The sequence below is a fragment of the Hordeum vulgare genome, chromosome 6H (assembly GCF_904849725.1).
Source record: "Hordeum vulgare subsp. vulgare chromosome 6H, MorexV3_pseudomolecules_assembly, whole genome shotgun sequence".
In the NCBI taxonomy this organism is placed as follows: Eukaryota; Viridiplantae; Streptophyta; class Magnoliopsida; order Poales; family Poaceae; genus Hordeum; species Hordeum vulgare.
The window spans coordinates 181,001,973-181,146,151 of NC_058523.1; positions in this window are offsets into that span (position 1 = coordinate 181,001,973).

Here is a 144,179-nt window from a genome sequence, read left to right on the forward strand (position 1 = left end):
ATAGAGTGATTAGCACATAAACCACATTCAGCCATCCCATTGGCACTTGAAGATCTCGTACTCCACTGCTGGAAGCCTGGCCTTCGTCCTTGCACGTCACGGATGTGGAGCACCCCCTTGTGCATCTCAATGGTATGCGGGTGCTTCATCACCTCCGAGAGGTAAGGGTTTATGACCTTCTCAAAGAACTTGTCCTTGGAGGAGCTTGATGTTGCCATGGCGATCTAGATCTGTCAGAAAAACAACCCGAAGCAAGAACATAGGAAAACTCGCGATGCGGTTGTCAAAACAGTCGAGAGTATATATAATGATTTTTTCCAGGTCAGAATACGTGCTCGGGAAGAAAAGAAGTCCGGGAAGCACACAAGGGGCCCATAAAGCCATGAGGGTGCGCCCATGGTGTGGGTGCGCAGTGTTGGCTTGTGCCTCTCTCGTGGGTCCCCTAACTCCTATTTATTTTTGGAATTTTTCTAAAATACCAAAACCAACAAGACATATTTTTTTGGAATTTTTGGAGTCGGTTTTCTTACTCTATCATGTACCTACTCTTTTTTTAGTTTTCTGGAGAGTTTCAGAAGGTCTCTCTTATGTGCTCCTCCGGTGTTATCTCTTGAATAATATTATTTTCAACATTAATGGGCATACCTCAGATGTAAGTCTTAATTCATTGCCCATTTACCACTCTCAAATTTTTTCCCTCGAAATTATTGACCTTTATAGCACCGGAGCGATAAACCTCCTCGACAACATATGCTCCTTCCCATTTGGAGAGGAGTTTACCTGTAAATAATCTGAAACAAGAATTGTACAAAAGCACTAGATCTCCTGCATTGAATTCTCATTTTTGTATTCTCTTATCATGCCATCTCTTATTTTTTTTAAATAACTTGGCATTTTCATAGGCTTATGTCCTCCATTCATCTAATGAGCTAATATCAAATAACCTCTTTTCGCTGGCAAGTTTAAAGTCATAATTATGTTCTTTAATTTCCCAATAATCTATATGTTATAACTCAAGAGGTAAATGGCAAGATTTTCCATACACCATTTTATTGGGGATATCCCCATGGGATTTTCATAAGTAGTTCTATAAGCCCATAAAGCACCATCTAGTTTCTTCGACCAATTCTTTCTAGAACTATTAAGAGTCTTTTGCAAAATCAATTTTATTCCTTAGTCACTCAATTCAACTTGGCCAATAGACTGAGGATGATAAGGTGATGCAATTATATGGTTAACATCATATTTAGCTAGAAGTTTACGAAAAGCACCATGAATAAAATGTGAACTACCATCAGTCATTAAATATCTAGGGACTGTTGGAAAAATGATGTCTTTAAGACTTTTAGTAGATGTGTTATGATCATCACTACTAGTTGGAATAGGTTCTACCCACTTAGTAACGTTATCAACAAGAACGAGTACACCCATTAGAGGAAGGAAAAGGTCCCATAAAATCAAAGCATTAATATCAAATGGTTCAATAGCAAGTGAATAATTCATAGGAATTTGTCGACGTTTACCAATGTTACCAACTCTTGACATTGATCACATTAAAGGACATACTTACAAGCATCTTTAAAAAGAGTTGGCCAATAGAAACCGGATTGTAGTACCTTGTGACCCGTTCTGCGACCAGCATGGCATCCTCCGTAGGCCTTAGAGTGTCACTTCCTTAGGATCTGTTCTGGTCCATGCTCAGGTACACCATCTAATTACACCATCTACTCCTTCTTTATAAAGATGTGGGTCATCCCAAAAGTAATGTCGCAAATCATAAAAGAATTTTTCTTTTGTTGATAGGTGAAGATAGGCGGAAGATATTACCAACAATATAAATAGCATAATCCGCATACCAAGTAGTACTATGTGAAGTATTTATAAGATCAAGTTGCTCATGAGGAAAATTATCATCAATAGACAGTGGGTCATCAAGAAGATTTTCCGTCCTAGACAAGTTATGTGCTAAAGGGTTTTCAGCTCCCTTCCTATCAACAATATGCAAGTCAAATTCTTGGAGTAAAAGCACCCACCTAATAAGTCTAGGTTTAGCATCTATCTTTCCCATAAGGTATTTAATAGCAGCATGATCGGTGTGAATAGTTACTTTAGAATCCACAATGTAAGACCTAAACTTATCACATGCAAACATAACAACTAAAAAATCCTGTTTAGTAGTAGCATAATTTCTTTGGGCACTATCGAGGGTCTGCGTAATGAATAACATTCAATTTCTTCTAGTCTGTGCCCTAGAACAGAACCAACAACATAATCACTAGCATCACACATGATTTCAAATGGTAAGTTCCAATCGGGTGGTTGAACAATAGGTGCAGAAATTAAGGCTTTCTTAAGTATTTCAAAGGCTTCTACACAATAACAAAAGGAATATCTAGTTCAAGAAGATTAATTAATGGCCTAGAAATCTTTGAGAAATCCTTAGTGAAACGCCTATAGAAACCAACATGATCGAGAAAATTTCTTATGCCTTTGATATCTTTTGGGCATGGCATTTTCTCTATTGCATAAACTTTGGCTTTATCCACCTCAGTACCTTGTTCAGGAACTTTATGCCCAAGTACTATACCGCCATTCACCATAAATTGGCACTTCTCCCAATTCAAGAGAAGATTAGTTTCTTCACATCTATGCAAAACTCGATCATGGTTTCTCAAGCAATCATGAAAATAAGTTCCGTAAATGGAAAAATCATCCATGAAAACCTCAACATTCTTCTCATATAAGTCAGAGAATATAGCAGTCATACATCTTTGAAAGGTAGGAGGTTCATTGCATAGACCAAAAGGCATACCCCTCTAAGCATAAGTTCCAAAAGGTCAAGTCAAGGTAGTTTTCTCTTGGTCCCCTTTTGACATGGGTATTTGAGAGAACCCAGAATGTCCATCAAGAAAACAAAAGTGTGTGTGCTTGGATAATATTTATAACATTTGATCGGTAAAAGGCAATGGTTAATGATACTTTCTAGTAGCTTTGTTCAATTTCCCAAAGTCAATTACCATCCTATAGCCAATTATCATTCTTTGTGGAATAAGTTCATTTTTATCATTAGGAACAATGGTTATGCCTCATTTCTTAGGAACACAATGAATAGGACTTACCCATCTACTATCAGCAATAGGATAAGTGATACCTGCCTCCAGAAGTTTTAATACCTCAGTTCTTACCACCTCTTTCATCTTAGGATTGAGACGACGTTGACGATCAATGACGGGTTTAGCATCCGGTTCCACATTAATCTCATTCTGACATAGAGTGGGGCTTATGCCCTTAAGATCATCAAAAAGAGTATATCCAATAGTAGCCCTCTATTTCTTTAGAGTTTTAAGTAATCTCTTTTCTTCATTCTCTGAAAGGTTAGCACTAATAATAACATGATATATCTCCTTTTCACAAGATAAGCATATTTCATAAGTATTAGGTAATGTCTTAAGCTCAAACACGGGATCTCTCTTGGGTCGATGAGGATCCCCTAAAAAATCAACTTGTAGGTTGTATTTAAGGATAGGATGTTGATCAAAGAACATTTTATCTATTTCATTCCTTTCATTCATTTTCATGGTCTAGCAAATATTGTTCTAGCGGATCAGTAGGAGGTACAATAATAGAAGAAAGACCAACTATTTCATCCTTATTAGGGAGTTCTTTTTCATGTGGTTGTCTACTAAACTTGGAAAAATTAAATTTATGAGACATATCACCAAAGCTTACTTTGACCTTCTCACTAGCACAATTAATAGCATTAGCAGTATTGAAGAAAGGTCTACCAAATATGATGTGACAAAAGTTATCTTTCTCTGAGGCAAGTACTAGGAAATTAGTTTGGTAATTGACTTTTCCACACAATACTTCAACATATCAAACAATCCCAAGTGTGAAATAATATCACGATTTACAAGTTTAATAGTGACATCTATATCTTTAATCTCATAGGGTGCTATATCGTGCATAATTTCTTGATATAATATAAATGGTATAACACTAACACTAGCCACCAATATCACAAAAGTCAAGGTAGAAATGATGTTCAATTTTAACTAAAACGACATGCATACCTACAACTAGTTTATTTTTATCGATCTCGTCATGCTTGTTTCTAACAGGTTTTGCAATTCTAGCAACTTCATCACAAAGCTAAATAACCTCCCCATCAATATTATCAGCTAGGATATCCTTAACTATAGCAACATTAGGCTCAACATTTATTTTTTTAGAAGGTTTCAGTTTCCTAACATGAATTTTATTCACCACAATTGTAGGCTTAGCAAGTCCCAAATCCTAACGGGAAAAGGAGGTTTCTCAATCGAAGGAGTAGGAAAAATTGCATCAACATGGTTAACAATTATTTCTTCCTTCTTAATTTTAACAGGTTACTTAGACAATTTTGCAATGGGAGGATGATATTTAAACCACTTCTCCCTGGAAAGATTAACATGGGTAGCAAAAGATTCGTAGAAAGTAGTTCCTATCTTAGAGTCAAGACCATATTTGTTGCTAAACTCATGGAAAGAAGCAGTTTCCATAAAAGATTTATCACAATCAAAATGAAGATTTACACCGAGATCCTTAGCTTCGCCGAGTTCCCAATCTTTAGAGTTGAGTTTACTCCTTTCCAGAAGATCCCTTTTGAATACAATAATCTCCTTCATATAGGAAGAAGTAGCACAAGAATCGAGTAATGCTTGATCATCAAGAGAAAGCTGAGCAGTAAAGTTTTATATCATCATTTCTCTCGAGAGCTCATGGTTGGGGCAAGTGTGCATAATAGGTGTAAGCCATCTACATGCTTGAGCGATACTTTCTCCTTCGAGGCTATCAATTATAAATAAAGTTCCGATCACGATGAATTAGATGCATAGGGAAAAACTTGTGATGAAATTCTAGCTTCAAGAGGTTCCAGTCCCATGATCCAATATCATCCAATAGCCTGTACCACATTAATGATTTTCCCTCCAAATATAAAGGGAAATTTTTCTTCTTAACTTTATCTCCGGGTAGACCTGAAATCTTAAACAATTCACAAATCTCATCGACATATACGAAATGGTAGTCAAGATGAGTTGAACTGTTATAAGGATTAGACAATAGTTTCTCTACCATACCCGAAAGAATCCCATAATAAATATTTTCAGTAGGTTTATTAGGTTGGGGAGCAACTTTAGAAACTAACGTTCAAGGCGAAGATGCCCCGAATAGGCCACTCATAGGGTGATCGTTCATAGTGACAAGCAATAGTGAATTTCAGCACGTACCGAAAATGTTTCCTTACCAATTTCCACTTACCAAAGGTGCTTCACTCCCCGTAAACGGCTCTAGAAAAGAGTCTTTATGACCCAAAATTATTGGGGATAAGTCTTAGTGCTTTACCTAAGTAAGAGTGTTGAACTCAATGAGGAGTAAAAGGAAATGACAAGCGATTTTCACCAAGGTATTGTGTGCAAGTGCTATAAGTAAGAGTGATAAATAGTTTTGTAGGAAGATAATTCATAGCAAGTGACAATTAAAATAGTAGAAAAGGTGCAGGAAGGTATCACAATCCTATTTTAGCAAAGGACATGCCTAAATGTACTCTTATATTAAGAAAGCGCTCCCGAGGACACTTGGGAATTTCTGTCTAGTCATGTTCATCATGTTGAGTTGATTTGCATTCTCTACTTTGATAATTTGGTATGTGGGTGGACCGGTGCTAAGGTGATGCTCTTACTTGAACAAACAACCATTTTATGATTAGACTCTCTTGCAAGCATTCGCAACTACGAAAGAAGAATTAAGATAAACCTTACCATATCATTAAACGTGTGGATCCAAATCAGCCCCTCATGAAGCAACACATAAACTAGGGTTTAAGGTTCGGTCATTCTCGCAACCCATCATCTACTTGTTACTCCACAATGACTTACCTTATGACCATAACATAGTGAAGTGTCATGTATTTGTCATTCACATGACACCACTAAGAGAAGTAACAACATACATATCATCAAAACATCGAACGAATACCAAGTTTACATGATTAGTTATAACAAGAGTTCTCCCATGTCCTCAGGAACAATAGTGACTACTCACACCTCATCAACATGTTTAAGATGAGAGGTGAAATAATATTGATTATGGATCTGAACATAATATCTTCCACCAAGTAATCCAACAAGCATCAACTACAAGATGTAATCAACACAACTAGTAACCCACAGGTACCAATCTGATGTTTTGAGACATATAATGAATACAAGAGATGAACTAGGGTTGGAGATGAGATGGTGCTGGTGAATATGTTGATGGAGATTGGTCCTCCCATGAAGGAGCAAGCATGATGATGATGGATTTGATTTCCCTATCCCGGAGGGGAATTCCCAAGACAAAATATCTTTACCGAAGAGCAAAAGGTTCTCTGCCCAGGTTTCCCAATGGACGGTGGTGCTTCGTCCCGAAAGGTCTCTTATGATTTTTCTAGGTCCAAACACACCATATAGTATAAGAGGGGCGTGAGGAGTCCTACTGGGGCCCCATAAGCCAGCAGGGCACGCCTAGGGAGGTGGGCGCGCCCTGTTGGCTTGTGTCCAGCGGGTGGTCCCCCTCTGGTATATTTTTGGCCCAATAATTCTTAAATATTCCACTAAAATTCTCCTTGAAGTTTTAGGTCATGTGGAGTCTTATGATTTTTCTGCCTTTTTCTTGGTTTCCCAGTCCAGAATTCCAGTTTCTAAATATTTCCCTCTTTGTGATGTTCCTTGCATATTCAGAGATAAAGGGCATAAGAATTGTATGATAATAGGGAATAATGGACAAGAATAACACAAATATCAATATGGAATCATGATGCAAAATGGACGTATCACTATGATTCACCTATTACCCCTCATACTCCTACTAGAACTAAATTCTTTGATCTACTTGAGGGTTATACTATGGATGAGAAGATTGCTAAAGATATACTTGCTTGCGAATATATAGAGAATCTTGCCAATTAATTGCTAAGTTTAAAGAAAAGGGTATGAACCAAATGATGAAATTATGATCGTAACTTTGGAACTTCTCCTATTTTTGTTACTAATAATGATTATGATTTTGTATTGATCTTGAACTTACTACTTTGGTAGAATCAAATCCTTTTAATGGTCACAAATATGAAACATTTGTTGCACATCTCACTACACTTAATGATATTGCCACCCTATTTGCTCAAGAGGAAAAAATCTGCTACTATTATATTCTTAAATTGTTTCGTTATGCATTAAAGGATGATGTTAAGATATGGTTTAATAATCTTGCTCTTGGTTTTGTGCGTAGTCCCCAGGATATCACCTATTATTCCACTTAAAAATATTTTCCTGCTCATAAGAAATAAGATGCTTTATGGAATATATAATTTGAACAACTTGAGGAAGAGAATCTCGCTCAAGCTAGGGGGTCTCTTGGCTAGTTAGTTTACGCTTTGCGTGATTATCCGATGAAAGAAAATGAAATACTTGATGTCATTTATAATGGACAAACATATGCTTCTATGGAGTAGATAGATAGATGTGCTCATTGTGTTTTCCGGGAAAGAACATTTTCACACACTCAATAATTATTGGATAACTTCTTAAGAAATGTCAACGATTGGGCACGTCATGAACCACCTCCTAATGCATCTCCAAACAAAATGGGTATTCTAGTTCTCTGCCCCGAAGATATGAAAGGAGCCAAGAAATCTATGACTGAGAAAGGTATTAAATCAAAAGATGTCAAGAATTTACCAACTATTGAAAAAACTACATGGACTCAACGTTCAAAATAGGTGGTAGAGGCAAATTCTATTTATAGGCTTGATGTGGGTGAAAGTCCTTATAATAAATCTCTAAGATGGTGCTTAGATGAATTTGATAGTTTTGTCGTTATAACATAAACCTTCAATATGAAATTAACTGATGAACTGAAATGTAATGCTATTATGTTGAATGCATGAGTGATGTGATAGTTACAATTAATAATGATGTTAAAGATTTAAGTAAGTACTCATCCATGGTTCACACTCAGCTTGAACAAGTGCTAGATCAGAAAATGATTTGTTTAGGTATATGCATAATAAACTTAATAAGCACACCCGTGGAGTAGATACGAGAGGGGGTAAATTAACTCAAGAAACTTTTTTCCCAGAGGGTCATACTAAGAGGATTGAAGAGGATTATCAAATATTTATAGTGGACCTAGTTCATGTGAGAAGAAAAAGAACAAGATTAGGAATAAAATTTTGCATGGTTCTAGTGAACCTGTTATAGAAAAACCTATTAAGTATCCTAATAATATTTCTATTTCTCATGCCGACACACAATGAGGTGATGAGCATGTTTTTGGAAATATGCCCTAGAGGAAATAATAAAGTAGTTATTATCAAATTTCTTTGTTCATGATAATTGTTTATTATCCATGCTATAATTGTATTGATCGGAAACTCACATACATATGTGTATATATAAACAACACCGTGTCCCTAGTGAGCCTCTACTAGAATAGCTCGTTGATCCAAGATGGTTAGAGTTTCCTAACCATAGACATGAGTTTTCATTTGATGACGGGATCACATCATTAGAAGAATGATGTGATGGACAAGACCAAACCATAAGCATAGCATTCAATTGTATCACTAAGTTCTGTTCCTAAGATCATGAGATCATGCAACTCCTTGTCACCAGAGGAATGCCTTGTGTGTATCAACCATCACTTCATAACTGGGTGATAATAAAGGTACTCTACACGTATTTCTGAGGGAGTTTGTTGGGTTGGCATGGATCGAGACAGGCATTTTTCACTCTGTAGGACGGAGAGGTATCTCTGGGCCCTCTCGGTAATAACACATCAGAAGAATCTTGCAAGCATATGACTAAGGAGTTAGTCACGTGATCTTGTATTACAAAACGAGTAAAGAGACTTTTCGGTAACGAGATTGAACTAGGTATGGATATGCTGACAATTGAATCTCGGGAAAGTAACATACTGATGGGCAAAGGGAACTACATGTGGGATTGATTGAATGCTTGACATTATGGTTTTACTGATAAAGAACTTTGTGGAATATGTAGGAACCAATATGGGCATCCTTGTCCCATTATTGGTTATTGACCAGATAGGTGTCTCGGTCATGTCTGGATGATTCTTGAACCCATAGGGTCCGCACGCTTAACGTTTGATGATGATATATACTATTATCAGGATATTTATATTGGTGACCAAATGTTGTTCGAGTCCCAGATGAGATCCCGTACATGAATAGGATCTTCGGAATGGTTCGGAGGTAAACATTTATATATGGGAAGTTGGTATTCGGGTACCAGAATGGTTTTGAGTTTTACCGCTTTTTGTTGGAAGTGCTGGAAGCAGTTCCGGAGGTCCACCAAGGAAGTCCACCAACCCGAGAGGGACCCATGGGCTGAGAGGGGTGGCGCAGTAGCCCGTGGTGGGCCGGGCGCCCCACCTCCCAAGTCCCAAGGCTCCCATGGTTTTAGAAAATCCTAGAGGGGGGCGCCAACCTTGCCTTAGGTGGCAAGCCACCCCCTAGGCCACGGCCCTCCCTTGGAGGAGGCCCTAGGGTCGGTGCACCTCCACCCCCTATGTATATATATATATATATATATATATATATATATATATATATATATATATAACAGGACAGGGAGGGCAGCCGCAATAGAAGTCTTAGCGTAGCCCGATGATACGTCCATTTTACATCATGTTTTGCTACTGTTATTTATAATGTTTTTACACATTATACTACTTTATTGAGTAATTCTAATGCATTTTATCTCATAATATGCAAGGTTTACACCAAGAGGGAGAATGTCGGTAGATGGAGTTCTCGACGTGAAAAAGCTACGTCAGAGATACCTATTCTGCACATCTCCAAATGGGTTGAAACTCCACGGAGTATTTCTATGGAATAAATAAAAATACTAGAAGAAAGAAGTACCAAAGGGGGGATGCCAGATGGCCACTAGGCATGAGGGTGCGACAGCCCCCCTCACGCCCTGGTGGGTAGTGGGCCACCCATCCCACTTTTGACGACCATCTTCTGGTATCTTTTCATGTTTGACCTGGAAAAATAAGGAGAGGATTTTTCGGACGAGCACCATCGTCTCGGGGCGGAACTTGGGCAGGAGCACTTTTGCGCTCCGGCAGAGCGATTCCGCTACAGTAACTTCCTTTCCGGAGGGTGAAATCGAGGCCATCGTCATCACCAACAACCCTCTCATCTCGGGGAGGCCAATATTCATGAACATCTTCAACAACACAATCTCCTCTCAAAACCCTAGTTGATCTCTTGTGCTCAATCTTGTACCGAAACCTCAAATTGGTACATGGGGTGACTAGTAGTGTTGATTACATCTTGTGGTTGATGCTTTGTGGTTTATTTGGTGGAAGATCATATGTTCAGATCCAATATGCTATTTAATACCTCTCTAATCATGAGCATGTTTATCACTTGTGAGTAGTTACTTTTGTTCTTGAGGCCATGAGAGAAGTATTGCTGCAAGTAGTTGCTATGGCAACAAAAGTCCTTCCCTAGCAACGCCAGGAATTCTTCTTGCTACTTCTCTTGTTTTGCGTCGGGTTTTCCCTTGAAGAGGAAAGGGTGATGCAGCACACGAGCAGTAAGTATTTCCCTTAGTTTGAGAACCAAGGTATTGATCCAGTAGGAGGTTCTCGTCAAGTCCAGAGTACCTGCGCAAACACAAACAAGCTTCCACCCAACGCTTCAAAGGGGTTGTCAATCCCTTCAAGATTGTTTGCAAAGTGAGATCTGAAGGCGGAAAGTGCAACGAAGTAAAAATGTGTAAGGCTGAAAATATGGTGCGGAGTAGACCCTGGGGCCATAGTGTTCACTAGAGGCTTCTCTCAAAATAGCAAATATCACGGTGGGTGAACAAATTACTGTCGAGCAATTGATAGAACCGCGCAAAGTCATGACGATATCTAAGGCAATGATCATACATATAGGCATCACGTACGAGACAAGTAGACCGATACTTTCTGCATCTACTACTATTACTCCACAGATCGACCGCTATCGAGCATGCATCTAGTGTATTGAGTTCATGACGAACAGAGTAACGCTTTAAGCAAGATGACATGATGTAGAGGGATAATCTCAAACCAATGATGAAAACCTCATCTTTTTACCCTTGATGAAAACAACATGGTGCGTGCCTCGCTACCCCATCAGTCACTGGGTGAGGTCACCGCACGGTATGAACCCAAAACCAAGCACTTCTCCCATTGCAAGAATCATAGATCTAGTTGGCCAAACAAAACCCACAACTCGAAGAGAATTACAAGGATATGAAATCATGCATAAGAGAGATCAGAAGAAACTCAAATAAGATTCATAGATAATCTAATCATAAATCCACAATTCATCGGATCTCGACAAACACACCGCAAAAGAAGATTACATCGGATAGATCTCCATGAAGATCATGGAGAACTTTGTATTGAAGATCCAAGAGAGAGAAGAAGCCATCTAGTTACTAGCTATGGACCCGTAGGTCTATGGTGAACTACTCACGCATCATCCGAGAGGTCATGGTGTTGATGAAGAAGCCCTCCGTATCCGAATCCCCCCTCCGGCAGGGCACCAGAACGTGCCCCAGATGGGATCTTGCGGAGATAGAAGCTTGCGGCGGCGGAAAAGTACTTTCGATGATCTCCTGATTTTTTGTGGAATTTTTGGGGATATATAGGCGCAAACCCTAGGGCAAAGGGTGTCCAGGGGCCCCACAAGCCTGAGGGCCGTGACCTCCCCCCATGGCCGCGGGGTGGGGGCTTGTGGGGCCCCTGGGGCCCGCTGCCTTAACTCTTAAGTCTCCTGATCTTCTTCCGTTACGGAAAAAAAATCTTTTCGGGGATTTTATTCTCTTTGGACTCCGTTTCAAAATCTCCTCTGAAAGGGGTCAAAAACATGGAAAAAACAGGAACTGGCACTTGGCACTGAGTTAATAAGTTAGTCCCAAAAAAAATATAAAAGGCATGCAAAACATCCAAAGTTTGACAAGATAATAGCATGGAACCAACAAAAATTATAGATACGTTGGAGACGTATCAAGCATCCCCAAGCTTAACTCGTGGTCGTCCTCGAGTAGGGAAGTAATAAAGAATGAATTTTTGATGTGGAATGCTACCTAGCATAGTTGTCCTTTGCAACTTATTTCACGTGACATGAATGATCAGATCCGTAAGATTCAAAACAATAGTTTGCTATTAACATGAAAACAATAATACTTCAAGCAAACTAGCATGGTAATCATGAACTTTCAAAATAACAAGGCCTAGGAAAGTTATCCCTACAAAATGATATAGTCTGGATATGCTCCGTCATCCTCACACAACTAATGTAAATCATGCACAACCCCGGTATTGGCCAAGTAATTGTTTTCACACTCTTACTTTCTCAAACTTTTTATAACTATCACGCAATACATGAGCGTGAGCCATGGATATAGCACTATAAGTGGAATAGAGTGTGGTGATGGTTGTGAGACAAAAAGGAGGAGATGGTTACATTGACTCGGTGTATCAAAGGGCTATGGAGATGCCCATTAATAGATATCAATGTGAATGAGTAGGGATTGCCATACAAGAGATGCACTAGAGCTATAAGTATGTGAAAGCTCAAAAGGGAAACTAGTGGGCGTGCATCCAACTTGCTTTCTCACGAAGACCTAGGGCAATTTTGAGGAAGCCCATCATTGGAATATACAAGCCAAGTTATATAATGAAAATTCCCACTAGCATATGGTAGTGACAAAGCAAGAAGCTCTCAATCATGAATAACATGGTGCTATTATGAAGCACAAGTGTGGAAAAAGATAGTACCATTGTCCCTTCTCTCTTTTTCTCTTTTTTTTCATTTTGGCTCTTAGGCCTCTTATTTTCTCCTTTATTTTTATTTTTGGGCTCTTTGGCCTCTTTTTTTTTCCTCAGATGGGACAATGCACTAATAATGATGATCATCACACTTTTATTTACTCACAGCTCAAAGCTCAAAATGATGATGACTCTATAGGAAATGCCTCCAGAAGTGTACCGGGATGTGCAACGATCTAGCATGGCGTATGACGTTGGAAACATCTCGCTAGCTATCTTACGATCATGCAATGGCAATATGAGAGTGACGTCACAAGTCATGAGACGAAACGGTGGGAGGTTCATGGCAATATATCTCGGAATGGCTATGAAAATGCCATAGTAGGTAGGTATGGTGGTTGTTTTGAGGAAGGCATATGGTGGGTTTGTGTACCGGCGAGAATTGCGCGACACTAGATAGGCTAGCAATGGTGGAAGGTGAAAGCGCATCTATACCATGGACTCACATTAGTCATGAAGAACTCAAATACTTGTTGCGAAAGTTTTTATTAGTAATCGAAACAAAGTGCTAAACGCATACTCCTAGGGGAAGGGTTGGTAGGTGTTAACCATCGCGCGATCCCGACATCAACACAAAGGATGACAATCAATAGATCAATTATGCTCCGACTTCCTAACATAGCGGTTCACCATACGTGCATGGTACGGGAATCACTAACTTCAACACAAGTATTTCTAGATTCACAACACCCTACTAACATAGCTTTTAATATTACCAAATCCACGTCTCAAAACTAATTGAGAGGAATCAAAACTTCTCTTTCTACTCAATGCACATGAAGCTGGAGGTTTTTGCATCCTCTTTGGGTACCTATCACATTTGGGACTACTTTCATAGCATAAGCCAACTACCACGTCACACACCGCCGAGCTCTAAAAGATATAAGTGAAGCACATAGAGCAAAAGTATCTAGCTCAAAAGATATAAGTGAAGCACTATGAGCATTCTAGCAAAATCACGATGAGTGCATGTCTCTCTCTCTCTCTCAAAAAGGTGTGCAACAAGGATGATTGTGACACAACAAAAAGAAAAGACTCCGACGATACAAGACGCTCCAAGCAAAACAAATATCAAGTGTTGAACAAAAATATAGCTCTAAGTAATGTTACCGATGGATTGAAGACGAAAGAGGGGATGCCTTCCCGGGGCATCATCAAGCTTAGGCTTTTTCGTGTCCTTGAATTTGTCTTGGGATGCCTTGGGCATCCCCAAGCTTGAGCTCTTTCCACTCCTTATCTCTTTGTCCATGAGCATCATGCAAAACTTGAAAACTTCACAACACAAAACTTAAACAGAAACTCGTGATAACATTAGCACAAGAAAACAAACTACCACTTCTTTTGGTACTGTAGCAAACCTGAATTCTATCTATATTGGTGTTGGGATACTCTATTCTCACTTTTCCATGGCTAGTACCCCCCGATACTAACCATAGTTTCATCAAAACAAGCAGCCAACTCAACAAAAAACATAATTTGTCAAAAACAAACCAGTCTGTAGAAATCTGTATACTTCGTATACTTCTGGTACCTCAAAAAATCTGAAAACTTACAACGGCCTGGGAAAAAGGCATATCACCCAGCAGCAAAAAGAATCAACTCAAAAACTCTTTCTGAATAAAAATGAAAAATCATCTCGTGAGCGAAATATTTCTGTCTTTTTCCAGCAGGATCAAACAACCATTACCAAGACTAGTCATAAAGGTTTTGCTTGGCTCAAACACAAAAAGAAACACAAAAGACACAATCACAACAGAATTGTGATGGTGTGGACGCAACAAAACAGAGACAAAAAGATAAATTCATTGGGTTGCCTCCCAACAAGCGCTATTGTTTAACGCCCCTAGCTAGGCATAAAACTGTCAGAATCACGTATCGTCGTCTTTGGTGCTCAAACCATAGGTAGTGTGATCACTTATCATCTTAAGGTTTTCATCTTTCCTGCTAGATGATTCACCACTATTTATGGGAACAAAAACAGACTTGGTGACCTTATTGTGGGCAAAATTTGGAGTATTCTGCACAGCGGCAAAAGCGGAACCCAAGTTGGTTATAACATCCTCTAGTTTGACAATCCTAGCAGAATCATGACCTAGCTTTTCGTTAACTGTGGGTTCCTTCTCATTTAATTTTTGCAAAACCATTCCCACCATGGATCCGTACTGAGTGATTTGATTGTGGATCTTTTTATCCAAATTCTCAGTGAGTTCGATCGTAGCAACTTTATTTTCAATGACGTCCAGCCTACGCATCACATGTTCCAGAGTTAAGGTAGTTCCATTAACCATGAGTGGGGGTGATCCTACCAAATTTATCACAGCTCCGTAAGAATCAACGGTATGGTTACCCAAGAAATTTCCATCCACGATGGTGTCAAGAATATACCTATTCCAAGGAGAAACACCCACATAAAAACTATGAAGCAAGACGGTAGTGGATTGCTTACGAGTAGATCTACTCTGAGCATTGCAAATCCTATACCAAGCGTCCTTTAAGTTTTCTTCCTCAATTTTTTTGAAATTGAGGACTTCGCTCTCGGGAGTATCGTTCGAAGTGGTGGATCTAGCCATGAGGACAGGTAGACTATCCCACACAGACGAACAGAGAGCAAGCGAGAGAAAAGGGCAAACGAAAAAAAGCAAACAAAAAAGGCAAATTGGTGAAGTGGGGGAGAGGAAAACGAGAGGCAACTGGCAAACAAAGTAAATGCAAGAGATGAGTTTGCGACACCTACTTGGATGAGTTCTTGACTTGATCTTCCTCCCCGGCAACGGTGTCAGAAATTCTTCTGCTACGGCAACAAAAGTCCTTCCCTAGCAACGCCAGGAATTCTTCTTGCTACTTCTCTTGTTTTGCGTCGGTTTTTCCCTTGAAGAGGAAAGGGTGATGCAGCACAGGAGCAGTAAGTATTTCCCTCAGTTTGAGAACCAAGGTATCGATCCAGTAGGAGGGACGCATTGAAAATCTTTTGAGAGTTGATGAACTCTTTGATATTACTCTCTAGATCAGAGGGTAATCTATTGTAATTTCCGTGAGTATTGTTGTAGGAGTTGCCAATATTATTAGAGGAGTTACTAGCTGGAAAAGGCCTAGGAACATAGTTTCCTCTAAAAGCATTGTTGTTGCCAAAGTTATTCCTACCAACAAAATTAACGTCCAAGCTAGCGTTGCTACTGCCAATCAAACAAGACAAGGGAATATCATTAGGATCCAAAGGAGCACTTCTACTAGCAACCAAATTCATTAACTCGTCCATCTTAGCACTCAACGAGTTAATTTCTTCTATAGCGTGTACCTTCTTACTAGTATGCGACCTTTCAGTGTTCCACTGAGAGTAATTCGTCAAGATGTTGTCTAGGATCTTTGTGGCTTCCCCTAACGTGATTTCCATGAATGTTCCACCTGAGGTGGAGTCCAAGATATTTCTAGAAGCAAAATTCAAGCCAGCGTAAAAGATTTGAATAATCATCCAAAGACTCAAGCCATGAGCGCGACAATTTCTAATCATTAATTTCATTCTCTCCCAAGATTGTGGAACATGTTCATGATCAAGTTGATTGAAATTCATGATGTCGTTACGGAGAGAGATGATCTTAGCCGGCGCAAAATACTTGGATATATAAGCATCTTTGCACTTATCCCAAGAATCGATACTATTTTTGGGCAAAGAAGAAAACCAAGTTTTTGCGCGATCTCGCAACGAGAAAGGAAAAATCTCAATGAAGGTATTGAGATGGGATGCGGCATCTTCGCCAGGAAGGCCGGAGAGTTGCTCTTTCATAACAAGATTCATCAAAGCGGCATTGATTTCGTACGACTCCGCACTAGTGGCAGGAGCAATCGGAGTACTAATAAAATCATTATTATTAGTATTCGAGAAGTCACAAAGTTTGGTGTTTTCATTCATGGTGAATTCGGCAAGCAAGCAAGCACACGAGCGAACAAACAGCAAGCGAGAAAAAGGCGAATGAAAAAGGCAAACAAAAAAGGCAAACAAAAAAGGCAAGTTGGTGAAGTGGGGGAGAGGAAAACGAGAGGCAACTGGCAAACAAAGTAAATGCAACTGATGATTTTGCGACACCTACTTGGATGATTTCTTGACTTGATCTTCCTCCCCGGCAACGACGCCAGAAATTCTTCTGCTACGGCAACAAAAGTCCTTCCCTAGCAACATCAGGAATTCTTCTTGCTACTTCTCTTGTTTTGCGTCGGTTTTTCCCTTGAAGAGGAAAGGGTGATGCAACACAGGAGCAGTAAGTATTTCCCTCAGTTTGAGAACCAAGGTATCGATCCAGTAAGAGGGTCTCGTCAAGTCCAGAGTACCTGCGCAAACACAAACAAGCTTGCACCCAACGCTTCAAAGGGGTTGTCAATCCCTTCAAGATTGTTTGCAAAGTGAGATCTGAAGGTGGAAAGTGCAACAAAGTAAAAAGGTGTAAGGCTGAAAATATGGTGTGGAGTAGACCCTTGGCCATAGTGTTCACTAGAGGCTTCTCTCAAAATAGCAAATATCACGGTGGGTGAACAAATTACTGTCGAGCAATTGTTAGAACCGCGCAAAGTCATGACGATATCTAAGGCAATGATCATACATATAAGCATGACGTCCGAGACAAGTAGACCGATACTTTCGGCATGTACTATTATTACTCCACACATCGACCGCTATCCAGCATGCATCTAGTGTATTGAGTTCATGACGATCAGAGTAACGCTTTAAGCAAGATGACATGATGTAGAGGGATAATCTCAAACCAACGATGAAAACCCCATCTTTTTATCCTTGATGGCAACAACATGATGCGTGCCTCGCTACCCCTTCTTTCACTGGGTGAGGTCACCGCACGGTATGAACCCAAAACCAAGCACTTCTCCCATTGCAAGAATCATAGATCTAGTTGGCCAAACAAAACCCACAACTCGAAGAGAATTACAAGGATATGAAATCATGCATAAGAGAGATCAGAAGAAACTCAAATAAGATTCATAGATAATCTGATCATAAATCCACAATTCATCGGATCTCGACAAACACACCGCAAAAGAAGATTACATCGGATAGATCTCCATGAAGATCATGGAGAACTTTGTATTGAAGATCCAAGAGAGAGAAGAAGCCATCTAGTTACTAGCTATGGACCCGTAGGTTTATGGTGAACTACTCACGCATCATCGGAGAGGTCATGGTGTTGACGAAGAAGGCCTCCATATCCGAATCCCCCCTCCGGCAGGGCACCAGAACGTGCCCCAGATGGGATCTTGCAGAGACAGAAGCTTGCGGCGGCGGAAAAGTACTTTCGGTGATCTCGTGATTTTTTGTGGAATTTTTGGGGATATATAGGCGCAAACCCTAGGGCAAAGGGTGTCCAGGGGGCCCACAAGCCTGAGGGCCACGGCCTCCCCCCTGGCCACGGGGTGTGGGCTTGTGGGGCCCCTGGGCCCCCCTGCCTTGGCTCTCAAGTCTCCTGATCTTCTTCCGTTACGGAAAAAATATTTTCGGGGATTTTATTCCGTTTGGACTCCGTTTCAAAATCTCCTCTGAAAGGGGTCAAAAACATGGAAAAAACAGGAACTGGCACTTGGCACTGAGTTAATAAGTTAGTCCCAAAAAATATATAAAAGGCATGCAAAACATCCAAAGTTTGTCAAGATAATAGCATGGAACCATAAAAAATAATAGATACGTTGGAGACGTATCAATAGTCATGTGAAGTTGATGTTCGTTCAATATTTTTATGATATTAATGTTTTGATTCCCTTATTGGTGTTATGTGAACATCGACTATGTAACACTTCACCATCTTTGGGACTAAGAGATTGCATTGTTGAGTAGTTATTAGATGATGGGTTGCGAGAGTGACGCAAACTTAAACCCAAGTTTATGTGCTATTACGTAAGGGGATGATTTGGATCCCTATGTGTAATGCATTGGTTAGAATTTATTCTTAGTACTTTTCTCATAGTTGCGGATGCTTGGGAGAGGGTTAATAATAAATGGGAGGCTTGTTCAAGTAAAAACAAACACCCAAGCACTAGTCCACCGACATATCAAATTATCACAGTACCATACGTGAATTAACCCAACATGACGAAAGTGACTAGATGAAATTCCCGCGTGCCCTCAAGAACGCTTTGCCTATTATAAGAAACTTTTCCGGCATGTCCTTTTCCACAAAAGGATTGGTCCACCTTTCTGCACTTATTGTTATTGCCGATTTTCATTACTTGTTACAATTATCTTGCTATCAAACAACTTGTTACCACTATTTCAGTGCTTGCAGAAATTACCTTGCTCAAAACCGCTTATCGTTTCCTTCTGCTCGTTGTTGGGTTCGACACTCTTACTGATCGAAAGGACTATGATTGATCCCCTATACTAGTGGGTGATCATGACTCTTTTCTTGTGCTGTTGGCGGGGAGTGAAGCGCCTTTGGTAAGGGAAATTTTTTATTACGTGTTGAAATTTACTGTCACTTGTCAGTATAGAAAGTAATCCTTTGAGGGGTTTCTTCGGGGTATCTTCACCTTGAACGGCAACACAAAGAGATGTCCCTCAACCTACTGAAAATGTTTATTATGAAATTCCTTCGGGTATTATAGAGAAATTGCTAGCTAATCCTTATGCAGGAGATGGAACAAAACACCCTGATATGCACCTAATCTATGTGGATGAAGTTTGTGGATTATTTAAGCTTGCAGGTTTATCCACAGGTGAAGTCAAGAAGAAGGTTCTCCCTTTATCTTGGGGGGAGCATTAAAATGGTATAGGGTATGTGATGATACAAGATCTTGGAACTGGAATCGATTGCAATTGGAGTTTCACCAAAAATTTATCCTATGCATCTTGTTCATCGTGATCGGAATTCTATCTATAATTTTTGGCCTCATGAGGGAGAATGTATCACTCGAACTTGGGGGAGGCTTAAGTCAGGTTATATTCATACCCCAATCATGAGCTCCCGAGAGAAATTATTGTTCAGAATTTTTATGCTCGGCTTTCTCGTAATGATCAAACCATACTCGATACTTCTTGGTCTGGTTCTTTTATGAAGAACACTATTGAATTCAGGTGGGATCTTTTGGAAAGAATTAAGCACAACTCTGAAGATTGGGAACTCAACAAAGGTAAAGAGTTAGGTATAAAACTTGATTTTGATTGTGTTAAATCTTTTATGAATACCTATGCTTTCAATTATTTTAGCACTAAATATGGACTTGAGTCTTAGATAGTAGCCTTATTTTTTGAAATCTTTGCTACTTATGTTGATCTCACTAAAGAGAAATGGTTTAAATATCATCCACCTATTAAGTAAAAAGTTGAATAACTACTTAAAGTTGAGGATGAAACTGTCATTTACAATGTGGACCCAGTTGTGCCTACTGCTTATATTGAGAAATCACCTTTCCCTATTAGGATAAAGGAACATGCTAAAGCTTCAAGTGTGGTTAACAAAAGTTATGTTAAGAAAAGTTATTTATTTCTTTGATGAAGCTGCTAGATTTGTCAAACCTCATACTAAAGATAAAAATAGACCCGTTGTTGTCATACCTGTCGTATCAGTCAAAATAGGAGATCATTGTTATCATGGTTTATGTGATATGGACGCTAGTGTTAGTGCTATTCCTTTTACCTTATATCAAGAAATTATGCATGAGATAACACCCGGTGAAATAGAAGACATAGATGTTACTACTGAACTTGCTAATAGAGACACCATCACATCACTTGGGATTGTTAGAGATGTTGAAGTATTGTGTGGGAAAGTGAAATACCGTACTAATTTTCTAGTACTTGGCTCAACATAAGATGATTTTTCTCCCATAATATTTGCTAGACCCTTCTTGAACACTGTCAATGCTCAACTAGATTGCAAAAATGAAACTGTGAGTGTTAATTTTGGTGGTATGTCTCATGAGTTTAATTTCTCCAAGTTCAGTAAACAACCCAAGGATAAAAAAATTCCTAGTAAAGATGAAGTTATTGGTATTGCTTCTGTTGCCATTCCTCCTACTGATCCACTAGAACAATATTTGCTAGACCATGAAAATGATATGCATATGATGAACGAAATGAAATAGATAAAATGTTCTTTAAACAATAGCCTATCCTTAAACACAACTTGCGTGTTGAAACTCTAGGAGGTCCTCCACCTCCAAAGGGTGATCATGTGTTTGAATTAAAGAAATTACCTAACACATTGAAATATGCTTATCTATATTAAAATAAGATATATCCTATTATTAGGAGCGCTAACCTTACGGAGCATGAAGAAAAAAGATTGCTCAAAACTTTAAGGAAGTACCGAGCTGATATTGGGTATACTGTTGATGATCTTAGGAGCATTAGTCCCACTCTGTGTCAGCACCAGATTAAAATGAAACCAGATGCTAAACCCGTTGTTGATCACCAATGAAGGCTGAATCCCAAAATGAAAGAAGTGGTAAGAAATGAAATATTAAAGCTTCTAGAAGCAGGTATAATTTATTCCATAGCTAATAGTAGATGGGTAAGTCCCGTTCATCATGTTCCTAAGAAAGGAGGTATTATTGTTGTTCCTAATGATAAAAATGAACCCATTCCACAAATAATTGTCACTCGCTATAGAATGGTAATTGATTTTAGAAAATTAAATAAAGGTACCAGAAAATATCATTATACTTTACCTTTCATAGACCAAATGCTAGAAAGATTATCGAAGGACACACATATTTTGCTTTCCTAGATGGTTATTCTGGTTTTCCTCAAATACGTGTGTCACAACCTGATCAAGCGAAAACCACCTTTACTTGTCCTTTTGGAACCTATGCTTGTAGACGTATGCCTTTTGGATCATGCAATGCACCTGCTACCTTTCAAAGATGTATGACTGCTATATTCTTTGAATTTTGTGAAAAGATTGTTGATGTTTTCATGGATGATTTTTCCATTTATGGAACTTCTTTTGATGACTGCTTAGGCAACCTTGATCGACTTCTGCAGAGATGTGAGCAAACTAGCCTTGTCTTGAATTGGGATAAATGCCACTTTATGGTAAATGAAAGTATTGTCTTGGGTCATAAAATTTCTGAACGAGGTATTGAGGTGGATAAGGCTAAAGTTGATGCACTTGAGAAGATGCCATGTCCTAAAGATATTAAAGGTATACGTAGTGTCCTGGGTGATGCTGGTTTGTATAGGAGGTTTACTAAAGACTTTTGTAGAATTTCTAGACCTCTTACTAATTTATTATAGAAGGATGTTCCTTTTCGTTTTATGATGATAGTGTAGAAGCCTTTGAAACACTTAAGAAAGCCTTAACTTCTGCACCTATTGTTCAACCACCTGATTGGAACTTGCCTTTCGAAATTATCTGTGATGCTAGTGATTATGCTGTTGGTACTGTTCTAGGACAAATAGTTGATAAGAAATTAAATGTTATCCATTATGCTAGTAAAACTCTAGACACTGCCTAGAGAAATTATGCTACCATTGAACAAGAATTCTTTGCAGTTGTATTTGCTTGTGACAAATTTAGATCTTACATTGTTGATTCTAATGTGATTGTTCACACTAATGATGTTGCTATTAAATATCTTATGGAAAATAAAAATGCCAAGCCTAGACTTATTTGGTGGGTTCTTTTGCTACAAGAATTTGATTTGCATATCATTGACAAGAAAGGAGCTGAGAACCCTGTAGCTGATAACTTTTCTAGATTAGAAAATGTACTTGATGACCCATTACCTATTGATGACAGCTTCCCTGATGAAAAACTAGGTGTGGTCAATGTTTCTCATAACACATTGTGGTTTGCTGATAATGCTAATTACATTGTTGCTAAATACATACCACCTAGTTTCAACTATTAGCAAAAGAAAACTAAATCTTCTTTGATTTAAGACATTACTTTGGAATTGACCCACATCTTTATAAAGAGGGAGTATATGGTATTATTTGACGTTTTATACGTGAGCATGAACAAATCTTCAGAAGTGTCACTCCGAGGTTTATGGAGGACACCATGCGGGAGGTAGAATTGCACATAAGGTATTACAACATGGATTTTATTGACCTACTCTTTTCAAAGATGCTTGTAAGTTTGTCCTCTCTTGTGATGAATGTCACCGAATTGGTAATAATTGTAGACGTCAAGAAATGCCTATGAATTATTCATTTACTATTGAACCATTTGATGTTTTGGGATTTGATTATATGGGATATTTTCCATCCTGTAATGGGTATACACATATTTTGGTTGCTTTTTATTATGTCACTAAGTGGGTAGAGACAATTCCAACCAGTTGTGCTGATCATAACACCTCTATTAAAAATGCTCAAGGAAGTTATTTTCCCAGGTTTTGGAGTCCCTAGATACTTAATGACTGATGGTGGTTCACATTTTCTTCATGGTGCTTTTTCATCAGTTGCTTGCTATATATGATGTTAACCATAGAATTGCATATCCCTATCATCCTCAATCTAGTGGTCAAGTTGAATTAACAAATAGAGAAATAAAATTAATATTGCAAAAGACTATCAATAGGTCCCGAAATAGGTGGTCTAAGAAATTAGATGATGCATTGTTGGCCTACAAAACATCTTATAAAACTCCTATGGGTATGTCTCCTTATAATATGGTTTATGTAAAAGCATGTCACTTAGCTCTTGAGTTAGAACATAAAGCTTATTAGGCAATTAAAGAACTCAAATTTGGTTTCAAACTTGGTGATGAAAAGAGGTTATTTGATATTTGCTCAGTAGATGAATGGAGAACCCAAGCTTATGGAAATGCCAAACTATTCAAAGAACAAGTCAAAAGATCACATGCCACAAGAATCCACAAGTGAGAATTCAAAGTTGGTGAATATGTTCTATTGTAGAATTCCCATCTTAGGTTTTTTGTAGGAAAACTTCTCTCCAAATGGGAAGGACCATATATCATCGAAGACGTTTATATGTGTGGATCTATTAAGATCAATAATTCCGAAGGTGGTCAATAGACAAAGAGTAAAGCATTATATTTCAGGTACACCTATTAATGTTGAAATAAATATTATTCAAACCATGACACAGGAGGAACACATAAAGGAGACCTTCCAGAACACTTAGGAAGAGGTATGCGATACGGTAAGTAAACGGACTCCGAAAAATCCGCAAAAAAATCGGTTAGTTTTGAAATATTACAAAAATTAGGAAATTGATAAACACACGGGAAGGCAACCGAGGGCCACTAGGCACTAGGGCGTGCCATCCCCACGTGGCACGCCCTGGTGGGTAGTGGGCCCCTCGGGCACCTTCGTGGCTTTGTTTTCTTGTAGGTCAAGTATTTCCTTGTATAAAAATTCTTTATATATATCTCCCAATGATTTGACCCTATTACCACGGAGAAATCCTCTGTTCTTGTTTTGTGTTATTTTTCTGACAGATCTAGAACACCATGTCCTCATCAAGCTCCTCGAGGGACAAGTTCTTCGAGAGGGTCATCAACCCCTACTTCTCGGAGGTGATGAAGCACCCTCAAGACATTGAGATGCGTGAGGGGGTGCTCCACATCCGGGATGTTCAAGGGCCCAAGAAGACAAGAAACATGGAGGCCAGGGTTGAGGCGGTGGAGCAGGAGATCTTGAGGTGCCAAGGTATGGTGGAGCATGGACTGAGTGCCAATCACTCCATGATCACCTAGTTCACCCGTGATCAAAATGTGGATGGCATATCCTTGAAGGATATCTCCTTCACCCTCAATGAGCAAATCAATTTTCTGCAAGGTCAAATCTTTGATCTTCAAAACCAAATCTTTAAGTATGAATCAAGGTTTAAAGGTATGAGTTTAGCTGCTAGTTGTAGGACTCCAGAGACTCGTGCCTCCTCTTTTGATGGTGAGCCACTACCATTGAAACCGAAGGACAAGTTTGCTTCTACCTCCTCATCTACACCACCACCTTGATTTTCCTCACCAAAGAAGGAGACTTGAGTACACGGGTACGAGAACTCCATTTGTCTTGTGCCAAGCTTGGGGGAGGTGCCTCGGTATCGTATCACCATCACTCTAATTATCTTTATCCATCTTAGTTTGATCTTCAGTTATTTTTTGATTTAGTCAAATAAAATTTCAGTTTGATCCATCTTTTTTAGTGCGAGTTTAGTGATCTATCTATCTATGTAATCGAGTGATAGTTATATAATAAAGTTTAGTTTGAATTTTTGATTCTTTACTTTCTTATTGCGATCAAAATAAAGGAAAATAATGAAAATTATCATATGCTAATATTATAGTGAGTAGTGACATCACATAAGGAAAAGTATAAGATGTAAAATTTGTTGAAGGTTGACATACATAACATTAGTTGGTTATGCAACACATGAAAGAATTAATAAGCACTACAAGAAATATGCTAACTTACGACCTTCAATATTTGTCACCGAATGGTGGGTGGTCTCCATTTGCGACCAAAAACAGAAGGTCGAAAACGGAGGGTCTTTAATGAACTATAACGAACTTTCTGCTGGAATGGTTGAAGAATTTTACGACCAAATGTAAGGTCGTTGGTTCTACGACCAATCGTTTTGGTCGTTAGAAGTCTGCACAGGCCACATTGGATCCAACATGGCAAGCTGACGTGGCAAAGTTATGACCAATTGGATTGGTCGTTGATAGGAATCGGCCCGGTCCAATTCGATGTTTTACATGGGCCAAGCCCATTAATTCAACCTTTTTATATTTTTTTTCCTATTAATTTTGGTCGGCTACATGGGCCTAGCCCAACAATTTGGCCTTTTCAATTTCTATTTCTATGTGTAATGGACTTTGAACAACAAATTTCTTTTTGGTGTGTATATTTCTCGGCTGTTTTTTGCTCGGCCAAGGCCGTCTCACGTTTTTTACTCATAGATAATTATCCAATATAATTTGAGCTATGCTGAAATAATTGATCCAATCTGGTTTTTATGTCGTTAACATTACTATACATCACACCAGAATCTATCTTCGGCTTCGATACATTTCCAAAGCAACATGAAAATTTATAGGAGCCAGAATATAAAATTACAACCATTCATGCGAGGAGTGCATATATTTACATTGCAAGAACCAGCAAGTGCCAAGAAAAACTATTCTACAACAAAGAATCAGGCCGAGACACCAGCCTTGTCAATAGTCCACAAACTCCACACCAGCCTTGTGAGTCCTAAACACATATAAGAATAGATCAGGTTAATATAACAATGCCAGCACAACAGGAAGGTTAATCGAAATCCTCACCAGAGGAAAACCTCCGGCTACTTCAGGAAAGACTTCTCGGTCTGCACAACAGATCAGGTTTAAGCCGTCATAACAATCACAACCACGAACTATGATCTTTTATGGGCATGAATGAAACAAGAGAAAACAACATTCTAGACTCCATCTAGTACTTGCCAAACTCCAAATGAACTATACAACATTCGGAACTTAGTGCATGTCTAGTGCATCGAAAACTTGGAGCAGAAACTATCCCACTAAACACAAAGGATACTATTGCGTCCATAGTAGAGCTACGGTGACAACATACATCACATTTAGCAGATCCTACTAACGACTACGAGGAAACAGACGCTCTCCAAGTTCCTCAGACCGCAAGAAACAAACACATCGCGACTGCCAAGATACCGCATGCTACAAATAAATTTGCAACAAATACACAAGCTTATCGACGAACAGATCTAAGCGTACATGGCTGAAAAGCACGAAGGCGCCACATCACAGATCTAAGCGTACTGAATATGAATCGAGTTTATCGCTGGAGAGGAAGAATTGGGCGAGACATTACCTCCTGGTCTTCTTCTCGAGGACATGAAAGATATCCTGCAAAAGATGCATTCTTCAGTTAGCAGTCGAATGAAGGCACATAAAAAGAAGGAAAAAGCTCCGCAGCTTCACCTCAAATCGGTACTTGGGCTATTCGAAGAGGCTGGCGCCGCGGCCGAACTGCCGGATCGGGGCGTCCTCGCCGGTGCGGCACCCGCTTCCGCTTCAGGGACTTGCCCTGTGACACTGACCCAGAACCAGGATATTCAAACAAATGGACAAAGAGAAGATGAATTGAGGCGGAGGGGGAGGCGGGGGCGACGGATCTGACCGGCGAGGGCTTAGGGGCGACGGCCTCCCTGGCGCGGCACCGATAAGCGAACTGGGCAGCACAGGTAGAGCGCCCCTCCTTCTGGCATCGCCAACACGCCCATGGTAACCTGTAGATAAGGAAGATAAGATGAGGTGAGGTGTGGTGTGGTGAGGAGGAGATGGTGGGCGAAGAAGGAGGGGAGGGGCTTACCAATTTTGGATCTGGTCATTCGCGACGCCCCGCAGTCTCGTCCTGCAAGTAGCACCAGTCCAGCCTGTGTTCCTCCTTGCGCTGCCCGCCGCCGGCTTGATGAGGGAGCAGGGGCCGGACTTGGTTGGGCGTAGCGCCCCACCCACGCCGCCGTATTAGGTGCTGCACTTCCAACAATCGGATCCAGAGCTCGGTTTGCATGGGTGCACCGCGGGTTGGGGTGTCGGGCCCTTGGGAAATAAGGAGAAGGTGGTGGCGCTAATGGTGGTGGTGTAGAGGAGAGGGTGGGGGGTCTCCGGCAGTCTCGGAGGGCGTGCGCGGGCGGCAGAGGGGCATGCGGCGCAAGGGAGGGGAGGGGAGAGAGGAAGGAGAAGAGATAGAGGGGAGAAAGAAAGGAGGCGGGGGGGGGGGGGGGTGGATGGAAAATATCCACGACGACTCAGGAGAGCTAGGGTTTTGGCTTACGTGGGATTGGGGTGAGGACTGCCATTGGATTCGCAAGCATCCGACGGTGTTCCATCCACGATCCGCGTGAAACGTCCACGAACCAATCAAAATGCAGTACACGCATACGATGTCATGACCATCTAAATTGGTCGTAGTTAACTACTCCCTCCGTCCCAAAATTCTTGTCTTATAGCAACTCCAATGGGGCGATCCATTTCGTTCGCCGCCGTCCGTTTGGGTCGGCACACAAAAAAATGACGGCCCAATGCGCCAGCCCATTACCAAAACACGTCTGCTTCACGTCTGCGCCGACCCATTTCCGGCCCAAATTTGGTACTAAAATGCGTCAGCGCGGGTGCATGCGGAGGAGGTGAGCCGCCGTCGATGTCTGCTAACGGTGGAGCAGCGTGAGACCCCATGTACGCGGCCGACTACCATAACTGGAAGGTGTTGTTCGTGGTGGGGCACGAGGAGCAGCGTCGTCGTGGCGTGCGCGAAGTGCAGCGAGGAGGTCTTCCGCCGCCCCTGCCCATAATCAACGATGAGGACCAGGAGGCTGAGGCCGCCTACCAGGCGGCGGTCGCTGGTGTTCTCCATGACAGCGAGGAAGAAGCGCGGCGCAGGGCCGACGAGGAGGCGACGTACCAGCAACAGCTCGCGGGGGCCATCGCATTGTCGACCGCCGGCGACTACGTCGTGCCACCTCCGCCGGAGCCCGAACCTGCAGAGCCGCTTGAGGTGTACCAGTGTACCGACATCGTCCAGGAGTTCATGACGGCAACACCCATCTGGCCAGCGGGGTGGATGACAGAGGTGCACGCAGCAGCGCTTTGGAACTTGGCGTTTCCCTGGGCAGACTCTGTGAAGATCAGTCGATTTAAAGCCAAATGATCAATGTGATAGTAGCATTCATGTCATAGTTTGTTCAAAGATCTCATATTTTGCAGAAGGGTGGATGTTGGAATGACAAACAATGTTGCCAAAGGGACTTTTCATTTTCTTTGTACAAAAAAATCATTTTCCTTTTTCCGAGTGCCCAAAATGAGTTTTTTTGTGAAGGACCTAAAAAATATTTGTTGTCAAATTGGACTGAATCATTTTTATAAAATATTAGTCCATACTCAATGCACAATTGAGCAAATGGTTGGGTGCCAAAAGGTTTCGATCCACCTCTAGTGAAAAAGACAAATTACAGCCGATTCAGGAGGAAGCCGGTCAAATTTGAACTAGAGGTGCCTCATAGTTTTCTCATGATTTTTTCAAAAAATCATTTTTAGGTAAGTAATTATCTATTTAATCATAGAGCCAACAAAAATTTGGCAAGATTCAACCCCTAGATATGAACGGTCATGTCCGCCGTTTCGACCGCATTTTGAAACGGGGATAACAAATTCAAAAAAAAATAAAAAAATTGAAAAACCTTCGCGCTGTGTCTTCATATCTGACCAAGTTACCAGGAAAAGTAATAAACTTGTAATATGGCAATTATTTAATAAAAGTATTCTCAGAAATGAGCTATCATGTGTGAAGATTCATGTCTTTCAATCCAAATGATCAATCTTATGGCCACATTCATGGCATAGTTTGTTCAAATGATCTTATATTGTGCACAAGGGTGCATATTGGAATGTCAAACAATGTTGCTTAAGTGAGTTTTCATTTTCTTTGGACGGAAAATTCATTTTGCATTTTTCGAGTGCCCAAAATGACTTTTTTGTGAAGGACCTACCATATATTTGTTTTAAATTGGACCAAATCATTTTTCTAAAATAGTAGCCATATTTAATGTACAATTGACCAAAGTTTTGGGTCAAAAGCTTTGATCCACCTCTTGTTAAAAAGACAAATTTTAACCGATTTTGTTGGAAGCGGGTCAAATTTGAACTGCAGCTACATTATAGTTTGCTCCTTATTTTTCCCAAAAATCATTTGTAGGTACACATGCATCTATTTTATCAGAGAAACACCAAAATATTTCCAAGATTCAACCACTAGGTAGGAACGTTCATACCCGCTATTTTGACTGCATTTTGAAATGGCCATGAAAAATTCAAAAACAATCAAAAAATGGAAAACCATTGCATTGTGTCATTACGTGTGACAAAGTTACCAGGAAAAATAATAAACTTGTAATATGGCAATTATCTTTAAAAAGTGTTCTTAGAAATGGGCTATCATGTGTGGAGATTCATGACTTTCAAGCCAAATGATCAATCTTATGGCCACATTCATGGCATAGTTTGTTCAAATGATCTTATATTGTGCACAAGGGTGCATATTGCAATGGCAAACAATGTTTCTTAAGGAAGTTTTCATTTTCTTTGGACGGAAAATTCATTTTTCGTTCTTCAAGCGCCCAAAATGACTTTTTTGTGAAGGACCTACCATATATTTGTTTTAAAATTAGACCAAATCATTTTTATAAAATACTGGCCATATTTAATGTACAATTGACCAAATTTTTGGGTGTCAAAATCTTTGATCCACCTCTTGTGAAAAAGATAATTTTTTGTCGATTCTGCTCGAAGCGGGTCAAATTTGAACTGCAGCTACATTATAGTTTGCTCCTTATTTTTCCCAAAAATCATTTGTAGGTACACAAGTATCTATTTAATCAGAGAAATTCTGAAATATTTCCAAGATTCAACCACTAGGTAGGAACGGTCATACCCGCTGTTTTGACTGCATTTTGAAATGGCCATGAAAAATTCAAAAACAATCAAAAAATGGAAAACCTTTGCATTGTGTAATTATATGTGACGAAGTTATGAGAAAAAATGATAAACTTGTAATACGACAATTATTTTAAAAAAGTGTTCTTAGAAATGGGCTATCATGTGTGAAGATTCATGGCTTTCAAGCCAAATAATCAATCTTATGGCCACATTCATGACATAGTTTGTTGAAATGATATAATATTATGCACAAGGTGCGTATTGGAATGGCAAACAATGTTGATTAAGGAAGTTTTCATTTTCCTTGTATGTAAAAATCATTTTTCATTTTTCAAGTGCCCAAAATGATTTTTTTGTGAAGGAGCTACCATATATTTGTTTCAAAATTGGACCAAATCATTTTTCTAAAATACTAGGCCATATTTAATGTACAATTGACAAAATGGTTGGGTGTTAAAAGCTTTTATCCACCTCTCATGAAGAGGACAAATTTATGTCGATTCAGGTGGAACTGGGTTAAATTTGAACTGTAGCTGCATTATAGTTTGCTATTTATTTTTTCCAAAAATCATTTGTAGGTACATAAGTATCTATTTACTCATAAATACATGGTGTGGTGGCTTGACGTCGAGGTTTGGATGGTGGTCGAGGGCCCCAAGTCCAGAGCGCGTGAACTTGCATGCCACCCGCATGGTCACCGCCTCACTGTTGCGTTGCCACACATTCTGGCTGGAATAGGCATGTCTCGTGGGTTGGACAATCCCTCAGTAGGTGTTAGGAAGAAGAGTACAATAGAAGAATCTCACGAGGAGACTGAAATAAGCTCAAACAAGAATTAGTAGCCAAGTGTTTGATTAGCGGTGTGGGTAATGCACATAGACAATGGGCCTAAATTTTGGCTGAGGATGATCATCTACTAAGAAGACTCTCTTGGCAAATTTTTAGCTCAAATGGATAAACCTAGGTGGCACTTGCTTTGCAAAGTAACACACTGTGCACAAATATGGATATTGAAGCCGACATCAAATGATTGAATGGATTGAGCTAAAAATTGGTGTATGATGTTAATTTGGGCATATGAAGGCACTATAAAAAAATTATACCATTTGGACATGCCAAATTGACACTTCCTTCACAATGCGCCAATCTGGACAGAAAATGGTAATTGAAACTGGGCTCACATATATGATTGGATTGAGCTAAAATTTGGAGGAGGATGATAATTTGGGCACATTAAGGCAGTGTAATAATTTCATAAAATTTGGATAAACAAAAATTGTACTTCCTTCACAATGCTCTCTACTGAATAGAATATTGGGAAAAATATTGAGTGAAACTGGCTGAATAAAATGAGCTAAAATTTGGTGCAGTGAAGTTATATGGTCAGTTTAATTCCGTGGTAAATATTCATCAACTATAAAGCAATATAAAATGTAGTTGCTTCACAAACTGAAAATATTATCAAAAACAAATATTGGATGATGAGCTCACATGGATTGTTAGATGGGGCTAAAATGTTATGGAGAGTTATGTTTTGGGAAAATAGAAGATGTGGAAAAAGTTCAACTCATCAGGATATTCCTATCTAGTACTTCCTTCACAAAGCTGTTAGTTGAACAAAAACTTTGGAAATTTGGTGAGAAAGATTTACTAGGAAAATGGTGACGAAAGTTTTCATCAGGCAATGATTTGGATAGGAAAAAGTTCCCTATAAATTTGAGGGTAATCAAAGAAACAGAAATAGCACTTCCTTCACAAAGTGTTATTCTGAACAGAATAGGAAAATTAATATTGCTGAAATATTTTCAAACTACGGAAGGAAGGGTTTTCACGTATTTTAGGAATATATGATCCAAAGTATTATGAGAATTTTTGGAATGACAGAATAGTAGGTTGCTTCACAAACTAGGAAAAAATTCACACATGGACATGACACGTAGACAAAACTGATGATGTGGCAACTAGTCGTAGCTATGACCATCTATATTGGTCGTAATTAGGTACAAATTAGGCAGCGGAACATGGCTATCTGCTTTACGACCATTTCCAGTAAGGAAGTTACGACCTTTGTGATGAAAATGGTCGTTTGGTTTTGGGGTTAGGACCCCTCCGGACATCTTACGACCAATTGGTCTGGAATGGTCGTAGATTTACGACCAATTCTGCGAGTGTCACTGACAGAAGGTCGTTAGTTGACATATTTCTTGTAGTGAAGGAAGAGAATATTTACATGCAAACACACTATCCTTGACATCTTTGTGATTGTGATCTCCCATTAATTATAGTGTGCCAAAACTGTTCACATTGGACAAGGAAGACAACGTAATGATTTATGTTTGTTCACATTCACATAGAAGTTATGTTGTTATAGATCCTCTAAAATGTGGGGGAAACTCGACACTAAGTTATGTTGCCCAATATCTTTGCTAGACAAAACTCGACACTAAGTAGAGATACTAATTGTGCATCCAAAACTTTAAACCCAAATCCACGTTTTAAGAGTCCACCATACCTACCTATGGATTGAGTAAGATCCTTCAAGTAAGTTGTCATCGGTGCACAAGGCAATAAAAGTTGCTTCTAAACGTGTTCGATCATTTAGTGTAAGGCAAATTAAGCATTGTACGAACTTGTGATGGCGATAATAAAAGCGATAAAAGACATAATAAAGGCTGCGATCATAAGGGGCTATATAACATAACGTTCCTTTGCACTAAGGGATTTGGCATACAACCAAAAAGCACATGACAACCTCTGCTTCCCTTTGTGAAGGGCCTATCTTTTACTTTTATGCAAGGTTAAAAAAAATCTTCTCTACTCCTTTTTATTTTCTCTTTTGCAAGCATCATATTGTGGGGAAATATCTAGGCATATATGTCTAATTGAATGTGGGTGGTCATGAGTTATTATTGTTGACATCACCCTTGAGGTGAATATGCTTGGAGGTGACACTTTAAGCCCCTATCTGTCTATATGTCTGGTTGAAACCTTTTGCTCATATGTATGCGGTGAGTGTTAGCAATCATAGAAGACTAAATGATGGTTTAGTATGTAGACTTGCTTAAAAGCTCCGATATGAGAGCCTTCCTGAAAATGTGATGAATTGTGTTGCAAAGTTGACTCAAAACATAGTTTGTTAGTTTTCAATAGAGTTTATGGTTCATACTTCAATGTTGTGATGAATTGTTACTTGTTTATGATAAGTTTTTATGATGAAAGTTATATGATGAAAATGCTTGGATGGATTTTTTTAAAGTATATTTATTGTTATAATGATGAGCATGATGCTACTATGTCCATATTTTGTTTTAATCGACACCTCCCTCTCAAAGCATGTGGTCATGATTTTCGTTATCGTCTTTCGCTTGAGGACAAGCGAGGTTTAAGCTTGGGGGAGTTGATACGTCCATTTTGCATCATGTTTTTCTAGTGTTATTTATAGTGTTTTTATGCATTATACTACTTTATGGAGTAATTATAATGCTTTTTCTCTCATAATATGCAAGCTTACACCAAGAGGGAGAATGCGGGCAGATGGAATTCTCGACCTGGAAAAGCTATGTGAGAGATATCTATTTCCCACATCTCCATGGGCTGACACTCCATTGAGATTTTTTATGTAATAAATAAAAAATACTATAAGAAAGAAGTACTAGAGGGGGCTGTGAGGTAGCCACTAGGCACCAGCCAATTTCGGGCGACCATCTTCTGGTATATATTCACGTTTGACATGGAAAAAATAAGGAGAGGACTTTCTGGATGGAGCTTCACCATCTCAAGGCGGAACTTGGTCAGGAGAACTTTTACCCTCTGGTGGAGCGATTCCGCCGGGGGAACTTCCTCCTGGAGTGGGAAATCAAGGCCATCGTAATCACCAACAACCCTCTCATCTTGGGGAGGCCAATCTTCATCAACATCTTCAATGGCACCATCTCCTCTCAAAACCCTAGTTTATCTCTTGTGCTCAATATTGTACCCGAGCCTTAGATTGGTACCCGGGGGGTGACTAGTAGTGTTGATTACATCTTCTAGTTGATGCTTTGTGGTTTATTTGGTGGAAGATCATATGTTCAGATCCAATATGCTATTTAATACCTCTCTGATCAGGAGCATGTTTATCAATTGTGAGTAGTTACTTTTGTTCTTGAGGCTACATGTGAAGTCACATTGCAAGTAGTCATGTGAAGTTGATATTCATTCGTTATTTCGATGATATAAACATTGTGTTTCCCTTAGTGGTGTTATGTGAACATCGAATACATAACACTTCACCATCTTTGGGCCTAAGGGAATGCATTGTGGAGTAGTTCTTATATGCTGGGTTGCGAGAGTGATAGAAACTTAAACCCTAGTTTATGCGCTATTCTGTGAGGGGCAAATTTGGATCCCTATGTTTAATGTTATGGTTAGAATTTATTCTTAATAATTTTCTGGTAGTTGCGCATGCTTGCAGGGGGGGTTAATAATAAGTGGGAGGCTGCTTCAAGTAAGACCAACACCAAGCACTGGTCCACCCACATATCAAATTATCAAAGTACCGAATGCAAATTAACCCCACTTGACGAAAGTGACTAGATGAAATTCCCATGTGCCCTCAAGAATGCTTTGTCTAATATAAGAAACGTTCCGGCCTGTCCTTTGCCACAAAAGGATTGGGCTACCTTACTGCACTTATTTTTACTATTGCTACTCGTTACTTGGTACAATTATCTTGATATCAAACAACTTGTTACCACTATTTTAGTGCTTGCAGAAATTACCTTGCTAAAAACCGCTTGTCATTTCCTTCTGCTCCTCGTTGGGTTCGAAACTGTAACTTATCGAAAGGACTACAATTGATCCCCTATACTTGTGGGTCATCACCGCACCTCTCTCTTTAGATCATTTTCTCCTTCGGTCATAGTTTTGGTAGTGCTCGGAAAGCCCTATCGGGATAACTCCAACTTCACCGTCTCCATGCCATCGTGCTTCCGGAGGTCCCAACTACTACTTTGCCCTCGCTCGCTGGATCGAGGAGGTGGAGATGTCATCGAGTTGCACGTGTGCTAAATGCATAGGTGTCGTCCGTTCGGCGCTTGATCGGGGCGAATCACAATTGGATCATATAGATCTACGACTACATCAACTATGTTTTCAATGCTTGCGCTTAGTGATCTACATGGGTAGGTGTACACACTCCCCTCTCATAGCGATGCATCTCCATGGATAGATCTTGCGTGCGTGTATGTTTTTTGTTTCCCATTTAATGTTCTCCAATAGTGTCATGATGATATAGGTCTATGCGTAGATGATATGCATGAGTAGAATACAAAATGTTTGTGGGCGTTGATGTTTGGATTGCTTACCTTCTTAGTCTTATTTTGACTCAACGATATTGTGGGATGAAGAGTTCGGACCAACCTTACTTGTCCTTGCACAAGAGATCAATTTCACCGAGTGAGATGCAACTTGTTTGCATAAAGGTAGCTCGCGGGGTGTTTGTCTTTCCCACTTTAGTTGAATCAGATTCGGCAGAGGCGGTCCTTGTAGAAGGTTCAAATGTAACTTGAATATCATCGTTGTGGCTTTGTGTAGGTGAGAACGATTCTTACTAGTTTCCCATTGCTGCCATGTAAAACTTGCAACAACAAAGTAGAGGATATTTAACTTGTTTTTGAGGGGCATGTTGTGATGTGATATGCCAAAATTTGATTTGATATATGTGATGTATGATCTGGTCATGTTTTGTAATAATTATCATGACTTGCATGTCGATGAATACGGCAATGGGCACGAGCCATAGGGTCGTCTTTAATTTATTTCATGCCATTTGTTTTACTTATCACTATGAGTTAGCAATAGTCGTAGAAGAAATAGTTGGCATGACAACCACATGATGACAAAATGATGGAGATCATGGTGTCATGCCAATGACAATGGAGATCATGCCAGTGCTTTGAAGATAGAGATCGAAAGCACAAGATGATGATGGCCATATCATGTCACTTATATGATTTGCATGTGATGTCTATCCTGTTATGCATCTTATTTTGTTTAGGATGACGGTAGCATTATAAGATGAACCCTCACTAAAATTTCAAGATAAAATTGTGTTCTCCCCAAGTATGCACCATTGCGAAAGTTTGTCATTTCGAAGCACCTCGTGATGATTGGGTGTGATATAATCTTGGTTCGCATAGGTGTAAGCCAATTTTACACATGCAGAATACTAGGGTTAAACTTGACGAGCCTAGCATCTGCATACACGGCCTCACAACAAATCAGACCAAAAGGTTGAACATGAATCATATAATAGATATGATCAACATAGATATGTTCACCATTGAAACCACCTCATCTCACGTGATGATCGGACTTGGGTTGGTTGATCTGGATCATGTCACACTTAGAAAACTTTAGGAATGTTGATCTAAGTGGAAGTTCATTATAATTGAACGACTTATCAAGAACGTAGTGTAAATGTCTTTGCAAATTATGTTGTAGATCAATGGCTCGTGCAATATCTCCCTTGAATTTTAATGCGTTGCTAGAGAAAGCTAAGCTGAAAGATGATGGAAGTAACTATGCCGACTGGGTCCATAATTTGAGGACTATCCTCAAGGCTTCGTAAAAGTCTTATGTCCTTGGTGCATCGTTTGAGGCGCCACCCCCTAGTGTCTTCTGGAGATGTCGTGAGAGTGTGGCACCCATGTTCTGAAGACTACTCAATAGTTTAGTGCGCCATGTTGTATAACATAGTATTGGGACTTCAAAAGCGTTTTGAACGTCATGGAAGATATGAGATGTTCCAGGAGCTGAAGCTAGTATTTCAATCCAATGCCCGGATTGAGAGGTATGAGACCCCTGATAAGTTCTTTACCTGCAAGATGGAGGAGAATAGTTCTATTAGTGAGCATAAAATCAAAATGTCTGGGTACTACAACCACTTGAATTAGTTGAAAACTGAGCTTCCACCCGAGACAGTTATTGATAGAGTTCTCGAGTCACTGCCACCTAGCTATAAGGGCTTCGTGATGAACTATAATATGGATGGGATGAACTAGTCAATCTCTGAGCTATTCGTGATGCTGAAAGTCGAGGAAGTAGAAATCAAGAAGGAGCATAAAGTGTTGAAGGTGAATAAAACCACTAGTTTCAAGAAATGCAAGGGTAAGAAGCGAAACTTCAAGAATAACGGCAAGCCAGTTGCGGCTCCAATGAAGATATCCAAGGCTGTACCCAAGCCTAAGCCCGAGTGCTTTTACTGCAAGGGGGCTGGCCACCGGAAGTAGAATTACCCCAAGTATGTGGATGATAAGAAGGCTGGGAACGTCAACGGTATATTTGATGTACATGTTATTGATGTGTAACTTACTAGCTCTTGTAGTAGTGCCTAGTTATTTGATATTGGTTCAGTTGCTCATATGTGTAACTCGAAGCAGGAGCTACAGAATAAACGGAGGCTGGTAAAAGACGAGGTCACGATGCACGTCGGAAATGGTTCCAGGGTTGATGTGATCGCCATCGGCATGCTCGCTCTTCGATTACCATAGGGATTAGCTTTAAACCTAAATAATTGTTATTTGGTGCATGTGTTAAGCATGAACATTCTATATGGATCTTCTTTATTATGAGACGGTTATTGAACTAAATCAAAGCGTAATGTTTGTTCTATTTACAGGGACAACATCTTTATGGTCATGCACCCAATATGAATGGTTTGTTCTTTTTAAAATCCTGATCTAGTGATACACATGTTCATAATATTGATGGCAAAAGATGCGAAGTTAATAATGATAGTACCACTTTCTTCGGGAACTGTCGCTTAGGTCATATTGGTGCAAAGCACATGAAGAAGCTCCATGCTCATGGACTTTTGGAATCACTCGATTTTGAATCGCTTGATACATTGGAACCATGCCTCATGGGAAAGATGACAAAAACTCCGTTTTCCGGAACAATGGAACGAGCAACTGACTTGTTGGAAATCATACATATTGATGTGTGTCTTCCAATGAATATTGAAGCACGCGGTGGATATCGTTAATTTCTCACCTTCACTAATGATTTGAGTAGATATGGGTATATTTACTTAATGAAGCACAAGTCTGAAACGTTTGAACTGTTCAAGCAATTTCAGAGTGAAGTTGAGAATCATCGTAACAAGAAGATAAAGTTTCTATGATTTGATCATGGTGGAGAATATCCGAGTTATGTGTTTGGTATGCATTTAATATAGTGTGTAATTGTGTCACAACTCATGACACCTAGAACACCATAGCGTAATGGTGTGGCCGAACATCGTAATCGTACCTTAGTGGGTATGGTGTATTCTATGATATCTCTTACCGATTTTCCACTATCATTTTGGGGTTATGCATTAGATACAACTGAATTCACTTTAAATAGGGAACCATCTAAATCTTTCGAGATGAGACCATATGAATTATAGTTTCGCAAGAAACCTAAGCTACCGTTTCTTAAAGTGTCGGGCTGCAACGCTTATGTCAAAAGGCTTCAACTTGATAAGCTCGAACCCAAAGTGGAGAAGTGTGTGTTAGATCTGAAGGCAAGTTCTTTGTTGCCAAGAATGGATCCTTTCTAAAGAATCGAGTGGGAGGAAGGTACACTACTCGAATTCAATTATTTGCCGTCTGCCAGATCTTTGCCGTCGGCTGGCAAATGGAGAAGAGAGTCTTTGCCGTCAGCTGCCATAAAGAAGACGGCAAAGAACAAGCGGATGTCACAGAGGCGTCTTTGCCATTAGTGTATCTTTTCCATCAGCACACAGATGGCAAAGAGCGGCACAGCAGACGACAAAGCGACAGCTCGGCCCCACCTGACCGTGGGGTGGCTAGGTTAAATTTGGCGTCTTCTTTGCCATCTTCTAGCGGACGACAAAGGGTCCTGAAGTAGACGACAAATAGGCTAGCCTCTTTGCCGTCCGCCAGCAGACGGCAATTCCCTAACGGGTACTAACGGCCGTCCCTCCCCCACCCCGGCCCTTCTCTCTCACTCACACACTCCCACTCCCACTCTCCTCTCTCCCCGACGCCCACCGGCGCCACCCCCATGGACGCCGCGGTCGTCGCCCCACCGGCCCTATCGTGTCGCCTCCCCCACCGCACCCACCGCCCCCGTTGCACCGCGCACCAGAGCCCGTGTTGCTCCCGTCCTCCTGGGCGCCCCATCGGCCCAACGCCCCATCGTCCCCTCCACCAGCCGCCCTGGCTCCCCGTTGCCCACGACGCCCCAGTCGCCCCCGCCAGTGAGCCCCCCCCCCCCCCCCGCCCGCCCACCGGCCGCCCCTATTTTTATTATATTTTTCCTTTATTTATTTATGTTAAATTAGTTAGGTTAGTTTTTTAGTTTATTAGGTGAGTTAGCTATGTTTAGCTACAGATTGACAAATGAGTGCGGCTTCGGTTTAGCTAATGTTTCAAACTAGAATGGATTGACAAATGAGTGCGGCTTCGGTTTAGTTTACTAGGTTAGTTAGCTATGTTTAGATATGTATTGACAAATGAGTGCGGCTTCCTTTTTTCACCTCACATACACATCAATAGAAGGGAGTTCAATGACAGCCACAAACAAGATCACAGTTCACTTAATTTCTTCTTCTTTGGAGTCATTTTCTTCTTCTTCCCTTTTGCTGGAGACTTCGGGGGTGGAGTAGCAGCTTGAGTTGTAGCTTGGCTCCTAGTGATAGGTCCACGGCTGCTACTTGTGGAAGCAATGTTGCTCTTAGTTGGTGTAGATGGGACTGCATTGCTAGCCGAGACATCGAACCATGGAGATGCATTCTTTTTACCCCGACTTTTCCTATGAGAAGAAGCAATTAGAACAGGTTCATGTAAAACAACTATGGTGTTAGAACTAGATAGAAGCAAGTAATTGTTTTTACCTTTTCTTTGTTCCGTTTGTAGGACAACCAACTTCTCTATGTCCTACCTCTCCACGTTTTTTTGCATTTGTTCAAAGTCCCCTTCCTTGATCCAACTTCCCATCATTGCTTGAACAATTGGTGTATGACAAATCGCAGAATTTTCCCATAAAATCTTTCTCCAATCATTCTTCTCTTTCTAAATAGGTCCATAATCATATCTCTTATCTTGTCAGCTAGCTGAACAATAGGCAAGTCCTTGATCTCCCGCACCCAAGCATTAAAGCACTCGACAAGATTGTTGTTTATATAGTCACACTTGATGTCCGGGTTGAACATGCACCTCATCCATAGCAGATTGTGCTAATCCCTAAGGTAAGGAAACACCTCATCAGATGCTGCAAACACCTTAGCCATGTGATGGTTATATTCATCCGACCCATATGCCCTAGCAGCAGGCCACAACCTTTCCGACTCATTTTTTTAGATCATATATTTGTGTTAGGTCGTATATTTTTTGATTTTATTTATGAACACAAAATATTTGTGTTGATCGGGTGGATTTACATGTGACAGTTGTCTCGTTGCTGTGAGGTCTGCTATGCGAAGACCTCCGTTCTACGAGCTCCGCCCGTGCATTCGTGGGTGAGTACAAATGTCATCTCCTCCTCGCCCCTTCATTTCATGTGGGTCGATCTTCGGATAAAACTTGCTAGATATAGGTAATTAAATTAATTTATCAATATGCGTGACCAGTATGCGTCTCCCGTTCGAAAGGGTTACAGTTATAAATATGCATGATTTTGCATATATTTATAACCGTGATTCATCCGAATTGTCCAACGTTATCCATGGACAGCCCGAGTATGTGTAGGTTCGGTTCGTTTTCCCATATGCTTTGTTCCGGATCCGATGCATAATTTCGTGAGTGCCTCACTATTGTTCTCCGGATACACATCCTCTCTGTTTATTGCAGAGACGTGTATCAGGTGAACAACAGGGAGGTGCTGCCGAAATTTTGCGTTGGATCCGGAGCAGAGCGTGGGAAAACGAACCCAATCTACACATACTCGGGTGGGATTCGGAACTATTTTTACCTATTAGCGTGTAGGTTGCATGGACGTAATTAAACTGGCGAACTTGATTAACTAATGAATATATATGCTGAATTGTATATAAATATATTTCTTGTGTGTTTAGTAACTAGGCAAGATGAATGATCGTGCATGGATGTACACCGGTCACCCTAGTCAGAAAGAGATGACGAAAGAATGGTTTCTAAAAACCAAGGAGTTTGTGAAAGCCGCATTTGCAAATGGCCAGGCAACAAACTGGTGCCCTTGTCGTGAATGCAACAACTATAAAAAGAGGATAGAGGCTGTAATGATTAAACAGCTGCAGAGGAGGGGTTTTAAGCCTAGTTATACGGTTTGGACATTTCATGTTGAGTCTATACAACGCACCAGAGCTGAGGTGGTTCGTCATCGCACCGACGAGCATGGTACCGGGATTGAAGACATGGTGCAAGACTTCGATGATGATCGGGATTCGGAAGATGAGATGGTGGAATCTGCAAAGGCATTCTATGAAATGTTGGAGTCTTCAAAACGTCTTCTCCGCGGGCAAACTGAGCTTTGTCAGCTAGATGCCATTGCACAAGTAATGGCTCTGAAGGCTCAGTTCAATTTGGGAAGAGAATGCTACGATGCGATAATGACACTATTTGGACGCTTTCTACCCAAAGGCCATGTCATGCCTGCAAACCTGTACCAGTCGGACAAAATACTTCGTGCACTTAAGATGCCCTATGAGAAGATAGATGCATGTGAGAAAGGATGTGTTGGGGATATTACTTGCGGATAACCCGCCCTTAGTGGGCCGGGTCATCGAAGGGGCAACTTACCATTGAACGCATGTCTCGTCGCCCAGAAGCTGGATGGCGGTTCTAGAGGTCGTGCAGATGGAAGATTACCAAGGGAGTTTCCAATCGTGGAGAGCACGACAATCTAGAGATAAGGAAAGCCACGAGGAGTAGCATGGAAGGACTTTGTAAACCCTAGGGCCTTGACCTGTATATAAAGGCGAGTCCTCGGAAAAGATGAGGTGGGATAGAGAGAATCGAGAGCTAGGTCAGGCGAGTTACGCCCTCCTTGTAATCGAAACCAGCATTAATCCACACAAAGTAGGACATAGGCTTTTACCTCCTCACGAGGGGCGAACCTGGGTAAATCTGAGTCTCGCTTTTGCTCACCCCCTTCGAGTAGCCACCAAGGTGCGATGGCTCCATCTTTAAGTCCTTTCACGAGGATATCTGCCGTGACAAAACCACGACAGTTGGCGCCCACCGTGGGGCTAGCGCACGGTGGAGTTGAGTTCTCGAAGGGAGCCCTACCAGGGTTGGAAAGCTATGTGGTCGGCATCATGATTAAGAGCCGCCGCGGGAAGTACTACATCGATAACTCGCTGTGGGAGCCGGAAGACGATTCAGTCGAATCTGGCTACCGAGTCCCCTTCGGCAGAATCAACGTCTTCATCGGCATGATTGGGACGCCTGTGCCTGAGCCGGACACCTCCACCGACATCGTCGAGCTGGCCAGGTACGTCCTCCCCGTCAGGCGGTGGGACAGGAGTCGCCACGCTTCCGTCAGTTTTACGCAGGGAAGCAACGTACAAGACGAAGCGGCGGTCCAGGAGATCACCCCCGTCAATTCTGATGGCAAGTCATCCATGGGTGAGATAGATTCAATCCACCCTCTCCAGGAAGGACAACTCGGAGGGCTGTGTTTGGCCATGGACCCCGAGGTCTTCGAGAGGTCCCTCGACAAATCGCCATCTACATGGCGGGGTCAGCGTAGCCTCAGCAAAATCCAACCGGCAACAACGAGACCGGTGGGACGTCTAAACCCCTAGCACAAACCATGATGGAATTAGCGGCGAAGGTCACCAGCCTTATGGCAACCACCATCACGTCCGAGAATCAGGAGTTTGTCAACGCCGAGCTAGCCATGCTGCGGGAGGCAATGGCCAAGGCGCAGCGGGACATGGAAGCAAAAGCCGCCAGGGTGGAGAAGCAGCTGGCCGCGATCGCAGCAGAGACGGACCGGTTGAACTCCGAAGGCTGGTGGCTTGACGCCGTTCACCAAAGGAGGCACCATGGGTGTATCCTAGCCGACTTACATCCAACTCGCCTTTTTGACACCCCGCGCACCCCCGGGGCGGGTCCTGATCGGCCTTTACAAACTGTTCCAAGGGGAGGTCCGGTTCCACCACCCAATCCACCGCAGCCTCAACCAATGGACGCCCATGCGACTCGGTTCCACACGCCATGGGGTCACTTCTCGAATCCCGTGGACAATGTGCTGGCGGCAACCCGCCATTTGGAGTCCCTACCGATTTGCAGAAACTCCCCGGACGAGATAGAGGCCAGAAACGCCATCGAGATGCTAAAGACGGCCGTGGTCCAGCACGCACAGTACTCTCATAGCCTCGATCGACTACACTCCACGCCTCAGGCGAGCCACACCAGGAGTCACCACGAGGACCTACCCGCGGTAACCATCGGGCTGCAGCGGTTCCCTCAACCTAACCCGCTCGGGATGCCTGACACGAGAGCTCAAGATATCGTGGACGCGGCACGAGCTGCGCGTCAAATAGAGACAGCAGCCGTGGTGGGTCAGGCCTACCCGGCTTACACGTCGTCACCTCCCGCGCCCTCGGACGCCCAAGGCAAGCACATCGGTGTGTCATGTCTTTCACCAGTTCTGTGTAATGAGCGAATGCCGAAGGACTTCAAAGGACCTCGGAAGGTCCCAATTACTCGCCGGGTCTCAAACCAGGGTCATGGATCGAGAGCTACGAACTCGCGATGGACAAGCTCGACGTAAATGAGGCGGTTTGCGCTAAGTACTTCACTATGATGCTTGAAGTTACGGCACGTGCGTGGTTGAAAAACTTGCCGCCCAACTCCATCAACACCTGGGCGGAGCTAAAGGAGCGCTTTATCAAGAATTTCAAAGGGACTTGCAAACGCCCGATGACCATCGTCGACCTACAGCACTGCGTTCAGCGGCCGGATGAGTCGGCCCACCATTGGACCCGGCGAGTCGCGGAAGTTATTCACTCATCAGAAGGCATCTCGGCGGCTCAGGCGGTGTTGATCCTGGAGAAGAACTGCCATTACGAACCTCCAGTACTAAAGCTAGGGCGGCTTAAGCAGAAAGGACAGGACATGGGCGAATTAATGGATATCCTTACTAGGTATGCTGAGTCGGACGACACCAAGGATCTCGGGGAGGACGACGACAAAGTTAGTACCGCCAGGAAGGGCGAGTTACACAAGGGCCATTCTCAGCTTCAGGGTCGTGGCAACCACCATCATGGCGGGCACGTCAAAAAGAGACAACAGGAGGGTCCTACAGAATTTGTCGCTCATACTAATACCGGCAACGGAAACCCGCGCCAAAAAAAGCGAGGCTTTAGTGGGAAGAAACCGCGCAATTATCATGAGATGCTCAAAGGCCCTTGTCCGCAGCATGCCACGATGGAGGGACTGGCGACTCACTCTTGGGAGGATTGCTATGTGATGCAGGAATTCCGGGCCGAGGCGCTCAGGACAGGCCAAGGTGGTGAACAGGGCCAGCGACAGGAACAACCCGGCGCATCTGGGTCATGCCAGGTCCCGTTCGGTGGTTTTCCTAACCCGGGACCGCATGGTGGGTCATAGCCCAACGCCAGGAAGTACCAAGTTCACAATCAGTAGTACCACCCGCCAGGAGTATTCCAGCAACCCCCCCCCCCCCCCCGCAAGGGGATCCCCAACGACAGGAAGATCGTGGCGGGTTCCAGAATAACCCCAAACAATTGAACAACGGGCAGTATCACGTGTTCACCACCAACACCTGTAAGCGGGATCATAAGGTGAGGCATAGAACCTTCAGCATAGCTGAGCCGGCGCTCCCCCGGTACCTTCACTGGTCTGAACAACCCATAACCTGGAGCAGGGAAGACCATCGCCCCTGAGTAGACAACCCTGGCGACCTGGCTTTGGTTGTAGCTCCCCAAGTCGGAGGGTACACCCTTTCCAAGGACCTCATGGACGGAGGCAGCAGCATCAACATCTTATATTTCGACACTTTCCGATGGATAAACCTCTTGGCGAAAGACCTGATGCCATCATCCACGGTTTTCCACGACATCGTCCCCGGTAAGTCCACATATCCAATTGGGCGGATTAAACTTGATGTGGCCTTTGGCACGGAGTCAAATTACAGGAGCGAGTCTCTCCTATTGGAAGTGGTCAAAATCAAGAGCCCCTATCATGCATTGTTTGGACGGCTGATGTACGCTAGATTCATGGCCCGCCCATGCTATGTCTATCTCAAACTCAAGATGCCCGACCCCAAAGGTCCTATTACCATCAACGGAGATAGGAAGATAGCTCAAGAATGTGAAGAAGGAGACGCGGCTTATGCCGAGTCGGCTTGCGCGGCTGAGGAGCTCAAGTTTCACCAAGCTAATGTTGACCCGGCGGACATGACGCCGCTCAAGAGGCCGACCATCGATTCTGAGCCGCCCCTCAAGTTTAAAGCAACGGACGACACCAAGGTTATAGAATTTACACCTGGCGACTCCACCAAGGAGTTCACTATTGGGGCGGGTCTCGACGCCAAATAGGAAAGCGCACTCATCGAATTCATCCATGAGAATTGGGACATCTTTGCATGGAAACCTTCTGACATGTCAGGTGTACCGAGAGAATTCGCTGAGCACCATCTTAATACTGACCCTAAAGTTAAGCCAGTTTGACAGTACCTTCGCAGGTTTAATGAAGAGCGTCGTAAGGAGATGGAGAGGAAGTAGCCCGACTCCTGGCCGCCGGGTTTATCATCGAGGTTTTCCATCTTGAATGGCTGGCTAACCCGGTCCTGGTACTCAAAAAGAAGGGCACTTTCCACATGTGCATCGACTACACTGACCTCAACATTGCATGTCCGAAGGATCCCTTCGCCCTTCCCCGTATTGATCAAATTATTGACTCGACGGCGGGTTGTGAACGTCTGTGTTTCTTGGACGCTTATTCAGGATACCATCAGATCAAGATGGCGGTGGCAGATTAGGAGAAGACATCCTTCATAACCCCATTCGGGGCCTTCTGTTATGTGTCTATGCCATTTGGGCTCAAGAGTGCGGGGCGACTTATCAGCGTTGCATCCAAAACTGCTTGCACAACCAGATAGGCCGTAATGTCCATGCTTATGTGGATGACATTGTGGTCAGGTCCCGCCGAAAAGAATCGATCTTGGAGGATCTCAAGGAAACCTTTGACAACCTGCGTGTTTACCAGATGTGGCTTAACCCCACCAAGTGCATTTTTGGTGTCCCTGCGGGGAAGTTATTGGGATTCATGGTATCGGAGCGTGGCATTGAAGCCAACCCGGACAAGATCGAGGCAATTACCTCACCGGGGAAGCTGGCCAATGTTAACCAAGTCCAGCGCATGGCGGGTCGAATCGCAGCTGAGCCGCTTTATAAGTCGCCTCGGGGAGAAGGCCATCCCTCTCTATCAGTTGCTCAAGAAAACTAATCGTTTTGTCTGGATGGACGAAGCCGAGGAAGCTTTTGAAGCCTTGAAGCGGCAATTAGTTAACCCGCCAGTGTTGGCGGCTCCGGTAGATAAGGAACCTATGCTCCTGTACATTGCAGCCAATTCCAAGGTAGTCAGCGTGACAGTAGTTGTTGAGTGGAAGGAAGAAGGAAAGGAGTATCCGGTCCAGCGACCAGTGTATTTCATCAGCGAGGTCCTCACCCTCTCCAAGCAACGTGACCCATATTGGCAGAAGCTTGTTTTTGGGGTGTTTATGGCGAGTCGGAAGCTGACGCACTACTTCCAGGAACACCCAATCACGGTCGTCAGTTCCACCCCCCTCGGCGACATCATACAGAATCGAGAGGCCACCGGACGGATTGCTAAGTGGGCCATCGAGCTTGGATCTCATCATGTGCGGTATACGCCTCGGACGGCCATCAAATCTCAAGCACTCGTGGATTTCATCAATGACTGGACCGAGTTACAAATCCCGGAGGAAAGGCGTGATCATACTTATTGGACCATCCATTTCAAAGGGTCCATGCAATTGGAAGGCTTGGGGGCTGGCGTGGTGATAACTTCGCCTCAAGGTGATAAGTTCTGCTATGTCCTTCGGCTCATGTTTCCATGTACCAATAATGCAGCGGAGTACAAAGCCTTGCTCCATGGTTTGCGACTCGCCAAAGAGATGAACCTCACGCGAGTCAGGTGTCTAGCCGATTCAGATCTGGTGGCACAACAGGTTTCTGGTACCTGGGATTCACGAGAGCCTTTGAGGGCGGCTTACAGACGAGCTGTGTCAGATGTAGTGGGTCACTTCAATGGTTATCAAGTGGATCACATCGATCGACGACTTAACGAAGCAGCGGACGCTCTTTCCCGTCTCGGTTCACAACATAAGCCAGTTCCTCCCAATGTCTTTTTGGATGTATTGCATAACCCCTCGGTAAAACTGCCTTCAGAGGAAGATTTAGCGGTACGAGACCCCGAGTCTCAACTCGTGGCGGCTCTTCACGCTACTCCAGACTGGGACACTCCTTACATGGCATATCTCACCAGAGGAGAGTTACCTGCTGACGAGTTATTAGCTCGCCAAATCGTCCGTCGGTGTAAATCCATGGTCATACACAATGCCGAGTTACACAAACGAAGCACCTTGGGGGTATTTCAAAGATGCGTCTCTCCTGAAGAAGGATGTATGATCCTCAATGAGATTCACGCGAGCGACTTTGGTCATCATGCTGGGTCCCGATCCTTGGTCTCTAAGGCCTTCAGACATGGGTTCTATTGGCTGACGGCTCACACAGACGCAGAGGAGATCTTTCGCCGATGTGATGGCTACCAAAAATTTGGATGCCAGATGCACGTGACGGCTCAGGAATTGCGGATGATACCAATCATGTGGCCTTTTGCAGTCTGTGGGCTTGATATGGTTGGCCCTTTCAAGATGTCTTCCACCAAAAAGACTCACCTGTTGGTGGCGGTTGACAAATTTACCAAGTGGGTGGAAGCGGAACCTGTTAGCAGCTGTGATGCAGATACAGCCGTCAAATTCTTAAAGAAACTAATTTTCAGATTTGGATATCCTCATAGTATCATTACTAACAATGGCACCAATCTATCCAAGGGTGCAATGCAAGAGTTTTGTTCACGAGAGCATATTCGGCTTGATGTTTCCGCGGTTGCACATCTCGAGTCTAATGGGCAGGCGGAGAGGGCGAATCAGGAAATATTGCGGGGGATTAAGCCTCGGAACATACTCCAGGATGTTGGGTGGAGGAGTTGCCGTCTGTATTATGGAGTATAAGGACAACTCCAAATCCCTCCACGGGTTTTACTCCCTTCTTTCTGGTCTATGAAGCAGAAGCGGTGTTACCAAGTGACATCAAACACGATTCCCCACGAGTCGTCGCCTACGTGGAACAGGACAACGAGCTGGCGCGACAGGACTCGCTGGACGCCTTGGAGGAGGAACGTGACTTAGCCGTATCACGATGGGTGATTTACCAACAAGACTTGTGATGTTACCACGGTCGCCGGGTCAAGAGCCAGACTTTCCAAGAAGGCGACTTGGTGCTCCGTTTGATTCAACATCATACTCGTATGCACAAGCTATCACCTCCGTGGGAAGTACCGTTTGTCATCAGCAAGAATCTTCGGGACGACTCATATTACTTGGTGGATCTTTGCCCGGATCGGCCGACTACAGAGGTTGAGACAACTCGCCCCTGGAACATAGCCCATCTGAGGCCTTACTACACTTAGAGCCATGAGCTCCCTTTTTTACTAGTTTTCAGAAAATTGTAAACCAATGAATTATGAAACCAATAAAGCCGGCACCCACGAATTTAGGGGTCCTTTGCCGTTTCACCTTTTGAAAGCATGAGTCTTTATTGTTCTATAAGTCCTCCAAAAATGGACGCTGTCAAAGCCAAAGAGCGTAAGTCGCCATGCTGCACTTACTACAAAACTGGGCTTTGATAAAGCCAAAGAGGACCAACGTTGCCACATCGCACAGTTCAAACATAGGCGCCTTATGTGGTTTTGAGAATCAAGCTGGCTTACTTGGGGGCTACTAGTCCCCAAGTCGTTTCGTAGTAAGAGCGTATACGCTTCTGTGATCCTATGCCCGGCTTTTTCCTGAATCATAGGTCACTTGGGGGCTTCCACTCATTGAGTTCAGCCTGAATACCCTCTTGGCTAGCGAAAAATTACCGCATTACAAATGGTTATACTGGACTATGTGTTGAACAAGTCGCCACATGGACCTATTTACTTAGGGTGAGTCAATCCTTCATGTGGACCCTGAACTCGCCTTGGTTAAAACATAAAAGGTACCAGCCAGAGTCACACATGGGAAATAGAGAAACCATTGGTTCATTGAACCTGCTTCACAGAAGCTTGACTCGCGCGTGATCAGCCGGTCTAAAACAATAAGGCTTTTTGCAAAGGCTTTCTAAGGGTAACACTAGAGTTTTGCAAACTCGTCTTATCCTATCGTAACTCACTGAGTCGATAAAATTTTATTTCTTGATGGCAAGACCACAAGGTTTCCTAATATCTTTGAGTCGGCTTTTGGTTATAACTCACCCCAACTCATTTTTAAACACTATTTGCCATAACCCGGGGGGCTGATCCATTTTTCCCATAACCCGGGGGACTGATCCATTTTTTGCCATAATCCAGGGGGCTGGTCTATTCTTTGCCATGCACTCACTGAGTCGGCTTATGTCTTTCCTGACACATAAGGCGATTCATGCATAGATTCAAGGAATAAAAGTGGTTTAGGAAAGGTTCCATCAAAAGGTACTACTGACTGATTGTTGTTCCACAAAATCTAACAAGCTATTACATGGCTCGAATGGACAAAACGGGTGTCATTCCTAGTGAAGAAAGGATCAGTGGACAGATCAAGCTGCCTCCGAGTCACCTTGCCTTGAGTTCTCTCCGCCTTCGATTCGTAAGTCGCCCAGTTTCCAATTACACTTGGATAGGGCAACGAACTCATCTTCATCATCAAGGAAGAGGGATAGGTCCATATCAAAATCAAAAGGATTCTTGGGTCGGCGAGGAACCAAGCAAGCAGTTTGGTATGAAGGGGGCATCACCTTCTTTTTGTTCTCATCATAGGCGGCTTGGTATTTGCTCAAATCCAAGCTGGCCGCCAGTTGAGTCGTTGCGAAGCGAGATTCTATGATAACTCGGTGGTAGTCCACCTCGGTGAACTCTGACCCGTCATCCTTCAGCTCAAGGTAGCCGGCAGCTATTTCTTCTAGTTTGAGCTCCGGGGCATAGGCTAAACACGGACTCAGGGTGTTCAGGACTCCCTTCCGGGCAACTGATCTTTTCCGTTCCTCCATTTGAGGAGGCAATGTGGACAGATAGCCGAGCATGTGCTTGATGGTTCTGACTGGCTCCTTGCTGCCCATCACCGCCTTAATCGTCACCGCGCCCCCGGTATATAGCTGCTCGGTGAAAGTATATATAGCCTTCAGCTTGAGCATGCAGTCGTCTGGAAGATTGGCGACATGTGAACCTACAAAGGACACATCAGTATGTGATAGTTTTTCGGGATACCAGATTATTTCTTCAACAGGCAAGGGCTAATGCTTACCAAACATAGCAACAGTCATGTTGGAAATGTGCTTTTTAAGCCGGAAAGCTCTTTCTGGGCGGCTTCCAATTTTTACTCAGCCTGCTGAGCACGCTTGAGGATGGTGGCTTGGTCAGCTTTGGCTTTCTTCTCCTGCTTTTGGTGTTCGGCCTTCATCCTCTCCAGCTCAGCCAGAACCAAGCGGTATTTTCTCTCCGACTTAGATTGTGCATCTTGTTGTTCAGCCAGATTCTTCCTTAAGTCGGCTAAAGCCGACTCGGTCTCGGTCATAGACTTGTGCACATAAAATTTGGGGAGACAAGTTTCAACATTATTGCAAGCAATACTCCTGATACTTGGGGGCTAATGTATGATTTTATTCAAAAGTCATACCATATTCAAGACATGGCTCATCTTTCAAAAGTGGACCCGACCCTTGGGGGCTACAGTTTGAAGATTTTAACTATATTCAAGACCCGTCTCATCTTTCAAAAGATGACCCAACCCTTGGGGGTTACAGGTTGAAGATTTTAACTATAATCAAGGCCCGACTCATCTTTCAAAAGATGACCCGACCCTTGGGGGCTACAGGTTGAAGATTTTAACTATATTCAAGACCCGTCTCATCTTTCAAAAGATGACCCGACCCTTGGGGGCTATAGGTTGAAGATTTTAATTATATTCAAAGACCCGACTCATCTTTCAAAAAGATGACCCGACCCTTGGGGCTACAGGTTGAAGATTTTAACTATATTCAAAGACCCGGCTCATCTTTCAAAAAGATTAACCGGCCCTTGGAGGCTACAGGTTGAAGATTTTAACTATACTCAGAGACGCGGCTCATCTTTCAAAAGATGAGACGACCCTTGGAAAGCTAATTGGTGGAAGGGAATACATAAGTAGACGTACCTCATGCCTAACTCTCATAGGATGGATCAAGCTTTTGTTCGTCTCATAATCCCTCTCTAGGTGACTTGCGAAGCCAGAACAAAGTTGGTCAAACTCCAGCTTCTCATATTGGGGGAGCTTGAATTTACTGGTGTGTTGATCAGGGGAAGGGCGAGTTTCCTTGTAGGTATGCTTGGACAGTATCGCAACTGGAGGAGTGGAGTAGCCAGTAGAGGTGACTACGACATGATCTGGATCTTCAGTTGCCTTGAGAGGGCTTGGCGGGTTAACTTTGTCAGCAGTTTCCTTCAAAATTATGGGCGAGTCATCCCGGACATCAGGAATATCGTCCACAGGAATATCATGAGCCGCCGCTTGCTCTTCATCAATCTCTGGGACCGAGGCGCTCGTGCCTAAGGCTTCAGTGGTTTTAGGAGCAGAAGATAAGTCGCTAGTTTTCCTTCTCTTCGTTTGTGCTCTGAGACAAAGGCACCAAGATTAAAAGCACATATCGTTGTTTAGAAGAATCTGGAATTAACAAAGGGACTCACCCTTGCACACGAACCATCGGCGGGAGAGCTGATATTACTGAGTTGCCAGATGTAGGGGGAGAAGTCTGGTAGAATAAAGGCTTAAAAGTTAAAAGAAGTGGCGAGCCATATTTTACACAAGAAAGGGTATGATAAAACAAAAGTGTACCTCGCTGGTGCGCTCCCGACCGGTTGTCTTCTGAGGCAGTCCGGAGATTAAGTCGCCAGAGTGACTACGGGTTTTGCGCTTGCGGGTATATCTTTCTTTCTTCAAAAGGAAATCAGGGTCCGTATAAGCATATGGGTGAGACATGGGCACTTTCGCACAGATCCGTCTGGCTGGTCTAGGAGAAGGAGAAGGCGAGTCGGAGGAAATAGAAATTACCTCAACCGCATAATCTTGGCTCTCATTTTCCTCGCCCTACACATAAAGACGCATGGTATAAGCATAAGTCGGAATACACACGTAATGAGTGAGGGGGAATTCTTACCTCCGAGTGATCATCGTCAGCTCCTGACTCACAGATAACAGATGAATCTTTCGCGTCGGCTTTACCTTTGCTTGTTTTCTTCCTGTTCTTTGGTGGCGGCTTGGTGGTCTTCTGGGCGGTCACTTTGGGGCCCCTTTGCCAAAATGGATCACTTTTCTGATGAATAGAAATGAATTTCAAACCAAGAGCATTGGTAAGTATAAAGAAACGAAAGGTGGCTTGGATTCTTTCTGGCGGCACCGGGTTGGAGAGGCAGAAGGCCTTGAGCCCGATCTTGGCACATTCCTCCAAATGCTCACCGTTAGCTTCTTGATGATTCCTACAATTTCATTCTCTGAGAGTCTTTTGTGGTGGAAGCACTGTGGATGGTTTACTGTACCATCATATTCATACATTAGCCTGTCTCGGCGACTCAAGGGAAGAATATTCCACTCCACCCAGCAGCGGAAGAGAAAAATCTCGATGAGCCCGTTGTTGATCAAAGACTTTAACTCCGAGAAAATGGGGATAAACTCTGACTCTTCCTCTTATGTGAGCTTCTCGGGAAGTTTGAAGTCCATAGGCACGCAATCTACTCTGAAACCCGGGAGTGGGTTTTCGCTAGGTGGAGAGGTGTCCCGGCAATAAAACCATGACTCGGACCAGCCCTGGGGATGGCTGGGCAGAAGGACTGATGGAAATCCATGCTCCGGGCGTCTTTGAATATTGACTCCTCCAAGCTCATGGTTGGGACCGTTGGGAAACTCGGTCTGGTGATTCAAATGGAAGAAGTTCCAGAATAAAGGAACTACGGGCTCTCTCTGCAAGTATAACTCGCAAAAGACCTGGAACTGGCAAAGGTTGCTGATGGAGTTGGTCTCATGTCTTGAGGATGAACATTAAGGAAATGCAAGACGTCTCGAAAAAACTTTGACCCGGGCGGTTTAAAACCTCGTTCAAGGTAATCGGTATAGATGACTACTTCTCCTGTAGTGAGATTGGGAGTCAACTCGCCCGGGACGGTTCTCCAACCAATGGTTTCCTTGTTGTCAAGAAGACCCGCCTTAACAAATTTCTCGAGAGTAGCATCATCGATTTTTGTTGGTAACCAATTGCACTTCGGAATGGCCATGACTACAAAAGAGAGGGGAACGAGGCGATTCAGTAAAAACTATGAAGTATTCTAACTCGCCAGTATGGGTCTAGAGTATGTTCAAAAGGATTTGGTGACTCGCCAAATGGGTGACATACATTATAACCCGCTACTCTGGCGATTCATGTAAATATATTTGAAGTATTGTAACTCACCCTTCAATTGGAAAGGAAGGGGCCATAACTATGGTGATAAATTTAAGTCGCTCAAGGGTCCTTTTTTCCTTAGGGATGTTCTCGGGAGACGAACAAACGTGTTTCTAAAAACAAGCAGTAAACTATGAATCTACGAGTGGATCAAAATAAGGGAATACTGCTAGAAATAATGGTGAAAAGCTATGAGCATAAGGCAGCGACATCATTGGATCTACGGCGTGAAGGCTTAAGATAACAAAAATACGTGATAAAGTGGTCGTAGTTTGCTACTGCCTAAGTCTATTACAAAGATATGAAGCGGATCTAAGGCAGGAAAGAACGTTTGTCGCGTCACGGAGCTAGCTCGTAGGAACAATGGTCATGGAATTCTTGGCTTAACCCTAATAAGGGAATGTGTGTACCTGGGGAAAGGAGATCGGTGCCGGGGACGAAAGCGCAGAACTTCATCCTTCTTGGCAACCAGAAGACCGTGGTCGATGGAGGAGCTCTAGGAGCCGGTGACAACGCCGGGGTGCTGGTGCTCGAAGAGGAAGAGCGCGAGGAAGACGCGGGAGAGATGAAGGTAGGTGACGGGGCTCCCCCCCATTTCTCCTGTGGTTATTTAAAGGGCAGGAACGGGAATCGAGGCTGTCAAGGCGGAGATCGAGGCGACAAGTCAGAAACTGCGATGATGGCGCCTAGATTTTCGGGATAAGTGATTATGGAGCAAAAGATCCGTTGGATGGTTGCGGTGTTAAAAACCCCGGAATTAATGGGATGAGGTGATGTCATCAAAGATTACATGGCGGGTCAGATAAGATTACAACGAGTGGCGACTTACCGTTCGTCGAAAGATTGAAATGGTAAGAGTTGCGCCAAATTGGTGAAGGTTTATTGACATGAATGAATTCAATGCAATCTGGGCCTAATGTTGTGGATATTACTTGCGGATAACCCGCCCTTAGTGGGCCGGGTTATCGAAGGGGCGACTTACCATTCAACGCGTGTCTTGTGGCCCAGAAGCTGGATGGCGGTTCATGAGGTCGTGCGGATGGAAGATTACCAAGGGAGTTCCCAATCGTGGAGAGCACGACGACTTAGAGATAAGGAAAGCCATGAGGAGTAGCATGGCAGGACTTTGTAAACCCTAGGGCCTTGACCTGTATATAACGGCGAATCCCGGGGAAAGATCAGGCGGGTTAGAGAGAATCGGGAGCTAGGTCAGACGAGTTACGCCCTGCTTGTAACCGAAACCACCATTAATCCACACAAAGAAGGACGTAGGCTTTTACCTCCTCACGAGGGGCCGAACCTGGGTAAATCCGAGTCTCGCTTTCGCTCACCCCCTTTGAGTCGCCACCAAGGTGCGATGGTTCCATCTTTGAGTCCTTTCACGAGGACATCTGCCGTGACAAAACCACGACAGGATGTGTCTTATTTAGGAAGGAGTATGCACACTTGGACTATTGTCCCAATTGCGAGTCTTGAAGGTATCTTGTGGTAGAAAACGGTATGGGTGAGAATAGGGAGACCAAAATCATAGTTAGTGTTCTTCGGTATATGCCAATCCTACCAAGGCTTCAATCTCTTTTCATGGTCGAAGAGACAGCCACACAAATGACATGGCACAAAATGGGCAAAAGACCCCAACTAGATGCGGATGGGAATAAGATGGCGGTACACACATTGGATGGGGAAGCGTGGAAACATTTCGATGGATTGCATCAGGATAAAGTGGCAGATCCAAGGAATCCTCGAGTATGCATCGCCACAGATGGTTTTAATCCCTTCGGCATGACGACAACCCAATACAGTAGTTGGCATGTATTTGTCATTCCACTCAACCCCCCCCCCCCCCCCGGGCAGATTATGCAAAGAAAGAACATATTTCTCACGTTGATAATTCCAGGGCCCAATTATCCGGGGACGAATATGAATGTGTACATGAAGCCGCTTAAGGATGAATTGCAAGAAGCTTGGGATAATGGGGTCAAGACATACGATGCCGCTAGAAAAGAAAACTTCAAAATGCATGTGTGGTACATGTACTCTATGCATGACTTGCTCGCGTATGCGCTATTCTCTCGATGGTGTATGCATGGAAGGTTCCCGTGCCCCACATGCAAGGCAGCTCTTCAGTTTCATTGGTTGCAGGAGGGTCGGAAGTATTCTTGCTTTGACTTGCATAGACAGTTCCTCGATCCTGACCATCAGTTCAGAAAAGACAAGAAGAACTTTACCAAAGGTAAAGTTGTCAAAAACTTGGCACCACCTGCGTTGATAGGCCAACAGATCCTGGATCAGTTAAACACCCTCGAGCCTGATCCAAAGCGTCCAGGGTATTTCAAGGGGTATAATTCAAAACACGACTGGACTCACAAGCCATGCTTGTGGGATCTGCCTTACATCAAAGACCTCCTTCTTCCACACAATATCGACATGATGCACACTGAAAAGAATATTGGAGAGGCTATTTTTGGTACATTGTTTGACATAGATGGGAAGACAAAGGATAATACTAAGGCTAGAGTCGATCAAGAGACACTATGTGACAGACCGTTACAAAACATGCGAGAAGGCAAAGGAAAGCAGAAGTGGTCGAAGCCCAAGGCCTGGTTCAATCTTGGAAGGCCAGCTATGAGGGAAATTATCTTGTGGGTCAAAATGCACTTGATGTTCCCCGATGGGTATGCAGCGAATCTAAAGAGGGGAGCGAGTCTTGAAAAATTAAAACTCTTTGGTCTGAAGAGTCATGATTGGCACATATGGCTAGAGCGGGTAATGCCGATGATGTTACGTGGCTTTATTCCTGAGGATGAATGGCTAGTACTGGCGGAGCTGAGCTATTTCTTCCGTGTTCTTTGTGCAAAAGAATTTTCTCTTATCGTGGTAGATGACATGGAGGAGTTTGCACCGGAGTTGTTGTGCAAGTTAGAGAAGATCTTTCCACCAGGCTTCTTTAATCCAGTGCCGCATTTGATTTTACATCTACCGACCGAGGCAAGATTGGGTGGGCCCGTGCAAAATCGTTGGTGCTATGCAACTGAGAGGATGCAGAAGACGCTTCGAGCTAAATGTAAAAATAAGCGTAGAATTGAAGCATCGATGGCTGAGGCATTCATTACTGAGGAGGTGGAAAACTTTGTGACAGCACACTACGAAGCCAAAAATCATCATTTGCATAATCCGTAGCCTCAGTACAATGATGTAGACCCTAAAAAAGGTGGATCCAACCTTAGCCTATTCAAAGGGAAGCTCGTACCAGTCGGTGCTTCAAAACCAATAACGTTGGATGTCGGAGAATGGCGAAACATTTCGTTGTATATCTTGAACAACCTAACAGAAGTGTGGACGTACATCGAGTAAGTTCTCGTCACATTTTTCCGTAAATTCTAATTGCTTTGAACTGCTCTTATTCCCAAATATTTCATACAACCGGTACGTCCACGAGATCGTGTGCGGATAAGATGGATTGCTGGGAGGCGTTGGTGGATGAGTGGTGCACAGGCAACTCGCGAGCCGTCCACGACAATGCGAAGGATCGGCGTAGCCAAATGGTTGGTGTGCCACACCATCACGCAGCGCCAACTTACTTCAGTTCGGACGAAACTGGGTATGTGGTTTGCTTCATGATTCATGCAATTCATTCTTCATGCTAGCTTGAGCCCCTTACTAATACTTTGTTCCTCTCTTTTAGGCGCATCATAATAGGACGTAAATGCCAAGAGTTGTATGACCTTTATGGCATGGCGCATACCGCCTTGTACAAGAAGGCGAAGGCATTCTCTGAGTCTGACCTGGATGATCCAAATAACTTCACCAACATCTCATCCCACCACAAGCTCGTGAAATACAGGGACACGGGGAAGGCTTGGAAAGGGGAAGACTTTAACCCGAGCCAGGAACCTTTGGATCCAGAGCTGGTGATGATATCTGGTGGAGGGAGGCCCCATGGCTCGATAGCCATTGGAGATGGGATAATACGTTGTCCACTCACTCTCCCGGAGATCAAGGTGCGCCAGTCGAGCTCCTGTCCTGAGATAATGCCTCATCCACTGCCAGTCGATCTTGCCATCGAGGTTAGTTGTATGGACTCAGAAAACTTTCATCCATTTCATTGTGTGTCTGGCCATCGATCATTACTGTGGTAACGAGGAATGGTGTTTTAGGTTTCTCTTAAGAAAGAGATAGCGTCAAAGGAGGCTGCTCTTGAGAAAGAGAGAGCGGCAAGCGAGGCTGCTCTTCACGCTGCTCTTGAGGAGAGGGACCAGACCACGTCTCGGTTGATTGAGGAGGAGAGGGCCCGGAATGAGGCGGCTCACCTGGCCATGTACGAGCTTATTGTGGTAAGTTTCTTTTTCACATTAGCCAAATCATGTGTCTAATGTCTGTTTCATTACTAACTAATACAACTGACCCTTCAAAACCAATTGTGCAGTCTATGTACGAGAAGACCGGTCAAGCCCCTCCGCCGATGCCCGTCTTCTCTGCGATTGGCACGGTAAGTTTCATTCCAATGGTCATTATAAACTAGTATTAACAATTGAGTGTCATCATGCTAACTGAGACATTGCAAAATATCTTTTCTGTAGAATAACTCCCGAGCGGCATCGCACAACCCTTCTCCATGGCACCTTCTCCAAACGAAACAGACGTGAGCAACCTGGTGTTTCTCCTCCTTGATGACTACTGTGGAAAGTTTTCTCCAAAATGACATAATAAGCTCCTACTTGACTTCTACTAGGAAAAATGGTTAGTGAAACCACCAGTTTAATAACTTAGCTAATTTAGCTCCAAAATGGTTAGTGAAACCACTAGTTTCATAACTTAGCTAATTTAGCTCCAAAATGACATAATAAGCTCAATTGAAATAGTAAAAATGAAAGGAAGGAATAAGAAGAAGAAGAGAAGAAGAAGAGAAGAAGAAGGAGAAGAACAAGGAGAAGGAGGAGAAAAGGAGAAGGAGCCCTCCTTCTTGTCCTTCTTCTTCTTCTCTCCTCCTTCTTGTCCTTCTTCTTCTCCTTCTTCCTCTCTTCTTCTTTTTCTTCTTCTCTCCTTCTTCTTCTCCTTCTTCTCTTCTTTCTTCTTCTCTTTCTTCTTCAATTTTGCTTATTTTCCCCAACAAAGACATACTTAGCTAATTATTCTCCAGAATGACATAATTAGCCTAGTTAGGTAAAAACATCATAAGAACCTTAGTTAGCTCATTAAAATGACTAATTAAGCTCCTAAATGACATTATAAGCTCAAAATGTCATAAGAACCTTGGTGAGCTCATTAATATTATATACTTAGCTTGTTTTCCTCTATAATGACATAATTAGCCCATTTAGCTCCAAAAAGACATAGTTAGCTAATTTAGCTCCAAGAAGAGGAGAAGAGGAGAAATGAAAATAAGGAAGAATAAGAAGAAGAGAAAAACAAGAGAAGGAGACATAGAAGAAGGAGGAGGAGAAGAAGAAGAGAAGAATGAGAAGGAGGAGAAGAAGGAGAATGATCCCTCCTTCTTATCCTTCTTCTTCTTCTCTCCTCCTTATTCTCCTTCTTCTTCTCCTTCTTCTGATCCTCTTCTTTTCTTCTTCTTCTCCTTCTCCTTGTCCTTCTTCTTCTTCTTCTCCTTCTTCTCTTCTTTCTTCTTCTCTTTCTTCTTCAATTTAGCTTATTTTCCCCAACAAAGACATACTTAGCTAATTATCCTCCAAAATGATATAATTAGCTTAGTTAGGTAAACACATCATAAGAACCTTGGTTAGCACGTTAAAATGACTAATTAAGCTCCTAAAAGACATTATAAGCTCAAAATGGCATAAGAACCTTGGTTAGCTCATTAATGTTATATACTTAGCTTGTTTTCCTCTATAATGACATAATTAGCTCATTTAGCTCCAAAAAGACATAGTTAGCTAATTTATCTCCAAGAAGAGGAGAAGAGGAGAAATGAAAAGAAGGAAGAAGAAGAAGAAGAGAAAAAAAAAGAGAAGGAGAAGGAGAAGAAGGAGGAGGAGAAGAAGAAGAGAAGAAGGAGAAGGAGGAGAAGAAGGAGAAGGAGCCCTCCTTCTTCTCCTTCTTCTTCTCTCCTCCTTATTCTCCTTCTTATTCTCCTTCTTATTTTCCTCTTCTTCTCCTCTTCGTTTCTTCTTATTTTCTTCTTCTTCTCCTCCTCCTTCTCCTTCTTCTCCTCTTGCTTCTTCTCTTTCTTCTCCAATTTAGATAATTTTCCCGAACAAAGACAAACATAGCTAATTATCCTCCAAAATGACATAATTTGCTTAGGTAGGTACAAACCTCATAAGAACCTTGGTTAGCTCATTAAAATGACTAATTAAGCTCCTAAAAGACATTATAAGCTCAAAATGGCATAAGAACCTTGGTTCGCTCATTAATATTTACACACTTAGCTTGTTTTCCTCTATAATGACATAATTAGCCCATTTAGCACCAAAAAGACATAGTTATCTAATTTAGCTCCAAGAAGAGGAGAAATGAAAAGGAAGAACAAGAAGAAGAAGAGAAAAAGAAGAGAAGGAGAAGGAGAAGATGGAGGAGGAGAAGAAGAAGAGAAGAAGGAGAAGGAGGAGAAGAAGGAGAATGAGCCCTCCTTCTTCTCCTTCTTCTTCTCTCCTTCTTCTTCTGCTCCTTATTCTCCTTCTTCTTCTCTTCTTCTTTTCTTCTCCTCCTCCTTCTCTTTCTCCTTATCCTTCTCCTCCTCCTCCTCCTCCTCCTCCTTCTTCTTCTTGTTTTTCTTCTCCTTCTTCTCGTCTTGCTTCTTCTCTTTCTTCTTCAATTTAGCTTATTTGTCATATATATGTTGTTGTTGTTGTACTTCTAACTTTCTTATTCCCATTTTGCAGATTGGATGTACTACATGCATGGAAGCTGGCATTGGAGTGCTTTAGTTCTAGTTTTCATTTGAGTTGATGAACAATGTGGAACTATATGTATATGTATATATGGATGAACAATATATGTGGAACTATATGTATATGTATATATGGATGAAACTTTGTATATGTTGGTTCTTTCGATATATGGGATGTACATTGATGAACAAATGGCATTGATGAACTTTATATGTATATCATATATGTGTTGTGACCTATATATCATATATGTGCTATGAATTATATATATATATATGTGATGTGAAATAGAAAAAAATAAAAAAATATATAACAATATGGGCTCTTTGCCGTCTGCCAGCTGATGGCAAAGGCCTTTGCCATCAGGTAGCTGACGGCAAAGGTGCCACATGGCACCCAGCTGTGCAACCTGGGCAGCAACAGTTGGCCATATGGGTTCTTTGCCGTCCGCTGCCTTGGGAGGCTGACGGCACAGCGTAGGTAGGTAGGCGGAAAAGAGTTTGATTCCTATGCTGGCACAATTTTGTGTTGGCCCATAGAAGTAGACGACAAAGAGGGGGAGAGAGGTAGACAACAAAGAGGGGGAGGAAGGCAGACGGAAAAGAGCGGGAGGAAGGGAGATGACAAAGAGGGGGAGGAAGCGAGACGGCAAATCCTCTGTTAGCCCTAATGGAGGCGTTGCCTGTCGGCTGCTGTGTAAGCATATTTGTCGTCTGCTCTGTGCCAGAGGCTGACGTCAAATACATTTGCCGTCCTCTTGTGGCAGACTAACGGCAAAGAAGGTGATATGCCATCGAAAGTAGTCGTAGGAACATTGCCGACAGGAGGCTGACGGACAAGACCTTTGCCGTCGGTGGATCACCTCTTTCCTGTAGTGGTAGAACTTGATGAGGTTATTGAACCATCACTTCAATTAGAGTGTAGCACAACACAAGCAGATGTTTGGATGACGCCTATGCCAAATGAAGAGAAAGCTAATGATGATCATGAAGCTTTGGACCAAGTCACCACCGAACCTCGTAGGTCAACAAGGACATGAACCACCCCTGAGTAGTACGGTAATCCTGTCTTGGAGGTCATGTTGTTGGACAAAAATGAACCTATGATCTATGAAGAAGCAATGGTGGGTCGGGTTCCAACAAATGGGTGGAGGCCATGAAATCTGAGATAAGATCCATGGATGAAAACAAAGTTTGAACTTTGGAGGAGTGACTAGATGGTCGTAAGGCTTTTCAGAACAAATGGATCTTTAATAAAAAGTCGGACGTAGACGGTAGTGTCACCGTCTATAAAGGATGACTTGTTGCATAAGGGTTTTCACAAGTTCAAGGAGTTAACTGCGATGAGACTTTCTCACCCGTAGTGATGCTTAAGTCCGACAGATGGATTATGCTAGCAATAAATGCATTTGTCGATTATGAAATCTGGTAGATAGATGTGAACACATTGTTCCTTAATTATTTCTTTAAGCTAGAGTTGTTTACGATGCAACCAGAAGGTTTTGTCGATCCTGAAAGTGCTGACAAAGTATGCAAGCTCCAACGATCCTTTTATGGACTAGTGCAATCTTCTCGGAGTTGGAATCTTCACTTTGATGAGGTGATCAAAGAATTTGGGTTCATACAAGTTTATGGAGAAACTTCTATTTACAAGTAAATAAGTGGGAGCTCTATAGTATTTCTAATATAATATGTGGATGGTATTTTGCTGATTGGAAACAATATATAACTTTTGGAAAGTGTGAAGATATATTTAAACAAGAGTTTTTCAAGGAAAGACCTCGGAGAAGCTGCTTACAAATTAGGCATCAAGATCTATAGAGATACATCAATACTCTTAATAGGACTTTCACAAAGCAAATACCTTGATATGGTTTTGAAGAAGTTCAAAATGCATTAGTCCAAGAAAGGATTCTTGCTTGACCTGGAAGGTGTGAAGTTGAGTAAGACTCAATGCGTGTCAACTATAGAGGATAGAGAAAAGTTGAGTGTCATCCCCTATGCCTTAGCCATAGGATCCATGATGTATTGGGTGTTGTGCACAATACCAGATGTCAACCTTGCTATAAGTATGGCTGAAATGTTTCAAAGTGATCCAGGAGTGGAACACTAGACAGCGGTCAAAAATATCCTTAAGTACTTAAGATGACTAAGGAGACGTTTCTCGTTTATGGAGGTGATCAAGAGCTTGTCATAAAGGGTTACGTCGATGCTAGCTTTCACACAAATCCGGATGACTCCAAATCTCAAACCAGATACATATTTATTCTGAATGGTGGAGCAGGCAACTAGTGTAGTTCCAAGCAATGTCTGGTAGTAGATTCTACATGTGAGGCGGAGTACATAGCTTCCTTAGAAGCATCGAAGGAAGGTGTCTAGATGAAGTAGTTCATGATGGATCTTGGAGTGTGCCTAGTGCGCTGGATCTAATGACCCTCTTTTGTGACAACACTGGTGCCATTTCTCTGGCCAAGCAGCCCAAGTTTCACAAAAGAACCAAACACATAAAGTGTCTCTTCAATACCATCTGCGATTATATCAAGGAGGAGTACATAAACATTTGCAAAGTACATACGAATCTGAATGTTGCAGACCCGTCGGCTAAACCTCTCTCATGAGAAAAACATGATCAACACGAGAACTATATGGGTGTTAGATTCATTACCTTGTAAAGCTATATTATTGACTCTATTGCAAGTGGGATACTGTTGGAAATATGCCCTAGAAGCAATAATAAAATGGTTATTATCATATTTCCTTGTTCATGATAATGTTTTATTATCCATTATGTAATTGTATTGATCGAAAAATCAGATACTCGTGTGGATATATAAAGAACACTGTTTCCCTAGTGAGCCTCTTTTGGACTAGCTCGTAGATCAAAGATGGTTAAGGTTTCCTAACCATAGAGATGAGTTGTCGTTTGATGATGGCATCACATCATTAAAAGAATGATGTGATGGACAAGACCCAATTGTAAGCATAACATTTGATTGTATCACTAAGTTTATTGCTACTGCTTTCTACATGTCAAGTATCTGTTCCTAAGACCATGAGATCATGCAACTCCCTAACACCGTAGGAATTCCTTGTGTGTATCAAACGTCGCTTCATAATTGGGTGATCATAAAGGTACTCTATAGGTATATCCGAGGGTGTCTGCTGGGTTGGTATGGATCGAGACTGGGATTTTTCACTCCATAGGACGGAGAGGTATCTCTAGTCCCTCTCAGTAATACAACATTACAATAAACTTTAAAGCAATATGACTAAGGAGTTAGTCACGAGTCTTGTATTTTGGAATGAGTAAAGAGACTTGCTTGTAACGAGATTGAACTAGGTATGAAGATAACGACGATCGAATCTCTAGCAAGTAACATATTGATACATCGCCAATGTATCTATAATATTTGATTGTTCCATGCTATAATAGTATAATTCTAGGATGCTTTTTGGGCGTTTATATACCAATTAATATTATTTTTGAGAAATAACCTATTGATCGAGTGTCAATTGTTGTTTTCTGTATGTTTTTGGCTTTTCAGGTTTATAGTACCAAACGAAGTCCAATTGCCGTGATTTTTTATGATTTTTTCTGGACCAAAATAAGACTTGGAAGCATCGAGAGGAGACCACAGACTACACCAGTGAGGCAGCACACAACATGGTTCCCTAAGGGACGTGACTGTGCCCTGAGTGTGGTGGCCCATTGTGTGGTCCCTGACGCAACTCTTCGTCCTATAAATTCTCAAATACCCAAAAAACCATACAGAGCCACGCGAAACTCTTTTTCCTCTCCCGCAAGTCTCTGTTCCACCGTGAGGCCATCTGGATCCTTTTCGGTGCCCTATTAGAGGGGGGGGGGTCGACCATGGAGGTCCTCTACGTCCACCTTGGTGCTCCCATGGTGATGTGTGTAGTTTACCACACACCTACGGGTTCGTAGATAGTACCTAGATGGCTATCTCTCCCTCTCTCTTGATCTTGAATACAATGATAATCACATTTTCACTTTGATCTATCCGATGTAATCCTATTGTGTAGTGCAGTGTTGTGATCCGGTGAATTGCGGGTTTATGTTCAGATTATTCATGATAAAGATATGAGTCTTCTCTGAATTCTAATTATGATTCTTATTTGCATGATTATCATAGCTTCGTAAATCTCTAAGATATATTGAAATAGTTTGGCCAACTAGATTGATATTTCTTATGTGAGAGGGGTGCGTTGTAGTGGGATAAATCTGACGGGATTCTATATCCAAGTGACAGAAGGGGACAAGATACATCTTTGTATTGTTGCCACTAATGATAAAATGATGGGGTTAATTCATATTTATTGTGTTCTCTTTGTCTAATCAAATCATTGTTCTCCGAGCATTACTCTCTTTGTCATGAACTTAATACGTAGAGAGGCAAGCATAGAAGCGCTCTTGAAGTTGAGTAATAGTGAAAGGTGCAGATATGAGTCATCCTATTTGCTTATGGACGTGATGCCTATATACATATGATCATTGTTGTGAATATCACATAACTACGCACTTTTCCATCAATTTCCAACAGTAATTTGTTTAGCCAGCGTATGCCTACTACATGAGAGATTCCATTAGGGAAAATTATGACCCCGGGGTCTATTCACTTATAAGTTTACAAACGCTACAATTCCTCATTGCCTTAATTTGTTTTGTATTTACTTTTCACATTGCAACTTCTATCTGCACACTTTACTTGCTTGCAAGTAAAAATTCCAAGGGGAATGACAACCCTCTTGCCTGCGTTTGGTGCAAGTGTTTGTTTCTTTTGTGTGCAGTCGCTCAAGAAGGGGGTTGATTGTTTCTCCTATTGGTTCGATAAACCTTGGTTCTCTACTAAGGGAAATACTTACCTATATTGTGTTGCATCACTCATTCAACTTCATGGAGAACCCAACACAAATCACAAGCATCACAAAGGATGTCTTGCACCGTTGCCGGGGAGTATCACCAACCTACTATTAAGTAACTTCACACAAAGTATCATTCACTTGTTCCTCTCTTTATTTTCTGTTATATTTAGCTCGCTCCATAAAAATCAAAAAATCAAAAATGTTTATCTTTGCTTGTCACTAGTTTACTTCTTTTCTCACTACTTTACTTGTCCTGCTTATTATTTTGCTTGCTCGGTCACCATGTCACAAGATAGATTCTATAATATTTCTTACTACCAAAAGATGCCTAAAGCTGAAAACTCCATGAAAATTTAATGACCTCACTATATGAGCACAATAAACATTTTGATGAGGAAATTAAGGAAAACTCAACTTTACATGATGCAACTAGTAAACACATTGATGAAGTCAATCAAGAAGTATCTAATCTTCAACTACAAGCTGCTCAAACCAAAGAATTACTAGGGAAGATTTTGAATAAACAAACCACTCTAGTAAATAGGATGGCTGCTAAACCGGAATATCTCTCTAGTAGTAATCATGATGAAGATCTTAAAGTGCTAGGTACTTCTCAAAAATAATGATAAAGGGAATTGAGATGACTCAACTTTAGTGACAAAGGGACTAGAGATGAGTCAACTTTAGCTAGAGAGCATCCCAATTGTTTGGAGGGTGATGGCTATAGTGATAAAGCTGAAAAAGTGGGTTTGGAGAGGTCATAACTTTAGCAAGTGATGTGCCCACTATCTTATATCACACAGATTTTAATTATGATAAGTGTTCTTTAGTATAATTTATTTCCTTGTTGAATCCATCATTAGCTCACCCATGCTTATGAACAAAATAAAGCTTTTACAGAACATATAGTTGAAGCTATGGTAAAAGCCTATGATGAAAAACTTGAGTTAGCACTCTATATTCCTAGAAAATTGCATGATGAGTGGGAACCTACTTTTAGAATTAAAAGCATACATTATGAATGCAATGCCTTCAATACTGGGAAAAGGCTTATAGGTGAACACCAACATGTGGCGGGCACACCCAGGAACTACGCACTGCTAATTTTGAAAGCCAACAGTGGCAGGTGACAAGATAGACCCGCTAGTGCTGATGGCGTAGCAGTAGCGGGTGGTCCTTGAAGAACGCCATGGCTGGACTCGTAAATTTTTCTACTATGTTGTAACCTTCCGCTGGCGGGCCCTACTTCACACTCGCCATTGTTACTTCGTCTTACAATGGAGGTCATGGAATAAGACCGCCACACGTATGGTGGGGGTGACCCTCTCAAATTTTAAATTTTGCATATCTAGATGTTCGAAGTGGTGGGCATCAAACATAGAAGGGAAAACCCTAATGTTTATCACACCCTACATGTGTTCAATTAATACGCCATTGAAAGTTTCAAACATTTCCAACCTAGTTAACATGACCAAAGTTTGTTTTTCCTTTTTTACGTGCCAAAAATTCAGTTAGTGCTGCAAAAATAGCAAACCAACTATTTGTTTTTGTTAAATTGTAGCATGGGACTTCTGATGGCGTATATTACACATGAAAAAAAATTCAATTCCCAAATATGTTTAAAAATTAAGTTCTCTGTGTGTCCTGTATACACTTGGCGGGAGAGTGTCCTGTTTGCACACGATGTGCATCAGGTTTTGGTCATAACGGTCTTTAATTTGTATCACACCCTACACGTGTTCAATGAAGACGCCATGGAAAGTTTCAAATATTTCCAACCTTGTTAGCACGACTAAGGTTTGTTTTGCATTTTTTACTTACCAAAAATTCACTTAGTGCCACGAAAATAGCAAACGAACTAAAAATTTGTCAAATTGTAGCATGGGACTTTTGATGGCTTATATAAAAAATGTAAAACATTTCAAGTCCAAAATATGTGAAAGTGGAGTGCCAAGCTATTACGCAACGAATATTTGTGAAAAATATATTAAATTATCTAGGCTCATGTGGGGATCCCGACTTGTAGCTCGATATCGCCGAATGCACATGTACAGTGATCCCAAAGACAATGCTCACTGAACACACAGATACTGAATAACAAGAGTCTAACATCCATACATAACATCTGATACAAATAGGGCCATTGGGGCTAACTCATTACATAAATACGGCCTCGAAGGCCGACACACCAACATACTACTGAATATAGATAACTTGGAGGATAAAATGAACCCATGCCATGTGCCTTAACCTACATGCATTCTTACTCGGAAGAGTCCTAGATCGCATGTTCGTCTCTGACGAACTGTTCTTCGAACTCTGGTTCTTCCATGCGTGGCCAATTAAATAACCAGTGGCAAGACAATCAGTACTTTGAATGTACTCGCAAGCCATGATATGGAACAAGGCAGAACAAAGTATGACATAATAATAGTATGCTGATTTTTGCGGAAAGCTGTTTTTTCCTAGTGAAACAACATGATCAAATTCTTGGGTGACCAGCACCAGAAGGCATAGCGGTAACCCAATGAACAGGTTAAAACTATCAATATCAACTGAGGGTCATACATCCCATGTCCACCCATCATGCCAAGCCTCCTGAATTAGCTCGATCATCATGTTTCCCCATGTCACCATATTTTCTCATTTTTACCCCCCACACACACTTGGTTTATGCGGAAATGAATAGACGTAGTTTAAGCAACACCACCCAACTGTCCTTGACCGTGGACACGACTATTCGAATAGTTTTACACTCTGCATAGGATTTAGGCTGTACCCATAAGACTCGAGGAACATCCGTGTCATCCACTACTCATGGTATATAACATACCCGAGGTAAGCACCCAAACGATGTCTTTCCCCTAGCGACACTAAACAAAGAGTCCACTTGTTTGGTACACAGCCCACATGATGTACATCTTACGAGCCACACTCTAGATCGCATCATCCATGTAGGGACCAACGGTGTGCCCGGAACCTATAAAAACAACATAGTTGTCCTTCCAGGCATGACCCTGTCCCGAGAGTGACCACTGCACTCCCATCACAAGTAATGCAGGCTCTCTGCTAGCATTGACCAAAGTAATCAATAAAGCCCCGTCCATAAGGGGTATTATGGTTGCACATGTAAGGTTGGGACGGTCGACACATCTTGAATCTAATCCCATTTCTCGAACCACACACACAAAACCTGTCTTGGTACACCACTTATTTCTCAATTTGTCATCCATCTCAACACCTTCACCCTCGGGCATTAGTGGCACCTGAAGTTTTTTTTAAAAGCCTTTGTAACACACCCTTCATCATCATCATGCATATATACCCATCCCCTCTTGCGTTGCAACTACTAGCAACTAACTACATCCCACATGAATAACCCTCATAGGTGGTAGGGTCATGCCCAAATGCGGGTTTCAATGAGGTGCTCTTCAGGGACAAACCAATAAGAGGGATCTCCGATCCAACAGGAATATATGCATAAATAAGGCATCATATGACATGCAAGTAAAAGTTTCTTAGGCATGGTCAAAGGGCTGCTTGGCTTGGTCAGCAAAGTCTCTAGGGGTCTTTAAAGTCTTCGGGTCCAATTCCTTTGTCAACCACGTGATCTATCATCGCAATAGTACTACCAATAATAAGATCCACAACAAAACAATGCACAAACCTACTACTAAAATGTTAACATATTCTGTAAATTACTAACTTTACATCTAAAAATATTTGTTCCTCGTTTTGATGTGGAAAAAGGTTTTTAAATCTTTTTTAAGAAATGCTAAATATATTGAAAACTAGGTTTTAAAATAAAACTGTGTATAAAATATTTTGAAAAAATTACACAAATAGTTTTATTAAATCCTACATATTTTTACAAGATATACGGTGGAAAAATAATTGGATTCAAATGAAAAATTAATTATGCGGAATTATTTAAAAAGAGAGACAAAAAGAAAATAGAAATGGGCACTTTGCCCAGGCAAGTGCGATCCAACAACTGTGCTAGCCCAGCTAGCCAGCCCAGGTGCACGCGCCCCGTGAGGTTTGAACCTGACGCGCGGGCCCGTGCGGCCAACAACTCGGAGAGGGAGAGAGAGATAGACAGTCACTGACAGGTGGGGTCCCCATATCGGGGTCGTCTTCTACCTCGGGACAGAAGGGAGGGGAAGCTCACCGGCGGTAGCTCCGGCGATGGCGATGAAGGGCGAGTGTAGGAATGCAATCCATGCACTCCCACATTTCAATGGAGGTCGAGGAGGTGGCTAGAGTCGTCGGCAACGAGGAAGTTGTGATAGAGGTCCTTGGGAGGTGGCTGGTGATGACGTTTAGAGAGGGGAGAAGGGCGGGGAAGAGGTGGAGATGAAGCAGGGGTCACTTGCGGTCATGATGCAGGTGAAATGAGCGCCGGAGCAGGCATGTGTCCCGAGATCGACGGAGCCTCAACGCTGCGGCGCCTCGGTTGATCTCGCGCACTGGTGCTCGAATAGCTCGAATGGGGTGTTGGGGTGGTCGATTGGAGATGCGAGAGAGGTTTTTGAGGGGCAGAGATAAGCCGGGGTGGCCTCTTTATAGGGCGACGTGGTCCACCGAGAGGTGTTATGCCTACGAGGCTGCAACAATGGCTAGCGAGGAGGAGAAGGCCCATGGGCGAGTCTATGGCCTTTCTGGGTGCGGTCTATGCATGCAGGAAGGGTCGTGGCAGAGTGGGGCTGTCCCCTAGCAAGTCGCAGTGGCAAGGTCAACCTAACGGCTTCGCGCATGGGTGGGCACGCATCGCCAGGGGAGAAGAAAGGGGAGAGAGGAAGGGCCCTGCGCAGCGCTGGTGCCGGCCATCGATGCGGTCAAAGCTAGACAACTTGTGAGGGCGAGGCTTGGACGGGGATGTCCTCCCTTGATACACGCACGCTGTGTGGCACGTCTAGAGCGCTGTTTTGGCATGGCATGTCCACGCTTTGTCTTGTTGTGCGTGGGAGTTGCGGAGATGCTCCCTGAGTGCATTGGAGCCGAGGGAAACCATGGTGGTCAAAGGGGAGAGGAAAACAGTTACTGCCAGAGTGAAACCATGAAAGAAATTGAGGATTTTTCCTCCTCTCGTTGAACTAAAGCTACGGCTCTCGACTGCAGGTGTGGGGCTACAGAGGAAACTTGTGACATCAATTACGAGTGAAGGGATGAAGGGAAAGGGGTGATAGTTGCTGGTTTTCAAAACCAGCACAAGCTGTCTATTGCTGGTTTGGGGAAGTTAACCTTCTCCAAAGGCAGTGAGAATTAACAAGATTAGTTGATGGAAAAAAATAATAGCATTCACCAAGTTTGAGCTTATTTGAGCAAGGTTGACAACGAAGACTTGAAAACCCCTATAAATGGGTAGAAGTACAATCCGGTGGACAAGTGTGATCAAATTAAAACCCACAAATGCAACACCTAGCATGGCATCCTCATTTGGGGTTTTGATCACTCATGCAAAGTTTGGGATTCATTGGATAAACTTGGCAATGGAGAGTTGTTCAAACTTGGTTCTGGATAGAATATTGTTTTGCATTAATAGGTGGACCAAACCAACTTGGATGGAGATGAAACTTGGTACGGTCACCACATATAACATGTGGGGCATGCTGAAATTTTCCTAGGATTTATTGAGGATATTTCCATTTCAAATATTTCAAAATCTTAGAACAGGCAGAAAGGGTTTTGAGGGGGGTTTCCCATTACTTTGAAAAAGACCATGTCTTGAAACCCATATTTATGGAAAATGTATGTCCTCTAAGTTTCCCGAATTTTTTTCAAATATTTATAAGGTAGGAAAATAATTTTTCCCAATGAAATACTATTTCTTGCCAAAAAAGGGCATTTAAGTAAAATAGGAAAATAACTTTTAAATTAATTATTTTTTGGTTTTGGGAAGTTATTTTAATAATATAATCAAAAGAAATTCTTTGGGGCAAAACATTTCTCCTCAATTAGGGACTTGTAGTGCAAATCCCAGTTCAAGGGTTTTGAAACCTTAAAAATAAATAAAAGGCTTCTTGTTGAAATAATATTTTATAAAAATGGTTTCTATTCCTATGCGCATGTCATGATCATTGGGCAAGGGTTTTGGGGCCAAATATAGAAGCTTTTAGAAACAAAGTTGTTTTGGTGAGCTAAAACACAATTAAGCACACAAGCAAGTTGCAATCAAATCAATCATCTCAATCAGTCAAAAGTTTTATTTAGCACCAAATTTTGAAAAACAGAAAGTGACAAAGTGGTACATACAGAGGGTGTGACAGACCTACCCCCTTACAAGAATCTCGTCCCTGCTATTCCTAGGCTAAGTGCTAAAAATATAACGGAACTCGGATCTAGGTAGTCTTCATGCTCCTATCTTGCTTCTGCCTCGATGTGGTTGCTCCACTGGACCTTGAAGTACTTGATGGTGCGGCTTCGAGTGTGACGCTCGGCTTCATCCAGGATGCGGATCGGTCTCTGGCCATAAGTAAGGTATGGCTAAAGGTCGATGGCATGAAGATCTATGTCCTTGTAGAGGTCCGGACGGTTGGGAACCTGGAGGCACTTCCGGAGTTGTGACACATGGAAAACATTGTGCACACCCGAAAGCTCGGAAGGTAGCTCCAGCTGGTAAGAAACTTCAGCTTGCGTTGTGGTGATCTTGAAGGGGCCGATGTATCTTGGTGCGAGCTTCCACTTGAGGTGGAAATGCATTGTTCCCTTGAGAGGTGTGATGCGGAGGTATACATAGTCTCGTGTGTTGAGTTCAACTTCACGACGGTGGGTATCGGCGTAGCTCTTCTTTCATGACTTGGTAGTTTTCCAGACGTTCCTTGACAATTTAGACTTTCTCTTCGGCTTTACGAAGGATGTCTCACCCAAAGATTAGTTCTTCTCCAGTCTCGGACCAGTTGAGGGGAGTGCGACACTTGCCTCAATACAACACCTCAAATGGTGCCATCTGGAGGTTGTACTGATAACTCTTGTTGTAAGAGAATTGGGTGAAGGGCAAACAATCCCCCATTTGGCTCCATATGCCAAAACACAAGCGTGGAGTATATCCTCGATTGTCTTATTTACTCGTTCCGTCTGTCCGCCCATCTGAGGGTGGATGGCAGTGCTGAAGGAGAGCTTGGTTCCCATGGCTTCTTGAAACTTCTTCCAGAATCTTGAGGTGAACCGTGTGCCCCGGTCGGACACGATTTTCTTTGGAACTCCATGAAGACTCACGATATGGTTGACGTAGAGGTTGGCTAGCTCGCCACCATCATAGGCGGTGTTAACACGAATGAAGTGGGCAACCTTGGTCAGGTGATCGACAATGACCCAAATGGAGTTATGCCCTTTGCTTCATCTGGGCAGACCGGTGATGAAGTCCATCACGACCCTATCCCACTTCCATTCTGGCACCTTGAGAGGTTGGATCAGCCCAACAGGTCGGTGGTGCTCAGCTTTGACCCTCTGGCATATGTCGCACTTAGCGACATACAAAGCTATTTCCCTCTTCCAGAACCTTGCCTTGAGTCCTAGTACATCTTGGTTCCTCTAGGGTGAATAGAATACGGGGTGCCGTGGGCTTCTTGCAAGATCAGGTTCTTGAGTTCAGGTTTGTTGGGTACGCAAATGCGACTCCCAAATCACATGACTCCGTGCTCATATATGGAGAATCCTCGGGCCTTGCCCTCCTTTTACTTCTTCTTGATACCTTCGATGCTCTCGTATCCCTGTTGGTCCTCCTTAATATCGTGCATCAGCGTAGGCTTTGCTTCAAGATTGGCTAGGAATCCTGGTGCAACCAGCTCCAACTTGAAGCTCTCAAGTTCTTCATATAGGACGGGTAGCCTTTCCTTGATTACAACATTCACGGTGCAAACCTTCCGGCTCATGGAGTCTGCTACTACGTTGGCCTTTCCGGAGTGATATTGCATACTGAGGTCATAATCTTTAATTAATTCCAACCATCTTTGTTGCCTCATATTCAATTCCTTTTGAGTGAAAATATACTTCAAACTCTTGTGGTTGGTGTATATCTCACAACGCTTCCCAGAAGGTAGTGCCGCCATGTTTTCAATGCATGAACCACTACTGCCAACTCAAGATCATGACTGGCTTAGTTCTCCTCATGGGGATGCAGGTGTCAAGGCATGTATGCTACCACCCTACCTTCTTGCATTAAGACACCACCGAGACCGGTCCTTGATGCATTGCAGTATATCACAAACTCCTTGTGAATATGAGGAGTGGCCATAATTGGGGTTGTTGTCAACCTATTCTTGAGCTCCTGGAAACTTTCTTCCCATTTTGGCATCCACTCAAACTTTTTGCCCTTCTTCAAGAGTTGAATCATAGGTCAGGCAATGCTAGAGAATCCTTCAATGAACTTGTGGTAATATCTCGCGAGTACGAGGAATCATGTGACCTCCTTCACATTGGTTGGTGACACCCACTTTGTTACCGATGTAATTTTGGTGGGATTGACTACAACCCATCCGGCATCCTCACATGACCCAAGAATCCAACTTCATGCAACCAAAATTCGCATTGGCTTAAAATTGGTGCTCTCGAAGTTTTTCTAACACCATCCTCAAGTGTTGCTCATGCTCTTCTTCAGACTTGGAGAAGATGAGTCTGTCGCCAATGAAGGCGATGACAAACTTGTCTAGATACTCCATGAAGACCTTGTTCATTAGGTACATGAAGTAGGCTGGGGCATTGGTTAACAGAAACGACATGATCGTGCACTCGTATAGGCCGTATCTAGTTATGAATTCCGTCTTCGGAATATCTTCGGTCCGGATCTTTAGCTGGTAGTACCCAGACCTCAGGTAGATCTTGGAGAATACTTAGGCACCATTCAACTGATCGAACAGGTCTTCTATCTTGGGGAGTGGGTATTTGTTCTTTACTATGACCTCCTTGAGGGAACGGTAGTCAACATAGAGTCTGATAGTCCCATCTTTCTTGGACACGAATAGAACAGGTGATCCCCAAGGAGAGGCACTAGGGCGAATAAAGCCTTTCCTCATCTGCTCGGCCAATTGTTTCTTCAACTCTGCCAATTCCTCGGAGCCCATCCTATATGGCTTCTTATAGATGGTTCTTGAACCGGGCATTAGTTCAATAATGAACTCAATGTCGGAGTCGGGAGGCTTCCCAAGTAGTTCATGAGGAAAGACATCCGGGTACTCACATACCAGTGGCACTTGGTCTAACTCAGTTCCCAAAAGGCAATTAACCTGAGTAGCTCGAGTGGAGGCGAGTTTGGGAACATACTTGACCTCGACTCATAGGTCGCTGATCATAGTAATAGTCCTCTTGGCAGAGTCCAACACGCTTTGGTTCTTGGCTAGCCAATCCATACCAAGGATTACGTCCAAGCCTTGCGACTTAAGGACAATGAGATATGCTACAAAGTCTACCCCTATGATGCTGATCCCAACTCCTCTAAATCCTATATTGGTCCTCAATACTACACCCAGGGTTTGTACCGACATATGACCATTCAAGAATGTAGGATTTAAGTAACTGTCCATCACGAACTTTTGGGTGACAAAACAATGCGATGCACCACAATCAAACAGTATTGTTGATGGAGTTGAGTTGACGAGGTACGTACCCAGTATGCAATCTGGGTCCTCCTAGGCTTCCTCTACGGTGACATGATTCACACAACCCTTGCCATTGTAAGGCGGGTTGCTGGGAGCTTGGTTCCTGGTTGGCTCTTCAGAGCCTTGTCCTTGATTTTGTGCATAGGGCCACGATGCATCAGGTTTCTTGTTGGGGCACTTCCTTGGGAGGTGTTCAGGCTGACCACACCCAAGGGAGGTGACCTGCCTGAAGTTGTTAGGCTTGTTTCCATTGTTGTTGTCGGGAGGGTTGTATGCCAGCTTGGAGTTGGCATAGGGCTGAGGCTCGTAGCTAACCGAGGTGCACGAATCCTAGGGTGCTGAGGCTGATAGTCTTTCCATGTCGAGGTCGATTTCCACGGGCGAGTCTTCCGGTTGCTGGAAGCACCATTGTTGACTAGCTTGCGCTTGCGCGTGTCTTCCATGGCATGTCGCTTGTCTTCAAGCATGAGGGCATTATTCACCAGGTCGTAGAAGGTTTTGTAGTCACAAACAACAAGTTGGTATCGCAGCGACTACTGAAGCCCTTCCATGAACCGTTCTATTTTGGCGGCCTTAGTGCTGACATCATCAGGTGCATACCTCGATAAGATGTTGTATTTCTGCACGTACTCCTTAACTGAGCAACTTCCTTGCTTCAGCTTCTTGATAGCCATCATCCCAAAGAGAATGTGGGCAGTACAAAATCCTTCCTTAAATGCAGCCCACGTGACAACATGCTCACCTTGCATGACCTTGAATCCGCCCCACCAAGCCCTCGTGGTGCCTCCGACACAGTGAGAGGCATACAAAACCTTCTCACGGTCATTAGTGCAGTTGATTAGTGCGAGGAGGTCCTCGATGGTCCAGATCCAGTTATTGGCATCCAAAGGCTTGGTTGTCTGAGTGAAAATCGGGGGTGAAGTCCTCATGAATTCCGATAGAGTGGAGCGACCATTGCAGTTCCAGCCCTGCTATGGGTTGTTCACCAAGACCTGAGCTATCTGCTGGATAGTGACATTGTTGGCTTGGCGTTCCTCTCGGAGATCTTGAAAAAACTGAGCCATGGTCAGGTTCTCCGGAGGAGGCGGTGGCAGGGGAATGTCGCCTTGTGGCTCCTCCTGGTGAGTTCCAGCTTGAGTAGACCCATCGGCTCCTGGCTGCTAGCTAGAGTCGCTAGTGCTGGGGTGGTCAAAGGTATTGGCGTGGGTAGTAGTCTCAACATATTTGGAGCAGCCAAGCCAACAGCTAGAATAGACAAACGAACAACACAAGAGGGAAACGTGCCTAAATAAAGGAGGGGGTTCATATGGTGCAAGTGTGTCAAACAAAAGGGCCGAAAGACCCAACACGTAACCATTAAGGAAGATAAGCGATGTAGCCTTTTACACGATGTCTAAGACAAAAGCGCGACTCGCATAAAGACACAACAGAAAAGCACACAACAATCACACATGGTTTCATCTGAATCATTACACGGACTCGACTTCACATGAGGGGTTCCTAGCTTGTCCTACCCTAGGAGTTCTTGGACTTAAGAAGTGGAGTGCTCGTTCTCGTACTCACGCTCCTCTAGGTCTTCCTCCTGGTCATCATCTGCGTGGGCATCATCTCTTGTCAACGGTGTCGGGGAACGAGGAGCGGTGAAGAGGTCTCGATACTCCTTGGCACTCATGCGACGACTCCAAATGTGGGTGACCTTAAGCGGTGGTATTCCTATTCTGTATGCGACAAGAGTTTGTCCCTCGGGTTCTCCATCCTTCTGGATCTTGCCCTACTTCATCTTTGCTTGACGTAGTAGCTCGCGAACATGGTGAAGTTCCTCGCGGAGCTTCACTGAGCCCTTGATCCGGTTGTGAGCCAGACTGTCGGTGGAGAGGCTGAAGTAGGTATGGAACCTGAGTGGTGTTCCTTCTTCTTGGGATGGGGTCAACGTCCAACTCCTACCAACCTCGTCCTTAACAAAAGGCCAGTGATGGGTAGCCGGTTCGTTGGCCATCTAGGGAGGATGTCGCGAAGGTGGATGAGGGACTTCCACGCTGTTGTCTCAACTGCTAATATGAGAGTCTCCATTTGTGGACCTTCAAAGAACCAAATAGTGAGAGAGTCATTTGCTTTCATAACAACATTAATGTGGTACTCCTTTGTGGTGGCATTGACCCAACACCCGTGGTAGAGGAAAACTGGTGATCGGCGTACTCGACACTTCTCCAGACTGTCTTTCGAGAGTAGGGGAAAGCCGTACTCTAGGAGGTTCTCGGGTACAAGAGCCATTTACAAGGTTTAGGAAGAGGTGTTAGTAATAAGGGATTTGAATGGTATAGGGTAAGAGGTGAGGGATGTATAAAACCCTAGATGTAAAGGCCAGGTGTAGTTTCGTCCCATCTGACGTTCATGATGCCTAAGTCTTCCTACAATCAGGATGGGTGTGATACCAGCTCTATGGGGACCCCGACTTGTAGGTCGAGATCGCCGAATGCACATGTACAATGATCCCAGAGATCAATGGTCACTGAACACACATATACTGAATAACAAGAGTCTTACATGCATACATAATGTGTGATACAAATAGGGCCATTAGGGCCAAGTCATTACATAAATACCGCCTCAAAGGCTGACACACCAACATACTACTGAATGCAGATAACTTGGAGGATAACATGAACCCATGCCATCTGCCTTAACCTACATGCATTCTGACTCAGAAGCGTCATATATCGCATGTCCATCTCCAACGAACTCTTCTCCGAACTCCCATTCTTCCATTCTTGGCCAATTAAATAAGCAGTGGCAAGCCAATGAGTACTTTGAATGTACTCTCAAGAAATCAATGATTTGGAACAAGGAATAACGAAGTATGACATAATACTAGTATGCTCATTTTTGCAGAAAGCTGGTTTTTCTGAGTGCAACAACATGATCTAATTCTTGGGCGACCAGCACCAGAAGGCATAGAGATACCCCAATGAACACGTTACACATATCAATATCAATTACGGGTCGGACTTCCCATGTCCACACATCATGCGAAGCCTCCTGACTTAGTTCAATCATCATGTTTCCCCATGTTACCATCTTTTCTCATTTTTAACCCCCCCACACATAGTTGGTTTATACAAAAACGACAAGACGTAGTTTAAGAAGCACCACCAACTGTTTTACGGCTATTCGAATAGTTTTACACTTCACATAGGTTGTGCGCTGTACTCACAAGACTCGGGGAACTTCCGTGTCATCCACGGCTCGAGGTATATAGCATACCCGAGGTAAGCACCCGAACAATGCCTTTCCCCTGGAGACACTAAGCAAAGAGTCCACTCGTCTGGTACACATCACACATGATGTACATCTTATGAGTCTCGCTCTAGATCATATCATCCATGCAGGGACCAATAGTGTGCATGTAACCTTTAAAAACAGCATAGTCATCCTTCCAGGCACGACCCCATCCCGAGAGTGACCACTTCACTCCCGTCACTAGTAATGCGGGCTCTCTGCTAACATCGACCAAAGTAATCAATAAATCCCCATCCCATAAGTGGTATAGTGGTAACACATGTAAGGTTGGGACGGTCGTCACATCTTAAATCTAAACCCATTTCCGAAAGCACACACACTAAACCTTTCTTGGTACACCACTTCTTTCTCTAGTGGTCATCCATCTCAACACCTTCACCCTCGGGAATTAGTGGCACCTGACGTTTTTCTTGCAAAAGTCTTTGTAACACATCCTTCATCATCATCATCCATATATACCCATCCCCTATTGCGTAGCAACTACTAGATCCTAACTAGATCCCACGTGCACAACCCTCATAGGTGGTAGGGTCATGCCCAAATGCAGGTTTCAATAAGGTGCTCTTCGGGGACAACCCAACAAGGGGGGTATCCGATCCAACAAGAATATACGCATATGTAAGACATCATATGACATGCAAGTAGAAGTTTCTTAGGCATGGTCAAAGGGCTGCTTGCCTTGGTTAGCAAAGTGTCCAGGGTCTTCGAAGTATTCGAGTCCAACTCTTTCGTCAACCACGTGATCTATCGTTGCAATAGTAATAGCAATAATAAGATCCACAAAAAAACAAAGCACAAAATCACTCCTAAAATGTTAACCTATTCCGTAAATTACTAACTTTACATCTAAAAATATTTCTCCTGGTTTTGATGTGAAAAAAGGTTTTAAAATCTGTTTTGAGAGAGGCTAAATGTATTCAAAACTAGGTTTTAAAGGAGAACTATATATAAAAATTTTTGTAAAAATTACACAAATAGTTTTATTAAATCCTACATATTTTTACAAGATTTATGGTGGAAAAATAATTTGGTTTGGATGAATATTTAATCTGTTTATTTATTTGAAAAAGAGACACAAAAAGAAAAGAGAAATGGGCACTCTACCTAGGCCAGTGTCAGCCAGCAGGTAGGACGGCCTAGCTAGCGTCCATTAGGTTTGAACATGACGCACTGGGTCGTGCGTCCAGTGACTGGGAGAGGGAGAGAGAGATACCGATGGGTGCGGTGCCCCTGTCAGGGTCATCTTCTACCTTAGGACAAAAGGGAGGGGAAGCTCCCCAGCGGTAGCTCCGGCTATGACAATAAAGGGCGAGTGCAGGAATGGGTTCATTTCACTCCCGCCTTACGGATGGAGGTCGAGGGGGTGGCTGAGGTCGCTGGAGTCGCCGGCGACGAGGAAGCTATGGTGGAGGTCTACCAGAGATGGCTGGTGACGATGTTCGCAGAGGTGTGAAGGGCAGGAAAGACGTGGAGACGAAGCAGTGGTCATTTGCGGTCATGATGAAGGTGAAACGAGCATCGGAGCGGTCCTGTGTCCCGAGATCGACGGAGCCCCGACGTGGCGGTGTCAGGGTCGATCTCGAGCACTGGTGCCCGAATAGCTCGAATTGGATGTTGGGGTGGTTGATTGGATACGCGAGAAAGGTTTTTGAGGGGCGGAGAGAAGCCGGGGTGGCCTCTTTATAAGGGGGATGCGGTCCATCGAGAGGTGGTGCACTCGTGAGGCTGCAACAACTGCTAGCGAGGGAATGAAGGCCCGGGGGCGAGTCTGTGGCCTTTGTGGGTACGTTATACACATGTAGGAAGGGTCGAGGGGGAGCGGGGCTATCCCCTGGCGCGTCGCGGTGGCAAGCTCCACATGATGGCTTCGGGCGTGCGTGGGCACACGTCGCCAGGGATGAAGAAAGGGGAGAGAGGAGGGGCCCTGCACGGTGTGAGTGTCGGTCGGTGACGCGGTCAAAGCTAGATAGCTTGTGTGGGCGAGGCCTAGTAGGGGATGGCCTCCCTTGATGCAGGCATGCTCTATGGCACGTTCAAAGCACTTCTTTTGCATGTCATGCCATGCTGGCGCGCTCTGGCATGTCTACGCCATGGCTGGTAGTGCCTAGGAGTTGTGGAGATGCTCCATGGTTGCATTGGAGCTGAGGGAAACAGTGGTGGTCAAAGGGGGAGAGGAAAACAGTTGCTGCCAGAGTGAAACCAGGAAAGAAATTGAGGAATTTTTCCACCTCCCATTGAACTAAAGCTGGGGCTCTCAGCTGTAGGTGTGGGGCTACACTGGAAACTTGTGACATCAATTAGGAGTGAATGGATGGAGGGAAAGGGGTGATAGTTTTTGGTTTTCAAAACTAGCAGAAGGTGTTTGTTGCCGGTTTGGGGAAGTTAACCTTCTCCAAAGGCAGTGAGAATTAACAGGATTAGAAGATGGGAAAACATAGTAGGATTCACCAAGTTTGAGCTTATTTGAGCAAGGTTGACAATGAAGACTCGAAAACTCCTAAAAATGGGCAGTAGTACAATCATCTGGACAAGTCTGATCAAATCAACACCCACAAATGCAAAGGCATGCCATCCTCAATTGGATAAACTTGGCAATGTAGAGTTGTTCAAACTTGGTTCTGTAGAAAAGTTTTATTTGCATTAATAAGTGGACCAAACCATCTTGGATGGAGACAAAACTTGGTATGATCACCACATATAACATGTGGGACATGGTGGAATTTTCTTGGGATTTATTGAGGATATTTCCTTTGGAAACATTTGAAAGCTTAAAATAGGTAGAAAGGGATTTGAGGGGGTTTGCCCATTACTTTGCACAAGACCATGTGTTGAAACTCATATGTATGGAGAATATATGTCCTCTGAGTTACCCTAATTTTTCTCAAATATTTATAAGATAGGAAAATATTTTTTCCCAATGAAATACCATTTCTGGCTTCACAAAAGGGCATTTAAATAAAATAGGAAAATAACTTTTAAAATAATTATGTTGTGGTTTTAGGAATTTATTTTAATAACACAATCAAAATAAATTCTTTGGGGAATATTTCTCCTAAATTAGGGACTTGTAGTGTAAATCCTATTTAGGGGTTTTGAAGACTTAAAAATAAATAAAAGGCTTTTTGTTGAAATAATATTTTATAAAAATGGTTTCAGGTCCTATCTACATGGCATGATCATTGGGCAAGGGTTTCGGGATCAAAGATAGAAGCTTTTAGAAAGAAAGTTGTTTTGGTGACCTAAAACACAATTAAGCACACAAGAAAGTTGCAATCAAATCAATCATCTCAATCACTCAAAAGTTTTATTTGGCTCCAAATTTTGTCACACAGGCACACAAGCAAGTTGCAATCAAATCAATCATCTCAATCACTCCAAAGTTTTATTTGGCTCCAAATTTTGTCACACAGAAAGTGACAAACTTGTACAAACACATGGTATGACAGCTGAGGGCTGGCAGGTGCCCAAGCCTGTCGGCGTTCTGGGAACGGGGGTACCCAGACTTGCCTTCCTGTGGCCCGTGGCTGACCCACTTCATTGACCAGACACAACCAGGCACGAGACCACTTAGGGGAAGGCCCTCGCGAGGGCCCGAGCCTCGCCAGGAGGAGCAGCACCAAGGCCCGCATGGGGCCTCTTCATGACCCATCCGGAGTGGCAGAGGTTCCTAGGCAAGACCTGGCCTGAGGAGTGAAGGATGACGCGGGGAAAGGACATGCGAGCATCGGATTGCGGGATGGTGTAGTTTACCCTTTCGTGCAGAGGGAAGGGCGTACGCGGGTTTCCAAGGCATCTTCCAAAGGTTTCCTTTCTGGTGAAACAAGGCCATTGCTGCCTGAAAGTGCGTTATATCGACTAGAGGGGGGTGAATAGGCGATTTTTAGAATTTCATCGTTGAGGAAATTCTTTGTGAGGAAATTACTCATTGATGAATTAAGTGCAGCAGAAATATTGCAGGATCAGAAGTGCAAAAACTACTACAACATATAACTTGGTGAAGATTATGAGAATCGGTTTGAACAGTACGCAAGTACAATGTAAGCAGGTGAAGATTACCTTAAGTAGAGAATTTGAGGTTGAGGAAATTCAGAGAAAGTCTTCAAGCAAATTATTCAACAGTGCATATCAAAGTCTTCAACAAACAATTTGAGGAATTGAAAGAATTGAAGAAATAGACCCCGTATCAAAATGAAGACAATTGTTGATGACCTAGTTCCAACTGATGTGACAGTTGTACGTCTGGTTTGGAGCAGCTTGGTATTGAAACCAAAGGACACACAGTCCCGGGACACACAGTCCCTACCGTATACTCCTTGAGCTAAGGACACACAGTCATCAGGGCAGACTTCCAAAACCACACAAACTCGAGGTAAGTCATCAGGGCAGACTTCCAAAACCACACAAACTCGGTCACCCAGCGATCCACAACTGACTGCTCGATGCTCTAGACCATGACACCTAACCGTCTCGAGGATGCACAGTCCTCAACGGTAAATGGCTTTAGTTCCACACAGGAACAAAAATTTAGTGATGCTCAATCAATTGGTTTTCGGTTGGGGTTTGGTGTTTGGGGTATTTCCTCACTTGATGATTTTCTCTCAAAGACTCTTAAGGAATTTGGGTTGCTCTAAATGACAAGTGTCAGTTTCTTTCATAGCAGCCAACCAGCTAGTGGTTGTGCGGGGCGATTATTTATAGCGAGGGAACATCCCGACATGATTTGACGTAAATGCCCTTAAATATTGTCACCGTTGGGTGGATAAGATCAGTGAGGTGGCGCGCGTCGCGGCAACGGTCGGAGATTTCAACTATGAAATTCTCATGTCTCCCATATTCCTCACTTTGATGCTTTGGTAGGTTTAGGCTTGGGTTGAGCATCATGAGGAAATTCATTCGTAGTATTACCTTGACTCCCTTTAACAGTATGGTGTTCCTATGACTGGAGAGTAAAGAAAATGAAACAGAAAGAGTAAATCTTCACTCTTCAAAGTCTTCACACAATTTTTCTTCAGGACACACCGAATTCCTCATCTTCAATATCTTCATGAGAAATATCAATTTCATCGCAATTTCTTCGCGATCAAAGTCTTCAAGGTTAGACCAATGTCTTCAACCGAAGACATACATGTTTAGGGGTCGATATTCATCGTTTAACTCAAACTCCTCACCGACTTATAGAGCATGTGTACACTCACAAACATATTAGTCTCTTAACCTATAAGTCTTCAAACCACCAAAATCAGTAAGGGAACTAGATGCACTTACACCGCCCGCCAGTAGGACAAACATCATCCATGGACCCGTCCCTGTAGCGCTCGCAGCCACTTTGTAGGCGAAGACCACCTTTGGATAGGGGGGAGCATGTTCCCCTATTCCCCTTCAAAATTGGCCGTTGTGGGATCCCTTCCCGCCCTTGAGATAAGGGAAGAGGACCCGGGCCACCACTATATATAGATGATAGGTTACTTCGTAGAGGGAGGAGGCCCATCCGATTCATTCATTCACCCACCAGCACCACACAAAGGCCACCCAGCCTCCGGAGGCCCTCGAACATTGTACTAGCTCATCCACCAACCTCCACGAGTGGTAATACACCAAAGCAGGAGTAGGGTATATTACACTTCTTAGCGGTCCGAACCTGGGTAAACTGTCGTGTTCTGTGTCCTCCTCACCATCGAGTGAGTTTTCTTCCATCCCCAGCGAGTAGCAAGTTAGGTGACGCGAGCCCGTGAGAGATCTTCGTACACGCCCCTGAGTTCGAATCTTTAGGGTTTTGCTGAGCTCGAAATCCGACATTTGGCACGCCAGGTAGGGGGTGTGTCAAGGTTTCATCCAAGCTCCGCCTTTACCAAGCTTCGGCGCTCCGATGGCTGATGCTCTTCGGGCTCGCACCGAGCGACGCGCCACCCGCGGTGCTCAAACGGCGCCCGCAGGCCCCGTCAGCGCGCACCGGTCACCATCGCCCATGTTGAACGCCGCCATGGGCCCCGACGCTCAGGAACAGCAAGGTTCCTCCCAGCCGGCTACTGAGCAGCCCGACGGCCGCATCGCCACTCCGTCGCTCGTCCGGGCTTCCGGGTCAGCCTCGCGCGCCCGGCCGGAGATGCCACATGGCCCGCGCGTGCTTGCCATGGCCGCCGAGCTCCTCCGCTACCGGCCCGCCCCTGACTGGCTCCAGCGCATCGAGGAGCTCGTCGCCGCTGCCGGTGGCCCGCGACGCTCTCCTACTCGTTTCAAACCCAACCATCCTTGACGAACGACGAGGAGCAAGACGTGCCACCCCCACCTCCGTAGCGTCGTGTGCGCCCCGAGCCCAAGCAGGAAGCGCGTCCCTGCGACCGGCCTCGCGAACCTAGGGTGAGGCTAGGAGATGAAGCAAGGTGTCAAGTGGTTCCTCGGCCATGCGCCGACGCGCGCGTTCACGGCCGTGCAAATCCCGTGTCGCGAGGGTGCCCCGCTCGAAGTAGACCCATTGAAGCAACATGTCCAGGTCGTCCCCGCACGCGCTGCATATGTTGCGCCGGTGGGGTGCCTCGCCATCGCCCGTGAGCTCTACCCAACTAAGTGTCCCTGCAAGTTCAAGCTCGACCTACCCCCGTGCTACGACGACACCCTGGACCCGACAGAGTTCCTGCAACTCTACACGCTGAGTATCAGGGTGGCAGGACGGGGCGACAAGGTCATGGCATGCTGGTTCCCCATGGCACCCAAGGGCGGCACACTCTCTTGGCTCCTCAGCCTCCCAAGGGCATCCATCACCTCCTGGGATGATCTATGCGAACGCTTCATCACCAACTTCCAGGGCACCCGCGACCGCGCTCCCACCGTGAATGACCTGCAGTGCATCAAGCAGCAGGAGGGGGAGACCCTGCACAAGTTCATACATCGCTTCACGGCCATGCACCTTAAAATCCCCAAGGCATCGGATGAGTCCGTCATCTCGGCCTTCTCCAACGGAGTCATCGAGCTCAAGATGAAGGAGGAGCTCGCCATGAGTGACGAAATGAGCATTGCATTGGAGATGTTCAACCTAGCAAACAAGTGCACCAGGGCTGAAGAAGGTTGCGTGTTGCTCCTCGGGCCTCAAGCGGCAGAAGTAGAACAGAAGAAGACCAAAGCCAAGGAGACGAAGCGCAAGGATCCAGCGGTGCTCGCAGCGGAGCCTGAGGCGAAGCACGGCTGAGGGGGAGAGCGTCCGTCAGGAGGGGGGCCAACGTGCATCTTCCACGACACCAACGACCATGGTAACTTCGAGTGCCAAGAGCTCCTACTGGTCCGTGGCGAACACTTTAGCAGGCACCCAGTGCGGGGAGACAGAGGCCCCGCGCATGGTGGTGCTCGCAGTGTAGGCCACGGGGATGACCGGGACCCGCGTCAGGGGTAGCACGAACAACCACGTGAAGACCGTTATCGCGGCCAACCTCAGGAGGACCGCTGGAGCGACCAGGCTCGGGACGACCGGTGGCGCGACGACCTTCATGAGGGGCAACGGCGCTGTCAGCCTCGTGAGGCTCGCCCTCGTGAGGCTGGGCTGCCTCCGCCACCTAGAAGGAGGGATGAAGACAGGAAAAATGATGGGGCTGGGAGCTTCTAGGAGGTCAGGGCGGTGGCCTCCATCCTGGGCGGCGCCCAGACCCCGGCCTCGAACTGCGCCTTCAAGAAGTTCGCCCGGGAGGTGAATGCCGCTCTCCCTAAGCCTGAAGTGATGCGCATCCTCAACTGGTCCCAGTCCACCATCACCATCAACCCAAGTGATAAGCTCAGGTGCTCGTTCATGGCCGGCAAGCTCCCCATGATTGCACCCCGACCATCCGCAACATCCTCGTCACCAAGACCCTTATCGACAGTGGAGCGGGGCTCAACGTCCTCTCGGTCGAGATCTTCGAGACACTCCAACAGCCGTACGAGCATCTCATGCCGCAAGGGTCCACCGTGACCATCGGGCAGGTGCATCTGCCAGTCAACGTCATCTCATGATCGCAAGAACTACCACACCGAGATCATCGTCTTTGACGTCGCGCATATCCACCTGCCGTACAACGCGATCCTTGGGTACCCGACTCTCGCCAAGTTCATGGCCTTGACCCACCATGGTTCCACATCCTCAAGATGCCAGGGAGCAGTGACGTCATCACCATCGCCTGTGACAAGAAGGATGCCGTCCGTTCACTCGAGCGCGCCTGCCGCGCCGCGACGGCAGAATGCTCGGACAATGAAGAAGACGAGCCACCTAGCAAGGACCCACGCAAGAACAAGAAGCAGCTCCTCCCCATGGAGCGCCTTGGGACTTCGGGCTCCGTTCATGGGGGCGGGATCATGCCTCCCATCGCATCGAAAGGCGTGCTCAGTGCCCCCTTGTGTCAGGCCTGGGGGCTCCCACGAGGGAGGTTGCCGGTCTGACCAGTGAGGTGAGGGTGGCGCTCGAGAACAACCCGAGGGCGCACTCTGGCGCACGTCCGCCCAACTCCGGTGAGTCCATCATCAGAGAACCCAAGAACTTCGAAAGGTCTATGCCGTGCGAGGTGGGGACTGCTCTACATCACCAATCGTAGTCGCCGTCGTCAGCACGGTCGATCATCCCCGCATGTGCGTCAACGCGCTTGATATCGATAGACCCGCGGCTCAAGGCCCCTTCTGCCCGCGCGAGCTGACCATCGGTGGGTGTGCCTGGGCACCAGGACCCTCATGCCCTTCGGGCTGGGAAACGCGGTTTCTACCTACCGACGGCTCCAGCAGGCCATGCTCATGCCTTTCCTGCTAGGGCTTGGAGAGGAAGAGGAGGAGACGCTTGGGCCAAGCGAAGGTCCCGAGACTCGAGAGACTATGGACTCGTGAGGGTCGCAATCGTGGACGCAGGAGATCGGGCGACAACGGCGCCCTCGGCCCTTCAGCGGCACGACCCTGAGGTGACGTTTTGTTGCCTGCTGCCAGGTAAATTTTTGGCTCACTCTATCCGAGGGCGCCCACAGGGCATTGTGGCCTCCAGGAGTTCATGGCACTCTCCAGCCGCCATTTTCACTTACGCATCCTTCAGTTGTTTTCGTCGCACCCACTAGAAACCCTAATGCTCTACCTTGCTTGCATCTTTGGGCGGTTGCCCACCCCCTCCCCCCCCCCCCCCCGCTTGGGGGCTCCGACCGAAGCTAATCCTTAGAAACCTCCTTAGGCAGAAGACACCCAGCCTCACTCCCGAAGAAGAAGAACTCGGCAGGGTTCACCAATGACCCAATAGGAATCAGGCGCCTATGCCTCGGGGGTAGTGACATTCGCGAGGCCAAAGCGTCCTCGCGACCTCCCAGATACACTCCCCTATGACGCTCTCACGTAATAAGGAGTTGCAGATGTATACGCCCGCCCCCACCCCCGAGGACGCGGAGGGGTGCCTCCCACACCGAGTGGATGATCTTTGCTCCGCATTGGGTGAAGAACCAAAAGGAATCATGCGACTATGCCTCAGGAGTAGGGACACTCGCGAGGCCAAAGCGTCCTCGCGACCTCCGAGATACACCCCCACCGTGACACTCTCATGTAATAACAAGTTGCGGGTGTATACGCACGGGGCCCACCGAGGATGCGGAGGGGTCCCTCCCACGCCTAGTGGAAGCCCTACGCTCCAAGCTGGGAAGAATACGGAGGAAATCAACTCGGTCCGTCAATGACTGCCCGGATCTGGCATGGAAATCAACACAGTCCGCCAATGACTATGCCCGCAGCTGGCAAGGAAATCAACCCAGTCCACCTACGACTACGCCCACACCCAGTGCGTGGGACAGAGCACTTGAGGTACGGAGCCGCTCGTACGTCAAGGGGATCCCTTAGCATCGCGACTCAGGGGCCTAACTGCGCCCGTAGTCCCTTCCCTCTTGGAATAGGGTAGGTTCAACGACGGTGGAGGTACGCGCGGGGCGGGCCCTGCCAACGCAGAGCCTAGTGCGCTCAACAAGCCAATTAAAATCTCTTAGGGAGAATGCTGGAGTCACTCGTATGTCAAGGGGGACTCCTGAGCACCACGACTCAGGAGCCTGAACTACGCCCGTAGCCCCTTCCCTCTTGGGCCGCCCAGGCGGTCCAACGGCGCCAGAGGTACACGCATGGCGGCCCCTGCCAACACAAAGTACTGAAGGAGTTCGGGATTCTCAAATTGTCACTTTCTTCGGAGGGACATTGGAGTCGCTCGCACGTCAAGGGGGAGTCCTGAGCATCGCGACTCAAGGGCCTAACTGTGCTCCTAGCCCCTTCCCCCTTCGGGCCGTCCTGGTATCCGGTCGGTCCGATCGCACCGGAGGTACGCGCGGGGCGGGCCCTGCCATCGCAGAGTGCTGAAGGTGTTCTGAAGTTTCAAAATCCTCGCCGTGTTCCCCTCATGAGGGCTGCTCGCACGTCAAGGGGGACTCCTGAGCATCGCAACTCAGGAGACTAACTGGACCCATAGACCCTCACCTCTTGGGCAGTCCTAGAATCCAGTCGGTTCAACGGCGGCTGAGGTATGCGTGGGTCGGGCCCTGCCAACGCAGAGTATCAAAACAAACATGAAAGAAACGAGGCGAGGAAAACATTCAAGAAGTCTGCCAGTTATTACAAGCCTTAACATGTTCTTGAAAACGAAATGAGTTTGACGCCTCCACGAGGAACGGTGTGCATTGGAGGGAAAAAACAGGGGGAAGAGATCAGGAGGAACCGCCGCCGCCGGTCGCTCCGTCTTGAGGGGGCTGGTTGTTGGCGTCAGTAGCATTGTCTTCCCCGTCGTCGGCTTCAGCGGCATCCGGGGATGCGGAACTGCGACCCGGGCGAACCTCTTCACCAACGCCTCCACGGGGCCCTTCACCACCTCAGAAGCACTGTCGCGGGCCTCATTGGGGACCGGCAGGATCACAGACTTGAAGTCAAACCCCGGTTCACGAAGATGAAGGTGACTGAAGATGCGTGTCGCGACCTCAGAAAAGAGGTCGCGATACTCACTGTCCAAGACCTTGTGCGCCTGGATGACGGCGTCTTCCAACGCCACGGCAAGCTCCGCCGCGAGAACGACGAAGCTGCCCTCTGGGGTGGCCAGAGGCTCATCGAACCCTTCCTGGCAGATGGTGTGTAGCACCGTGCGAAGCCTGAGCTCAACGTCAGGGAAGGCGACCAGCTCCGCGGCCTTCTTCTTCTCGGCCACGGCGAGGGCTTTCCCCTTGGCATCGAGAAGGGACTTCTTCGAGGTGATTTCCTTCTCCTGCTCGTCCAAGCGAGCCTGCTTCGCACCCAGGCGAGTTTCCTCCTGGGACTCCCGGGGGGCGAGCTTGGTCTTGCGGGCCTCGAGTTCTTCCTCCCGTAGGCGAAGCCACTCGGCTATCTTGGCTTCTTCTTCTTGGAAGGCTTTCAAGCTAGCCTCCGCTTCTTTGCTGCGGTGCAAGAGGATTCGTCTTCCTTCATCGCCTCCTCACACGCGACCCCAGCGGATTCAGCTTCCTCCAACGCCTCCTCGAAATGCAGCGCGAGTAGCCTTGGCCTCCCTCTCGCCCTCCGCCATCACGACCGCGACTTTGCCCAGGACAGCGAAGGGCATGTTCAGGACGCCCTGGGTGTATATCGGAGTCCTCTAGATCTTCCCATGAGGAACCCGTAGTGTTGTCGCGGGCGGTGTCGTCAGGGAGGCAGCATCACGAGGGACAGGGGGCTGATACGTCTCCAACGTATCTATAATTTTTGATGGTTTCATGATATTATCTTGTCAAACTTTGGATATTTTGCATGCCTTTTATATAACTTTTGGGACTAACTTATTAACTCAGTGCCAAGAGCTAGTTCCTATTTTTTCCATGTTTTTAACCACTTTCAGAGGAGGATGATACGTCTCCAAACGGAATGAAACTGCCAAAAAGATTTTTTCAGGAAGAGAAAAAGATCGGAGAGCCGGAGAATCAAGGGAGGGGCCACCAAGGACCCCACAAGCCCTCATGGCGCGGCCAGGGGGCGCGCCCCTGGCTTATGGGCTCCCTGAGGCTCCTTTGCCCTAGGTTTTGCGCCTATATATTCCCTAAAAATCCATAAAAAACCAGGAGATCATCGAAAGTACTTTTCCGCCGCCGCAAGCTTTTGTCTCCACAAGATCCCATATGGGGCACGTTCTGGTGCCCTGCCGGAAGGGGGTATTCGGATATGGAGGGCTTCTTCATCAACACCATGACCTCTCCGATGATGCGTGAGTAGTTCACCATAGACCTACGGGTCCTTAGCAAGTAACTAGATGTCTTCTTCTCTCTCTTAGATCTTCAATACAAAGTTCTCCATGATCTTCATGGAGATCTATCCGATGTAATCTTCTTTTGCGGTGTGTTTTTCGAGATTCGATGAATTGTGGATTTATGATCAGATTATCTATGAATCTTATTTGAGTTTCTTCTGATCTCTCTCATGCATGATTTCATATCCTTGTAATTCTCTTCGAGTTGTGGGTTTTGTTTGGCCAACTAGATCTATGATTCTTGCAATGGGAGAACTGCTTGGTTTTGGGTTCATACCGTGCGGTGACCTCACCCTGTGACAGAAGGGGTAGCGAGGCACGCATCATGTTGTTACCATCAAGGGTAAAAAGATGGGGTGTTCATCATTGGTTTGAGATTATTCCTCTACATCATGTCATCTTGCTTAAGGCGTTACTCTGTTCGTCATGAACTCAATACACTAGATGCATCCTGGATAGCGGTCAATGTGTGGAGTAATAGTAGTAGATGCAGAAAGTATCGGTCTACTTGTCTCGGATGTGATGCCTATATGTATGATCATTGCCTTAGATATCGTCATGACTTTGCGCGGTTCTATCAATTGCTCGACAGTAATTTGTTCACTCACCGTGATATTTGCTATTTTGAGAGAAGCCTCTAGTGAACACTATGGCCCCCGGGTCTACTCCACACCATATTTTCAGCCTTACACTTTTTACTTCGTTGCACTTTCCGCCTTCAGATCTCACTTTGGAATCAATCTTGAAGGGATTGACAACCCCTTTAAAGCGTTGGGTGCAACCTCTTTTGTGTTTGCGCAGGTACTCTGGACTTGATGAGATTCTCCTACTGGATTGATACCTTGGTTCTCAAACTGAGGGAAATACTTACTGCCCCTGTGCTCCATCACCCTTTCCTCTTCAAGGGAAAACCCAACGCAAGCCCACTCTCCGTCAACGTGTCAATTTCTGGCGCAGTTGTCTGTTGCCGTAGCAGAAGAATTTTTGGCACCGTTGCCAGGGGGATCAAGTAAAGAACTCATCCAAGTACGTGTCGCAAACTCATCTCTTGCATTTACTTTGTTTGCCAGTTGCCTCTCGTTTTCCTCTCCCCCACTTCACAATTTGCCTTTTTCGTTTGCCTTTTCCATTTTCCTTTTTGTTCGCCCTTTTTCTCGCTTACTCTTTGTTCGCTTGTGTGCTTGCTTGCTTGCCGAAGTCACAATGAATGAAAACACCAAACTTTGTGACTTCTCGAATACTAATAATAATGATTTTATTAGTACTCCGATTGCTACCGCCACTAGTGCGGAGCCATACGAAATCAATGCCGATTTGCTGAATCTTGTTATGAAAGAGCAATTCTTTGGCCTTCCTAGTGAAGATGCCGCATCCCATCTCAATACCTTCATTGAGCTTTGCGATATGCAAAAGAAAAAAGATGTGGATAATGATGTGATTAAATTGAAGTTTTTTCCTTTCTCGTTGCGAGATCGCGCAAAAACTTGGTTTTCTTATTTGCCCCAAAATAGTATAGATTCTTGGGATAAGTGCAAAGATGCTATTATATCCAAGTATTTTCCGCCGGATAAGATTATCTCTCTCCGTAATGATATCATGAATTTCAAGCAACTTGATCATGAACATGTTGCACAATCTTGGGAGAGAATGAAATTGATGATTAGAAATTGTCCCGTTCATGGCTTGATTCTTTGGCTGATTATACAAATCTTTTACGCTGGCTTGAATTCCGCTTCTGGAAATATCTTGGACTCCGCCTGAGGTGGAACGTTCATGGAAATCACGTTAGGGGAAGCCACAAAGCTCCTAGACAACAGCATGATGAATTACTCTCAGTGGCACACTGAAAGGTCAATTACTAGTAAGAAGGTACACGCTATAGAAGAAATTAACTCGTTGAGTGCTAAGATGGATGAGTTAATGAATTTGTTTTCTAGTAGAAGTGCTCCTTTAGATCCTATTGATATGCTCTTGTCTTCCTTGATTGAGAGTAGCAACGCTAGCTTGGACGTTAATTTTGTTGGTAGGAATAATTTTGGCAACAACAATGCTTTTAGAGGAAACTATGTTCCTAGGCCTTTTCCTAGTAACTCCTCTAATAACTTTGGCAACTCCTACAACAATATTCATGGAAATTACAATAGATTACCCTCTGATCTAGAGAGTAATATCAAAGAGATCATCAACCAACAAAAGATTTTCAATGCGTCCATAGAGGAATAACTACTCAAAATTGACGATTTGGCTAAGAGCGTTGATAGAATGTCTAGTCATATTGATGCTTTGAAAGTTAGATGTGATCCTCCCAAGATCAATATGGATGAAACTTTGAAAGCTATGTGTGTTTCCATGATTGAGAGCAAAGAAAGAAGCCCCCAAATTCGTGCTAGACATGAATGGCTTAAAAAGGCGTGTTCTCGTGATAAGTATCACGAAGATCTTAAAGTTCTTGGTGTGACTCCCATGGAATCTTTGTTTTCTTGTGTCAAACCTAATGATTATGGGGCTGGATATGAATCCGCTTTGGTTGAAAAGTGCCCCAATGATTCGGAGTCCATCTATCTTGATGCTAAAAGCATTGAAAGTGGAGTAGAAGATATTAAAACTTTGAGTACTAATGAAGTTACTACCATTGATTCCAAGGAATTCAATTATGACATTGATTGAATGCATTTCCTTGATGCAATCCATGTTAAACTCTCCACACGCTTATAGCCAAAACAAGGCCTTTACCGATCATATCGTCGAAGCTACGATAAAATCTCTTGAAGAGAAACTTGAATTGGAAGTCTCTATCCTTAGAAATCTTCATGATGAGTGGGAACCTACCATCAAAATCAAAATCATAAACTATGAATGCAATGCTTTGTGTGATTTGGGTGCTAGTGCTTCCGCGATTCCAAAGTCTTTATCTGATGTTCTGGGTTTTAATGAGATTGAAGAGTGTTCTCTTAATTTGCATCTTGCGGATTGTACTGTCAAGAAACCCATGGGAAGGATCAATGATGTTCTTATTATCGCAAATAGGAACTATGTACCCGTGGATTTCATTGTGCTTGACATTGATTGCAATCGTACATGCCCTATTATTCTTGGTAGACCTTTCTTAAGGACTATCGGTGCTATCATCGATCTGAACGAAGGGAATATTAGATTTCAATTTCCTTTAAGGAAGGGCATGGAAAACTTTCCTATAAATAAAATAAGATTGCCTTATGAATCCATGATGAGGGCCACTTATGGTTTGAGCACCAAAGACGACGATACGTGATTCTATCGCTTTTATGCCTAGCTAAGGGCGTTAAACAATAGCGCTTATTGGGAGGCAACCCAATGAATTTATATTTTTCTTTATGTTTTGTTGCGTCCACGCCATCATAATTCTGTTGTGATTGTGTTTTTTGTGTTTCTTTTTGTGTTTGAGCCAAGCAAAACCTTTATGACTAGTCTTGGTAATGGTTGTTTGATCCTACTGGGAAAAGACAGAAACTTTTCGCTCACGAGATGATTTTTCATTTTTATTCAGAAAGAGCTTTTGAGTTGATTCATTTTTCTACTTGTTCATATGCCTTTTACCCAGGCATTCGTAATTGTTCAGAATTTTTGAGGTACCAGAAGTATACGAAGTATACAGATTGCTACAGACTGGTCTGGTTTTGACATATTCTGTTTTTTATTGAGTTGGTTGCTTGTTTTGATGAAACTTATGGATAGTATCGGGGGGTACTAGTCATGGAAAAGTGAGAATATAGTAGCCCAACACCAATATAGATAGAATTCAAGTTTGCTACAGTACCAAAAGAGGTGGTAGTTTGTTTTCTTGTGCTAATGTTATCACGAGTTTCTGTTTAAGTTTTGTGTTGTGAAGTTTTCAAGTTTTGGGTGATGTTCTCATGGACAAAGAGATAAGGAGTGGAAAGAGCTCAAGCTTGGGTATGACCAAGGCATCCCAAGCCAAATTCAAGGACACCAAAAAGCCTAACCTTGGGGATGCCCCGGGAAGGCATCCCCTCTTTCGTCTTCAATCCATCGGTAACATTACTTGGAGCTATATTTTTATTCACCACATGATATGTCTTTTGCTTGGAGCGTCTTGTATCGTAGGAGTCTTTTCTTTTTGTTGTGTCACAATCATCCTTGCTGCACACCTTTTTGAGAGAGAGACATGCACTCATCGTGATTTTGCTAGAATGCTCATAGTGCTTCACTTATATCTTTTGAGCTAGATACTTTTTCTCTATGTGCTTCACTTATACGTTTTAGAGCACGGCGGTTCGTGACTTGGTAGTTGGCTTATGCGATGAAAGTAGTCCCAAATGTGATACGTACCCAAAGAGGATACAAAACCCTCCATCTTCATGTGCATTGAGTAGAAAGAGAAGTCTTGATTCCTCTCAATTAGTTTTGAGACGTGGACTTTGTAATATTAAGAGCTATGTTAGTAGGGTGTTGTGAATCAAGAAATACTTGTGTTGAAGTTAGTGATTCCCGTAGCATGCACGTATGGTGAACCACTATGTTAGGAAGTCGGAGCATTATTGATCTATTGATTGTCATCCTTTGTGTTGAGGTTGGGATCGCACGATGGTTAACACCTATCAACCCTTCCCCTCGGAGTATGCGTTTAGCACTTTGTTTCGATTACTAATAAAAACTTTCGCAACAAGTATGTGAGTTCTTCATGACTAATGTGAGTCCATGGTATAGATGCACTTTCACCTTTCACCATTGCTAGCCTCTCTAGTGTCGCACAATTCTCGCCGGTGCACAAACCCACCATATGCCTTCTCAAAACAAACACCATACCTACCTACTATGGCATTTTCATAGCCATTCCGAGATATATTGCCATGCAACTCCCACCGTTCCGTCTCATGACTTGTGCCATCACTCTCATATTGCCATTTCATGATCTTAAGATAGCTAGCGAGATGTTCCAGCGTCATACGCGATGCTAGATCGTTGCACATCCCGGTACACTCCTTGAGGCATTTCCTATAGAGTCATCATCGTTCTAAGCTTTGAGCTGTGAGTAAATAAAAGTGTGATGATCATCATTATTAGAGCAATGTCCTATGTGAGGAAATAATAATAATAAAAAAGAGGCCAAAGAGCCCAAATAAAAAAAGAGAAGAAAAGAGAAAAAAAGAGGCCCAAGTGCTCAAATAAAAAAAATAAAAAATAAAAGAGAAAGAGAGAGAAGGGACAATGCGACTATCTTTTTCCACACTTGTGCTTCATAATAGCACCATGTTCTTCATGATTGAGAGCTTCTTGCTTTGTCACTACCATATACTAGTGGGAACCTTCATTATATAACTTGGCTTGTATATTCCAATGATGGGCTTCCTCAAAATTGCCCTAGGTCTTCGTGAGCAAGCAAGTTGCATGCACACCCACTAGTTGTCCTTTTGAGCTTTCACATACTTATAGCTCTAGTGCATCATTTGTATGGCAATACCTACTCATTCACATTGATATCTATTGATGGGCATATCCATAGCCCTTTGAAACACCGAGTCAATGTGACCATCTCCTCCTTTTTGTCTCACAACCACCACCACACTCTATTCCACCTATAGTGCTATATCCATGGCTCACACTCATGTATTGCGTGATAGTTATAAAAATTCTGAGAAAATAAGGGTGCGAAAACAATTACTTGGCCAATACCGGGGTTGTGCATGATTTACATTAGTTGTTTGAGGATGATGGAGCATAGCCAATCTTTGTAGGGATAACTTTCCTTGGCCTTGTTATTTTGAAAGTTCACGATTACCTTGCTAGTTTGCTTGAAGTATTATTGTATTCATGTCAATAGCAAACTATTGTTTCGAATCTTACGGATCTGAACATTCATGTCACGTGAAAGAAGTTGCAAAGGACAACTATGCTAGGTAGAATTCCACATCAAAAATTCAGTCTTTATCACTTCCCTACTCAAGGACGAGCAGGAGTTAAGCTTGGGGATGCTTGATACGTCTCCCACGTATCTATAATTTTTGATGGTTTCATGCTATTATCTTGTCAAACTTTGGATATTTTGCATGCCTTTTATATATTTTTTGGGACTAACTTATTAACTCAGTGCCAAGAGCCAGTTCCTGTTTTTTCCATGTTTTGAACCCCTTTCAGAGGAGGATTTTGAACGGAGTCCAAACGGAATGAAACTGCCAAAAAGATTTTTTTCCGGAACAGAAAAAGATCGGAGAGCCGGAGAATCAGGGCAGGGGCCACTAGGGACCCCACAAGCCCTCATGGCGCGGCCAGGGGGGCGCGGCCCCCTGGCTTGTGGGCTCCCTGAGGCTCCTTTGCCCTAGGTTTTGCGCCTATACATTCCCTAAAAATCTATAAAAAACCAGGAGATCATCGACAGTACTTTTCCACCACCGCAAGCTTCTGTCTCCGCAAGATCCCATCTGGGCACGTTATGGTGCCCTGCCGGAGGGGGGCTTCGGATACAGAGGGCTTCTTCATCAACACCATGACCTCTCCGATGATGCGTGAGTAGTTCACCATAGACCTATGGGTCCATAGCTAGTAACTAGATGGCTTCGTCTCTCTCTTGGATCTTCAATACAATGTTCTCCATGATCTTCATGGAGATCTATCCGATGAAATCTTCTTTTCCTGTGTGTTTGTCGAGATCCGATGAATTTTGGATTTATGATCAGATTATCTATGAATCTTATTTGAGTTTCTTCTGATCTCTCTTATGCATGATTTCATAGGCTTGTAATTCTCTTCGAGTTGTGGGTTTTGTTTGGCCAACTAGATCTATGATTCTTGCAATGGGAGAAGTGCTTGGTTTTGGGTTCATACTTTGCGATGATCTCACCCTGTGACAGAAGGGGTAGCGAGGCACGCATCATGTTGTTACCATCAAGGGTAAAAAGATGGGGTGTTCATCATTTATTTGAGATTATCCCTCTACAACATGTCATCTTGCTTAAGGCGTTACTCTATTCGTCATGAACTGAATACACTAGATGCATGCTGGATAGCGGTCCATATGTGGAGTAATAGTAGTTGATGCAGAAAGTATCGGTCTACTTGTCTCGGACGTGATGCCTATATGTATGATCATTGCCTTAGATATCGTCATGACTTTGAGCGGTTCTATCAATTGCTTGACAGTAATTTGTTCACCCACCATGATATTTGCTATTTTGAGAGAAGCCTCTAGTGAACACTATGGCCCCCGGGTCTACTCCACACCATATTTTCAGCCTTACACTTTTTTACTTCATTGCACTTTCCACCTTCAGATCTCACTTTGCAATCACTTTGCAACCAAGATCTCACTTTGCAACCAAGATCTCACTTTGAAGGGATTGACAACCCCTTTAAAGCGTTGGGTGCAAGCTCTTTTGTGTTTGCGCAGTTACTCTGGACTTGACGAGTTTCTCCTACTGGATTGATATCTTGGTTCTCAAACTGAGGGAAATACTTACTACTCCTGTGCTACATCACCCATTCCTCTTCAAGGGAAAAACCAACGGAAGCCCAGTCTCCGTCAACATGTCAATTTCTCGCGCTGTTGTCTATTGTCGTAGCAGGGGCTCTAAAGGTTGCTCGGAGATTGCGAGCATTGGCGCATCAGTGGACTGAGGGGCCTCAAGAGCCTACCCCTCGGGCAATGGCGCCGCCACGGACTCCTCTGGACGCTTCGGGGGCTCAGGGGGCTCGGCGATCAAGGCCGGAGAGGTCGCCTCACGAGTTTCTCCTTCTTGATCAGCAGGAGAAGACGCGTTGGGGAGGGTCGATGGTGCGTCAGGAGTCGCCTTCGACTTGACGCCCACCTTCTTCTTCTTCAACCATAGGGAAGCAATGCCCTTGGACATCAAATAAAAAGGGAATCAGCCATGCGTGGACGATGGACGCGCGAGGTGTGGCAAGTGGAACCACTTACTCTTCAACGTCGACCCATCTCCTCTTCCTCTCCGCCCAGGCGATGGTAGGGGCGGTAGGGCCCCCCATGGAGGGGGGCGAGCCCGGCACCTCAGACTTCCCGCCGACGGAGGCAGGATGCGCCAAGGGTGACTCGGCCCTGTGCTTCTAGGTGGCGAGCATGCACGCGGGCTGCGTAGTGCGCCGGGCCGACGTGGGTCCCTTGGAGATCCTGGCAGGCGCGAGGAAATCACCGCGGAGACTTCGCCGACGACATCATCATCTTCAAGCTTGCGCAGAAGGACGGCCCATGACGGGAGAGGCGCGCTCGTCGGGCAGTCGTCGAAAGTCTTCTCCGAGTCCTCCCCACTTGAGGTGTCATCTGATGACACCTCTACCGGACCAGAGCACTGGGCTGGGAAGAGCCCCCGCTCATCTAAGACAGGCAGTGCGGTGATTCGGAACGAGAGCCTCGGGCAGGTCACGAGGGTCACCGCCCACCAGGGTCGCCATGACCTTGGTCAACTCCTCAGTAGGAAGGTCCTGGGTACGGAGCCTGAGCTTGTCGTCACCGAACTGGTAGTCCCATAGGTGTTGGAATGGGCCTGAAGGGGCACGAGGCGCTGCGCCAAGAACTCCTTCACTATCATCCCACCGGTCAGCATCATGGCGCTGATGTCGCGGGAGAAGCGCTCCAGGACGGGCACGGCCCGAGGGTCGGACAGCTTCGCCGAGCTCCACGCAGAGGACTTCTCCGGCAGCCCCTTCGGTAGCTCCAGCCGAGGGTTGGCGTCCTTGAGGCTCATGAGAACCCAACGGTGCCTGAACTTTTCCACCTTCTTCCCTGACTTCAGGAGCAAATTGCCACTCTGGGCCGCTATGAAGGAGACGCATGCCGACAAATGATATCGTCGTGCCGGCAGAGGCTAAAGAAATGGTGGAAGAGGGCTACTGAAGGACGCACACCTACGAAGGCCTCGCAGTAGAAAGAAAAGACGGATAGGAGCAAGATGGAGTTGGGCTGGAGGTGAAGGACCTGGATCCCATAGTGATTTAGGATGGCGGTGAAGTACGAGGTGAAAGGCGGCACCGGCCCGGCGAAGACGCTATGTTGGAAGAAGGGGTATACCGCCTTCGATGCGGGCCGCTTTGTTGTGGCACCGAGCCATATTAGGGTCCGCCCATGCTCGCTGGACTCGGCCGCCGTCCATGGCAGCATGAGGGTAAGATCCACATCCTTGGAGATGGCACACTCCAGGAGCGAAGGAGCCTGGGCAGGACCTTGCTTCTCTGTCTTCTGCTTGCCGACGGGCACCATCGTTAAACCAACAAGGGAACGACGTGGTGTTGGATCTGGGAGACGCCAGTTGGAATTGGAGACCGAGGAGGAAGAGAGAGTGCGGGAGAAAGGAAAGCAATAATGGACCAATGCAACAAGTCAGAGTCCTAATAACTCGAGTGAAGACAGAAGGCAAGGGGACCCGAGTTGAGCCGCCTGACGCGCACCGGCCTGGCCCACAGGCATTTAGGGCCCGTGGCGCCTCTGGCCGCCCCGAGGGCTTTGCGCAAAGGCCAACCCGAGCGCACCGTGGGCCGGGGGGCTACTGTTGGCGTTCTGGGAACGAGGGTACCCAGACTTGCCTGTCTGTGGCTCCGGGCTAGACCACTTCATTGACCAAACACAACAAGGCACGACACGATTCAGGGCAAGGCCCTGGCGAGGGCCGAGCATCGCAAGGAGGAGCAGCACCAAGTCACGCAGGGGGCCTCCTCGGGACCCCTTCGGAGCGGTGCAGATTCCGAGGCAAGACACGACCTCAGGAGTCAAGGATGACATGGGGAAAGGACATGCGAGCAACGGATTACAGGATGGTGCAGTTTCCCCTTTCATGCAAAGGAGGGAAGGGCGTACGCGGATTTCCAAGGCATCTTCCAAAGGTTTCCTTTCTCGTGCAACAAGGCCATCGCCGCCCACCAGCAGGACAAACGTTATCCCTGGACTTGTCCCTGCAGAGCTGGCAGCCATTTTGCACACGAAGACCACCTTTGGATAGGGGGAGCATGTTCCCCTGTTCCCCTTAAAAATTGGCCGTTGCGGGATCCCTTCCCGCCCTTACGATAAGGGAGGAGGACCTGAGCCGCCGCTATATATAGAGGATAGGTTACTTCCTAGAGGGAGGTGGCCCATCCGATTCATTCATTCACCCACCGGCACCACACAAAGGCCACCCAACTTCCGGAGGCCCTCGAACATTGTACTAGTTCATCCACCAACCTCCACGAGAGGCAGTCCACCAAAGCAGGAGTAGGGTATTACGCTTCTCAGCGGCCTGAACCTGGGTAAACTGCCGTGTTCTGTGCCTTCCTCACCATCGAGTGAGTTCTGTGCCATCCACAGCGAGGAGTGAGTTAGGTGAGGCGAGCCCATGAGAGATCTTCGTACACGCCCCTGAGTTCGAATCTTTAGAGTTTTGTAGAGCCCAAAATACAATAGAGCCCACCCGACATTGCAACACCCATGTGTTCATGGAAAACATGCGCCCGCACCATGCATAGTTTAAAAACTTACCTAATCTGTTTCACTCTTCTACCACCTTTCGTGCGGTCATCCACCCCTACCGCCGAAGAATGCTGCACACCTCTCCCTAATCTCAAGTGCTACGGTTCCCCACTGCGCACCTCTCCCTATGACCGTGTGGTCCGGTCGTTAGCACAGGTGTCACCGGTGCTCGTACTCCAAGACCACCGCATTTGTAGTGTTATATTCACGAGATCTCGTGGGCCGGCACCTGGACAACCTCGCGGCTGTCGCAACGAGCCTAACTGTCTCGTCAACACCATTGCTGGCGTTGCAAATTTCTGACTCACATCTGTGTCTAGGTACAATTTCACTACATTTCACATATATATAGGTTCCGCTATTATTAATGATTATAACATGTTCGATGAAATGCGACACCAAGATTTAGATCTTATATGTTCTTAGATGTATGTGTACAAACCCATGGATTGTGTGGTGGTATTCAATGTAGAATCAGATGGTTGTGCTTGACTTGCAGGACTCAATATGAGTGCCAATGTTTTGACAAAACGTTGATTCATTTCTGTTTCGTCAAATTTCAGGTACTCAATATGCGCTACTTTTAGCAAAGTTCATGCCAAATTTTGAAGCTGCAATTTTCATTCTATGCTCAGTTATAACTTTTTTGTTGCAATATTGCAGTTGAAAAAATGGATCCCGGTGCCGGAATGTCGTCTCGGAAGGAACCTCACTACACGAACTCTGACATCGAGATGAGCACCCCTGACATTGATGATTCGACAATCCCTGATGTTTACATGGACAACAACCAACAGGTAGAATGGACCAACAGGGCAGGGGACACGAGCTACACTGACGGGACTTCATCCAGCATGACCGCCACAAAGAAGAGCAACTGAAAGTCAAGGGATCGAAACAAGGTTCACGAAGGTATAGGTGCAATCACCGTAGTTGGCCTCAGTGGCGAGTCCGTCATCTGAGAGGATGCAACAAAAAGCTATAGAAAAATGCTAGGTTGCATCTTGCGAAAAACGGCCCTGATCGGTAGCAAGGATTTGGTTGGACACAAGGTGAATCTACTAATTGTGTTAAACCATAGTTATGAATTTTCACCTGATGCCAAGAAGTTAGCCCAAGATTATGCCATGTCAGAATGGCCAAAGATGTTAAGGGGAAGAGCAGTGCCTGTTGCAAACTAGTTGGTATGGACTTCGAGGCCGTTAAGCGGCTCAATAAAACTATGGAGCACGAAGAATTGATGAACTTTTGTGAATCCTCTGGTAGTAAGTCAATCAACGAGATAAGCAATCATTTCGGTAATTTATGGAAAAAGATGCGAGGGAATCACCATCTGGGCCCTGGTGGTTACAAAGCCGCATAACCGAAGTGGGAGAAGGAGGCTGTGGAGTTTATAACCGCCAGTAAACAAACTCCATTCTCGGAACATCGAGATCGTGCTGAGTACTTCCATTTTCCCATGGCATCCCATGCAGTGCAAGACCCACAGAGTAAGGAGTTTCTCCTACCTACACAACAACTTCGATCGACGGAGAACTTGATGATAACCTAGAAGTGTAGGGGTCGTTTGTAGCCTTTTTCGATAAGTAAGAGTGTCAAACCTATTTAAGAGCTAAAGGTAGAATTAATATTCTCTCAAGTTATATCAACAATCGATACAACTCTATGCATGGTAACGTTCACTTTTCCTAGAACAAGTATGAAACTATTTTGCGGGAAGGAAGTGAGAAGTACTTAGTAGGTGTAAAAGATAGTTTTGCAAAATAATAGAGAACATGTAAGCAAAAGTTAGGTGTTGTTTTGTAAAAAAATAAAGAGAGTGGAAACAAAAGCTAGGGGTTGTTTAGTAGAAAGCTTTTTGTGTAACGCAACAGCAAGATTGTCAATATGCAATTGAGATAACATGATAGATACTTATGATATGCAATGAGGGAGAGGCATACACTAACATACTTTTCATACTTGCATCATATGCACTTATGATTGGACCTCTAGCAAGCATCCACAACTAGTAGAAATCATTAAGGCAAACCCAACCATAGCGTTAAACATCAAGTCCTCTTTACTCCCATATGCACACAACTCCCTTACTCGAGTGTAAGTTTCTGTCGCTCTCGCCACCCACTATAAGAGAATCATGAACATATTGCAAATCTTCTAGCGTGTATCCTTCACGTGTGTGGCTCCCAGATGGCACCTTAGGACAACACCATATCAAACCACAACTCATATCAATAACATGATATAACAATTAACCCGTAGGACAAAAGAAATCTACTCAAACATCATACGATAGCCTCACATCATTGGATAATAATATATAGCATCAAGAATCATGTTCAAGTAGATATTACAGCGGGGAAAAGAGGTTTAACACTACTGCATAGAGAAGGAGAGAGTTGGTGGTGACAGCGGCGGAGTTTTTGTTGTAGATCATTGTCACGATGGTTGCCCAACAGCGCTCCAGCGCCACCGGGAGAGAGAGGGAGAGAGACCCCTCCTTCTTCTTCTTCCTTGGCCTTCCCCTAGGTGCGACGAGGGCTTCTACTCTAGTCCATGGCAGCCATGACACCCGGAGGGCACCAGCCCCTCCGGGATTGGATTTCTCTCCCTTTGTTTCTCTCCTATTTTTGCAATGTGTTTTTTGTCCCTTCACCATTTATTAAATATCCCGAGATCCATAACTCCGATCGGGCTGAAATTTTTAGGGCATTTTTAGCGGAACAATATATTTCTTGAGGCCAAAGGAGAACTCCAACTGACTTAAGGGCTGGCCACAAGCTATCAGGGTGCGACACCACCCCCTCGCCGTGCCCTGTTAGCTTGTCGGGCCCTTGGGCACTATTTTCTGTTGATTCCGACACCCAAAATTCACCTATATTCCAAAACAATATGTGTAATTTTTATAAGGTTTGGAGTAAGTTTGAAATGGATTTTATACCAAACAAAAAACATACAGAAAATAGGATCTGGCACCAGGCACTTGGTAAATAGGTTAGTGCTAAAAAATAATATAAATTTCTAAATAATTACTCAAAAAGTGTCCTAGAATGATAATATCATAGCAGGGAACAATAAAAAATTACAAATATGTTGGATACGTATCACTTGATAACTTTAATCACCACTAATAATTTTGTCCCCACAACTTTTTATTATGTACCGTACAAATTATTGACCAAATCACATATATTTTTTGTAGAGAAAAATAAAGCAGGAATTTGGATCGGGTCCTCATGAATCTCCCCACGGATATAGGTATGATGGCCCTCTTACCCGGGCTGTGAACATGGGTTTTGAGGTTAACTAGAAGCCCAAGACTAGGCCTGCATTGGGAGGGGTAAGATGTTGTGGGTTGACGCCTACCCCAAAACCAAAGAACTAAAATATACAAAAGGAAGTACATAAGGAAAAAATAAATTAGATGGAGTAGTTGATGTAGTTGTCGAAAAAAGGTTAGCAGAAATTATTCCGCATGGCATGCTAAGTCTTACCCAATAACATAAACCTATAGTCACCCATAAGTCACGTGTATCCCACTTTATTCCATGTTGCCTGCAAGCCAACGTGGACGGGGTGAAGACAACAGTTGCCAAGGCAAGTCATCCCGTTTATCGATGGTAGAATAATGATGCATGGGTCATCCTGCCACTTGGGTTGAGAGGGTGCATCTGCAGGAGGTAGTGACAGGCTTGGAAACTTGGCTGTTGCCTCACCCCCTAGAAGACGGCATCACTATGTTATGGCAAGTGACCTAGAGCCACCTACTTAGGTGACCAATGAATAATATAGAGAAGATCCCCCAAGGGTATGCCGGCACGGAAGACATAGTGCTAGGTAATCGGATGCCGGTGAAGAAGTTCCTAAATGATGCTCTCGCCAAGTGTAAGAACTTGAGATAGATTATAGCAGAATATTCAGAATTCAAGTTCTTCACTAGCGCTTGTTGTTATCAAGAACAAAATGTGGAAACCTCTCATAGGTCTGGATACCGTTCCATGTCTTTCACGGATGACTTTTTGAAGGAAAGCAAATGTTTGCATAATCATAGCCAGATCCTCAAGTAGTTCGAAGAGATGTAGAGGGACTTGGACATAGGGGAACTATTAATAGAGGATAGCCGCCTCCAAAAGGTGTTGGGCAGAATCATCAACAAAGATGTTGTAAATGAGGATGGGAAGTTTCACGTCCAGCTAGAGCAAGATGAAGAATAACTTCACCGAGTCGATGACATATTGTGGTAATCGATTACGAGTCATATAGTGCTTCAAAACGTCTTGATTCGTTGTTCATTTTATAAGTTGGGAATTTTACATATTTATTTGTTTCCCTACATTATTATACTCTATGTTTGCTTAAATAATAATCTCAATTATTGTAACACCGTTGTCATATGCTTGTTTTAGTGCAATGTGATGAATGAGTGGAAAATACTACTTCCGCACCATTAAAATGTTGCCACGGCAGCAATTTGTCTATATGCCAAAATCACTACCAGTGGCAGGCGGGAAAGGTGTCTCCCGCTGGTAATACACACAGCCGGGGTGTATATAGAATATGGTGTTGGCGGTGATAACTTCTGCCCGTAACCACTGTGTTGTCATCAGTGGAGGGCGGCTGTCCACCACTACCCACCCCTGAGGGCCTGGCATGCCACTACTTGGATTTTTGCACCCGACACTTCTGGCCATTCATGCACTAGTGCTTGTGTGATCTAGCTGCTAGTGTTTTGACTATACCTAAATCTTTATGCGACGTACTTGGTCTCACTAATATTCATGAGTGTTCCCTTAATTTACATCTTGCGGATTCTACTATCAAGCAACCTACGGTAAGAATAATTGATTTTCTCAATATTTCTATTGGAAATTATGTGCCTATAGATTTTATAGTTCTTATATTGCTTGTAACCCATCTTGTCCAATAATACTTGGGAGACCTTTTCTACGAACTATAGGTGCTTTAGTTGACATGAAAGAGGTAAACATGTGGTTCCAATTTCCATTGAGGAAAGCGATGGAACACTTCCCTAGAAATAGAATAAAACCACCTTACAAATCTATCATGAGGACTACTTATGGGTGGAGTTTCAAAGATGACAACACTTGAACCAAATATATTATGCATAGCTAGGGCGTAAAACTATAGTGCTAGTTGTGAGGCAACGCAATAGTTATCTTTATATTTTTTCTTTTACTTTATGTTTGTGTGTGTTAACATGATTTTTGACTCTATAATTATTGTGTTTTTGTGTTTAAATTAATTTTTGTGCCAAGTAAAGCCTTTGGGATGATTTTATGATAGTAGACTTGATGAGGAGCAAAAACGGAAACTTTAACGTCCAATGCAGAATTTCTCTTATGTTACTGGAACGTCTTTTTAACTGAATTTCTTACACAATATTTCTATATAAATTATTTAGGACTTCCTATTTATTTAGAAGTTTTGAAGTTATATAAGTATGGAAATTAACTATATAATTACATACTATTCTATTTTAGACAGATTCTATTTTTGCATGCATCGTTTGCTTGTTTTGATGATGCCACGGATTGTATCGGGGGGTATAAATCATGGAGAAGTTACAATACAGTACCTTAAAAAATAATAAAGTATGAATCAATTGATTATACTACCTCAAGTATTTGACATGTTTATTATACTCAAGGATCTCATGAAGTTTCTATTGAGTTTTGTGTGCTAAAGTTTTCAAGTTTTGGGTGTTATCTCGATGGATGAAGGAATAGGTAGCAGCAAAAGTCTAAGACTGGGGATTCCCAAGGCACCCCAAGGTAATATTTTAAGCAATACTCAACCGTCCAAGCTTTGGGATGCCCCGGAAGGCATCTCCTCTTTTCTCTCAATCCATTGGTATGTCACTTGGAGCTACATTTTTATTCATCACATGATATGAGTTTTGCTTGGAGCATCATTTGGTTTATTTTGTGTTTTGTCTTAGTATTCCACAAACATTGTTCTATGAATACACCCACTTGAGAGAGAGACAAGATCACCATGATATATTAGAATACTCTGTGAGCCTCACTTATATCTTTTGAGCTTAGCAGTTTCTCTAGTGCTTCACTTATATCTTTTAGAGCACGGTGGCGTATAGATTTTAAAGAAATAATCGCACTCCCGTTATTCACTTAGATTTTTTGAGAGTTCATAAACAGCGATAGTAATTTGCATGGGTTAAAATATTAGTTCAAAAATAATAGGTATTCAATGAGTTCATAATCAAAACCACATGTAGCACATAAAAGAGAAATCATGGTAAATGATATTAATGTGCTAATGCGAAAAAGAATGACTCCATGATCATTGGTTAATATAGGTATCATGAATTAGAGGTGTTTACTTGCTGTTCATACAAATATTCTTTATGGCAGGGTGATGATGTGTGAACATACTTATTCCTCGTTGAAATCCTAGTGTTGTTTGAGTCGGGGCCACACGATAGTTAACTCCTACCAACCTCCCTTGGGGCATGTGAGTAGTGCTTTGGTTAGAGCGATCTAATAAAATCTCGTAGTAAGTATTTTAGTTATCCGTGACTCATGTGAATACATGGATATTCCCACTCGCACCTCCACATATTTGCTAGCCTCTTCGGTACCGTGCATTGCCCATTCTCACCGCGAGGATAGGTGCAACCTTCGCCGGTGCATCCAAAACCCGTGTCATGATACACTATGTTGCACATTAACCTCATTATATATTCCTCAAAACAGCCACCATACCTACCTATCATGGCATTTTCATAGCCATTCCGAGATATATTGCCATGCAATTTCCACCATCACATCATACGATTTGTAGTTCCATTGTCATATTGCTTTGCATGATCATGTAAGCTGCCATAGTATTTTTAGCAAAGCCACCATTCATCATTTTGGTATACATGTTACACATGATCATTGCACATCCTGGTACACTACGAGAGGCATTCATATAGAGTCATACTATAGTTTTCATGTTGAGTTGTAAGTAAATAAAAGTTTGATGATCATCATTATTAGGGAACTGTGTGAGTGAGGAAAATCTGATGGAGACAAAGATTACCCGACAAGTCGGGATGATACTTAGGATGAAAAATGAAAAATAAAAGAAAAATAAAAATAAAAAAATAAAAAAAGAGAAGAAAAAAGGAGAAAGAAATAAAATAAAAGAATGAAAGAAAGAAAGAAGTGAGAGAAAATAGAGAAGGGAAAGTGCTACTACCTCTTTTTCCACACATGTGAGTCAAAGTGGCACCATGTTCTTCATATGGAGTCTCTCTTGTTTTGTCACTTTCATATGCTATTGGGAACTTTTGATTATAGAAATTGGCTTGTACATTGAGATGACGGGCTTCCTCAAACACGTGAGGTCTTCATGAGCAAGCAAGTTGAATGCACACCCACTTAGCTTCAGTTGAGCTCTCATAAAGTTATAGCCCTAGTGCATCCGTTGCATGTTAATCCCTACTCCTCACAATTATATCTATTGATGCGCATCTCCTAGCCCGTTGATAAACCTAGTTGATGCAAGACTTTCTTCACCACTCTCACTCCTTTTAAACCTAGGACCATATTCTACTCCACCCTTATGCTATATCCATGGTTCATGCTTAAAAAGTATGATCCAATTGCCTGACATGATACCATGGTTCTTAACATTTCTATTTATGTGGGGAGGATTGAGCTTTACTATACTTATATGATACAATGAATAGGGGGTGAACATTCTTAAAGGATTGTATATTTTGAAACATGATGATTATGTTGCTTATATTTATGAGCATTTCCATGTTGATATGTATTAATTCATAATTTGTCAATGATCAAACCTGGAATAGATTAAATGTTGGGTAGCATGTCACATGAAAAGTTTTGCTTTTCTAATTTACCTACTCAAGGATGAGCAGGAAGGAAGCTTGGGGATGCTGATACGTATCCAATGTATCTATAATTTTTGATTGTTCCATGCTATAAAATTATCATTCTAGGATGCTTTTGGGTGTTTATACACACACTAATATTATTTTTAGCACTAAACTATTGACCCAAATACGTCTATGTTTTCTCAACATAGCCGGTCCCAAGCCCGGATAAAGGAGGAGTGTTGTGATAAGCTTGGTGAGCCAACATCAAAGCTCACCCACTCTTATGGAGATGAAACCCAAGAGATTTTCATTGGGGCATAACCCTCTTAGTGATGTGTCACATTGGAACGTGAGTGTGGTGGAAAATGGGCAAGGGTCGGGCCGTCACCCCCATGTGGCGCGCCGTATCATGATCTGGATACGGTGGCAAGTGAGCGAGGATCGGATCTTCGCATCCTTAGTAGCGTGGTACACGGTGCCTAGGTGTAGTGGAAAATGAGCAAGGGTATTTGCATTTGACTCGATGAGTGCTAAGGGTAAGGAAGCTAACCGAGCCTAGGAGGATTCACTTAGGTAGCTAGAATGTAGGGTCTGTGACAGGTAAGCTTCGAGAGGTAGTTCATACAGTGGTGAGGATAGGCGTTGATATACCTTGCGTCCAAGAGACCAAAGGGAGTGGGTAGAAGGTGAAGGACGTGGAGGGTACGGGCTTCAAGCTATGGTACATGGGGACGGTTGCAAACATAAATGGAGTAGGCATATTGGTCTGCAAGAGCCTCAATTATGGAGTGGTAGACGTCAAGAGACGTGGGGACAAGATTATCCTGGTCAAGCTGGTAATTGGGGACTTGATTCTCAATGTTATCAACGTATATGCCCCGCATGTAGGCCACAACTAGAACACCAAGAGGGAGTTGTAGGAAGACTTGGAGGACATGGTTAGGAGTGTACCGATTGGCTAGAGGCTTGTCATAGTAGGAGACCTCAACGGCCACGTGGGCACTTCTAACACAAGTTTTGAAGGGGTGCATGGGGGATTTGGCAATGGCATCAGGAATGAAGAAGGAGAAGACGTCTTAAGATTTGTGCTAGCCTACGACATGATCATAGCTAACACCCTCTTTAATAAGAGAGAATCACATCTAGTCACTTATAGTACTAGGCAATTCTCTAGCAAAACTGATTGCATCCGATCGAGAAGATAAGACACGTGTGCATGCCTAGACTGTAAGGTGATACCTAGAGAGGGTGTTGTCCCTCAGCAGAAGGTTGTTGCTGATTTCTGCTTTCGGATTCGTGTCATCGGGAAAAGCATGCCAAAGTCTCTATACCTAAGTGGTGGAAGTTCAAGGGGGATGCATTTCGGGCATTTAAGAAGATGGTCATTAAGGAGGGCCTTTGGGCGGAAGGAGGTGATGCAGACAACATGTGGATGAAGATGGCGACTTCCATTCATAAGGTGGCCTCACACGAGTTTGGAGTGTCCACGGGAAGTAGAAGAGAAGCTAAAGATACATGGTGGTGGAACAATGATGTCTAGAATGCAATTAAGTATAAGAAAGATTGTTTCAGACGCCTATATCTGGATAGGAGTGTACAAAACATACAAAAGTACAAGATGGCAAAAAAGGCCCCAAAGCTAGTTGTGAGTGAAGCAAGGGGTCGGACGTATGAGAACCTCTACCAAAGGTTAGACATGAAGGAAGGCGAAAGTGACATCTATAAGATGGCCAAGATTCGATAGAGGAAGACGAGGGATATTGACCAAATCAAGTGCATCGAGGATGGAAAAGAGGAACTCCTAGTTAAGAGGGAGGAGATTATGAATAGATGGTGGGAGTACTTTGACAAGATGTTCAATGGGAGAGTGAGAACTCTACCATTGATCTGGAAAACTCCTTTGATGAAACTAGAAGACATTTTGTGCGATGAATCAAGGAGTCGAAGGTCAAGGAGAGTTTAAATAGGATGAAAGGAGGCAAGGTGATGGGCCCTGATTGTATCCCCATTGAGGTGTGGACAGGCCTCGGGGACATACTGACAGTATGGCTAACCAAACTTTGCAACCTCATTTTTTGGGCAAACAAGATGCAAGAAGAATGTAGACGGAGTATATTAGTACCAACCTTTAAAAACATTGCAACCAAGAATCAGTTTTGTTTCATGCCCAAGAGGTCAACCATTGAAGCCATTTTCTTGGTACGACAACTTATGGAGAGATATAGGGAGAAAAAAAAGGACTTGCATATGGTGTTCATTGACTTGGAGAAGTCCTATGATAAGATACTATGGAATGTTATATGGTGGGCCTTCTAGAAACACAAAATCTCAGCAAAGTACATTACCCTCATCAAGTATATGTATCATAATGTTGTGGCAAGTGTTCGAATAAGTGATGGCGACATTGATGACTTGCCGATTAAGATAGGACTGCATCAAGGGTCCTCTTTGATCCCTTATATTTTTTCCTTGGTGATGGATGAGGTCACAAGGGATATACAAGGACATATCCCATGGTGTATCTTCTTTGCGGATGATGTGGTGCTAGTCGATGATAGTCGTCGGGGTTCAACGGGAAGTTAGAGGTATGGAAGCAAAGCTTGGAATAAAAAGGTTTTAGACTTATTAGGACTAAGACCGAGTACATGAGGTGCGCTTTTAGTACTAATAGGCACGAGAAGGAGGGGGTGTTAGCCTTGATGGGCAGGTGGTTCCTCACAAGGGCACCTTTCGATATTTGAAGTCAATATTGGAGAAGGATGGGGATATTGATGAAGATGTGAACCATCGAATTAAAATCGGATGGATGAAGCGGCACCAAGCTTCTGGCATTCTTTGTGACAAGTGGGTGCCACAAAAGCTAAAAGGAAAGTTCTATTGTATGGTGGTTCGACCTGCAATGTTGTATGGCGGTGAGTGTTGGCCGTCTAAAAGGCGATATGTGCAACAGCTAGGTGTGGCGGAGATGTGCTTGTTGAGATGGATGTGTGTCCACACAAGGAAGGGCTAAATCCGGAATCGTGATATATGAGATGTAGTTGGGGTCTATCCAATTGAAGTGAAGATGGTTTGAGCATATTCAACGCAGGATTACGGAAGCCCCAGTGCATAGCGAATGGCTAAAGCTTGAGGATAATGTCAAGAGAGGTCGGGGTAGACTGAACTTGACATGGGAAGAGTAGAAAGAGAGATTTAATGGATTGGAGCATCATTAAAGAACTAGCCATGGACAGGGGGTGCATGGAAGCTTGCTATCCATATGCTAGAACCATGAGTTGGTCGTGAGATCATATGGGTTTCACCTCTAGCCTACACCAACTTTTTTTGGGACTACATGATTTGTTATTGTTGTTGTACTAACCTATTGACCCAATGCCCAATGTCATTTGTCGTTCTGTGATTGTTTTTGGCTTTTCAGATTTAGAGTACCAAACGAAGTCCAATTGCCCTTAAACTTTTATATGATTTTTTGGACCAAAAGAAGACCTGGAAGCATCAGAAGGAGATGAGGCACTGCACGAAGGAGGCAACACATAATAGGGCACGTCCAAAGGGGGCTGGCCGTGCCCTGATGTGTGTTGCGCCCCTGTGTGGCCCCTGGCGCAATTCTTCATCCTATAAATTTACAAATACCCCAAAACCCTAGAGAGCCACCCAAAACACCTTTTCCACCGCCACAATTCTTTGATCCACCATGACACCATCTGGAGCCCTTTTCTCGTGCCCTGTCGGAGGGGGTCGATCGCGGATGACCTCTACATCAACCTTACTACTCCCATGCTCATGTGTGAGTAGTTTACCATAAACGTATGGGTTCGTATCAAGTACCTAGATGGATATCTGTGTCTCTCTTGATCTTCAATATAATGATCATCGCATATTTGCTTTAATCTGTCCATGTCGTGAATAGGCTGACTCCTGCCGCCACCTATTACAATTACTCCACTTCAAGATGTTAAAGTGAGTAGTTTACATATGATCATTGTTGTGAATAGTACATAACTATTCAATTTTCAATCAATTACCCAACAGTAATTTGTTTACCCACCGCGTGCCTACTACATGTGAGATGCCATTCGGGAAAACTATGGCCCCGGGGTCTATTCGCATATAAGTTTACGAACGCTATAATTCCTTGCTACCTTAATTTACTTTTCATTTTGCAACTTCTATCTACACACTTTACTTGCTTGCAAATAACGAGTCCAAGGGGATTAACATCCCTCTTTCCTGCGTTGGGTGCAAGCGTTTGTTTCTTTTCTATGCAGTTGTTGAAGACGGGGGTTGGTTGTTACTCCTATTGGTTCGATAAACCTTGGTTATCTACTTAGGTAAATACTTACCTATTTTGTGTTGCACCTGCCGTTCCTCTTCATGGAAAACCCATCGCATATCACGAGCATCTGATACCAATGGAGAAAGGGAACCACACATGGGATTGACTGAATTCTTCACATCGTGGTTCTACCGATAAAGATCTTCATGGAATATGTAGGAACCAATATGTGCATCGAGGTCCTACTATTGGTTATTGACTAGAGAGGTGTCTCGGTCATATCTGCATGATTCTCGAACCCGTAGGGTCCGCGCGCTTAACGTTTGATGATGATATATAGTATTATTGGGATATATATGTTGGTGACCGAATGTTGCTTAGAGTCCTGAATGAGATCCCAGACATGATGAGGACCTCCGGAATGGTCCGGAGGTAAAGATTTATATATGTGAAGTTTCTATTCAGGTTCGAGAATTATTCCTGGTTTTACCAATTTATGTTGGGAGTGCTAGAATGGGTTCTGGGGGTCCACCAGGGATGTCCACCTACCTTGGAGGGCCCCATGGGCTGAGTGGAGTGGCGCACCAGCCCGTGGTGGACAGGGCGCCCCACCTCCCAAGGCGCCCTAGGGTTTGGAGAAATCCTAGAGGGGGCGCCACCCTTTCATTGGATGGGAAGCCACCCCTAGGCCGCCACACCTCCATTGGAGGAGACCCTAGGGTTGGCGCACGTCCACCCCTCCCCTATATATATGACAGGAGAGGGAGGGCAACAAGAACACAAGTTTTGGCACAACCCTCCCACTTTCTCTAGATGGTTTTCTCGTCCGATCGTAGTTTCAGTAGTGCTCGACGAAGCCCTGTAGAGATATCTCCACCACCACTGTCACGATGATGATGTGCTACCGAGGATCCCATCTAATACTCCGCCCTCGCTTGCTGGATCGAGGAGGTGGAGACGTCATCGAGCAGCATGTGTGCTGAATGCGGAGGTACCGTTCATTTGGCTCTTGATTGGGATGGGTCGCAATTGGATTGTGAAGACATACGACTACATCAACCGCTGTTTTAGCGCTTCCGCATAGTGATCTACAAAGGAAGTAGAAACACTCCCCCTCTCATAGCTATGCATCTCCATGGATAGATCTTGCATTCACGTAGGAATTTCTTTGTTTCCCATGCAACATTCCTCAACACATGTGCCTAGTGATAATGATAAAATGTTGATGCTAATGCTCCTCATAATAATAATAATAATGAATCGGATACTAAGTTACAAATACAACCTGAAATTGAGCTTTATGACCTGCCACCTAAGAATAAAAGATATGTTAAGGTATATTTTGTTCATAGATAGCATTGAAGAGAAAGGGATCCATGGTAAAAAAACCTCTGCCCTTTCCTAGTAAAGCTTTAAAATCCAAAGATGAAAATGTTTGAATAACTTTGTTGAATTGTTTAGACCTATTAAAATGCCTCCTTATGCTAAATATATGAAATATATTTTTACTAATATAATAGAAGTTCCTCATGCAGAAATTTCTACTATGCTTGCAAGTTATTCCTAGATAGCGCATAGTAAGAAGGATTTCTTTGGCGTATAGCGCTTAGATGATAACCGACATTGATGTAATCCTAGATACCCATGGTGCCTATATAAACTATGGTGTTTAGTCCGTAAAGGATACTCGTGAACAACCTCATAACCCCTAGGGTTTAGCCCACAAATCTAAGATCTCAAGGTAGATAAACTCTGTAATCTTTACAATATCAATGCAATGAGAGCATGACGTAGGGTTTTACCTTCATTAAGAGGGCCCGAACCTGGGTAAAAGACTAGTGTTCTTTGTCTCTTGTTACCATCTATCTGATCTCAAAGCTCATGCCCCCTACCCGAGGTCTGCCGGTTTTGACACAGATATTTGTGCTTTCATTGAGATACTACTTCTAGTTATCATGATTTATGGCTTCCCCGGCCGATGATTCGAACCCCTTTGAGTCCTTCATGATCGAAACGATCTTCTTTGAACGGTCACCGTGAGATGCTCTCCTTCGTAAGGGCGGTAGGAACCGATCGGGAAACTGGCATTGGGTATCTTGCCCCGAAAATATTCAGCTAATAGTTACCTCTCTGAAGAAGCCATGGATCCAAACTCCTCTGCGAGGAGCGGACACCAGGCTAATCAGATGGGGTGGAGGGAAGTCTTGGGCCTTGAGCTAAAACCCACACCACCTTCCTACGAGAAATAAGGGGTCACGATGGAGTCCCCCCTGACCGAGTTGGAAAATTTACTCCCTCCCACTACCATATCGGGTAGTGCCTAGACAATTCGGGACGTACAATGTCTGGGATCTGATCTACATAAAGCATCAATCTAGGGAGACCGTCCAACAAGTTCTTGTCCAGATTTCTATCTGTCAAAAACAAAGTAACCAGTTGTCAGGGCTCCAAACTACTTACCTCCTTGTGCCGCAACTATGGTGACACAGGGGTGCTAAGCGCCCTCGCCCAGCATCGGGTTGAGTCGTTTGCCGAACTCACTGACCTATTAACAAAATTCTGCATCATGGAGGAAACTTGGCTGTTCGACTAACCCACCAGACCCAATGAACGTGTATCACATGACTCAGCCCAGCAACACACTACTTCTAGGCACCCTTCCTTAATCGCACCACCGCCAAAGAAGAAGAAAATAGCAACGCCAAGCACCATCGACAGACTGCTGGATAGATGATGCCATATACACGCAATACCACTCAACCCCAACCCAACTCACAACTTTCACGTTTGTTGTGTAGTGAGGCAGGTAGCCAAGCAAGGTGAATCCCTCCTCACGGGTAATTGAACTAGCAGCCACCCAAATAACAGCTCGAACGAAGCCGAAGAAATGATGATCTATCAAACATATAGATTAGGCAATCAACAAAAATGGGCTTTGCGGGAATTAGGCCCGCCAAAGCTGAAACACCATCGGCCGCATGGCTAGACTTGTCGATCACCTTCGAACAAACCGATATATCGACGGGTGACCTAAGTCGATGCCTAGTAGTCATGGTTTTGGACCCAATGATAGATGGATGATTCCTACATAAAGTTTTGATGGACAGTGGTAGCAGCCTAAACCTCATATCCAAGGTCACGCTCGAGAAAACGGAACTGGACACAACTCGCATTAGATGAAGTTCCAACACGTTCTGAGGAATTATCCCTAGCAAGGAAGCATGCTGCATGTGTGAATTCAACCTCGATGTGGTCTTCGAAACTCCCGAGAACTATCGTTCCAAGGAGCTAACATTTCATGTTCTACCCTTCCGAAGTGGTTATCAAGCCCTCCTCGGTTGGGAAGCATTTGCAAAGTTCCATGTGGTACCTCACTATGGCTACATGATGCTTAAGATGCCATGCCCTAATCGAATAATCACCATGACCAGCAACTCGGACCTGGCACATAGGGCTGAAAACAAGATGGCCTTCCTAGCGGTAGAATCTCTAGCCAAGATCTTTAAAGTTGAAGAGTTAACAGAACTTCGGTCCTTAGTCTATAGATATGACATCATCATGGCCAAACGTTTCTAATCTACCTGATTCAAGCTAGCGGACGAGATCGTAAAATTTCAAGTACACCCGAGTTACCCATATAAAACGGTGTTGATCAGCGTGAAGCTTGACCCAGAGATCGACGAGCCACTCAGAATTTTCCTTTGGGAAAATTGGGACATCTTCGCGTGTGTAAGTACATCTTGTGCCCCTTAGTGATTTTGGTGTATTGGAGACTGATAAGTTAAGGGACTAGTATGTTTGTGAGTGTACACAGGCTCTATACGTCGTTGAGGATTTGATATATTCGAAGAATGTCGACCCATAAAAATGAACGTCTTCAACTAAAGACTTTGATAATTTCCTAAAGATTTGAAAGTGAGAAAATTGTTGTGTCTTTGAAGATACTAACGCGAGGACTTTGAAGCATGAAGACTTTTGTTTTCATAGTTTCATTTCCTTTATTTTGAGTCATAGGAACATTGTACTATTAAAGGGGTCGAGGTAATACTAAGGAAATATTTCCAAGCGATGTTCATCTCAAAGCCTACACATAACCAATCCTTCGAGTGAAGGGTTTGGAAATCTATTGTAGTTCAGTCAATTTCTTCATTAACAGAGATGAAGTTCCTTTGATCTCTCAGGAATTTGTTGTGGTTGAGGAGTTAGGATTTCTTCAATGTGAATTGCCTACACGTGAGGAACATGATAGATCTGAGGATTTTTATAGTTCGAAAATTCTGACAGTTGCTATGCTTTGTGCCAGTTGTCCCCAAACGTTATCCACATAATGTGCATATCATTAGGGGCATTTACGTCATATCATGTCGGGATTGCTCCCTCGCTATAAATAGCCACCCCTACAACCACTAGCTGGTTGGCTGCTCCGAGAGAGAACTTGACACTTTTCATTCGAGAGCATTCCATCCTCGCGGGACTTCGAGAGAAAATCATCAGCGAGGAAAAACCCAAAACTCAAACCAAAACAAAAAACCCAAAGTGATCGAGCATCACTGAAGAGATTTTTCCTGTGTGGAACCGACACTTGTTACCTTTGAAGACTGTGTATCTTCCACACAGTTAGGTGTCAATGCTCTAGAGCATCCAAGAGTAAATTGTGGATTATTGGTGTGAGCGAGTTTGTGAGGGTATGGAAGTCTGCCCTGAAGACTTACCACGAGTGTTGGGCGAGGTATGTGTGACCTTAGCTCAAGTAGAATACGGTAATGACTATGTGTCTTGAGAACGTGTGTCCTTTGTTTTAAATATCAAGCCGCTCAAAACCAAATGTACGACTGTCATAGCGGTTGGAAATGGGTCATGAAATAATTGTCTTCATCAAGCTCCTGGTTCTATTTCCTCAACTCCTTTATTTCCCTCGAGTACTTGTTGATGACATTGATCGTTACTATTTGAAGACTTTTACTGTAATCTTTCTCAATTTCCTCATCTGAAATTCTTCATGTAAGTGCATCTAGTGCCCCTTAGTGATTTTGGTGGTTTGAAGACTTATAGGTTAAGTATCTAATGTGTTTTTAAGTGTACACAGGATCTATAAGTCATTGAGGAGTTTGAGATATTTGAAGAATATCGACCCCTAAAAATATTTGTCTTCAGTTGAAGAAATTGGTCTGAAGCTGAAGAAATGAATCGCGAAGAATTTGCGATGAAATTGATATTCCTCATGAAGATATTGATATTGAGAAGATCGGTGGTTCCTGAAGAAAATCGTTCTAAAGAAATTGAAGCGTGAAGATTTTCGTTTTCTGTTTTACTTTCTTCGCATTTGATGAATAGGAACACCGTACTGTTAAAGGGGGTCAAAGTAACACTATGGAATGGATTTCCTCATGATGCTCAACCCAAGCCAAATCCTACCAAAAGCCTCAAGTGAGGAATATGAGTAACATGAGGACTCTCACAGTTGAGAGTCCCGACCGTTTCGATAAGCCACGCCAAGTCACTGATCTTATCCACTCCAACGGTCATATTATTTAAGGGCATTAATGTCAAATCATGTCGGGATGCTCCCAGGCTATAAATAGCCGCCCCCCACAACCACTAGCTGGTTGGCTGCTCCGCTAGAATCTGACACTTGTCATAAGAGCAACCCAATTCCTCAGAGCTTTCGAGAGTAAATCATCAGTGAGGAAATACACCACCCACCGAAACCACAAACCAAACCTAGTGATTGAGCATCACTGAAGAAGTTGTTCCTGTGTGGGACTGAAGCCTTTTACCTTTGAGGACTGTGCATCCTCCAGACGGTTAGGCGTCATGGTCTAGAGCAATCCAGCAGTCAATTGTGGATCGCCAGGTGACCAAGTTTGTGAGGGTTTGGAAGTCTGCCCTGAAGACTTACAACGAGTGTTGGGCGAGGACTGTGTGTCCTTAGCTCAAGGAGAATACGGTAGGGACTGTGTGTCCCGGGACTGGGTGTCCTTTGGTTTAAATACCAAGCCGCTCCAAACCAGATGTACAACTGTCACAGCAGTTGGAACTGGGTCATCAACAACAGTCTTCACCAAGAATCGGGTTCTAATTCCTCAACTCTTTACATTCTCTGTATTATGTGTTGTTGACTTTCACTATGACTGTTTGAAGAATTTGCTGAAGACTTTCTCTGAATTTCCTCAACCCCAAATTCTTCACTTGAGTAAATTATCATCTGTATTCTGCGTGCCTGCTTGCTGTGCAATCTGTCTTCATAATCTTCACTCTGTAATACTGCTATTGTGAACAATTGCACAACTGATCCTTAACTGTTTCCGCTGTAAGTTAGTCATCAGTGAGGAATTTCCTCAAAAGGAATTTCCTCAGTGATGAAATTCTAAAAATCTCCTATTCACCCCCCCCTCTAGTTGATATAACGCACTTTCAATTGGTATCAGAGCGAGGTACTCCCTTGTTCTGTGTGATTTTGGTTTAACCATCTGGAGTTTTAGTTATGTCGACTGCAGGCATGTTTAAGGTGACTGCAGCATGTCCTACCTTCGAGGGAAAGAACTTTCCTTTCTGGAAGAACAAAATGCAAATGATCTACAAGCTATAGACAATGATCTCTGGTATATTGTGGAAAATGGTGTCCCCATCATTTCTGCTAGTGTCACTGCAGGTGATGTGAAGAAATTCAAGCAACTTGATTCTCAAGCAAAGAACATCATCTGTGGTCATCTGAGCCCTGGCCAGTTTGGAAGAGTAAGTGCCTTAGGCTCTGCAACACTGATCTGATGAAGGAGTATCAACCCAACGTGACTCTCGTGTTGATATTCTTCGCAATCTCTTCAATCGCTTCAAGAGACATGACAATGAAAGCTGCCAAGACACCTTTGATCGCCTCACTGACATATCAAATGAACTGCAAGCACTTGGAGCTCGAGACATCACTGATCACGAAGTTGTGAAGAAACTGCTGAGATCTTTGGATTCTTCATTTGACACTTTAGTTCTGATGATTCAAGAAAGACAAGACTACAAGATGTTAGATCCTGCTGATATCCTCGAGAGGCTAAATACTCATGAATTCCAGCTAGAAGAAAAGAGAGATCTATATGGACAAAGCTATTCCAGACCACGTGCACTGAAGGCAAGAGCAATTTCCTCATCTAATGAAGAAGACACAGGTGATAGCAGCTGTGACCCTGAAGAATTTGGTCAGGAACTTGCAATGCTAGTGAGGAAATTCCAGATATTTACACGACGAGGCCAGTTCGGTAAATCATCAAGAAGAGACATGAGGAAATCAGAATCTGCATCTGAGGACTAAAAGAAACGGACCTGTCACAAGTGCAAGAAATCAGGTCATTACATTGCTGATTGTCCTCGCTGGGGAAAGGAATCAAAGAAGAAGAAATACAAGGATTACAGTTCTGATGACTCAAAGAAGAAGAAGAAATTTTCAAAATCCTCATCTTCAAAGTCCTCCTCACACAAGAAGACTAGCTTCAGAAAGGCTCGGGCACTTATTGGCAAGGAAATGGATTCCGAGGCAGAATCAGAAGAATGTGATGATGAAGAAGGCTCTGGAGAAGATTCAGAATCCGGACAGGCTAGTCTTGCGCTAGCAACCAATTTCGCCAGCAAGTCAATCTTCAATCATGAAGAAAATGAGTGCACCATTCATACTGATGATCATGCTGATGACTTCGCTCCAACCTATTGATTCATGGCAAAAGGTTCAAAGGTATCACATAATGCCTCCTCATGTGATTCAAGTGACTGTGAACATGATTATTACAAAAAACCCAGTTACAGTAAACTTGCCATCATTGCCACTAAACAACAAACTGCTCTGGAAAAGCTTCAAAAACTGCTAGACAAAAGTGATGATCTGTTGAATGATGAAATGAATCTTAATCAAATCCTCGCTGATGACATGAAAAATCTTCAGTCAAGATTTGATATTCTTCAGGATCGTTATGATACACTCCTCACTGATCATGAGAAGCTTTCCTACGAATTTCTTCAAAGGAAGCTTGATCTTGAGAAGCTGAGGATGTCTTATGATGATCTTCGTACGGAAAATGATTCATTACTAGCTCAACAGATCAGCGCTAGTCAAGTTGAATTTGTTCCTCCATATCTTAAATGCATTGATCGTGAAACTACTAATTCTTCACCAGAATCTTCAAATGCTACCACTGCTACAAATTCTTCAACTGCACGTGTTGTGTCTATTTCCTCACTTGAGGAAAACATAAATGTCACTGATGAAAATGCAGGGTTGAAGGAATTCTACTTGACGGGCATGTACAAAAGCCTCAAAGGACATCAAATTCTTTGTGATCTGGTCAAAAAGCAGATCTTGAACAGGAACCCGAGGAAAGAAGGAATTGCCTTTGAGAGGAAACTGAATGCTGATGGATCCTATTGGAAACCTGAGCAGTATCCTAAAACCTCATGGGTTGCTGCTACTGGGCCTCCTTTTGATCCATCTAATCTAACTGGCTTCTCATGTGAATTATCCTATTCCTCGGATGAGTCCTTTGATTCCAACTATAAACTGTACAAAAATCAATCTGGTGAAGTATTTGCTCGATATGTTGGAACTAACTGCAGGAATGGCCCTCCTCTGAAGAAAATCTGGGTTCCCAAAAGTTGTCTTTAAAATCTTCAAGTAAATGTCCTCATGACATCACCTCTGAAGAATCTGAACCCCAGATCAAATTCCTCAGGAGGACCAAAGTCTTCAAGAGGATCAAAATCCTCAACTGGTCAAAACTATGCTCATACCCGTGCTTATGCGTCTAACATGCAGGGAAACTACAAGGAATATGATTATGAGCGCTATTCTTCAAATCATTATGTTCATAAATCTTCAAACCAGTTCTCTGCATACTCATATGAGTACTTTAAACCCCCTACTGTTAAGAGAAGTGCATTAGCTTCAATGCCACCTTTCTCATATGGCGCTCGCAGGATGGTGAACGCTTTGCCACCCCTTCATATGTGGGTGGTGAAGAAATCAAACTAATCACTTCTGCAGGTCAGGTCTCCAGATGAAAATCATCATCTGAAGAATTTACTGGATACCTGAGGAAATGCTTGACAGGACGCAAGCTAATGATTGATGAAATAGAAATATTTCACACGTCCTTACATTTCTGTTATGATGAAATCATTAAACTGATGAAATTAGTATCATATTCTTCAAACTTGAAGCATATGAGATGGTAAGCTGTACTAATTCATCTACAGGATGACAAACCCAAAAGTACTGAGTGGGTTCTCGATAGTGGCTGCACACATCACATGACTGGTGATAAAAGCCTACTGATGAATATGCCACTAACTCCATCACCTCTGAAGCAAATCACATATGCTGATAAAGGTAAAAGCAAGGTATTGGGACTTGGCAAAGTAGCTATTTCCAAGGATAGGCATATGGACAAAGTGATGCTTGTTGAATCCCTTGGTTTTAACCTCATGTCAGTCTTGATGCTTTGTGATCTTGATATGATTGTTATCTTTGGTAGATATAGATGTGTAGTCATCATGGAATCTGACAGATCCAAAGTCTTCGAAGGTGTAAGAAGAGGGGATTTGTACATTGTTGACTTCTCTACAGGTCCTCAACCAGCCACTTGCTTACTAGCAAAAACCTCAGAAGGATGGCTGTGGCATAGAAGACTAGGTCATGCAGGCATGAGGAATTTCCACACACTTGCAAAGAAGAAGCATGTCATTGGCATCGAATCTGTCAAATTCCTCAAGGATCATCTCTGCGGTGCTTGTGAATGTGGGGAAATGACCAGATCCAAACATCCCTCCAAAACCATCATGACCACTACACGTCCATTTGAATTGCTTCATATGGATTTATTTGGACCTACACACTATGCAACACTAACCAATGCAGCATCTCTATATGGCTTTGTCATAGTTGATGATTATTCCAGATACACTTGGGTGCACATTATCGTGTATAAAACAGAAGTACAGGAAATCTTCAAACGTTTTTCTTCAAGGGCATCAACGAACTTCAGCATCAAGATCAAACATATCAGGAGTGATAATGGAACCGAGTTCAAAAACACTGGTCTTGATGATTATCTTCATGAACTTGGTATTACTCACGAATTGTCTGCTCCTTATACTCCTCAGCAGAATGGTGTCGTCGAAAGAAAGAACAGGACTCTGGTTGAAATGGCGAGAACTATGCTTGAAGAATATCAGACTCCTCGTCGCTTCTGGCCTGAAGCAATCAATACTGCATGCCATATCATCAACAGGGTATATCTTCACAAATTCCTCAAGAAAACCTCATATGAACTCCTCACTGACAAGAAACCCAATGTAAGTTATTTCAAAGTCTTCGGTGCAAAATGCTGGATTAGAGATCCACATCATAGCTCGAAATTTGCACCTAAGGCACATGAAGGTTTTATGCTCGGTTATGGAAAGGACTCGCACACCTACAAAGTCTTCAACAACTATCATAACAAAGTTGTTGAGACTGTAGATGTGCGGTTCGATGAAACTAATGGCTCGCAAAGAGAGCTATTGCCTTCTGACCCAGATAAGCTGTCTCCTGAGGAAGCGATAAAGCTTAAGCCTACTGAATACATTGTTCCTACTGAGGAAATTGGTGAAGAAACAATCCCCCTCGCTGATGAAAGACAAGAAGATGCTCCTGAGGAAATTGCAACAACACCACTTCCTCAGCCCAGACAAAATCCTCAACCAGCACATCCGAAGATTGCAAATGAAGTAGAACTTGACAAAATCCTCAACGACATCAACGCACCAGGTCCTCTCACTCGCTCAAAAGCTTCACACTTAGTTAACTTTTGTGGGCATTTTTCTTTTGTATCTATCACAGAACCCTCAAAAGTAGCTGAGGCTTTTTTGGAACCGGAGTGGATCCAAGCCATGCAAGACGAACTTCTTCAATTCAAGCTGAATGACGTATGGGAGCTCGTCAAACGACCAGATCCTCGCAAGCATAACATAATCGGCACCAAGTGGATTTTCCGAAACAAGCAAGATGAGGACGGTCAAGTGGTGAGGAACAAGGCACGACTTGTAGCCCAAGGCTACACCCAGGTTGAAGGAATAGATTTCGATGAAACTTTTGCACCTGTTGCTAGAATTGAAGCTATTCGAATCCTACTTGCTTATGCTAATCATCATAACATCATCTTATATCAAATGGATGTGAAAAGTGCATTCCTCAATGGTAAGGTTGAGGAAGAAGTATATGTTGCTCAGCCCCCAGGTTTTGAGGATCCAAAGAATCCAGACAAAGTCTTCAGACTCAAAAAGGCTCTGTATGGTCTCAAGCAAGCCCCTCGGGCATGGTATGATACATTGAAGGAATTCCTCATGAAGAAAGCCTTCAAACCTGGTTCACTAGATCCAACTCTTTTCACAAAATCTTATGATAATGAGCTGTTTGTATGTCAAATATATGTTGATGATATCATATTTGGCTGTACTGACAAAAGATACAGTGATGAATTTGCTTATATGATGAGTGAAGAATATCAGATGTCTATGATGGGGGAGCTGAAATTCTTCTTAGGTCTTCAAATTCGTCAACAAAGCAATGGAATCTTCATATCACAGGAGAAATACCTCAAGGATGTTCTGAGGAAATTCGACATGCATGAATGCAAAGGTGCCAAGACTCCAATGCCTACCAACGGTCACCTCGGCACTGATGAAAATGGTAAAGATTTCGATCAGCAGGTATACCGTTCTATGATTGGTTCTTTATTGTATCTATCTGCATCTAGGCCAGACATAATGCTTAGTGTTTGCATGTGTGCATGTTTTCAAGCAAAACCGAAGGAATCACATCATAAGGCTGTGAAACATATTCTTCGATACTTAGCTCACACACCAACACTAGGATTATGGTATCCCAAGGGCTCCAATCTTCATCTGGTAGGGTATTCTGATTCAGACTATGCTGGTGACCGCGTGGATCGCAAGTCAACATCTGGCACATGCCATTTCCTCGGAAGATCACTGGTTTGCTGGTCCTCAAAGAAGCAGAACTGCGTATCACTCTCCACTGCGGAAGCTGAGTACATTGCTGCTGGTTCTTGTTGTGCTCAATTACTATGGATGAAGCAAACCCTCAAGGACTACGGCATCAACATGAAGAATGTGCCTCTCTACTGTGACAATGAGAGTGCTATCAAGATTGCCTACAACCCAGTACAGCACTCGAAGACCAAGCACATCCAGATTCGTCATCATTTTCTTCGGGACCATGTCCTCAAGGGCAATATCCTCATCGACCATGTGAAGACTGATGATCAACTGGCTGATATCTTCACTAAGCCCTTGGATGAGAAAATGTTTTGCAAGTTGCGGTGTGAGCTAAATATCTTAGAGTCTTCAAATGTTTTGTAAAAACATGCACACATCCTAATACTTATGCAAAGTTGATGACTTAGATGTGCAACACATGATGAAACTATTTTCTTCAACCAATGAAGAAAATCACTCTGAATGTGAAGAAATTAACGAAGAAGTTGATTCTCAGGGCCCTACGACAATTGTACGCGACGTCTATAATCAACATTCTTACATGGTGGGTAACGCCACCGCCCTATGTGAAATTCCTCAAGTTGATTTTCTTCAAATGATCAAATTCCTCACAATGCATTTTTTCTTCAAAACAACTGTTCTTAATTGTGATGATCTATTGCAAAATCTTCAAAAACACTTGATGACTTTCATTTGCCTAGGTAGACTGTGATTTCTAGTCCTCAACAGCATTCACTTATTGCTATTTCTTCAAGTTGATGTTTCTGCTAAGTGAATGTGATCGGACCCTATTTTGCTATACTTATCCAGTCTATTCAATTCTTCATATGCGTTCTACTTGAAACTTTGTTCAAAATCATCAATGCATCCTTGTCAGCTGATGATTTTGTAACGAAAAACCTCAAATCTTCGAAAAATTGTTTTCTTCAAAGGAACAGTAACTGAAACCCCACTTCCCACGATTGGATAGCCACGATCTCCACTATCTCCACTGCATCGTACGGGAGCTACACGTGTCCTGCGGAGACGTAGAGGCAAGGGCTATTCGGTCCGAAACTTTCGCGTCAAACAGTAACTTTCGGGCTATAAATATGTCCTTAACCCCCTCGGTATCATCTTCTTCGCCTCATCGCTCTCCTGCCACAGCACACCGAACCCTAGCGCCACCGCTGGTAGTCTTGTCGCCGGCAAGGAAGAGCTTCACTGTCTCAACCTTCTCGCCCCAAGGATCACGCCGGAGACGGAACATCTACGTCCGCCGCCGCCGTAGACGTCCTCTGCTGCCAAGTTAGGGTGCATTGGACACTTGACCGAAGAGCCTCTCCATCACCACCTTTTTGTGTTCTTCGTTCGCACCTTCCAGGGTAATTATATCCCATTTTTACAATAGATTAGATCTAAAATTTTACCTCTCCCATGTGAAATCTGTTTTTCCTCAAGATACGATGCGCACATGATTCCTCAAAACTATCCATCACCACAACCATTGATGAACTAGCTAAGCATCTAAGATTTTCACGAGATTCCTCAATTGTGCGAATTTTCGGATCTGTACAACTCTGGAACCCAAGAACAGAATGCTTAAGCAAATTCCTCAACCACTGGTTATATTCCTCAAACTGTCAAACTTTTCCATTTTCTTCAAATCTGAGAACGCATATGACCTCTCCAAATTCCTCGCAACTATACTCTGTTCACAGGTACACACATGTCAGCTGATGAATCTCTCGGTTCTCATCACATTAACTCATTTGCAGTGTTTCTGGAAGAAAGTCTTCAAGGCTCATCAGAATCCTCAAGAGTTCAAAATCCTAAGATAATTCCTCGTCTGAAGAAAATGTAGGAAGAAAGGAAACAAAGGGGAGGAAAGAAACTGGAGCACAACACAACTCTGGACATTCCTGACGACATATACCTGGACTACTGCACGCCTGATGATGAACCTGAGACTATGCCTAAAAGAAAGATTAGGCTGCAGAAAATTGAACGCACATGGGCAAAGGAGTGGAAGGAGTACAGGTTTGTGACTCCAAAATATGCGAAGAAATTCGCTTTGAAGCCTCCTGGCAGAAGGGCCCCGCTTGAGGATCATCAAGTTGCTCATCCCTCAAGTCTTATGACACTTGATGACTACCCAGAGGAAAAAGAAAGGCATCTGGCCAAGCTCAAGAAGCAAGCAGAAACAGCAATGAAGAAATTTCATGAATCTTCAGCTGCTGCCTCCGGTGCTGCTCATTCCTCAGCAGAAGAAACTTCAGGCTCCGAGATTCCTCAACCAAAGTCTGTGCCAGTAAAGCCAAAAGCTTCAAAACCCCAAGAAAAGTCTGCACAGGCTTCTGCCACCAAACCCTCAGCTCCAAAACCCTCGGTTCCAAAACCGTCCACACCAAAACCCTCAGCACCAATCGCATCTACACCAAAGTCCTCAGCTACACCTCCAAAGCCAGTACAGAAGAAAGTCGTGAAGACTACGATTGCCAGCTCTAGTTCCTCACTCCCAGCTGCAACTAGCTCGGAGACAAAGTGTTCAACACCCCATGTGAAGACTTTGGCAACTACCGAACCTGCACCTCTACCCAGCCCAAGCAAAATCATCACAGTCCCGTCTGCATCAGAGGGAAGTGAAGAATATGATGATGAAACTCTGGAAGCCATCATCAGGAACAAGCAAGAAAGGGTACCACAAGCATCAGGCAGTGCTATTCCTCTGGCGATGGACCCCAAGGTCCTTCTCGATTTCATCAGTCTGTGGTATGAAGACCCAAACACACCCATTGATGATTTGAAACTTCCTCCTGGTGTCAGCCACATGGTGGCTACTTTCATAAACGAAGCCAAGTGGAAGGATAGAAGGCCAAGCAGGCAAAGATTGCAAAGGCCAGAAAGGAGAAATTCCTCAGGCAAAATGTTCTCAAGCTGACACCTGAAGCATTGGTGTCCACCCAGGCAGAGCTGCAAGTCTTGACTGACAAGTGTGAGAAACTGTTAGATCGCACAAGCATCAAAAGCAATTTCATCAAGCTAGCCACTAGTGTTGTTGATGACTACAACAGACATCACCCCCCACCAGCACCAACTCCTCAGCCCCTGGTTGAACAGCCAAAAGATGCATATCCTGTTGAGGAGGAAATTCCTCAAGCTGAGGAACAATACCAAGAGCGCCGTGCTGATGAGCCGGCCATTGAAGAAATCATCACTGAGACCGCTCCTGATGAAACTGCAAACCCTGATGAAACTGCTACCGATCCAGCTGCTTCACCAAAGCAGGCTGATGACTATGTTCCAGCTGGTTCCTCACTGCCAGCTGAAGAATCTGTTAAGAAAACACCTTCACCAAAAACTTCAAAGGTGAAGAACTTAATCCCGTCTGCATCAGACGCGAAAAAGACAAGGGCTGCTGAGAAGGAAGCGAAGAAGAGAAAAGCTTCCTCAGTAGAAGAAAAGATTGAGGCAAAACGCCTCAAGGAAACTGAAGAATCTGCCCCACTGGACCCGGTGCCTCTTAATGTTGCACCCTCATTTGAAATGGTCGTCGTTGGTGACCACACTACGAGGGCAGATGAGGAAATGAAGGATGCTGCCTCTGAGGAACATACTGATGAGGAAATACAAATTGATGACAGTCCTCAACCTCATATTCCTCCGAAAGAGATTACTGAAGCTTTAGCTGCAGCAGCTGATGAATCTGCGTCTGCCACAAAGTCAGCTGATGAAAATCAAGCTGAAGAAAATGTCTAGTCTGAGCAGGCTCCTCCCTTTGAACAGGCTGACCAAACTCCTCAAACTGAGAAGGAAGAAGAAATTCCTCAGCCTGATGCTCAGCCAGAGCAAGCAATTCCTCACCCTGAGGAAACTGCTGAAGAAAATGTTCCTGCACCTGACAATGAATTCATTGTCCTTAACCCAGAATCTGCCATGGTTGTTTCCCCTCCCATTCCTCAGCACAATCTCACTCCAGTTCAGCGCCTGCCATTCTCGAAGAGGCCAAAGTTTCAGAAAGAAAATTTCTTTGAGGAACGCATGTATTTCATCGGAGAGAATCCTTATGACAAGCCTCAAATGAGGCATCTGAAGTTTTGGACAAGGACGCAGATGAACTACTATGCTTCTGTGCTCTATGGCCGCAACAAGATATTCCAGCACAGGCACATTCCTCATGCTGAACTTGAAGAAATTCCCTGCATGGAACCAGTCCTCAGTGTACTACATGATGCAGGTTTGCTCCCTATGTGCTCCGACATATCAGATTGGAATAGTGAGCTAATTCTTCAGTTCTATTCAACTCTGCACATCTCGGGCAATGCTGATGACATCAACACTTGGGTGTTCGACTAGATGACCCAAAATACTCACTACAAGGCTCCAGCGTCTGAACTCCTCACAGAACTGCCCGTACCAATTCCTTCAGAAGGGGCAGTGAAGCTTTATGGTGAGCGTGAGCTGCCAAATGGAATGATGGAAGTCCTCATGAAGCCTTTGGCTGCACGAAAACCCTCAAGAACCACATTCCTCGTCCATGAGCTCAAGTACACACCCCGGTCTATCTACCACATTCTCTGCAGTGTGCTAGCGCCAATCAAAGGCCATGATGATGACGAAGATGTCGTCGGCCTCATGAAGAATATCCTCTTCAACATCATTCACGGTATCCCCATGAATATCCATGATTTCTTCTTGAGGACTTTGGCTGACAATTCAATGTGCCCATATGATCACAAAATTTATGCACCATGGATCATGAGATTCCTCAGGACAAGGACAGGCATCAACTTCCACGCAGATTTCCAGAACCATGTTGGTTATATGCCTCCTATCCGAGTCAACAAGAAGACTTTCGAGCCTATTGAGGGAAAAGGAAAGTCTGTAATTGATGAAGGAAGCAGGCCTCTTGATGGTCAATTTAAAGAGCGAGATGAATATTCCTCATGGGACGATACTGAGACTCGTCCACCAAGCCCAGTTCCTCCTCGTGTGCTAACCACCAAAGAGCTTCTTCTCAGTTTTCATCAGAAGGTGGATCACAACCACAAATGGGTCAAACGCCAGTTTGGTGCCATTGTGAAAACCCTCACTGAGACACAGAACAGTGTGAAGCTTAATCATCACTATCTGCATGAGGTTTTTGATCACACCTGGGCTACCCTTGCACGTCTGAAGACCCAGACTGAGCTTGAAGAATTGAACTTTGAGCAGGACTTTGACTGGTCGTGGCCTCCCAAGAAAAAGTTCAGGCCCATTCCAGTGCCAGATCTTGAAGACAGCTCCTTCTCCTCCTTCCGCACCGCCGAATCTGATGAGGAACAGCTCGACACCGCAACAGGCCCAAGGAAGAAGACTACACCCAAGAAGCGCCAAGGATCTTCATCAACCGCCAAGAAATGAAGTCTTCACGGAAGTTAGTCCTCAGTTTGTCGCTTTTTGTCACTTGATGACAAAGGGAGAGAAACTTGAGAGTTAGTCTTCAAACGGGATTTGTTTTTGGGCTTATGAACTATATTTAAGTTACAAACTCTTGGCTCTTCTGAAGCTTTTATATAATGAGTTGTAACTTAAGCCCGATGGTACTCTGACGCTTTTGAACGTTTTTCTTCGCATGCTTATTCCTCAAGTTTTAATGCACGCATGCTGAAATTCGTCAGATACCATTTGCCATCATGCATCCTCATTTTCTTCATATACTATGTTATATGTATGCATGATTTACAAGATTCAGGGGGAGATCTCCGTGATATAAATCATCAATGTGCACATGCTATAAAAGCAAAATCCTCAAGGTATGCACATCTTCAGGGGGAGTCTCTGTGAATCTTGTTTTCAAATTCCTCAAATGAGTATTTACACTTCATATTTTTGATCCCTGTTGAAGACTTAACCTAATTGTCATCAACCACCAAAAACGGGGAGATTGTAAGTGCATCTAGTGCCCCTTAGTGATTTTGGTGGTTTGAAGACTTATAGGTTAAGTATCTAATGTGTTTTTAAGTGTACATAGGATCTATAAGTCATTGAGGAGTTTGAGATATTTGAAGAATATCGACCCCTAAAAATATATGTCTTCAGTTGAAGAAATTGGTCTGAAGCTGAAGAAATGAATTGCGAAGAATTTGCGATGAAATTGATATTCCTCATGAAGATATTGATATTGAGAAGATCGGTGGTTCCTGAAGAAAATCGTTCTGAAGAAATTGAAGCGTGAAGATTTTCGTTTTCTGTTTTACTTTCTTCGCATTTGATGAATAGGAACACCGTACTGTTAAAGGGGGTCAAAGTAACACTATGGAATGGATTTCCTCATGATGCTCAACCCAAGCCAAATCCTACCAAAAGCCTCAAGTGAGGAATATGAGTAACATGAGGACTCTCACAGTTGAGAGTCCCGACCATTTCGATAAGCCACGCCAAGTCACTGATCTTATCCACTCCAACGGTCATATTATTTAAGGGCATTAATGTGAAATCATGTCGGGATGCTCCCAGGCTATAAATAGCCGCCCCCCACAACCACTAGCTGGTTGGCTGCTCCGCTAGAAACTGACACTTGTCATAAGAGCAACCCAATTCCTCAGAGCTTTCGAGAGTAAATCATCAGTGAGGAAATACACCACCCACCGAAACCACAAACCAAACCTAGTGATTGAGCATCACTGAAGAAGTTGTTCCTGTGTGGGACTGAAGCCTTTTACCTTTGAGGACTGTGCATCCTCCAGACGGTTAGACGTCATGGTCTAGAGCAATCCAGCAGTCAATTGTGGATCGCCGGGTGACCAAGTTTGTGAGGGTTTGGAAGTCTGCCGTGAAGACTTACCACGAGTGTTGGGCGAGGACTGTGTGTCCTTAGCTCAAGGAGAATACGGTAGGGACTGTGTGTCCCGGGACTAGGTGTCCTTTGGTTTAAATACCAAGCCGCTCCAAACCAGATGTACAACTGTCACAGCAGTTGGAACTGGGTCATCAACAACAGTCTTCACCAAGAATCGGGTTCTAATTCCTCAACTCTTTACATTCTCTGTATTATGTGTTGATGACTTTCACTGTGACTGTTTGAAGAATTTGCTGAAGACTTTCTCTGAATTTCCTCAACCCCAAATTCTTCACTTGAGTAAATCATCATCTGTATTCTGCGTGCCTGCTTGCTGTGCAATCTGTTTTCATAATCTTCACTCTGTAATACTGCTATTGTGAACGATTGCACAACTGATCCTTAACTGTTTCCGCTGTAAGTTAGTCATCAGTGAGGAATTTCCTCAAAAGGAATTTCCTCAGTGACGAAATTCTAAAAATCTCCTATTCACCCCCCTCTAGTCGATATAACGCACTTTCACTTCAGTCACCTTGTATCTCACCTGCCTATCATGTTTACATGCTACCTATGATTTGTGTATGTTTCATTTCATCATGATGAATATGCTACTGCTATTTTTCACATGCACTTGAGTACTTATTACGTTACTAGTATTTTCTCGCTTAGCAAATTCCTCAACGAGTAATTCCTCAGTGGAGAATTTTTGTAAATCGCCTATTCCCCCCTCTAGTCGGTATAACACACTTTCAATTAGTATCAGAGCAAGGTACTCCCTTCTTTTGTGTCATTTTGGTTTAACCAGCTGGATTTTAGTTATGTCGACTGCAAGTATGATCAAGGTAACTGTGGGTTGTCCTACCATGGAAGGGACGGACTATCCCTACTGGAAGAACAAGATGTGCATGCATCTTGAAGCAATTGACAATGATCTCCGGTATGTTGTGGAAAATAGTGTTTCCTTCATCTCCCCATCTATCAACGCTACTGATGTGAGGAGATTCCAGCAACCCGACTCTCAAGCAAAGAATATCATATGTGGCCATCTGAGAAAAGGTTAGTATGGCAAAGTGAGTTCTTTGGGATCTGCAAAGCTCATCTTGGACATGATGCCCAAGGTCAATGAAGGAATCTCAACTCAACGTGCCTCTCAGGTTACTGTTCTTCGCAATCACTTCAACCGCTTCAAAAGACTCAACAACAAAAATGAGTAGAAAACTTTCGATTGCCTCACTGATATCTCCAATGAGCTCGAAGCTCTTGGTGCCATTCGCATCACCGACCACGAGATGGTGAAGAATCAACTAAGATCTCTTGATTCCTCATTTGATATACTTGCTTTGATGATACAAGATTGCGGAGACTACAAATCATGAGATCCTACTGATATTCTTGAGAGACTCAATACTAATGAATTCCAACAATCTAAGAAAAGAGATCTCTATGGGCCAATCTATGGAATATCTCGTGCACTAAAGGCAAAGGCAATTTCCTCATCTAAAGGAGAAGAATCTGATTGCAGGCTTGGTGATCCTGAAGAACTTGCTCTCGAACTTGCAATGCTCATGAGGAAATTCCATAAGTTCTCCACAAGAAGTCAGTTTGGAAAATGTTCAAGGAGAGATATTAACAAATTAGAGTCCTCATCTGAGTATTGCAAGAAAAGAACTTTTCACAAATGCATGAAATTTGACAACTATATTGTTGATTGTCCTTGCTGGGTAAAGGAATCAAACAACAAAAAGTACAAAGATGACAGTTCTGACGACACGAAGAAAAACAAGATATATTCCATGTCCTCATCTTCAAAGTCCTCAGCACACAAGAAGAACAATTGTAGACAGGCTCAGGCTCTTATTGGCAAGGAAATGTACTATCAGGAAGAATCTGAAGAATATGAGGAAGAGGAAGGATCTTGCCACCGTATTCATTAGGAAGTCCATCTTCAACCTCGAAGAAAATGATATTGTCAACGACACTCATGAGTGCGACGTTGACACTGCCTCCAACTATTGCTTCTTGGCAAAAGGTGCCAAGGTACTCAATCGTGCTTCCTTGTATGACTCAAGTGATGAACCTGATGATTATCAAAAACTAGTTACTACAAAATTGCTAGTATTGCCACTAAGCAATAGAATGCTAATAAAAAGCTTCAGAAACTGCTAGACAAAAGCAATGACCTATTGAATGAGGAAATGGATCGGACACAAACTTTAACTGATGACTTTCAATGTGTTCAAGCTAAGTTTGATAGCCTTCAAAGCCATCATGGAACTTTCTTAGCTCGTCACGCGAAACTTTCTTATGAATTTCTTCAAAGAAAGAAAGACCTTGAATAACTAAGAATGTATCGTGATGATATTCGAAGGGAAAATAATTCTTTGCTTGCTCAACAGATCAGTTCCACTCACGAAGAATTCATCCCACCATGTTTGAAATGCATCGATCGTGAATCTGCTAATTCTTTACCTGAACGTTCAAATGCTTCTATTGCTGCAAATTCTTCAACTATATCTATCGTAAAAAATTCCTCGCATGAGGAACCCACAAATGTCACTGACGAAAATGCAGGGTCGAAGGAATTGTACGTGATATGCATATACAAAAGGCTTAAATGGCATCAAACCATTCGCTATGTGCTCAAAAAGTAGATCCTTAATAGAAAACCTAGGAAAGAGGGTATTGCATTTGAGAGGAGATAGAATGTTGATGGATCATACTCGAAACTTGAGCAGTATCCCAATACTTCTTGGGTTGCTGCAAAAGGACCTCATGTAGATCCATCTACATTATCTGGCTTTACATGTGAATCTTCACACTACTAGGAAAACCCTAGTAGTAGCGCTGGAAATATGCATAGTAGTAGTGCTAGGCCAAATGCTACTACTATCGCGCTAGAACTAAACACTAGTAGTAGTGTTGTATGGGCAGCGCTACTCGTAAGTAGTGTTAACAGTAGCGCTTCCCTATCCAGCGCTACTGCTAACTTTTGTAGTTTCGCTTGCTCATAAAAAGAGCTGCTACTTAGCCGCGCTACTGGTAAGTATTTTACCAGCGCTATTGCTAACTTTTACTGCTTTCACACATTTGCACCCTCTATGTATTTGTGATGTATTTATTCAGATTCTGTACAATAGTTTCATCACATCATATTAAACATACACCATTCTCACATATCATAGACATACAATAGTCTTGTCATACCATCATCATCATCATCATCATTTAACACAAAATATCATCACATAATCTCAAAAATAGCGATACATAAGTGCGATCATGTCATGTCTCGAATAAGTGCAACTACATGGTCATGGCACACTCACAAGTTTCATCATCTCTATCTACAACATGATGTAGAAGAGAAGAGCGATCAACATGAGGAAGAGCGCGACTATGTAGTACCGGCAATCCCGCCCCTGCTCATGCTGGAGTGTCCACCTCAAGTAACTACTTTCCGCTTCGGCTCTGGTGTCGAACCCTCTATGGCAAGCACCCGGGTACCTGTGCACCTGGGCCTGAGCGGCTGGCCAGTGGTCGTAGACTCGTGGAACCCTCCCAACGTACATGGCGTAGTAGTCCTTCGCCATCTCTGATCTAGGTACATGCATCATGAGTTGTTGATTTGAACGATAATATGCAACATAATGTACTTAATAAAACAAAGAGGCATGATTAGCAAAATAAAAGCAACCAATAGTAAACATAAATGACGAAGTTCCACATACCCAAACTAATTAACTAGAGTGATCTATGCTAGTTCAGGACCACGGTTTAGTTACATCACATTGTCATTGACAATCAGTCGTCCAGGTCGGCGTTCCAATCTTCATAGTCAGGGAGGATGCACCCGAGCTTCGTGAAAGCTTTCAGGTCCAGACGTTGAGCGACTAGTAGTGCTCGGACATCAAACCGCATGATTGGCCCATGGTAGAACATCCCCGTTGGTTCGAGGACTTCCTTCATGATCACTTGGTCTAGTTCACACTGTACGTGATAAAACTCAGCTCGGATTCGATGATCCGGTGTCTTTCTTATGCTTGTGGCCCAGCTGACAATCTCGGCATCTTAGGTAGTAGCTGACATGCGAAGGAGTTGATTATCCCTTCCGTACTCCATCAGGTGATGCATGAGGAGAACCATCAGCCGTACCGTTGTGCGGTTGCTGGCTGCAGCAAAAGTCAGTCTTATGGCCGAAAGCCGATGCTTCATTCCTGTACTTTTTCACCTTGATATATCCACCAGTCAGGCCGAAGGTTAACAGGGCAGAGTCGAGAACACTCTTTACGTGCGTGTAATCATTTTTCTTGAGGTTCTTCGACGAGTCCAAGTACATAGCATGGGAGTATTTCGGGTACAGAACGATGAGGACGGCGCCGCCCCCGCTGCGCAAATTAAGTACACCTCAAATTAGCCTCCATGCTTGCAAAGGAATGATTAACATGTACGAGAGGATATGCACGGATGACTTATGACGGATGATAAGGTAGGAGAATCACTTCCTTGTCCTTATTAGCGATCATGAATTCGCTGAGGTACTTGCTCGCATAGTCACGCTGCTCTTTGCAAAATGCCAAGAAGCTCTCGTGCATATAGTATGGGTCCGCGATGCAGATATATTTGATGCTCTCCATATTGATGAAGGAGTTGAGATACAACGCATACATGCTGATGAACTAGAAATCCAGCTTGGTCATGTGGAACATGTTGTAGATGTAGTCAAATCGCAGGAGGAACAGATTCGTGGGCCAGGTATCGACGTACAACTTCCCACCCGGCACCTGAGCCGCGTAAAGCGGGTATCCTGGATCTTTAGCGACCAGAAGGCTTTTCTCTCTGGCCAACACATCTTCATGGATTCTGTTTAGATCATTGTTCAGTATGTGATCTAGCGCTTCGGCAGGTAGGATCGGCTCGCCGGCGACATGGAAACGCGTCTTACCTTCGACACGTATTATGTCTACCACCTGGGGTTTCAGAGGCGGCTCGCTGCTTGAAGCACCTATGGCGCCTTTAGGGCCTTTCTTGGCCGGTCTCTTCCTTTGCTTCTTGGTGGGTCGCGGTAGTGAGCCAACCATACCTTCCCTGACCACCACCCCAAGTGTTGTCGGGCTAAACACTGGACGGGCCTCAGGGAGTTGCTGGGTAGAGGTGGCATCTGGAGGCATCTCGTGCGAGGATGGCTTGAAGAGAGACTTTTTGCATTCCACCTGTGGACGTTTCGGCTCCGGCAAATTAGACAACATCAACTGATCATCTCCACGGTCATAGCGTGAGTCTTCGGTGTCCTGAGCCATCAATCCATCATAGGCGGTATTGAAATACTCGTTTGGGTCCTCATCACCATCCTCCATGTCATCATCAAGATTTGCTTCTTCGATAGCGGGGGCGAAATGATCTAGCACTAATGGAGGCTCTCCCTCGCATCGTACGCTACCATCATACGCCACGACAGGTGCAGGTAATTTGGTAGGTGGGGTGGTGTTCATACCTTCTTGAGAAGTTGGCATTGGTGTGATACTGGGCTCCTCGAGACGAAGAAGAGACTTCAGCCAAGTCAAGAACCTGTTCTTTCATGTGCTAATCATCTTAGGGGTCTCTTCATCACCGACTGGTATCCGAGGAGCCAAATGCTCGAAGCCCGCTAAGGCACTGGCCACGTTAACCATGAAGACGCCATCGGGCATCTCTCGGTTGTGGAACATGCGTTCCTTCAGCTTCATGATGGTTGCCTATCCCACAACCACCTTCTGGCCCTTGATGTCGTAGAGTAGGGTGCATGGGGTGTCGTCGGCCTACGAAGGCGACATGTCTGCGACATCAAACATCTGAAAGGCAACTGAAGCGGAAGAGTATAGACATGCTAGTGAAAAGGGTATGACGCGTAATTACCATGAGGGCGTCGAGCACAGCCAACGAGGAAGGTACGCCGAGCATGCCAGAGACAGAGGTCGGGCTGCTATGAACAGGAATGGGACCATTTGCGGTTGCTTGGGAAGGTGTTGGTGCTGTGGTGTTCGACGAGTTGCTCCCGACAAAGCTGGGAATTGGAAAGTCCTCCGGTCGTGCATTTGGATTGCTCTTCGACCAATTGAAAATTGTCGGAATCAAGCTGGCCACCGCAACAGTGACCAACCCACTGACTACCCCAACCAACTCTTCTTTAGTCTCAGCTTTGGTCTTATTCACCGCAATCGCGACCTTCTCGTTGATGCTCTCCTGAGTGACGACCAACCGTCTCTTCCTTCTTTCCTCTGGCTCCCCGGGGTAGCACGTCTTCCACGAGGCGCCATATCTGACGCCGTGCACATGTCCATAGGACGACGTCTTGTCCACCGTGACATTTTTCAGTATGTTCAGGGCCTGGTTGAATGGGGTGTCCCACTTGGGCCTCGCTGATGACTGTGATGACTCGTCGCTTTCGGCTGCCTTTTGGTGCTGCTCTTTCTACAAAACGAACATTGATGGTTTACTAATGTGACAAAACTTGCAGTCAAATTGATTGGAAGCTAATATGATAATGTGGTAATATTACAATTACCAGAAGTATCATGAACTCCCTCGTGTTCAGGTCCGTGTAAAAGATCTTTTTGACTTTGTCCCACTTGTACCGGGCCCTGATCCATTCATGCTCCAGCGGGTAGGTGAACTCCCCCAAGGGGTCTGGGATCCCGAGACTTTCATGTTCGGCGTCCTCCTTGGCCTATATGTGCCTCTTCCCCTCGTAACCATGGCTTCTGAGGCGGTGGGGAGACGTGTTCCTAGCCTGGAGCGCCTTCATTTTCTCCGACTTTGCTTTGACTTCTTTTTTATCGCAATTCTCCAGGAATTTTGCAATGTCCTGTGTCGTTATTGTCGGATTATCAGCATGAATGTTGGACCACGGTTCATTCTTCACAATCGCTTTTTTCAATCGAACTTTCCAGGAGGACAAGTGATTGGTGAACGTCACCATCGCCTTCTCGTTTATCTTTTTCATGGCGGGGTCGTCCCACGGCTCTTTATATTCCTTTTCATCCCGGCCGGGGAACATGAACCTATTGTGCAACTTCTTTAGGAGCATGTGCTCCATATGTGGTATCTGCTTCAACCTCTCATCGTTGATGTTGGCAGTTTCCATGAGGATGCATCCAAGTTGATTGCCCCAGCACTTGCGCGCTTCCTCTGGCGCCGTTGGCTCTAACTTCTTGGGGTGAATCTCCGTGACCACAATTTGTCTGATGCCAAGCTCGTTTGGTGTTCGTGTCCTCTTCTTCTTCGGTGCTTTACCGGCTACGACATCATCGTTGCCGGTCTCGGGGGCGGTGTCGGTGCCGGTGCCAGTGCCGGTGTTGGCGCTGGGGTCGGGGTTGGGACCACTGCCGCCACCATGCAACCCCATCTGGTGTTCATCCAGGTAATCGAAATAGTGATTTGCTTCCTCGATGGGGTCTGCAGGGCGAGCAGAACCATCCACGACTTCGGTGTCGGTTGACATGTTTCCTATGCAACAATTGTAAATAAAAGATATAATGAAGAGAAAAAAGGGGGCTATATTTGGTTGGAATGTTGATTCATTCCCCTTCCGGCAAATCCCGGGTACTCCATATGTCCTAGTTTCTAGCACAAGTCATGCCGAAAATTTCGGCATGACCTTTGCTAAAAAGTGGACATATGGAGCGCCTGAAATTTGCCGGAACGGAAATGAATCAACATTCCGGCAAAACATAGGCCACTCGGACATTCCGGCAAAACATCAATGACAAGAAGGGATACCATGAGGGTAATAAATGGAATTCTCTTGACACCATCACAAGATTAATTATATAAATATAAACACAAAATAATAAGTACTATGGACACCATGAGGATGTAATACGTACTAGCAAAGGGATGCAATGACCTACGCCGAATCTGAGAAAGGCAGAAATTGTACGTAACAATACTACTATTGTAAACAAAGATCCCTGGTCAAGTTCGAAGACAAAGCAAATTGTTTCACTAGGGAAAAATATTTTCTTGCCACATTTTTTGTTTTTGAGGACCATCCTCGATTTTGGCAAATCTTCTCATGGAACACTTTAAGTTCTGGTGGACGGAACAAAACGTTTGTTTGGCAAGCTTCCCAAAACATCTAACCATTTCATATTTCTATTTTCAAAGCAGCTCATAGGTGCCTTAGGATTTTGACCTCACATAAATTACCCCAGCTAGTCCTTAGTACCCAAAACCTAGCTACCCAAAAACTTTGTGCCCACTAGTTCAAATATTTCAAATTTTGTTTGAGTGGAGTTTGGCCAGATTTGACTTTTTGTGACGAAACGAATGTTTTTCCATCAAGCACTATCTACACTAGTTCAAAATTAGTGTATCAAACGAAAAACAATTTCTGCCCAATAGTTCAAAACATCAAACTTTCTGCCCACTAGTTCAAAATTAGTGTATCAAACTACGATTTCTACCAATTGTAGTATAAATGGCATTAAGTAGTAGTAGTATTTGCACAATAGCTAACACACACTCCTCCCCTCCTCATATTGCCACATGCTGATTATGAATTCCATTTCTAAATCACAATCCCGATCTAATCCACGAACGGACCCAAGGCAAAGGACACCAGGAGGCAGACAAAGACTAGGGTATCATCGGAGGGGGAAACCAATCACACCTTGTGAAGGGGTGCGGCGGCACCTGGAGGGGGGAGGCGGCGCCTAGAGGGGGTGATGTGAGGTCGAGGGAGCGCCTGGAGGGGTACGACGGTGCCTGGAGGGGGAGGCGGCGCCTGGAGGGGTGCGGCGGCGCCTGGAGGTCTCCGGCGGACGGCGGCGGCAAAACAAGAGCGTTGGAGAGGGGGGACCGAGGGGGAGTGGAGGCAGAGGGGGAGTTAGGAAAATTTTGAGCCGATTTAAGTAAACATAGTAGTAGCGCTCGATTAGTAACTTAGCAGGAGCGCTGGTACTAATCCAGCACTACTGCTAACTGCTATAGTAGTAGCGCTGGTTTAGTACCAGCGCTACTGCTAAGTAGCAGTAGCGCTTGTATCAATCCAGCGCTACTACTAACTTTCTTTACTCTATTTTCTTCATTACTTTATTTTTATTTACTTTTTTCTTTTTTTATTTTTATTTTATTTTTATTATTTTTCTTTCCTTTTTTGTTTACTTTACTTTTCTTTTTATTATTTGTTTTTCTCCCGGCGACGACGGCGTCTCCCTCTCCCGCAATGCGCGAATATCACCGGAACCATGCATGTGGTAACATATCAGTTGACTTATAATGGTTACTTAAGTGGGTACACAAAATAGATACATATATATAAATGTAGGTTTCTGATCAGCTGTGTCGACAACGTTTGACATTGAGCTTCTTCCCTTTCTTGTTCGTCGCCAAGTAATTGAGCCCCTCCTTGTGACTTTTCCGGAGCCATGGAGTACGATCTTTCTTACGTAATGTAGTCTTGATTCTTCTTTTCACGTATGCTTCATCATCATCGTCATCTTCCCTCATCGGGTTGCCGTATTGGTCGTAGTCTTCCTTGTTGGCGACTCCATCCATTCTGACGATGCTCCTTTGGGATCTCCTTATGACAAGACGGGTGGGATTGGCCGGGCCGGTTATGAAGAAGCATTGTTTCACGTGCTTAGCGTGTACCCATGGCTCATTTTTGGGGACGATGTTAACGTTCACAGGAGTGCTCTTAGCGTCGGGTAAAGACATGGTGGTGAAATACTTGTTTTCTCTTAGAACGTCCTTGGCCCATGTAACACGGAACATCGTCGCATCGTGCATTCCAGCGTAGTCCAGCTCCCAGATCTCTTCGACCCTACCATAGAATCTTTCAGTTGTGTCGTTGGCATCAGTCACACATTGAATTGTCACCCCGTAGTTCTGGTAATCACTATCCATGTCTTTGACCTCCGTGTAGAACGTGTACCATTGATATCGTAGGACTGATTGGTCGCGAGCTTGGGCGCATGGCCATGTGCTAAGGCGTGTATGAGCAATCCATCCGAACTGCCCTCTTCCGGGGGATTTTCAAGAACTTGCTCTTTGAACCAACGCAAGAAAGTAGCGTTGTGCTCTACAGTAACTTTGTCGTCCGTCTTGAGAATCCCCTTATCATGGTACTTCTTTGCGATGCTTTCTTTCTATCGTGCCACATAATCATCTACCACATCTAGGTGTTGTAGCACTACTAAGTTAGCCCTGTCAAAGTCGTTTGTCAATCCGAGTAGTCCACGTGCAATTCCCTCCAGCCGTTGTTGTGACCATCTCCTTTGAGCTTCCCATCTTGCTTGTTGACGGGCAAACAAACAATAGGGTCTCCGATGCTTATATAATTCTCGCAAAAGGAGACGCACTCAGGCGTCACATACCCCTGGAAGATTCTCCCTTCGGGACGGGACTTGTTACGAACGAATCCTTTGATGACCCCATTCATCCTCTCGTACGGCATCTTGCTGTGAAGGAATGTCGACCCGAGGTCGATTATGTCGTCCACGATGTGGACACACATATGCACCATGAAGTAAAAGAACACGGGTGGGAAGTACATCTCAAGCTCACATAGTATGACAACGATCTCTTCATGTAGCCTTCGGAGCTGCTTCACACTTATGGACTTTCGAGAGATAACGTCGAAGAAGTTGCAGAGACCAATAAGCGTGTCACGGACGTTCTTGTACATTATCCCTCTAATGGATACCGGGAGTATCTGCGTCATCATCATGTGACAGTCATGAGACTTCATCCCGGTGAACCTTTTCTTCGTGGGGTCTAGAAATCTGCTAATCTTCCCACAGTAATTGGAACTGACTTTGATTCCCATAAGGCACTTGATGAATTGATCGATCTCCTTCAGACTTAAGGTGAAGTAAGAAGGGGGCAATAATTCTCCTCCTTCTTATTGATTTTTCTGCCCCTTTCCCCTTCCTCTGTCTCGGTCTCCGACTCCTCCATCACCTTTTTATGGTGGATGTCTTTCCTGATCTTCAAATCTTCCAAGTATTTCCTTGCCTTCGGCCCATCCTTGGTCTTCTCCGGCATGTTCATCAGTGTGCCAAGCAAGCACTTGAGGACAGTCTTCGTGATATGCATTTGATCAGGGCAATGAGGCTTGTCGTGATTGGGCCAGTACTCCAAGTCCTAGAAAACATACCTCGTTTTCCGTACCTTCAGCAGCGGCTCTGGCGCCTTTTTGATCTTTCCCGGCACGGGGCATTGTTCCCAGTTTCTCAACAGCTCGTCGATTTCGGCGCCGCTCCTCTTACGTGGAGGTCCTCGAAGCTCAGCCAACCCATTGAATAGATCTGCATGCTTTCTCCATGGGTCATCCTTCTCGAGCCATCTACGATGCCCCATGTACACGATTTTCCCAGACCCACCATCTTTCGTTAACGTAAGATGCTGAGACGTTGTATCATCCATGCACCTAGTGCATCCGTAGTATCCATGGCACACCTAGCCTGAGGTGTACCCATAACCGAGATAGTCGTGCATCGTCTTCATCAGCGCGGCTCTCATATGGAAATACTCTCCTTTGCTGGCGTCCCATGTCCATGTCGGTGATTTCCATAACGTGTCTAGCTCCTCTTCCAGAAGCCCCATATACGGGTTAATACTATTTCCTAGTTGTTTCGGCCTTGAATCAGCATGCACATGTGTATGTACTTTGTCTTCATGCACTTCCATGGGGGGAGGTTGTACATCCATACAAACACGGGCCATGTGTTGTGGGTTGGTCTTGTGTTTTCCAAACGGATTTATGACATCGGTACTAGCACCAAGCATGATTTTCCTTGGATCTTCTTCAGCAAATCCATATACGGTGTTGAATGCTCTTCACTCGCTACCATCTACGAGGTGTCT